The sequence below is a fragment of the Gossypium hirsutum genome, chromosome D12 (assembly GCF_007990345.1).
Source record: "Gossypium hirsutum isolate 1008001.06 chromosome D12, Gossypium_hirsutum_v2.1, whole genome shotgun sequence".
NCBI lineage: Eukaryota > Viridiplantae > Streptophyta > Magnoliopsida > Malvales > Malvaceae > Gossypium > Gossypium hirsutum.
Genome location: NC_053448.1, coordinates 40,440,676 through 40,583,100, shown reverse-complemented (window position 1 = coordinate 40,583,100; position 142,425 = coordinate 40,440,676). Strand labels below are relative to the sequence as shown.

The 142,425-nt window shown below is 33.1% G+C and overlaps 14 protein-coding genes, 1 long non-coding RNA gene, 1 other non-coding gene and 3 pseudogenes across 27 annotated transcripts in view; 6 read left to right on the top strand and 13 right to left on the bottom strand.

The window, feature by feature from the left end:
- The window catches only part of LOC107942956 (phosphatidylinositol 4-phosphate 5-kinase 10), an 8,243-nt gene extending 2,153 nt beyond the window's left edge, over nt 1-6,090 (bottom strand). Inside the window, exons 1-8 of the mRNA XM_016876693.2 lie at nt 5,949-6,090; nt 5,646-5,802; nt 5,382-5,547; nt 4,562-4,672; nt 3,897-4,084; nt 3,350-3,441; nt 3,120-3,227; nt 1-4 (exon numbers count right to left, since the gene is read on the bottom strand). The exon at nt 1-4 is cut by the window's left edge and continues 111 nt beyond it. Coding sequence (XP_016732182.1) covers nt 1-4; nt 3,120-3,227; nt 3,350-3,441; nt 3,897-4,084; nt 4,562-4,672; nt 5,382-5,547; nt 5,646-5,776 — 800 coding nt within the window. The 5' untranslated portion in view covers nt 5,777-5,802; nt 5,949-6,090. The remainder of the gene's footprint in view (nt 5-3,119; nt 3,228-3,349; nt 3,442-3,896; nt 4,085-4,561; nt 4,673-5,381; nt 5,548-5,645; nt 5,803-5,948) is intronic.
- LOC121224467 (S-adenosylmethionine decarboxylase proenzyme 4-like) lies at nt 1,060-2,739 on the bottom strand (annotated as a pseudogene).
- Nucleotides 6,091-8,265: 2,175 nt separating the features above from the next.
- Nucleotides 8,266-9,069, bottom strand: LOC107942958 (uncharacterized). Its single transcript, XM_016876694.2, has one exon. It carries the CDS (start codon nt 9,067-9,069, stop codon nt 8,266-8,268), a length of 804 nt encoding a protein of 267 aa, XP_016732183.1.
- Nucleotides 9,070-10,721: 1,652 nt separating this feature from the next.
- Nucleotides 10,722-13,856, top strand: LOC107942953 (protein ABIL1). Of its 2 annotated transcripts, XM_016876691.2 has the most exons (9): nt 10,722-11,085; nt 11,316-11,398; nt 12,255-12,405; nt 12,580-12,679; nt 12,774-12,863; nt 12,943-13,027; nt 13,113-13,165; nt 13,233-13,321; nt 13,494-13,856. In XM_016876691.2, exons 1-9 carry the CDS (start codon nt 10,993-10,995, stop codon nt 13,638-13,640), a joined length of 891 nt encoding a protein of 296 aa, XP_016732180.1. In that variant the 5' UTR covers nt 10,722-10,992; the 3' UTR covers nt 13,641-13,856. The 2 variants fall into 2 exon arrangements, with proteins under 2 accessions (XP_016732180.1, XP_016732179.1); XM_016876690.2 differs by having other exon boundaries at nt 10,722-11,398.
- A 639-nt stretch (nt 13,857-14,495) lies between these two features.
- On the bottom strand, nt 14,496-17,265 carry LOC107942959 (delta(8)-fatty-acid desaturase 2). Its single transcript, XM_016876695.2, has 2 exons — nt 16,670-17,265; nt 14,496-15,665 (listed from the first exon to the last, which is right to left on the bottom strand). Exons 1-2 carry the CDS (start codon nt 17,220-17,222, stop codon nt 14,881-14,883), a joined length of 1,338 nt encoding a protein of 445 aa, XP_016732184.1. The 5' UTR covers nt 17,223-17,265; the 3' UTR covers nt 14,496-14,880.
- Nucleotides 17,266-26,622: 9,357 nt separating this feature from the next.
- TRNAL-CAA (transfer RNA leucine (anticodon CAA)) lies at nt 26,623-26,706 on the bottom strand. The gene has a single exon. It is a non-coding gene; the product is annotated as a tRNA-Leu (tRNA).
- Nucleotides 26,707-28,141: 1,435 nt separating this feature from the next.
- On the bottom strand, nt 28,142-28,450 carry LOC107942957 (putative ripening-related protein 2). Its single transcript, XM_041107995.1, has one exon. The coding sequence runs from the start codon at nt 28,448-28,450 to the stop codon at nt 28,142-28,144; it is 309 nt and encodes a 102-aa protein (XP_040963929.1).
- A 1,815-nt stretch (nt 28,451-30,265) lies between these two features.
- On the top strand, nt 30,266-32,206 carry LOC107942960 (heat shock cognate 70 kDa protein-like; annotated as a pseudogene).
- Nucleotides 32,207-35,214: 3,008 nt separating this feature from the next.
- LOC121203223 (putative ripening-related protein 1) lies at nt 35,215-35,940 on the bottom strand. The gene has a single exon (XM_041106705.1). The coding sequence runs from the start codon at nt 35,918-35,920 to the stop codon at nt 35,357-35,359; it is 564 nt and encodes a 187-aa protein (XP_040962639.1). The 5' UTR covers nt 35,921-35,940; the 3' UTR covers nt 35,215-35,356.
- Nucleotides 35,941-51,978: 16,038 nt separating this feature from the next.
- LOC121224119 (AT-hook motif nuclear-localized protein 9) lies at nt 51,979-55,006 on the bottom strand. Of its 2 annotated transcripts, none has more exons than XM_041106703.1 (6): nt 54,544-55,006; nt 53,652-54,082; nt 53,282-53,349; nt 52,893-53,024; nt 52,569-52,730; nt 51,979-52,456 (listed from the first exon to the last, which is right to left on the bottom strand). In XM_041106703.1, exons 2-6 carry the CDS (start codon nt 54,046-54,048, stop codon nt 52,226-52,228), a joined length of 990 nt encoding a protein of 329 aa, XP_040962637.1. In that variant the 5' UTR covers nt 54,049-54,082; nt 54,544-55,006; the 3' UTR covers nt 51,979-52,225. The 2 variants fall into 2 exon arrangements, with proteins under 2 accessions (XP_040962637.1, XP_040962638.1); XM_041106704.1 differs by having other exon boundaries at nt 53,652-54,052; nt 54,544-54,962.
- Nucleotides 55,007-61,319: 6,313 nt separating this feature from the next.
- LOC107923506 (serine/threonine-protein kinase BSK3) lies at nt 61,320-65,312 on the top strand. Its single transcript, XM_016853706.2, has 11 exons — nt 61,320-61,812; nt 62,027-62,116; nt 62,220-62,440; nt 62,537-62,672; nt 62,963-63,096; nt 63,183-63,288; nt 63,506-63,591; nt 63,746-63,934; nt 64,091-64,243; nt 64,429-64,542; nt 64,690-65,312. Exons 2-11 carry the CDS (start codon nt 62,035-62,037, stop codon nt 64,942-64,944), a joined length of 1,476 nt encoding a protein of 491 aa, XP_016709195.2. The 5' UTR covers nt 61,320-61,812; nt 62,027-62,034; the 3' UTR covers nt 64,945-65,312.
- A 1,065-nt stretch (nt 65,313-66,377) lies between these two features.
- Nucleotides 66,378-67,675, bottom strand: LOC107943231 (uncharacterized). The gene is made up of 3 exons (XR_001695985.2): nt 67,097-67,675; nt 66,785-67,016; nt 66,378-66,689 (listed from the first exon to the last, which is right to left on the bottom strand). It is a non-coding gene; the product is annotated as an uncharacterized lncRNA (long non-coding RNA).
- Nucleotides 67,676-67,765: 90 nt separating this feature from the next.
- LOC121224118 (uncharacterized) lies at nt 67,766-74,380 on the bottom strand. Its single transcript, XM_041106702.1, has 3 exons — nt 73,893-74,380; nt 68,633-68,981; nt 67,766-68,525 (listed from the first exon to the last, which is right to left on the bottom strand). The coding sequence occupies exon 3, from the start codon at nt 68,487-68,489 to the stop codon at nt 67,848-67,850; it is 642 nt and encodes a 213-aa protein (XP_040962636.1). The 5' UTR covers nt 68,490-68,525; nt 68,633-68,981; nt 73,893-74,380; the 3' UTR covers nt 67,766-67,847.
- On the top strand, nt 70,755-72,900 carry LOC107943225 (transcription factor HBI1-like; annotated as a pseudogene).
- A 1,191-nt stretch (nt 74,381-75,571) lies between the features above and the next one.
- LOC107943227 (integrin-linked protein kinase 1) lies at nt 75,572-79,519 on the bottom strand. 4 transcript variants are annotated; one of them, XM_016876969.2, is made up of 13 exons: nt 79,339-79,519; nt 79,065-79,126; nt 78,732-78,968; nt 77,767-77,841; nt 77,446-77,526; nt 77,223-77,317; nt 76,966-77,086; nt 76,801-76,880; nt 76,609-76,671; nt 76,395-76,507; nt 76,224-76,309; nt 76,027-76,145; nt 75,572-75,937 (listed from the first exon to the last, which is right to left on the bottom strand). In XM_016876969.2, exons 2-13 carry the CDS (start codon nt 79,098-79,100, stop codon nt 75,799-75,801), a joined length of 1,245 nt encoding a protein of 414 aa, XP_016732458.1. In that variant the 5' UTR covers nt 79,101-79,126; nt 79,339-79,519; the 3' UTR covers nt 75,572-75,798. The 4 variants fall into 4 exon arrangements, with proteins under 4 accessions (XP_016732458.1, XP_040962634.1, XP_040962635.1 ...); XM_041106700.1 differs by having other exon boundaries at nt 78,732-78,965; nt 79,339-79,504; XM_041106701.1 differs by lacking the exon at nt 79,339-79,519 and having other exon boundaries at nt 78,732-78,965; nt 79,065-79,288.
- A 7,501-nt stretch (nt 79,520-87,020) lies between these two features.
- LOC107943224 (F-box/kelch-repeat protein SKIP4) lies at nt 87,021-89,288 on the bottom strand. Its single transcript, XM_016876967.2, has 3 exons — nt 89,178-89,288; nt 88,114-88,622; nt 87,021-87,754 (listed from the first exon to the last, which is right to left on the bottom strand). The coding sequence occupies exons 2-3, from the start codon at nt 88,614-88,616 to the stop codon at nt 87,157-87,159; spliced, it is 1,101 nt and encodes a 366-aa protein (XP_016732456.1). The 5' UTR covers nt 88,617-88,622; nt 89,178-89,288; the 3' UTR covers nt 87,021-87,156.
- A 3,677-nt stretch (nt 89,289-92,965) lies between these two features.
- On the top strand, nt 92,966-98,876 carry LOC107943229 (pentatricopeptide repeat-containing protein At2g20540). Of its 2 annotated transcripts, XM_016876974.2 has the most exons (6): nt 92,966-94,995; nt 96,045-96,122; nt 96,203-96,268; nt 96,355-96,493; nt 97,169-97,304; nt 98,482-98,876. In XM_016876974.2, the coding sequence occupies exon 1, from the start codon at nt 93,097-93,099 to the stop codon at nt 94,984-94,986; it is 1,890 nt and encodes a 629-aa protein (XP_016732463.1). In that variant the 5' UTR covers nt 92,966-93,096; the 3' UTR covers nt 94,987-94,995; nt 96,045-96,122; nt 96,203-96,268; nt 96,355-96,493; nt 97,169-97,304; nt 98,482-98,876. The 2 variants fall into 2 exon arrangements, with proteins under 2 accessions (XP_016732463.1, XP_040962630.1); XM_041106696.1 differs by having other exon boundaries at nt 97,169-98,876.
- A 2,212-nt stretch (nt 98,877-101,088) lies between these two features.
- On the top strand, nt 101,089-104,770 carry LOC107943230 (rop guanine nucleotide exchange factor 3). 5 transcript variants are annotated; one of them, XM_016876977.2, is made up of 8 exons: nt 101,092-101,459; nt 101,759-102,134; nt 102,247-102,363; nt 102,747-102,901; nt 103,017-103,091; nt 103,538-103,828; nt 104,031-104,375; nt 104,461-104,770. In XM_016876977.2, exons 2-8 carry the CDS (start codon nt 101,798-101,800, stop codon nt 104,578-104,580), a joined length of 1,440 nt encoding a protein of 479 aa, XP_016732466.1. In that variant the 5' UTR covers nt 101,092-101,459; nt 101,759-101,797; the 3' UTR covers nt 104,581-104,770. The 5 variants fall into 5 exon arrangements, with proteins under 5 accessions (XP_040962631.1, XP_040962632.1, XP_016732466.1 ...); XM_041106697.1 differs by lacking the exon at nt 103,017-103,091 and having other exon boundaries at nt 101,089-101,459; XM_016876978.2 differs by lacking the exon at nt 102,247-102,363.
- A 1,254-nt stretch (nt 104,771-106,024) lies between these two features.
- On the bottom strand, nt 106,025-117,189 carry LOC107943228 (mediator of RNA polymerase II transcription subunit 12). 2 transcript variants are annotated; one of them, XM_016876971.2, is made up of 13 exons: nt 117,022-117,189; nt 116,189-116,382; nt 115,606-115,665; nt 115,328-115,433; nt 114,772-114,840; nt 114,574-114,627; nt 114,316-114,423; nt 114,044-114,193; nt 113,596-113,940; nt 111,075-113,470; nt 107,990-110,584; nt 107,250-107,541; nt 106,025-106,837 (listed from the first exon to the last, which is right to left on the bottom strand). In XM_016876971.2, exons 2-13 carry the CDS (start codon nt 116,314-116,316, stop codon nt 106,385-106,387), a joined length of 6,756 nt encoding a protein of 2,251 aa, XP_016732460.1. In that variant the 5' UTR covers nt 116,317-116,382; nt 117,022-117,189; the 3' UTR covers nt 106,025-106,384. The 2 variants fall into 2 exon arrangements, with proteins under 2 accessions (XP_016732460.1, XP_016732462.1); XM_016876973.2 differs by lacking the exon at nt 117,022-117,189 and adding an exon at nt 116,710-116,837.
- Between the last annotated feature and the right edge of the window lie 25,236 nt (nt 117,190-142,425).

The window sequence follows — 142,425 nt, the reverse complement described above, 5'->3', positions numbered from 1 at the left end:
GAATCTACAATGCAAAGAAGTAGAATATGTTTCATGAAATGAGTGATGACATTATTAGAACAATTAAGCACTTAATTTCTTACAAACCCTTATACTAGAAGTCAAATTGCATTTTATCCTCTCTACTAAAAAAATGGGTAAATTAGTCCTTAGACGTTAGATCAAAGAGAAAATTGGTCCTTTTTTGTTAAAACTTTCATCCATATGTACTGTTAAAAATTGGCATGATTGACCAAATAATTAGAAAATGGCACATGGCATGCCACGTGTCCTCACTGCTGACGTATAAAGACTAATTTTTAACAACAAAAAAGAATAAAAAAGGGGACCAACTTACTCTTTGATCTAATGTACAAGGACTTATTTGCCCATTTTTTAAATAGAGGGGGCAAAAGGCAATCCAACTCCTAGTATAGAAGCTTCCATGGTACTTTTACCTTTTTTCCTATTTACTTTGCCTTTTAAGCTACAATTATACCTATCAATTCTTACATTGAAATAGAAAATTCAAACAGGTTGAAATAAATCCAAATCGAATCCAATCTGATTTGATCATAAAAACTAACAATTCAAACCTAAAGAAGTAGCTAAAAATAATATTAACCCATAATGATTCAAATCTAAAACTAACCCAAAATTGAACTTATCCAAACTTAAAATGATTTAAAAGTTTTAAAACTCAAATTAACCTTAAAATCAAATACTAGACCTAATCCAAGCAAGGTTGATGCCACTGACTACTTAAATCTTTGGAATTCATAGCTAAGGTAAGTGCTAAATATAGGTATGCATCAGCCATGCTAATACTAAATTTGATTTTTTTTGCATAATTGCATAAAATACCCTAAACGTGTATAGATTTTTGGGTTTGAGCCCTTAATATAAAAATATTGACACCCTTAATATTACGGTTTTTCAAAAATTAACTCAATTTTAACGGTAAACGTGAATTGACCACCATTCAAAGAAATAGCCTATGTGGCATGCCACATAAGCACGATGTCATAGATGACATCATCAAAATAAAAAAAAATCATTTTTTCCATCTTCTTTCTTCTTCTATCTTTCTCTCCCCCCTCTAACTACTGTTAGAATAAAATCACAAATGAAAGCCCTAGGGTTTATATCATCAATCCCCATCAACACCGTCATCTCTTTCCCAGCTGAATCTCCTATTTTACAATCCCAGGCTTTTTTGTAAATCTTACGTGCCAGATGACGGTCAAGCTCCGCTATACAAATTTCAAACGTAACATCGGAATTCAATTTCTTACAGTGGTTTTGATCACCGTGGGCGAAAACATGCCACGAATAACAAGGATTCTTCGACGGCATAATGACGACTTTTCTATAAACAAGATTTTTTGGGAGATTTTATTCGATGTAAATCACTTCTTCTTTGAAATTTGTATGAGGGAAAGACTAAGATTTGGGGAAAATGAAACTTCCCCTAGTGTATCGACACCCACATAATTTAATATTAAGCTTGTTGGCAAAGTGAGTCAATGGACGAATCGATTTGAGTAACTGAGTCATCTCATAGGTTTTGATTATAATCTTAGCCAAAATATGAACAAACTCGATTCTGACAAGACGTAAGCATAAAAAATTGGTTACTAACGGTAGAAACGATGGTGCATTGGATGACATGAAGGGCTTGTTCGATTGATTCGAAATCAAATAAGCGAAGACCCATATTGTTGTTTATATTACTCAATGGATCATCACCGAAGAAATGAAATTCTAACTGCTTCTTAAAACCTTTAAACCCTAAAATCTTCAAACCCTAAAATCGCCATTGTTAAACAATAACAAAAAACCAGAGACAGGAACTTGAAAATAGAGACCAAAAAATGAGAAAATGTAGAAAGAAAAAGATGTTGGGTTTTGGTGGTGTTGAAGAAGATTACAACAGGTGAGAGAGAGAAGTGGGGAGGGAAATGGGGTTTTATAGGTAGGATATTGAGAGATAAAAAGTGGGGGAGGTGGGGGGAAGGGAAGTGGATATTAAAAGGGGCATGCAGGTGTGAGGCAACCAATAATCATTATTACAGGCAAAATAAAGGTGAATAAGATGATGATATGTTCTGGTTTTTGTTTTTTGTTTTTTGTTGTTTTCTTTGTTGGGAGTTTTGATTTTGATTCAATGCAAACAAAATTCAATCCATTGATTCAATACAAAATGGTGGTAGGTGTTTTATTTTTTTATTGTAACAACAATTAGAGGGGAAAAGAAAAGAAGAAAAAAATATGGAAAAAAAAGAATTTTGTTTTGATGATGTCATCTATAACATTGTGATTATGTGACATGCCACATAGGCTATTTCATTGACTTGTCATTTTACTGATGGTCAACTCATGTTTACCATTAAGATTGGACTGATTTTTGAAAAAATCATAACGTTGAGGGTGTCAATAAAAAAAATTAATGGCTCAAACTCAAAAACCCATAAACATTGAGGGTAGTTGATGCAATTATGTCATTTTTTTCACATATTTGAAGATCATATACTTTATATTAATATCGCGAATGAAGAATCCAAATAACATAGCTTATCACATAGCAAGTATTTTTCCCTACTTGAACTTAATAGTTTTATTTAACCAATCACTTTTGGGGACTTGAATTTGACAATTTGTTTTCACATTGGGACTTAAACCTTTTTTGGCATTGAACTTAGAAATTGATACTTTCTTTTGGCCTAAGTTAGGCCTTGAACTTGACAATTGTTCCAACATTGGGGTTTGAATTTTTTTGTTTAAGTTAGCCATTGAAAACCCTAAAGTTTAAGTCCCAATGTGGGAATCTTCGCCAAGTTTAGGCTTCAATGTAATAACAATTGTCAAGTTTAGGGACTGACTTGGAAAAAAAGTTTAAACCCTAATGTGAGAATAATTGCTTAGTCCATGCCCAATGTGGGAACAATTTCCAAGTTCAGGACCTAACTTGGACAAAAAAAAATTCAGGCCCCAATGCAAGAAAAATTGCTAAGTTCAGACACCAAACAGTGATTTAACCTTTTTATTTTATATATGTATTAATATCAACAAGAAGTGAAGGTCAAAGGAGAGACTATAAGTAAAGCTTGATACATTGTTTGTATTTTTCTGTACATCACCTTTATATGAAGAGTCAGACGATCTTTGTGAGGCTACATCACTTTGATGCAATGCAACATTGAAAATTCTCATGCCATTGTTAGAACATTTGCTGTTAACACAATCCACTAAAAGACAACAAAGGAATAAATGTTACAATTTGTTTTATTTTTAAGATTTGTCTTGTTTCAAATAATGTCACCATTGTTGCATTTTCATAACACATATAGCTAAAGTAGTGAAAATTCACCTTGACGTGATCCTTTTACATGCAAGCCAAGCATGAGGCTGTAATTCATGATGCCTGCAGTCTCTAGGAAAGCACAATCATATTTGATTTGTCTATCAAAAACAAAATTATGATTGTTAATCAAGAAAAGAAAACAAAAGAGAAAAAATGTATAGATTTATAACAACTGCCTTAATAAAAGTACTATAGAGGCTCTTGTAATAGAAGTCAGATTGTATTTTAGCCTTTTTACTTAAAATGGGTAAATTAGTCATTGTACATTAGATCAAAAAGAAAACTAGTCCTTTTGTTAAAAATTTCATCCATTTTTACTATTAAAAGCAAGTCCAGGTACGTCAGCATGTGGCACGTCACATGTCATATTTTCTGATTATTTTGTCAGCTACGCTACTTTTTAACAATATAAAGGGATGAAAGTTTTAACAAAAATGACCAATTTGCTTTTTAATCTAATGTACAATGACATTTTCTCATTTTTTTAGTAGATGAGGCAAAATGCAATCTGACTCCTAGAAAAAGGGACTCCATGATACTTTTATTGACTTACTTCAAAAGTCTTTGTCGGACCAAAGGTTCAAGGTAAAATAGGAAATCAAGATCAGACTCCTTATGTAGAGTTTTCTCTCGGTATCGCATTTTTTCGACTTTTCGACCTTGTAATGAACCTTTGAGGTCATAACATCGATGCATCAACAAATCTGACTTGAATATGTTTGCCACAACCACAAAATAAACCTATTTAGAGAATTCAGACAATGTAACAAAAGAAGAAGTTGAGTAACAAAACTTCCATATCAAATCAGATGGTTTAAAATATGCCTATAGTCCTTGTATTTTTTTTTTAAATTAGGAATTCATTCCCTATACTTATATTGCTAGGAATTTAGTCTCTTTATTTTTTAGGCTTTAGAATTCAAGTCAAACTGCTATTTTTTTTTCTTTGTTAAATTCAGATTGATTACAAATTTTTTTTAATTACATGGCTACCAAGTAAGTATTTTTTTTATTTCAAAATGTTACAACAATAAATTTAACCAAAAAAAATTAACAGTGTTAATATTTGGACCTGAATTTGAAGTCTGAAAAATAGAAGGACTAAGTTCTTGAAAATATAAATATAGAGACTAAATTCTTAATTTTTGAAAATTACTAGGACTATAGGCACATTTTAACCAATAAAATATGTTATAAAGGTTTATATGAGATAAATACCTTAGTACCTCCGGCTGGTTTCACCACATGAGCTCCATACAGCTTGTTCAATATTGTGCTTCGAAACCTTTTGATATGGCTATAGTAGCCTGGAAGCATTTCCAAGAGAACCTGCATTGGGATAATACTCACTAAGAATTCCTAAATATATACTTCATTAATAAACTTATTTTCGAGTAATCTCCAACCAATAAAATTATATTAGAATCCAACTAAATCTTAATCATTGGAATCCAACTAAATATCTACTTCACAGTTTGGGATGATTTGCAAAATATAAGATAATTTATGTATCAGTTTGTCGAGGGATTTTTGATTCATTCGAGAGGAAATTGTGAAGTGTTATCTGTTCAAAGCCAACAGATCTCTAAACAAGTTTGGTATTATCTCAATGGGCTTTTGTCTTAACACTTCATAGATTTCTCCTAACAGAGTTGAAAAATCGTTAACAAGCGTTTGGGAGAAGTCTACGAAGTGTCATCCAGTTGGAACTATTGAATTCTTCAACAAATCCAGTATTGTCCTTGGTGGGGGGTTTTGTCTCTCGACTCTATTGAAAGCCCACACACTTGAAAAGGTGACCTGAAGAGACGATATGTTCACCAAGTGGGAGTGTTACGTCGGATGCCTAAGAAGCTAAACCATGCATGGTTAGCCTCAAACCCACACCCTATAGCATATAAGGCACACATATGGATGAGATTGCTACCACTTGGGCTACATGTTATAAGGCCAATCTCGAAGTTGTTGAGGAATTCGATGACTCTAGACAAATGACATTTCCTTAATGTTATATGAAAGAAAGACTTGTTTTCATTACCTTGAGTTCGGATTTCCTTAGTGTTTTAATGGCAAATCGAGAGTCGTTAGAGAAAAGGAACATGTTTCCAGGTCTCACTGTCGACGTCACTTGCTTAATAGTTTCATCACTACAAACTACCATCATGTAGTCATCGTTATCGATGTTTTCAAGCTCTTGAATAAGTCTAAAAAAACAATGAAATAACAATAACTCACGTCTCGGTATATTGGCACAATCTATTAAAAACAATAAAAATAAAAACAAATAAAAAAATTGCAAAACCTGAAAGATTTAGGACAATAATCTTTCCATTCAAAGCCAGTAACTATTCCGGGAGGGAGATTATTGCAATGATGTCTTGAACATTGAATCATATAATCTGTCGTCATAAGCTCCTTGTCGGAAAATGCCATGTAAATCTCAATTTCACTCTGCAATTCTTTTCATTATAAAAAGAAAAAAAAACAAATAACTTTTCAAATTGGTACACTTTTTGTAATCTTTCTATATGAAAAATAAAAAACATGAAATGACATTCAACAAAATAAAAATCAATTTTTTTTAAGAACATGAATTTGATTATACCTTTGTAAGAGAGAATCTCAATTTCTTGTAAGATGATGAAATCTAAGATGCAATGTTAGAATTTTTATTTATTTATTCAAAACTATAATCTGTTGAGTAAAAACCAAATTATAGTTTTTTTTTAAATAAAAAAAATCAAACACCTTTCGATTGAATAAATCCAAAGATTTTTTTTAATTTCTATTTTATTTGCTTTTAATGATTTTGGTTGTAAAAAAAGATTGGGCGGTGGAGAGGAAAAGAGGCTGCAACAACTAACAATTTAACTTTCGGTCCCTAACAATTAGTTTTTAATTCATATATTACATAAATAAATAAAATTATTTGGTACATTAATAATTGGGTAAAACACAGTTTATATTTTGGCCGCTCAACTTCAAAAAGTTATAAAATGATTACTTAATTATTCAAAAGTTTTCATTTAAGTCATTGAACTATTCGATATTTTTTTTATTTAAGCCGTTGATTTGTTAAGTTTTTTTTTCTTAAAGCCCGAAGAACGAGCTCTAAGCAACGATTCAACAATCGGTATGGTAGATCAGTACTTATTGACGAGTAGAAAACATATCTTAAATCTAAATCGATTTTGATGGTCAACGTAGAAGATTGGTGAAGAAATTTGTTTAGATTTTGGTTTGCAGATTTCTGATATTCAAAGTTGTTTCATGAAAAAATATTTTTCGTATAAATTATTTTTTTCTCAAGAAATTTGTTATGTTACTAGGTATTAAAAAATAAAATGTTAATATTTTAAAAATCAAATCCTGCCTAAATATAAATAAGCAAATTTGATAATAATGTAATTTTAATAAAAATATTTTTTTAAATAGTAATTAAATATACAATCAACTCTTTTTATAATAGTCTCATTTGTTAATCAAAATTTTGAATCTCGTAAAGAGGTGGTTGTTAATAATATTTGAGCTTTAGATTAATGTATTAATAATATTAATTAATGAGATTTAGATTGTATTTTTAATAAAATTTAAAAATATTATTTTATTTATTAAAATATCATTAATATATTCCTTATATAAAATTTAAATTTTATAATATGTTAACTAAAATTTATGTTTTTTATTTTTCCTACTAAGAGTACTAATATTACTAAAATTTGAGACAATATGTTGTTACAGAGAACTAGTTTAATGAAGAGTGCACTTCATAATTGACAATTATTGTTATAGATGAGAAATTATTAAAGAAGATAGAAATAAAATGTAAAAATTGATAGTTGTTGAATTCATTAAGTCAAGTCATGTTATTTTCAAAATTTTATGTGACAATTATATTATCACATATGAAATGTCATTTCAGCTTGTTATATTTCCTCATATTTCTCACAAAAAAGTCGATTAATGAATTTAACAGTTGCTGCTTGTTAAGACTAAAATTTTGGAATTTGAAAAATATATAGGAACTAAAAATGATTCAATTGAAGAACATGAATTATACAGTGCAAGATTAATAACAAAATTTAACCAGACTGATTAATAGCTACTAAAGCATACGAACTAAAATTGATCAATTCAAAAATTATAAAAAAACTAAATTCACAACTTATGCAGAGTACACTTATTTAACAACTACTAAAGTATACAAACTAATATTGATCAATTTGAAAAATACAAGAATGCGATATTCACAAATTACACTGAATACACTAAAATTGATCAGTTCAAAAATTACAAAATACTAAATTCACAACTTATGTAGAGTAGACTAATTTAACATCTAAATTCATAATTTACACAGTACATTGATTTAATAATTACTAAAGTATACAAACTAAAATTAATTAATTCAAAAATTACAGAAATACTAAATTCACAACTTACCCAGAGTACATTGATCCCTTTGGATGGGCATTTACTTCCAATGTGGTGCGTTTAAATTTTTTTTCTCACGCTATATTATCTAATCTCATTACTATTAACTGTAGGTAAACGCACCGTCTATCTAAAAGTGTCCTAAAATATACAAACTAAAATTGATCCATAGCTTATAAAAGATCCAAAAATTACAAAAAATAAAAATATACAATTTATGTAAAAGTAAATTTGAAAATAATTGAAATATTAAATTCAAAAATACTAAATTCACAATTAAGCAAAGTAGACCAAGTAATAGAAGAAATTATCAAAAAGAAGAAAAAACATTTTGTTTTTGCTAAATCAAAAGGATTCATCATCTGATAAGGAAAATCTTTAGAAACCGAAGGGTTTTACAAATGAAATTTCAAATTCTATTTAATATACAAAACAATGATCGATCATCTCATTAAAACTATAGTGAAATGAATCTTGATTGCCCCCATTCATGGTGGATTTTTCCCTTCATTAAAACTTGCAGCACCAACAATGAAGGGGCTAAGGCAACCAACCTTCATAGACGATAACCCCAATCCACAAAGCAAGCTTCCATCTTCCGATGATGAAGACCTTATATGATTCTTTCTTTTCTCTATTTCCCTAATTATCCCATTCCATTCCCTTAGAGCCGTAGACGCCGGCGAAGATGACGATGTCGTCGAGGAATGACAATCGTCTGATTGATCATCGGACAAATTCTCACCGGGTAAAGGTAGTGTAGTAGATTTCGATTTCTTCAATCCCCTGTTTTTCTTCGAATTAATGCTTTCTCCGATCAGGTCACGGAAACCGACGGCGGATAAACCAGACATGGAGGGTACATCGGCCATGTCAAGAACCGTAACCCCAATGTTAATAACGCCGTGAAACCTACCGGAAGGTCGACGAACTTGAACCGCGGTGAAAGAAGGAGGGTGGATCGTAAAACCAGTCCGGATCGAGTTACCGACGAGTAAACGAACGGTTCCTAGTAGGGAATCACGAAGGACGCCGACGGAATAGATCTCAACGGAAACACCGGAAGTTTCTTTAGAAAGAAAATCAGAAGAGACTTTGAAAAGGAACCTGTCGTTCCAAGTAGGGTTTCCACCGCCGGAACGATCAATACAAGTACGGAGTTTAAGAGAAGGATCGATCCATGCAAGGGCGTAAGTTTGCATACGGCGGAGTTGACCAGATGGTTCTTTAAGTCCTTGTGCGGAGCTTAAGGTTATTTCCAGCACATAATGATGATGATGATCTTTCTCCATTACCCGGTCCTTGTTGTGCCAATCTTTCTTCTTCTTTTCGATTTTTCTCGAGAATTTTAGGGTTTCATCAAGAAAAGGAAAAAAAGAGTATGGGATTTTCCCGAGAAAGTGACACCGAAGGAAAGGGTAATGCCGGCTGGAAAAAAAAAAAGAAAACCCACCACAACAAATGGAAAGAAATAGGGACAGAGAGAGCTCAGGTGATGGGAAGAAAAGAAAGGTTGAAGGAGGGAAAGTTGGTTATTTTCAAAAGAGAAAATTTTAGGGCTGGGCCGGCAATGAGTATATGATCTATAAACTCTTTGGACCTATTTGTAATATAGGTCATAGGTGTTTATGCCCTGGATGCACTCAGTTTGTTTTGGTTGGGTTTAATTTTTCTATTTCGAGCCGGTCAAGTTTAAATAAAATACTTTGATTAGTTATCGATTGATTTTTAGTTTGATTAACCTCGGTATTATCGTCAGTGCAGGAGGTCGTGGGTTTGAGTGCGTTTCAGCATGCATTATTCTCTTATTTAAGGGTTGAAGAAGGGTTATGGGTAGTTCTATGCATTATATCAAAAAGAACTTATAATGAGATTAATGTTAAAAATAATAATTTTATTAGTTAGGTAATTTACATCTACAATCACTAAATTATTAATAAGTTTATGTTTTGACTATTCGACTTTAAAAAATTTCAAAATATTTATTGAACTATTTGAAAGTTTTCCTTTAAGTCATTGTGTTGTTAAAACTAGAGGCGAAGCTAGAAAATTGCATTAAGGGGGCTAGAGATGAATCATAAATTATTGGAGGCCAAAGGACAATTTTACCATTATACTAACATGTAATTTCATAAAAATTTAAGGGGATCAAGGCCACTGCCTGCCCTCTTGTCTTTGTCCCTTGTTAAAATTATTGTTGTATGACCTTTTCTATTTGCACAACCTATATTAATCGAAAGCTCTCTTTCATCTCATCTTTTACGGTTCAATTTGTTTTCATGAAATTGCTTTAAACGTCACGAATCTGTAACCCAAAATTCAAATAGCTTTCTTCTCCGATCTTCGACACTGACTGTTAGATCAACTTGGATCTAAGGTGTGTTCTTCTTCACGTTGATGAATATTGATCCACCGTACCAGTTATTGAATTGTTGCTTAGAGCTCGTTAGCTGAACTTCAAAAAAAAAACTTAATAACCCTATGACTTAAATAAAAAAAACTTTCAAATTGTTCAGTTACTTAAATAGAAACTTTTAACTAGCTTAGTGATTATTTTATAACTTTTTAAAGTTGAGTGACTAAAATATAAACTTACAATAGTTTAGTGACATTGGATGTAATTTACTCAATTGATAAACTACATCTGAGCTTTGTTCAACTAAGGTTTGATTCAATGTTTTTAAAGTTAAATCGGAAATCGAACCGATCAAATCATCGATTTCTGATTCGGTTGATTTAATTAAAATTTAAAAAAAAAAGTAAACTTTTTAACTGCAAATTTAATCCCTCCATGCCAATTTTCAATAGTTTGAATCCATCGAATTGCAGTAATTAACTATTTATGATTAAATTAAACCGGATAAGATTGGGATTAATAATCAAATTCCCCGGTGACATCATCGTGAAGGGATTTTATCATCATTCAAAATCGCCATAGATGGTGCATTACATTGAATGAGCAGAGCAAAGGCGTCAGTTAGTATATAAATGTTAACTTTACAACTATCATCAGTTGTTGAGACACTGACCCATGAACAACCAATTCAATGCTTGTCAACTCAAAGTGTGCGTTCACCTACCATCACCCCCCCTTGAGCTTCACAATTTTCCAGTTCGCTAACCTTCCAAAATCTCTCCATTAATCCAATTTCTTGTTCTTGAGATTTTGGGGTTTCGCATTTTGATTCTAAAAATCTATTAAAGTGATCACACAAATGGATGTAGAGTTACCCATATCTAATAATCTAGCCACCACGTTCGACGAGGTCTCTTTGGAGCGTAGCAAAAGCTTCGTCATAGCCTTGCAGGTTTCTATCTTTTGGGGGTCCAATTTTTGCACAGCAAATTTCGTGTTTTCTCTTTTTCTTTTTGTTTCACTTATCTCGTGCATTGAAGAACAATGATTTTGCTTCGTTTACATGATGTTAAAAGGAAATTTGGAGAAGTGCATGCATCTTGTTTGAAAGGTTGTCTTAAAGAAAATTTTGAGCTTTATGCATGTTCAAAGCTTTTCTATCTGGCCCCTGACATTTTGCAGGAGCTGAAGAATTTGAGGCCTCAGCTTTATTCAGCTGCAGAGTACTGTGAAAAGTCATACATACATAGTGAACAGAAGCAGATGTGAGGATCCATATTTTTACTTTTACTTTCAATAATTGTTGCTTCGTTCATTATTTCCTCGTGTGTTTAGGTGAGGTTGACTCTTTCAAAAGAAGTCTTTCGAAATAAGGGTGGGTTTGGATGGGCGATTGGGTGCAGTGCGTTGCGTTTAGCTTACTTTTTGTCTCACGCTACAGTATCTAATCTTACCGCCACCGCTGTTTTTACACTAACCGCAGATAAACGCACCGCCCATCCAAACTCACCCTAAGTCTTTGAAATGTAGTCTATCTGAAGTCGATAGACTTTTCAACACGTCCAATATTGTCCTTGGTGGGTTTTGTGCTCTGCCTTCGATGAGAGCCTGAGGTTGTCTAAAGAGGTGATGGGTTCAACAAAGTAAGATCGTTTTATCGAGCGTGAACCATGTGCCGTGCGCGGTCATTTACCAAGAAAGTATGAACTTTTGCGCTTGGTAAGATTTGAGCGCGTGCCCTACAGCTAGGGTATTTATGGGCAATTATGCTACGACTTGAGTTAGTCAGTTGTAGCATAGTTAGCCACAAGTGTCAGGGGTTCAAATTCTATTAAGTGCAAACACTCACATTCCCGATGAGGCGCACTCACTTTGTTGAATCTACCGTCTCTTCATGCAGCCTTCGGTACTCAGGCACTTCACAGAGTCATGAGACAAAATTCTGATCGGAATAATACCCCTCTATTGAGGGGTTCATTGGCTTGGCGCGGACGATTCTTCGAAGACTTTTTCCAAAGAAGTCAGAAATCTCTCAACACTTAATAACTCTATAGCATGACAATGGCTTGCCTCCGTGTTTGTGCTTGAAATATTCTTGCTTTCTTGGATAAAATTTGCTAGGGTACTCGACAACCTGAAAGACTATGCTGTACAGGCTCTTGTTAATGCTGTTGATCACCTTGGTACTGTGGCTTACAAGTTAACTGATCTTCTCGAGCAGCAAATATTGGAAGTGTCAGCCATGGAGCTACAAGCATCTTGTTTGCATCAGGTAAACAGTATGTTAGGAACTTGAGAGCAGAAATGTAATCAAATACGACATCTAGATGGTTAACCAGTCCCGTCTAACTTAATCATCAAGTAACCTCCAACCAAATGAATTTGAGTTAATTTCTAACACAATAATGAAGGGATGACCTGAGCTCATTTAGTTTGTTCATGTTAGCAACTTCATACGTGCCAAGTATACACCGGTAAAGAAGGTCTCCGGCAGCACCAGGTGTTTGCATTTATCCCCAAACACCACAAGCACTACATTTTACCAAGTAAGACTACTTGATTGAAGCCTGTTTCTCATTTCCTTTCCCTTTTTATCTCCTTTTTTGTTGGTTCTTATTCTATTGTGTTTCTATCAACCAGATTCCGTAAACAAGAAGGTTCATTTTAGTCCTCTCGTGCGTACAGATTCTAGACAAAAATATTTCGAGGCTTCTTGTCTTCAACCTTTTGGTACGATGGCTGGAACTCTTCTAAAATTTGAGTTGATTGCTGTATTGTTTTCATTGTACTTATTAAATGTGGTATATAGATAGTCCTGCACCAAAGCCTCTTTCATGTTACTTAGCCTTGGAAACGAGGCCTACTTCGAAAGGGAATTCAGACACTTTGGCAAGGTTAGTCCTGGCCGAACTGTTCCAATGTAGTTCTTCTAGTGTTGTAATGAGAGCAAAGAAGTTATTGACATTGTTTACACTGCAGCAACGAAATCTCGAAACATTCGGGCAATGGTTCTAAAGTTTTCCGGCTATTGGGTATGCATTTTACATTGATAGCTTTTCTTACTTTACAAGATTTGCATTTTGACCTTAATTCTTGCAGATAATGGAGATAACACAAGGATAAAGTCTTCGGCAGCACCTTTTCTTGCTTCGAATCCACTTGTTCCAACACTGAGTATCACACATGGGGTAATGTTCGAATAGGCAATAATGCATACATGCTTGAAACCCTTTAAACCGATGCTTGTTTGTTGAAACCCGAGTTGATGGATTTAGCTTTAGATTGGTTGCTCTCTTATATGATATAAAATCTATCATTGTTGCATTTCATGGTTGTGGAAAAACCCTGTCTTCGTTTCAGGAATCGGAGGGACCGTCGATGGCATTCAGGTCATTTGATAACCGAAAGCATCAGATCGTTCGTGCACCTGTTAGAAGCCAAAGCTTGCTCTCAGCTTTCTTTGTCAAACAGAAAGCAATGAAGCTAAAAGCTGGATATGTTGCATGAATCTCCATTTGAACAATCCCAATGCCACCATGTAAATCACTCATTGTGGATAATGAAGATGAGTTACATTATCCACTCTTAAGAATGGTTTGTATATTTGAATGTTCATTGTTAATTTTCCCTAGAAATTTCATAAATTTTCCATGAAAATGAATTGTCAAATTACAAATTTTCACATCCAATTGAAAAAAAAGGTTAGTGGTTGAAAATTTTAAATTTATCTAAATATAGTCTAATTGTTGATAAATGCATGAAGTTGAACTGTCGATTTTTGTTAATTTACTCTCTTTTTTTTCTAATTTATTACAGAAATTGTTAAACTGTGATTTATGCTAATTCTTTACTTCTAAATTGTTGAATGTCTGATTTCAAGTGAGCAATTTAGTGAGAACGTTTAACAATTAAAAGTTTTACTTAGTTTTCATTATATTCATTATCTTATTCTAACGATTTAAAATAGGAAATTCATAATTAAATCAATTGTAAGCTCATTAATTTTAAACTCTTGAAATTAATCAACTCTTCAAATTAATCCGAGAGTATTGTTGAGGGAGATCAACTTCTTTTGTGTACCGGTAAATCTTTCAATAGGCTAGTGTTATCCCCGATGGTAGTTTTATCTCTCGATTCTACCTAGAGCTCGAGCACAGATCAAAGAAATTTTAACATTTGCACTTAGTGAGATTTGAACCCATACCGACTCTTTAAAGAATTCATTAGCTCTTGACAGACAATACTTTGAAAACTTTTCTGAAGTGAGAATCAGCCTTCCTTTAACAAAAATGTCTTTTTTTTGTTTTAGAGATTTTCAACTTCTTTAGGAGCAGTCTTCAAAGTGTCATCGGTCTGGAGTTGGCAGACCCCTTAACATGTCCGGTATTATCCTTGATAGAGGTTTTATCTCTCAACTCTACTAAAAGCTGTACATGGTTCATGGAATGAAAATGTCCCGTTTGATGCTTGATATGGCAAATCATACGTGTGTCGAGGTAGAGAGACAAAATTCTCACCGGAGATAATACTGAACATGCCTACTTTAGACAGATGACTCTTCAAAAACGTTTTTCAAATTAGAAATTTTTCATATATAAGTAAACAGTCTTGAAAAAGAAATGATAATAATAAAGAAATCAGAAAACATTATTATGATCATAAAAGAGTAAACAACACATCATTTGAACAAGAAACAGAAAAAAGGAAAAAAAGATTCAGTTTCAATCTTCAAACACCCCCATTTTTATCAGCCATGGATGGTAACAGCTTCCCACAAGAAGTTCTTTGAAACACCACTATTGTTCACGTCCCTAGCTTCCATAGCAGCCATCTTCAATGTCCTAATCGTCAGTTCATTAGCTTCCCAAAAAGATAAACTCTTGTAAGGCAAATTATGTTTATTACAAAGATCCTTCACTAATGGTGCAACTTGTCTCAAATGACAACGAGGCAACCTAGGGAACAAATGATGTTCTAATTGAAATTGTAACCCACCAAAGAACCAATCCATCCATGGCGAACACGAAATATCCAACGTCCCGTTCGTCTGTTTCTCAAACCAATCGTTTCCGTTCGGCGGACTGACATAAACAGTCGCCGAGAAATGATTCAAACAGAATTGAACATGTTGAATTGATGTTACAACAAAACTTGTGAGAACAAACATAACCCTATGTGACCAATTCGGTAACCATGAAACTAAGCATGTCCAAAACACGATAATCCCCATTATGTTCAATGTTCTATCTTGTACCTTTCTTTTAGAAAACAATAGTAATAATGTTTGTATATATAAATTTACCCTTGCTACACACATGATAGGATAAAATGTCCAATGTTGGTAACTAATGAGAATTCGTGCCATATAATCAAACTCGAGTTTTCTACCGTAAAAAGAAGATGTTACCGAATTGAATAACCAAGATGAGACGGCAAAAACTGGGATATGTTGAAGATCGGGATCGCAATCTAAGCTATTACAAGCAATGTGATGAGCATTATGAGTCCATTTCCACCATGCAATGCTAATACCTGTTAAACAATTACCTGTTATAACTTGAACCAACTTGTTTCAACTATTAGAGATTAGTGATCCCGAAAAAGTAGCATGGAGATTCCATATTAAGAGTTAAATTGTATTTTGTCTATTTTCCTCAAAAGGTAAAATAGTCCTTATATATTAAATCAAAAAACAAATTGGTCATTTCTGTTAAAATTTTCATTCATTTTTATTGTTTAAAACTACCATGGTTGACAGAATTGTCAAACAGTTACACATGGAGTGTCATATGTACCTCATATTGATGTGTAAGGACTAATTTTTAACCGTAAAAATGGATAAAATTTTTAACAAAAATAATCGATTTGCTCTTTGATCTAACGAATAGGGATTAATTTGCTCATGTTTTAGTAAATACTAAGAGTCAGAATACATTTTTCCAGTGTTACTCAATAAATGAGCAAAACAGTCCCTACTCCCTATACATTAGATGAAATAGTAAATTGGTCCTTTCTAGTAAAAAAATCATTCATTTCTAGGTTAAAAATTGGCGTTGCTGATAAAATAACCAGACAGTTACACATGACGTGCCATGTGTACCTCATCTTGATATATAAAGACTAATTTTTAAAGGTAGAAATGAATAAAAATTTTAACAAAATGATCTAATGTGTAAAGATTATTGGTTTATTTTTAGCAGAGGGACAAAATGTAATCCAACTCTTAATATAAGAGTCTCCTCCACTAGATTAATTTTGTACGTTAGATCAAAGGGTAAATTAATTATTTTTAATAAAAATATTTCTACTGTTAAACGCTGACGTTGTTAACAGAATAACCAAATGTTATACATGATGTGATATTTGTGACTCATTATTAGGTATAAAAACTAATTTTTAAGAGTAAAAATTGATAAAAATTTTAACGCAAAAATTAATTTACTTCTCAAGAAATAATTTAAAGCTATAAGAAATAATTTAGTGCAAAATGAAATCCCGCCTCCATGCCCACTTTTACCCCCAAGCAATGCTAATGCCTGTTAAACAATTCCCTGTTATAAGTTGAACCAACTTGTTCCAACCATGACCAGACATTACAATGTAATGACCAGAATCATGGCCAATATAAGCACTTTGTATCCAAGCCATGCCTAACACCATAGCCGAACAGAGATGAACCCACAAGCTATTGCAACACAAAACGCCGTAAAACACGAAACCAAACATGGCGGCTACCGATGTTAATGTAAAAACAGCTGTGTGACCTTTGTTTTCAAACATGCCGGCTTTAGTGAATTCATGGATTAGGTTTCTATAATCTTTGGATACCTCAGAGACTTTGTAATCTTTTAGACGATAACCGGTGAAGAACTTGTTAAGGTATTGCCAAGCTGTGGCGGGATGATAAGCTGTGAATGCGTCAGTAACGTCTTTTCCGGCGAGATTTAAGAGTGGGGTTTCGCCGCCGGGATGGTATTTGGACCAATCGGAAACGTTGCAAACTTTGCCGTTGATGGAGACCCATAAATCTCCTGGCTTGTTGTGTTGTTCTAGCTGTTGAATGGTGATGTATTTTTTGTCACACTCCATTAATGAAAAAAAAACAGAGCTTTTTGTGTGTGTGTGTGTGTGTGTGTGTGTGTGGAGATTTTTTTGAAGGTTGTTTAATATTTATACATTTAACGGAGACAGTGTCATTTTTTGTACCGATAGAGGGTCAAAATTTCTTGCCAGTCCTTATACTTTCATAAAATTTGATATTTAATTTTTATGCTTAAAAATTAAAAATTAAATTCGGTTAATTTTTTAATTTAAAAATCTTAATTTAATCATGAGTTCACTACTCAAGGTTACTAATCTGTTAGTAACTTTACGTTTTGGTCACTCAACTTTAAAAAGTCATAAAATGATTACTGAACTATTCGAAAGTTTTTATTTAAGTAACCGTGCTATTTAGTTTTTTTTTAAAGATCGATTAACGAGCTTCAGGTGACTATTCAAAAATCGTACGGTAAATTAATACCCATCGACGAGTAGAACATAATTTAAATCCAAGTTAATCTGACGATCAGTATTGGAGAATCGAGATTGAAGAAAAAAGTTATTTCGCTTTTGGTTCACAAATTTGTGACGTTCAAAGTTGTTTCATGAAAAAAAAAACTAAACTATAAAAGAGAAGAGAAAGAAGAGCTTTCGATGAATGTAGGCGTAAAAACGAAGATTTAAATTAATTTTTATGATCATATTTAGTTTTTGATGTTTTTATATTAATTTTGAGTTTTGAATTTTAGCTTGAGATTTATTTTATGTCATTTAGATCTTATTAATTAAAATTTTAAAAGTTTTTTTCATAAATATTTTTTAAAAGAATTACTTTTTTAAATAGAAAAATATACAATAAGCCTTACGTAGCACTCTTTAAAAAAATTTCTATTGTATTTTTAAATTATTTTCAAAATTTTAAATATAAAATATTTATTTTTTACATCTTTAAAATGAAAATCATTATAAATTAAATAAGAAATAAAATTCGATTTTTTATTTTGTGAATAAAAATCATAAAAAAGCATGATATGGATCGGTTTTTAAATTTTTCTTTTTTTTTTCGACATGACGTCAATGAGATTTTGACTTGATGATAATGTCGAGATTCTAAGAACTTTGTGTTAAAATAATAAAAAATAAAAATTGAAACGAAAAAACTAAATTTGAAACTACTAAAATATAACAGCTTTGAGGCGTGTAGAACAATTTTTTCAAGGCTTTAAAATGTCTTCAAAATATAATAAAGCCCTCAACACTCCCAATAGAATAGTCAAAATGACTAACATAAAAGCCTTTTATATAAACGTATAATAAGTGTATCTTTTCATTAGACACCTGATATATCCTTTAATAAGATATCTTTTTATAGGGTTGTGTTGTTTTGAAAGTAACTTTATATGATAACTTTACGTACAAAAGTTACGTCTTTACAACACATTTATTCATTAGTAATTATAATTAGTTAAACATTTCTAGATAATAAAATATTATTACGGACCAACATTATAAACTACTAATACTTTGAGATCTTAGATTCAAGTGCTATCTTATTTTAATATTATGTGTATTGTTAGTCTATATTTTTCTACTTCGACATCTATATTTTTATTTTTACATTGTTTGATCTAAAGTTGTCCATGGGTTGGGTCGGCCCGAAAAATGTGCCTAAATTTTTATCCAATCCTGACCCAGATAAAAATGTTAAAACTTGGGTTCGACTCCACCCGCCTGTATTAATTTTTTTATATAAAAAATTAAAATATAATACATCAAAAAACACTAAAAAATTTAAAATAAATGTTTCCTAACAAATTTAAAAAAATCTTTATACTTAAAATAATACCAAGATAGGTGCAATTTAACAAGCAAATGCCTCTAAAATAGTAACAAAATTAACAATAAAACAAGAGTTATACAATATCAAAAAAATAAACAACAAAATAATCACAATATAATAGTGAAATGACAACAAAACAGTAGGAAAATAACAGCAAAACAATAGAAAAACAACAACAAAATAACAGTTTTTTTTTTTGCAAATTCAGGCCGAGCCAAAAAAACCTTATCTAAAACTCTTCCATTTTTTAAACAGAGACCTTGTTTTTTTTTTTTACCCAAATCAAATTTTCAAATAGACCTTTAAACTGAGCTGAGTGAGTTGACCCATGGACAAGTATAATCTAATCTATTGTAACTATATAAATATATTAATTTTAATGAATTCATTTCAAAAATAAAAATAAAATCACTTCATCATATTGAAAACCTTTGTATACCATTGATATTATCTCCCACATATTCTCAATACCCATAATTGGAAAATTAGAAGATGATGGTCCATGCTTTCAAAGGACACATTTTGGCCATTCCTTTCTTCTTTTTTTCCTTTTTGAAATTTATGATTTAAGGTTAAGTTTCATTATTGAAAAAATTACAACCGAATCAAATTAAGCTTTTTATCTCTATAATCACGTGAGATCCATGATAGAACAGTACAACAAAAGGCATAGCATTTGATTTTGATAGCAAAGGCCACGTTAAGAAAGATCTTTGACACGTTTTACCATCATCAGAGTCATAATGCAAAGTGGTCCATTTGTCATTGAATGGCTGTGATGAAGTAGGGACCATGGAGTCAGTAAACACCGCATCGCAAGACATTTATTAGTAATTGGTAATAATAGGCTTAATTTCATTCCTGCCCTCTGACTACTATTTAGATTTTCAATACTATGCAATTAACTTCCTTCCCAACCCTAACTAAACTCAAATTTAACATGGATTAAATTGTAAATAAATGTATTCCAGTTATATTAATAACTTAAATTTGACGGGTTTATAATTGTTTTTAACATGTTTGATCCAAACTGTCATGTAATAGCTACACACATATTTTAATTCGATCTACATAATTTAAAATTTTTTGACATAATTAACCCTGATAATACTCATTTAGAGGCAAAGCTAGAGTTTTTTTTAGCGGAGCTGAGAGAGCAAAATTCAATCTCGTATGTAAAATTTATAATTTTTTAACTGATTAAACTATAACCCAGGATCATAATTGAATTTTACTTTTTCATTGGAATAAAAACCAATAAAAATATGCATATGGTAAGATTTAAACCCGCGGCAATTGAATTAATAAAACATTAAATTTGTCACTCAACCAAAACTTCATTTTAATTTAACTTTTACATTTTTTTATTATGCACATTTTATTTTAATATCGTATATATTTCATGTGTTATTATTAATTAATTTCAAACCATACATTTCATTATTTATTGCATATTATTTTTACACACGCATATTTGTTTTAAGCACGTGGTTTTCACCTATATACGTGTGTGTGGCCAAATTTGCTCCACTTGATTTCAATTTTGATATAATGGAATAGTATCTTTTCTTCCTTTTTATCTTTGATATAGATGGTGGAATACTATTACGTAACAGTCGAGTGATAAGAAATTTAATATTTATTAAATAAAGTCTCGGTTTAAATTTTATGAATAAAAAAAAGGGTGTTGAAAGAAATTATGCTATATTTAAGGGTTCAAACGAATTAATTTAATTTATTTAAAATTAAAAACCGAAAATCTCAAACAATAAATTTATTATTCTTTTTTTTCTCTAAAAAATTACAAATATTTTAAAGAAAACGCTTAGGGGTTTAAACGAATCGAATCAACTCAATTTCGGATTTAGTTAAAATTCAATGTGACTACCAAAAACTGAAGGATGTCGGACAATAAAACCATTTGAATAGAAAAACCAAAATTGCTATAAATAATATAAACACCCATGAGATAAACATTTTTTAAAAATATAAACAGAAATAAGATATTTTTGCGCTTCGTTTAAAGGTGCGAATTTAGTTAAAATTAAATTCAGATAATAAAATTATTCGAATAAAAAAAAGCCGAAATTACTATAAATAATAAAAAATCATATGAAAAAGAATATTTTTAAAAAATCATAAACAAAAAGTGGACAATTTTTTAAACTATTTTTCTTATTTAATTTGTAGAAGTTATATATATTTTTCCTGATATCTTCTAAGCAAAGTTGGAATATATTAAAGATAAATGCCGTAACCATGATTATTTGGTGATTGTAGAATATCTGCGAGATAAGTCCTTTAAACTTTGTCAGATTTATAATTTCATCCTTATTTTATTTTAATTTATCTTTCAAAATTAATTTAACAAAAGCCAAATTATTTTTATTTCGAAATTAAGTTTTAAATTTTTTTATGTAGTTTAACTTATCTTATTTAATAATTTTTAAATATTTCATCTCAACCTACAAATCAAATCTGTGTTTTGAAATTATTTAAAATTAAAAATATTAGATATATATTATTTCATGATATTATAAATTTATTATATTATAATTCAAAAAATACAATCTAAAAGTGTTTTATAAAAAGAATAACCATCACTTAAAAGAAAGATTGGATAACGTGATATGAGATTGGAGATTTGAGTGCTTCACGTGTTTGTACTCCATTTATTCAAATTTCTTTTGATTAAAGATTAAATTCTTTTTTCATTTCTATCATTGTCAAACATCATATTAATTTTTGGGTAAATTGCATTGATAGTCACGCAACTATTAGTAATTTTTTTTACCATTCAATTATTAAAAGTTATAAAACAATCACCCAATTATTTTACTTTTTTCGTTTTTCATCACCAACTATTAAATTCATAATAGAAAGATAACTTGGCTAGGGGAGAGCAATTAGTTTAATCGATCGGTTTTTTTTTTAACCAACTTTACCAACTTTAACATGAGTAAACTGGATCAATCGACTTTCATTGAGAAAACCAACTAAATGATTTGTCGTAATTTGATAAATCGAATTAGGCTCTCTAGAACACTTTATGAGCTTGTTCTTAAGCAATTTACGAATCTTTTCTATGCTTTTTGTTGATTTTTAGTCTTTAGTACTAATGATAGTTTTTCTTTGATTTTAATCCTTTTTGGAGACCCAAATTGACAAATGGTGTCATTAGGAGCCTAATGATGTACTTGAGTTTGTGTAGGGGACAACGACGACCAATCCTTGAGGAAAACTACATCCGACGTGGGTGTTGCGACACTAAGCCTTCATCATCTTGAGGGAGCAAGACTTCGACAAGAAACCAACCTGGAGCAATCTACCAAGGATGTTGTGACGCCGAGGGTATTGTGTCGCGACACCAAGCCGAAGTCACGAATCCCAGCCATCAAAGTTGCGATACCATTGTCAATGGTTGAAGTGAATGAGCCAAGGCTAATGTTGATGATGTTGCGACATCGAAAACCCCCAAAGACAATATCGTGCCACTATCGAGGATGTCACGACACCAAAGCTTGGGTGTCACGACATGGAAGCTTGACGAGGTGAAAAATACTACAACGGTAGTTTTATGTCTAACATAAACACAAGTTAACCCATACACTCCAAGGGCATTTTTGTCAAGTTTTATGGTTAAATTGTGGTTCTATTAAAGACAATTTTGGTTGTCAAACTAAAATAGCCAACTTTATCATCCTTTTAGCTTAGTTTGTATTCTCTTCTCCATTTTTAGGTTTTAATTCTTTACCTTTCTCAGCTTAGTAGTTGTAGCTGGTAGTTTTCTTAGTTTTTATTGTAGCTTTTTACTTCTTTGCGTTTAGATAGAAAAACCCTACTTCATATTTTGATTTCCCTTTAAATCCTTTAATGGATTTAAGCTTTGTTAACTTTAAAAAGTGTAAAAATCTCAATTTAGTTGTGTTTTCTTCTTCATTGTTGTTGTTGTCATCTTCTACAAAAACTCCATCAAAATACCTTAAGTTTTTCTTAACCTTGCTTTTTATGCTTTCTTTAATGAATCATTTGAGCATATATTTGACTAATGATTGTGTGTTGATGATGGGTAGTAAGTAAATCTCATGGTGGTTGGTTGATGGAAAAGTTGCATGATTAGTTTTGGGGTTAATTACTAAATCGTAAAAAAAACTAGACTAAATCGAATAGAATTTAAAACCTAGAATTGACGTCTCTAGATGAACAATTAGATAGGTGAGATAGAAAGGAGATCCTATTGAGAACCAATTCGATCATCCTGATTTAGTTTAGTGAGATCGAGAGATAAACTAGACTAAATCGTCTAATTGAATAAATTGGTGACAAAAAGGTAAAATTGAACCAATTAGGAGGTTGAACCCTTTAGTTCCCTAATCCAAGAATTGATTAGTAGCATGGAAGTCAACTGACCACTTTATTTTTTTGAATTGATATTTGTACACTTTTGACTGTGTTGCTATTTAGTCCTTCTAAGTGTTAGATATTGTAATTAATCTTTGATGATGAGTTGTCGTACTATATCACTTAGCAAGTAGCTAGTTAGATTTCATATTTGCATGCATTCTCATTGTTAGTCATTTTATCACCCAATCTCTATTGGGTTCGATCCTAGGAATATTTTATATTCCATTGTAACACAAATATTACAATTGACCTGTCACACTTACATATAAGTTGTTTTAAACTTGATAATTTTGTGTTGATTCTTTGCCTTGGTGCACGCATGTCGAGGCATAGTCACCAAACCCAACCAACTTTGATTCAATTGACTTTTTGGGTTAACTGACATTGGGTTATTGGGTAAGGTTATATGGTTATACAGATTATATATTATAAAAAATAAATATATTTTAAATAATTTAAAAATAATATAAAATAAGTCAATTTTTCAACTAGTTCAGTTTTGAGATTCTAAAACCGATAATCGATATAATTAACCAATTAAATTGAGATAAAAACCAACCAACTTGCCCCACCCAACTAAACTGAAACAAAAAAAACCAAATTGGTCAGTTTTTCGGGTAAAATCGAAAATTGCTCTCCCCTAAACATGGTAACTTTTAAAATTGGCATAATAACAATTTTAACCCTAAACATTTACACATTATGTAATTTGATATTTTTTGTAGTTTTGTTTTTCTTTGTGACATTGAAGGTGAATTTAAAAAGAATGAGAAAAAAATTAAAATTATTTCATTGGATTTTTGGGTTTTTATGTTGTTGTTTTTTTGTATATTGTTTTATCAAATTTAGTTGATAATTTTTTTTAGCTTTTTAGGTGAAAGAGTTACAACAAAAAGTAAAAAAGTAAAAAGAAAAAAGAAGAGGGCCAAATTACACAATGTGTAAATGTTAAGGGTTAATTTTTCTAGAATCAAGACTACATTGACGCAATTTATAAACATTGAGGGTTAGAGTTACTATCATGCCAAATTTAAAAATTGTCACATCTTTTTTCCTTTAGCCGTTGGTAAAAAGAAAAAAAAGACAAAATCTAACAGTTGGGTGACTATTTTGTAACTTTTTATAATTATGTAACAAAAAAAAATATCAATAATTAGGTGGCTACCAATGTAGTTTACGCTTAACTTTTCTGGAGAACAGAGAACTTGCACTATTTTCTTAAATAAATTTTAGCTTACCTTACCTGAATTCGTAGTTAATTGTTTTTTTAAAGTTTGATAGTGTCACATACATAATGAACCTGTTATCTGATGTGATGAGATAATTGTGTGAAAAAAATACACCTACTTTGTTGAATAATCTAAGAGTTATCCTATTTTACTAAATAATGAGCTCATTTGTTAGATTTATCTATAAAAAGTTATTTTAATGTAATAGTTATATCTAAAAATATATTGAGCAATTTTTTATTAAATTTATTTATCTTTTATAGACATATAATACAATACAAATATAATTTAAAAATAATAAACTTTAAATACAATTCGGACTGTTATGACATAATTATAGCATTAAAGATAGCAATTAGAAAGAAAATAAAATAATTTATTATATTTAAATTTATTTTATTTGAATTAAAAAATAATTTTTATATTATTTTTATCCAATAAAAAATTTTAATTTATGAGGCAAAAATTTCAAAGAGTAATTTATTGTTAGCATTGATTTATATATATACTTGATTTGGTGGCATTAGAGGTGTGCTGGGTGGGTCGGGTCCAACCAAAAATTTAGGCCCGTTTATTAGGTCTAGTCCGAAAAATGTGCTTAAAATTTTGCACAAGCTTAACTCAGATAAAACTGCTAAAAGTATTAAAATAAATATTTCCCGACAAATTGAAAATAAATTTTAAAAAATATGTATACTTAAATAACGCTAAGATAGATGTAACTGAACAAGCAAATGCCTCTAAAATAATAACAAAATTAAGAATAAAACAAGTGTTATACAATATCCAAACAATAATAATAAAATAGTAGTAACATAATAGTGAAATGGTAGCAAAATGGAGAGAAAACAAGAAAATAGCATTAAAACAACAAAAAATAACATATTTTTTTGTCATTTTGTGAATTCAAGTCGGGTTGGGCCCGGGTAAAAAATGTCTTACTCGAGGCTCGACCTATTTTTTAAACGGGCCTTATTTTTTGCCTAAACCCATTTTCAAACTTATATTTTTATCCAAATTCTCCCACTTTTTAAATGGGTCCGACCTATGAACAGTTCTAGGTGGCATATTAAAAATTAACTTTTATTTTACTAAAGTTTAATTTTTTTAGTGTAATCATGGTCAAAGCTACTATTAAATAGCAATTAAAGAGTGGGGGAAATTAAAACATGCATTAATAGTGACACAGCCTCAGAGAAAGTACTAAACAACACACCGCAAAAAGGCTTCATTTCTATGTTTGTACAAATATGAAAATATATTATGATTAAAATGAAATGTTTATACTAACATGAATTATGTATATGATTTATTAAAAGAATCAAATCATACAATATATTTGTGAGTAAACTATTAAAATAGTCATTTTTGTTTGTCTCAAGTTATATTTTAGTAATTTATGTTTGAAATGTTACGTTTTAGTTATTTACGTTATCATGTTGTACCATTTTAGTCCCTAAGCCATTAATTGTTGTTAACAATGTAACAGTAAACTGACATGACACGTTAAATCATCATTTCAAACGAAAATTTTAGGTTAAATTATACAATTGCTCCCTATATTTTTTCGTTTTAAGTAAATTTAATTTTTTTTCTTTTATGTTTTTTTAACTTTCTTTTTTATTTATTTATTTTCCATTCTCTTCTGCTTCTCCCTCTATTTTCCTCCTTTCTCTATTTCTTTTAACGCAGAAAAACTAATTAAAAGGAAGATTAAATAGAATGTACAGGAAATATCCAATATCAAAATAAAAGTATAGGGACTAGTTTTAACAAATGGAAGACAAAAAAAAACTATATTAAAAAAATGAAGAAGTGAGGAAAATAGAGGGTAAATTATTTAAAATAAAAAAATATAGGGATCAATTGTATAATTTAACTTAAAATTTTCATTTATTCAATTTCTTAACACCCGATGGTAAGGCCCGTCATTAGAAGGAAAGAAAAGGAACCAGGAAAAATTAGAAAACAAAAATGTCAGAAGTGGGATTTGAACCCACGCCCTCTCACGAGGACCAGAACTTGAGTCTGGCGCCTTAGACCACTCGGCCATCCTGACTACTTGTGTAAAATCTTTCATATTAAAATATTTATTCCTTATCTTTTAGCTAACAGCTATGTATGTTAATTTGAATGTGGAAGCTAACAATTCCTCGCGAAGAAACTAAGTTTGTATCTGGATAGTCTTGATAATGGTATCATTGCGGAGGAGAGGATGGTGGAGAGAGTGCTAGTTTTGGGTTGATATATTTAACAAATTTAGTCCTAATATTTTTGTAAATATGTAAATGTTGAGGTTAAAATTGTTGATGTTTTTTTATAATGAAGTCCAAATTAACAAAATATGTAAACATTGAAAAGGACCAATCCGACTAAACATATATTTGCCTAAATTAAATACTCGAAAACAACACTAATAAAACATTCCCATATGAGCTTTGATTTGTAGCATATTCATCTCCAAGGCATCTACATGTCAATTTATGCTTGACAGGATTTTTATTGTCTTTAAATAATTGTTGAAATTTTATATTGATTTCAAAATTTAAAATATTTAAATTGAATCATCAAAATATCAATATTGTATTGATTAGATTTTTCTATCAACCTCGCCATTAGTTTGAGTGTTGAATGTTATCTCAGATCTAATGTGAAACATATTTAAAATATGTTAATTAAATCGCAAACATGTGTGTACTTAATGTGAGAGCTGCTTGAATTAAAAAGAAAAAAGAAAAAAGAAATACTCTCTTAAATGTTAATAGCATTGTATATTTTTTTAACACGTCAGAATTGAGTTGTCTATAAGCTTTAATCTTAATCGTTGATGTACTTTAGTCTGTACCGTTGAATTTGAGGAGACTCAACTATAAATAGAGGTCTTTCCCCCTCATTGTAAATCACTTCATTGAGTTATAGAATTCTTGAGAGCATTCACTCAAAACTTTCTCTCTTGTGCTTTTAGTTTTTCTGTGGCTTTATTTTTATATTTCAAAGTTTGTTCATCTTTGAGTTCTTCCGCTTTGCGTTGGTGCCTTGGAGGAATTTTAGTTGAACCCTCAATTGTTGGGAGTTAGGCTAACTTAGGCGTTTTTGGAGAGAAGAATTTGTTTAAGGCCGCACAGATTGCGAGACTAAAGTTCTAGCCTCGTGAGAGAAGGACATGGTTAAGACAATACAAGCGTTTTGAGGACTCAGTTAACAAAATTTAAAATTTAATGACCAATTTAGGATCTAGAATATAATTTGGAAATGTTTGGTTTAATTAAACTTAAGATTTAAGACATAATTTTAATGCTTTAACAATATACAAAACATACAATGTAAGACTCTTAAATTAATATTAATTTAACATTAACTTAAAACACCAAAAATTAGAAATATTTATCCTAATATAGATAAACATTAAAAACATAGTTAAAGAGATCAACTGGGGTGTTTGGCTAATAGATATCCATTTCACTCGAATCACTTTCAGAAACTTCGAGAACCTTTCAAACTATTTTCAAGGCATAAACAATATTGTTAGGGTAAGAATGGTCAAAATCACATCTTATCGTAGAATCACATTTGTCCACAACCTTAGCACTTACACTTTTTCCATTTCCACAAATATTGATATCTTTTAAACACCTCTTTCCGTGGTTATACCACCCGATCGAAAGTGCCTCTACAGGATCAATATCTGAGTGGTGTTGATTGTCACATTCTGATGGTCCACCGCCATCTCCACCAGCCTCGAAGTTGTTAATTGTCAATGTTGCTTTTGTACTACTTGAGACAAGTGGTAAAAACTTATACATCGTATATTACTTTCCATCCTTACAACAGTTTGCGCCATTTTCAAGATTACATTGCCTCGATAGAGGATTTTTCCCTCTAATCTTTCTACTAGGCCTGCATGTTTGAACTCCAACACTTGCAAAAATATAAAGAATGTAAAGGAGAATTATTTTCCCTCTTATCAAATTACATAATGGATTAGTGTTTATGTATAGTTTTGATATTTATCCTAAAAAGGTTTAGGTACTAATTTGAACCTTGAAGCCAAATTTAGGTACAAAATTGTATATTTACCCAAATGGCTAATATAGAAGGAAACTTGGACCTTTTGGACATGGCTCCTTGGGCCTGAAAGTCTTCTTACAACAAACAAGTGAAACCGAGAAAAAGGTTAAAATCTATAGTTAGTCCTTATATTTTAACATAATTTAAAATTTAGTCATTGTACTTAGAAAGTTAAAATATAATTCCTCCTATTTTTTTATTTAAAAATCTCAGTCCAGTCATTAAAATTGAAATTTTTTTCTATCAAATTTGTCAACTTAAAATTTTGATTAAACTATTCTTATATGATGTGACATATGATTGATAGAATATAAATATGTTGACAAGTTTTGACAAAAACTACAGACGACAATAATGATTAAATTAGGATTTTTAAATTGAAAATATAGGAAGATTTAATTATTATGTTTTAAAGTATAGGAACCAAATCTCAAATTCTATATAAGTATAGATACTAACAACACATTTTAAATAAAAAAGGGTTAAATCACTTTTTAGGGTTTGAACTTGGCAACTTTTCTCATATTGGAATCTGAATTTTTTTTATTCAAGTTAGACCCTGAACTTGGCAATTGTTCTTACATTGGGGCTTGAACTTTTTTTTGTTCAAGTTAGTTCTTGAAAATTAGACATGTCCCAAGGTCGGGTATCCCACTCGGCCCAATAGACCCAACCCAACTAAGGTCGAGCTTGGATAAGGATTTTTGCACATTGAGTCGGCCTGGCCCGGCCCAAATTCAATTTAAATAATAAAAAATATTTTAAAGTTTAAATTTATTTATAAAAATATATAAAATATCAAATAAAATATTTTTTTATTTTTTTTTATTTTTTAATAGTAAAATGGGATTTTGAGTGAGACAGGTCAACCTAAAAAGGAGCATGAGCTTAAAAATGTTTTTAGAAGTGAAAACATCTTTATTAAAAACCTTAAAAGTTCAAATACAATGTGAGAATAATTATCATATGAAAATGGAATATTTGTAAAGCCTAAACAAAAAATATTTAAACTCCAATGCGAGGATACCAAATTCAGATTGTGTAAGAATAATGATTATGTTGAGTTGCAAACTTTGATTTAACCTATTAAATCACTATAAACATTTACGTTTGAACTAACACAGTCTTAGGGTGAGTTTGGATGAGCGCTGCGTTTACCTGCGGTTAGTATAAAAATAGCGGTGGCGGTGAGATTAGATACTATAGCGATACTGTAGCGTGAGACAAAAAGTAAGCTAAACGTATTGCACCGCATCCAATCGCCCATCCAAACCCAATGTTAGTGGGTTCTAGTAATTCCAGATTTCTCCGGCTTTATCACCCTGACCTGGGCTGTCTTCTTTTGTTTCTTCTTCAAATCTCCATTACTTTCTACATTTCTCTGCTAATTTCTTGCTTATTCCCATTGTTTCATGTATAAAATACCACCCCTCTTCCCCATTAGCTCTTCAACCAGAAATATTCAGCAGACCCAAGTTGACTAAACAAAAAGAATCTCTCAAAACCATTCAGTTTAGTTTCTTCTTGTACCTACTGTTTGTTGATAAACAATGGCGGCCAAAGCCGAAGGAAAAGCAATCGGGATTGATCTCGGAACCACGTACAGTTGTGTTGGGGTGTGGCAAAATGATCGAGTGGAGATAATAGCCAACGATCAAGGCAACTGCACCACTCCTTACGTTGCCTTCACTGACACCGAGCGGCTTATTGGTGATGCAGCCAAGAACCAAGTCGCTATGAACCCTTCAAACACTGTGTTCGATGCTAAACGTCTCATTGGTCGTCGGTTCACTGACCCATCAGTGCAAAGCGATATGAAGCATTGGCCATTCAAGGTGGTTGCTGGTCCTGGTGATAAGCCAATGATTGTGGTTACTTATAAAAGTGAAGAGAAACAGTTTGCTGCAAAAGAGAGATCTTCAATGGTGTTAACTAAAATGAAGGAGGTTGCTGAGGCTTATTTGGGTCAAACTGTGAAAAATGCTGTTATTGCAGTCCCTGCTTATTTTAATGATTCACAAAGACAAGCTACAAAGAAGCTGGTGCCATTGCTGGACTTAAATGTTTTAAGGATCATCAATGAACCAACTGCTGCTGCTATTGCTTATGGTTTGGATAAGAAAGGTTCGAAATCTAGTGAAAACAATGTTTTGATCTTTGATCTCGGTGGGGGTACTTTTGATGTTTCATTGTTGACGATTGAAGAAGGGATCTTTGAAGTTAAAGCCACCGCCGGTGATACTCATCTCAGCGGCGAGGATTTTGATAATAGGTTGGTGAATCATTTTGTACAAGAGTTTAAAAGGAAGCAAAAAGAAGGATATTAGTAGTAATGCAAGGGCGTTGAGACGGCTAAGGACTGCTTGTGAAAGGGCGAAGAGGACATTGTCATCTACTGCTCAAACCACCATTGAAATTGATTCGTTATATGAAGGTATTGATTTTTATTCCACTATTACAAGAGCTAGGTTTGAAGAACTGAACATGGATTTGTTTAGGAAATGTATGGAACCTGTTGAGAAATGTCTTAAAGATTCTAAACTTGATAAGAGTCAAGTTAACGAGGTTGTTCTTGTCGGTGGGTCGACAAGGATTCCTAAAGTTCAACAACTTTTACAAGATTTCTTCAATGGTAAGGAACTTTGTAAGAGTATGAATCCTGATGAAGCAGCTGCTTATGGTGCTGCTGTACAAGCTGCTATTTTAAGTGGCGAAGGGGATGATAAAGTACAAGATTTGCTTCTTCTTGATGTTACACACTTACACCTCTTAATCTTGGTATTGAAACTGCCGGCGGTGTGATGACGGTGTTGATTCCGAGGAATACAATGATTCCGACTAAAAAGAACAGATTTTTTCTACTTATGCTGATAATCAACCGGGGGTTTTGATTAAAGTGTATGAAGGTGAAAGGGCAAGAACTAAAGACAATAACTTGCTCGGTAAATTTGAGCTGACCGGTATCCCACCGGCACCGAGAGGTGTGCCGCAAATCAATGTCTGTTTCGACATTGATGCAAATGGGATTTTGAACGTGTCTGCAGAAGACAAGACAGCAGGAGTGAAGAACAAGATCACAATAACTAATGATAAAGGAAGATTAAGTAAAGAAGAGATAGAAAGAATGGTACAAGAACCAGAGAGGTATAAAGCTGAGGATGAACAAGTGAAGAAGAAGGTTGAAGCTAAGAATGCACTTGAGAATTATGCTTATAATATGAGGAACACCATTAAAGATGACAAGATTGCTGGGAAGCTTGATCCATCAGATAAAGGGAAGATGGAGAAAGCCATTGATGAAACCATTGAATGGCTTGAACCAATTGGCTGAGGTTGATGAATTGGAAGACAAATTGAAGGAACTTGAAGGATTATGCAATCCCATTATTGCTAAGATGTACCAAGGTGGTGGTGGTGATGTGCCCATGGGTGGTGCTCAGGCTGGCTCTGGAGGCTCTGGTGCAGGACCCAAGATTGAAGAAGTGGATTAATTCTAGTTTACACCTTGTCATGCACATGAAATTTGATGGTGTTTTACCTCTGTTTTCCTTTGGTTGTACGCATGTATGTATCTATCTTTGGAGGTGACTTTGAGAGGGAAATAAAACGAATCATTGTAGATGTAAAAGCTTTTGCAACCAGTGTAAAAGTAAAATAATAAAATAGCCCCTAAATTATATTCTAATTATCAGATTGACCTTAATGTTTTTTTAGAATAATTTCAAATTTAGCCCTTCACGTTTTTATTTTTTTGTCAATCTTATTTGGAGTTACGGCTCTTGTTCACTTGTATGGAGCTTTGAAAGCTTCCTATTGATTAAAAAAAAATCACAAACGAAAAGAGGTTAAATTTTAATGATAGTCTTTGTATTTATCAATTTTGTGGATTTAATCCTTCTGTTTTTATACTATTTTGTTAGCTCCATCTCAAAATTAAGTATAACCACAAATTAAACCCTCAACTTTTACAATATTCTTTTTCCAATTTGGCCCCAACTCTTTTTCTATTTGGTCCTTACCTTCTATTTTTTGTCAAATTAAACAAATTCTACTAAAATTTAATAAAATTGGTAGAAATTACACAAGATATTGATGCGGTTAACTGTGTGACGGTTCACGTATATTTCATAGTTGTCATGTCATGTCATTATTTTATTTTATAAAATTATAAATGCTTCCAAAATTACAAAAAGTAAAATCTATTCAAAATTTTTAAAAATTTAAAAAAAAACTTTTAAAGTATATAAAAGTATCTCATCTACTATTCGAATTAGTCATTTTTAATCTTTTGGGTAGCTTTTCTTTAGCACTATTTCACATGTCACTATTTGGTTGTTTTGTTTTGTTATATATCGATACACATTAGTATATGCATATGGCATGTCATTTGATTAAAAAAAAAGTAAACCAAAAGAATGCTTTGAGTTGTTGGCAAGGGTTTAAGGTTTAGTTTGATAAGTATATTCTAATGTGTACCGCCACATAATAGTCAAATAATGACATATGAAAATGTAAAAGTCGTGCCATCATTTTTTAAACGGGGTTAATAAAAAGCGATTCTAATAATAAAATAAAGTGATTAAATTTATGTAATTTTTACATTTTTTTTCTTTTTAATCTTCTTTAATTTGGAAGAGTTTTCATTTAGTTTATAATTTTTGAAAAATTTTATATTATGATAAAATTCATTGCATTTATAGCATTGAACAACCTTTTTCTTTGGCCGTAAATTTCCCTCCTTTTATGTGAGTCTTCATTATTCCACTAAAATTTAATTGTACTCTCTTCTTAGAGAATCTGGTTATGGTATATATGAGCAAAGAGAATTGCTCATTCTGTTGTTTGTTTTACTATTGAAACAACCTTTTGAACATTGAAAGCAATGTTCTTTTCGGGTCTCATTTTGTTACGTTTTGCTTCCTTTAAATTCAACTCAAAAGGTTTTAAATGAACCAATTAACACATCCAACTCAAAGAGTGGTGATATCCTTTGCTTCCTCAATTGTTGTAACCTTCATTGCAGAGTGTTCCGACAAGGACCTTAGAACTTTTCTCACTAATAAGACAGAAAGCCTCATTAGAGATATCACATAACTTAGCATAAAATTCAGAAATAGACTCATATTCAAGCATTCTTAGATTCTCAAAACTGCTGGTTAAAAATTAAAGTTTTGACATGCGCACTGTATTATTTCCTTTATGTTGGTTTTGCAAGATTGTCCATTCCTCCTTAGCAAATTCACACACAAAAATTACTTTAAGTTGATCCAAGTCAACTACACTAAATATGACATTTAGAGCTTGTGAATTTCCATGAGCAGCCTTTTTTATATTTAGCAACGAATTTTCTTCTTTCTTTGGGATATATGATGCCATCAGCAACAGTCACAATAAGTCGAGTCCACCTTTCTTCAAAAGCTTCCTAGGCAACTTCATTAATAAAAATGATGAAAATCCTCATGCAAGCCTTCCAATATGCATAATTTTCTTAACCAAGTAGCAACAAGGTCTAGTAATTGAACTACGTTCCTTTATGGATTTTATGGTTGTAAATCAAACTGAGGATCACGTTTAAACAACTGTTGATGCCCGCTTTGATACCAATTGAAAAAGCACAAGTTAGTTTGCTCCTTGTCCTAAAAAGATGTCCTAATTGATATTCAAACAAAAGTTAGAACTTTCCTAACTCAATATCCCAACTGATGTTCAGAGAAAAGTTGGAAGAAGATAATTTAAAGTAAGCAATAAAAGAATGTGGAATAGGTGGATCAACAATCGTACGTTTGTAGAGCCTTACTCAATGAATGATTTCATTCAACAATCATTCAGATCACTTATTGTCTGGATTAATAATTACCACAATTGTTACAATCCACTCACCCAAAACCTCACTTACAAATTTCAATAACTCTCTAATAAAATGCCTAATACAAGAGTGCAAAAGTACAAATCAAAATATTAATAAAACACTGTACAAAAGCACCCAAAATGCACTCGATAGCCACTCAAGATGTAGTTTACCAACAACCTATATATAGGCTAATACAAAAACTCTTCAAGCATCTTTTTGATAAGCTTAAAATAATAAGTTAATAGTTGAATTTATCTCTTGAATTATATTGAATATTTATCTCATAACTTTCTTCATATCCAAGTAAAATAGCGAGTTTGATCTCCAAATAAAATGATAAGGTATGAGATGATCAAATTGATCCTTCCTCCTCTTCCTTTCCAAATTCGATCAGCATCATTAGGGATAGAACAAAGCATGGCCTAGGGATCGTTTGCTGATAGTGTAACACATCATGAAGATTAAAGTCAAAAATGTCAATTTTATATTGCACATAGGCTATCTTAAAGGCACGTCCAGACTATTGTCTAAGGGTTTGTCCAGACAGTTGCTCAAATAAGGGATAGAACATGGTAACAAAACAAGCAGATCAAAGAGTTGTTTGAATATAAGGAGAAACTTAAGAGATGGTATAGCTGAGGTCCCAACGCAAAGTATTATTGTTTCATCATTTTATAAAACATAAAATGTATGACTTTTTACATTATTATTAATTTTAACGTTATAAATCATAAAACATAAGAAGTTTTTATTCAACTGCAAACATAAATTAAAAATATGGTCAAAGAGATCAATTGGTGTCCGACCAGTAGATATCCATTAAGCCCCAATCATTTTCAGGAACTCCAAGAGCTTTCCAAACTGCTTTCGAGGCATCAACAATGTTGTTAGGACAAGGAGGCTGGTAACCATGTTCCGAATCACATCCCCTTGTAGAATCACATTCATCCACGACTTTAGCCTTCACGCTTTTTCCATTTCCATGGATTTTGATATACTTCAAACACCTCTTTTTGTTTTTAAACCACCCGGTCGAAAGTGCCACTACAGGCTCATCATCCGAGTGGTAATGGTTGTCACATTCCGATGGTCCGCCTCCATCCCCACCAGCTACGAAGCTGTTAATTGTCAACTTTGCTTTTGTATGGCTCGACACAGGTGGTGAACATTTATACGTTGTGTAAAACTTTCCGTCTTCACAACAATTATCATCGCATTGCCCCGGCGGAGGCTTTTTCCCTCTAAGCTTGCCACTGGGTTTGCAAGTATCTGCTTCAACCATCAAACAATCTATGATAATTAAAACAAAGCAAATGATAAGAAAAACAGTGGGAAATCCCTTGATAATATTCATCTTGAATTTCTTTTGTTAAATCTTTGTTGATTGTTGTCAAAGAACATGAAGATGTGGGGGTTTTATATAGAAAACAATCCTCACAATTTTAAAGTGATTTTATCAAAAGTATCGCAAGTAGGTGAACAATGTGTCACTGAGGGTTAAATTTTGCCTCATTTACGTGGTTAGAATCATAATAAAGTTAAAACATCAATAAATCTTGTTTTTAATATAACAATGTTCAACAATATGCCTCCACGTATATAAGTAACAAGGCTCATATCTTGTTTCTATGTTAAAGTTTGGAATTTTTTAAAATTTTAAGCAAGTGAATTAGGAGAAATTATTTTATGATCATGATCTATTTATGGGTCGGGGTCATTCGGTTCAATTCGAAGGTCCGCCTAAAAAGTGAGAGGATTTGGTAAAGATATATACCTTAAAAATAGACTTGAGCACAAAAGATAATGCCCGTTTAGAAAACGAGTCAAGCCCCGAGTAAAGCTTTTCTGACCTGAGCCCAGCCCGAATTTGCTATTATTTTTTTGTTGTTTTCTCACTATTTTGCTACCATTTCACTATTATGTTGCTACTATTTTGATGTTATTGTATAACTCTTGTTTTATTGTTAATTTTGTTACTATTTTAGGGGCATTTACTTGTTAAGTTCCACTTATTTTAGTGTTATTTAAGTATACATGTTTTTTTAATTTGTTGGGAAACATTTATTGTAATATTTTTAGTATTTTTGATGTATTATACATTTTTAAAAAATATATAAAAAAATTTAATACGGCCAGGCTAGGCTTGGGTTTTAGCATTTTTATTTGGTCCGAGCTTGGGAAAAATTTTAGGCCCATTTTTTAGGACCGGTCGAGCCCAAGTCTAGCAAACGGGCCTAAAAATTTTGCTGGGCCCGGCCCATGGACACCTCTATCACCAACTCGAACCTCATTTGGTTTAATTTTGAATTTCATTCTTCTATTTTATAAAAATTAAGAAGTTAATCCCTTCAATTTGTCAAAACTTGGTCTTCGCACATTATAAAAACTGATAAATTAGTCAAGTTGTTGGTAAACACGTGAACTTGAACCACTTATTTTTGTTAATTTATTGCATATAAATTATTAAACTATTGATTTTTGTTAATTTCTTGCATATAAATTGTTGAACCGTTGGTTTTCAAGTTAGATATTTAATAAGAATGTTTAGCATGGTTACCCAATTGGACTAACTCCTCATTTTTCGTAAAGTAGGATATTAAATTTTGAAAAACTAAAGTTGAGGGACTAATTTGTCAATTTTTGTAACCTAAAGTGGATGAAAATCTGAATTTAAACCATTCAGTTAATAAGATAGATTAGAATCTAACTGTATATTAGCCAAAATTGCTAGTTAGATTCTTTTATTCCTTTTTGGATTTTAATATGAAATAACCGAGGCATCTACCTGTCCTTACATGCTTTTGCCTAATTCAATTAAGGTTAAAATTTTGTCTATAGTCCCTATACTTTTCAAAAATTAATAATTTTGTCCCTATATTTGTATTTCTAGAATCTAGCCTTTCTATTTTTCAGATTTCAAAATTTAAGTCCAACTGTTAACAATATTTTTTTTTGTTAAATTTGTTGTTGTGACATTTTGAAATATAAAAAACTACTCACTTGGTAGTCATGTAATTAAAAAAGATGTTTTAATTAACCTAAATTCAAAAAAATTAAAAGTATTAATAATTGAACCTGAATTTTGAAATCTAAAAAGTATAGGGGCTAAATTCTTAGAAATACAAGTATAGAGATAAAATTCATGATTTTTGAAAAGTACAAGGACTATAGACATATTTTAGCCTTCAATTAAATTGGTTTGGGCTGGCTTTTGGTTACCCTTATTCCCCATGCAACAAAGGAACATAATAGGAGCTAGGTTTGGAAATTTTACCTTAGGATCCCAAACTTTTTGAAAATTTTCCTTTTATATATATAAAGGCCTCCTAAAAAATTTGGGGAATTTGCATTTATGGCTCCAAAAAATTGAAAATTCTCTTAAGTGTATAGAAGGGAACTTGGCTCCTTCAGCCTGAAATTCATCTTCCAGCAAACAACCAAGTGAAACTGACAAAAAGATGTAATAACTATTGTACAGGTCCATTTTGACCTAACCCTTTTCAACCCACCTAAACACTAGCCCAATACCCCAAAATCAGCAACCCAAAGCCCAATAACCTAACCCTAGCCCAAAAAGAGAAAAACAAATCAGAAAATAAAACCCTAGCCCCTAACCAAGTGGCGCCGCACCCTATTCCTAGCCACTGCCACCGCCGCATGTCACCGTTCACCTACCACTGTCCCATCACCCACTTGCCGCCAATAATTACCTGCAACAAAGAAGCACACACACAAGCAGCAACAATAGAGCAAAAAGATAGAAACGAAATATGTGTAAAAGGCTATATAAAAAGCCATTTCTTGAACGAAAAGGGGGCTCTCGGTTTATCGGTATTTTCTACGAGATTTTTGGGGTTCTCTTCTTCCGTTTTTGTAACAAAAAAACAGATATCAATAAAAAATTTTAAGTTTCAAGGTGATTTTCGTTTTGCATTTCTTTTCTTTTTTAAATCTTTTTGTTATTATTTATTTTCTAGGAAAACAGTTTACATTTAAATATATATATATAAAGAGGAAAGTATAAAAAAAATTTAACCTTTTTTCTGAATTTTTCGGCCACCGTGTACGGTGGCCGGCGTGACGGCGTCGACGGCGACTCTTCTCGCCGGATTCTGGGCTATGGACTGGAGGGGGGAGAGGATTTTTTTTAAGAGAATTTTTTTTCTTTGAAAGAGCTGAAAATGAAGTTAAATAAAAAAAACTATGATTTATAAAGGCATATAAAACGGCGCCGTTTTAGGCCCTAGCTCCAGGCGCCAAAACGACGCCGTTTAGGAGCCGACCCGATCCGCCCGACCCTCTCCAGGCTAGGATCCGCGTGTTTTTGAGCGGAAGGGCTAATTTCGCTTTCAGCCCTTCCGCTTTTAAATGATCTTGCAATCAAGTTCTTTTGTTTTTTTAAATTTTTCCCTGTAATCTATTTTGCTTTACAATCTGGTCCACCCTGAGGCTGTGCGTTTTGGAGGGACAGGATTATTTCCCATTTGGTCCCTCCTTGTTATTCGCACGTTCATTGTCGTCCTCCCCCTTTATTTTATTTACGATTTGACCCCAAATGTTATTTTTTTAATTCAATCTAGCCCTCTGTTTGTATTTAGGTTATTTTGTTATTATTATTTTATTATTATTATTATATTTACACTTATATTTATTTTTATGAATCTTAGATATATGTGATATATTATTTTCATGTAATTGCTTACATATGTATATATATACTTATATATATTTTTTATCTATGCATACATAAATACTCATTTTATATATATTTATATATGTATATTTATATTTTTTCTCACGAATATGTATATACTTACTTCCATATATATATATATATTTATATAATATTTTTAAAACAAGTGCATATGTTTTATTTTATAATTTCAAAGTATATATATATGTATATTCACGTGAATACATTTACATAATATATTTATACGTACATATTTTTTAGTTTTTATAAATATATATATACACATACTTACATATTTTATATATGTACTTACATATATCTTTTTTACATTTTTATAATTCTATTCATTTTCTTTATTTATTTATTCATTTACACTCTTATTATTATTTTGAATGAATGATTTAATTTTATTCGTTTTTATATTTTACTTGTGTGGATGTTATAGGTTTGATTTTATTTTATATTGTTGCTATAATACTTTTGCGTGCATTATGATTTTACCATGCATAACAATAATGTAATTTGCTTTCGCATTTTTTGTTACGATTTTCGTGTTTTATTATACTCGATTTAACAAAATTTGTTTTGAATAAATAATACTTCGTGTTTAGATTCGAGAGGATCGTACCCTAACTTACTGGGTTTCGATTTTCACGATAAATCTAAATGCACGAATCTTTTAAACTCAAATTTTAAATGATCTAGGGATTAAAAAATCACGTCCTAACTTACTGGTCGTGATCTCATTTTTAAATCCGAGATGGCTAAAATATCTTTTAAAGAAGCATTTTTCATTCACGTATCGGGAATTTGAGACATTGTAGTCTAACTTACTGGATATGATTATCTTTCTCGATTAACGTGAAATATACTTCTTATCCCAAAAATTTTCATTTTAATACAAGGATCGTGTTTTTAATTTTTTCAAGTTCTCAATTTTCGACATCAAGACATTAGATAATCAACTAGGTACCAATTTTGAGCGTATCGAGGGTGCTAATCCTTCCTCGTGCGTAACCGACTCCCGAACCCGTTTTTCTGAATTTCGTGGACCAAACTTGTTGTTTTAATAAAATCAAATCATTTATTAAAAACAACCACTTTTCGAGGTGATCCGATCACACCTCATCAAAAAGGATTGGTGGCGACTCTCATTTTCGTTTTCATTTTCCAAAACCCAAGTCGACCCCGTTTTTCATCCAAAAAAATGGTGTCAACAGCTTGGCGACTCCACTGGGGAACCAAAATAAGAGAGTCAAGCCACGAGTTGATTATTTTTTGTCTTTTTGTCAAAAGTTGAAAATTTGATTTAAATATACGATCCTCTCATTGCATTTCATTTGTTTTGAGTTATAGTTTTCATCATGTTTTATATTTTAAATTTTTTTATGCCTTTCTGCATTGCATTGCATGACCGTTGGTCACACCTTCTTAAGTGGGAGTGAGAAGCTAGTCCTTCGTGAGCTTTTCACCTCCGTGCAGGATAGTGGATCACTTTCGGGATACATTCATACCTATGTCTTCGTGAGATTTTCATCTCCGTGCAGCCATAGAGAAATGTATTCCCCTGAACCGAACTCGGTCCGTATGAGCCTATAATGGGTGAGGATCGAGGAATCTGCTGGTTCGGGTACCCTTACTTTAGAACCAAACCTCATGTAGTGAACCTTAGAAGCCCACCCTAGATAGAACCACTTCGAACCCCTATTATTCACCCGAATAGGTATTCTATTTATTCCTGCTTGCTTCTGTTTTATACTAACCTGTTGTCTTTTTTGTTATGATTGCATTGCATTTTCATCATAAAAAGAGAAGTTGGTTCACGTTCGGTTGTTAAATAGAGAGCTTGTCATAAGGAAATGAGTTTCTTGATAAAGTGGGTAATAATACGGTTGTCCGAATATGTTCCGAGAAAACACAACAAAAGAAGGATAATAGTTAAATGGAGGACTACACGACTATTGCTCCGTTGCCTGAGGATTCAAGATGACAAAGATTATTCGAGAGCCGCTGAACTTTCTTAAAGAGAAGCCATGAGCATCACAAGGATAAGCGAGCAACGAGTCGAGGCTCGGATCAAGCAAAAGGGAGATAGAAGAGACATTCCTTTTGAAGAGTTCGTGAGATTTATCTTAACGCTCGAATGAAGAAAAGGATCGTTGACTTGGAATATAAGGGCAAAACCGTATATATATATCTGCTTTATGAAAAGAGATTTGTTTTCTAGTAAAGTTCTTCTAATAGAATTGAATAAAAAATCAACGTCTCTTTTTTGCATTCATTTCATGCATTTGCATTACATTGCATCATATGCATTAGATTTTCACGAAGTGACCCTAATTAAATAAAATTATTTCAGTTAATCTGGACAACCAACACCCCTACGAAACTCGAGCGAAATTGAAGAGCATGGATCAAAGATTAGAAAAACTTGAACAGCTCCAAAGAGATATGCAAGATCAGATGCAAGAGCGTCAGGAAAAGATTCAGCGAGATATGGCAGAAAAGATACGGAAATCTCAGAATGACATGATGGCAACGTTAACACAGTTGTTGAAAGGAGGAAATGACAAGGGAAAAGACCCTGTAGTTAATGATGAAGAGGGAAATAATGATGAACTCCTTTACCCTCTAGGCTTTACTCCTCTGCACGCGCATACTCAAGTTGAGCAGTACCCACAAAAATCCTCTGTTACGATCAGACCCCAGTAGTTTCAGACGGGTCCTTCAATGCCAATGAACTTTCAAATTGGAATAGGTAATAATCCCGGAGAGAATCCTACCAATCTCATGGTTCCTGATCTCAATGATGTGGCAGAGGTGGAGAAAGCGAAAATGGATCTGTCGAAGCAATTAGAGGACCGGTGTAAATCGCTAAAAAAGAAGTTTAAAGCCATGGAAAGTGCTGATTACCATCGAGGAATGGATGCTAAAGATTTGAGCTTGGTACCCGATTTGGTTCTCCTCCCAAATTTAAGATGCCGAAGTTTGAGAAATATGACGGTACAAGTTGTCCCGAAGCTCATATTACTATGTTTTGCCGAAGGATGACCGGGAACATCAACAATGATCAACTGTTGATTCACTGCTTTCAGGACAGTTTGATCGGGTCAGCGGCTAGATGGTACAATCAATTGAGTCGAACTGAAATCCACTCCTGGAAAGATTTGGCGCAGGCCTTTATAAAGCAGTACAGACATGTGATGGATATAGCACCCGATCGAATTGTATTACAAAACATGGAAAAGAGGACTAATGAGAGCTTTCGACAGTATGCTCGGAGATGGAGGGAGGTGGCAGCGCAAGTTCAACCACCACTTTTAGAGAAGAAGATAGGCATGCTTTTTATCAATACCTTGAGAGCTCCATTTCTCAATCACATGTTGGGCAGTGCCACTAAAAGCTTTTCAGACATAGTGATGTCTGGAGAAATGATAGAGAACGCTATAAGGTGCGGCAAGATAGAAGCGGGAGAAAGCGCCCAGAGGTCAGCTCCAAGGAAGAAAGAGCACGAGATAAACAATGCAACCGTGTTTAACAAGGGCTATTCTAAACCAACCATGGTGGGACAAGCAAGAGCAGTGACTACTAACCGTCAAGGTTCTTTAAGGCAAGAATCCAATCCAAGGTCAAATGAAGAAAAACTCTAATTTACACCAATCCCAATGACATATAGAGAGCTGTACCAGAACTTATATGATGCACATATGGTATCTCCCTCTTATCTAAAACCCATGCAACCTCCATATCCTAAGTGGTACGACACGAATGCCTAATGCGAGTATCATGCGGGAATTACGGGGCACTCGATTGAAAATTGTACTACGTTCAAGAAGTTAGTTGAGAGATTTATTAAGATGGGGATCATAAAATTTGGCGACCCGTCAGGAACAAATGTAGCAGGGGATCCGCTACCCAATCATGATTGATAATGGAGTGACTACAATGCATGAACAAGTTGGGGAATGTTCACATCTGTTATTTGAAGAAGGGACCTTGATAGATATCTACTGGGAGTTTTCTAAGCAATAGGACTGTGGAAGAAATCCCTGTAGTATTTAGAGCCTACTTAGAGTAATATTTAAAACACACATGTTGCTTTCAGCCTAGAGGCAACAAGAACTTTTTTGTGAAATAGGCTCATGTCTGAACATCATTATTTTAATGAAATGCATCTTTTCGATCTTTTTTTAGCCAATATTCTTTTATTCTTTATGAATAAGTATCTTTGATTCTTTCATTCTTTTCAATTTTCTTCCAAATTTTATTCTTTTAGATTTTCTTCCAAATCAATCTTGCATTCATAATCATATTGTACATAACTTCATATATTATTTGTGTATTCTTTTGTACCTACAATAGGTCACTGGATATCAACGACATGAATGACACTGCTACAGACTTAGAATCTCCTTTTGAGCGAGACATGTGTTTAGAGGGATCTCACGACTTTGAAAATGACATAGATCGTAGCTTATCTCCAAACTTGTTGAGGATGGTAGAATAAGAGGATAAACAGATCCTACCTCTCAAGGAATCATTAGAAATTGTGAGCTTGATGAAGACTAGAATTGACCTGACCACAGAGACGAAGCAAGACCTTGTTGAGTTACCTCTAGAGTTCAAAGATGTCTTTGTATGATCATACCAGGGTATGCCTCGATTCTTATAATAAAACCTGCACAACAGTACGAAGTCAGAAATTTACAGTGCGAACGATACAATTCTTTGTCGGGACAATGCCTCTCTCATTGAGTCAGCATAGCTTTGCCCATTTTTAGTCGAGTTTCCATCCTTTCAAGATGTTGGATTAAAGAGGAAGATCTAAATTTTTTTTGTCGTAGTTGCGTACCAAAAGGGCTCTATGAAAGAAATCTGGTACCAAAAAAGATTTTTCACATACAAGATGAAAGTGGAAGATCTTATGTGAAAGACTTTAGAATAACATTAATTCTGGTCGAAAAGCATGACTAGGACTTGCCTGATTGCATGAGTTCAGACTAAAAAAAACAAAAACAAAAACAAAATCAAAATAAAAAAAAATCAAAAATAAAAAAAAAATCAATCATAGAAAAAAAAAGAAGAAAAAGAAAAATGAGAGGTTAAGGTGAAAACCCGCAAAGGGCGCTTTGACCAAAGGTGGATCTGAGTTGAAAACCCGAAAAAGGGCGACTCAAATTTTGAGCAAAATGGGGCATGGACATCACCATTATCGAAAACTTCTAATGGGCATTGCTTCATTTTTTTGAGAGGCTACTTCATGGATCAAGATCATCCTATACCGATATAGAATTTCAGAGAGGATGGAATTGGAAAATTCATTGAACTTAAATGATAGCACGATAACTGAGGTCTGAAATCAATTCAGAAGCAGACATCACGTTTTGTCACCGAATTACCTAGAGGTGAACAAAGACTGACATGAGAAATTACCATTTGCCCTCATTGTTTGTCGAACATCTGTATTGGGGCAACACCTCTCTTTTTGGTTTACAGGATTGAGGTAGTTTTACCTATTAAAATCCCCTCATTGCTTGTTGGAGGGATCCAATCGCGATATGATCAGTTGGCCCTAGGAAAAGGGTTAAAAGCTATTCATCAGGATCGGATGTACCATAAATAAATAATATGAGCCCATAATAAACAGGCTCGTCTCAGAGAATTCCACGAGAGGGTTGAATGTTGAAAAAGATTCTTTCTTAACGAAAGGATTCTAAAGGGAAATGAATGCCAAACCGGGGATGTCCCTATGTTGTAAAGAAAACCTTTTTTAGAGGAGCACTGATCCTGAGTGAGATTACCAATCCTATAAACTCGGATCCAGTTAAGAAACACTTCGGAAGGACCAAGGTAAAAACCTGCAAAGGGCACTTCGAGTCAAAAAAAAAGAGATGAAAAAAATGAAAAAATGAAAAATGAAAAATGAAAAAAATGAAAAAGTAAAAATGGAGAGGCTAAGGGGAAAACCCGCAAAGGGCACCTTAGGCCAAAGGGGATTTGAGTTGAAAACCCGAAGGGCGGCTCAAATATTGATCAGAATGGGGCATGAAGTGATCAGATTGGGGCATGTGGTGATCTTACTATACCTGAAAGGGTAAGGCGACATCTTGAGGCATCGACAGAGTCCTGTAGATCTCCTAAACACATGTCAAACTCAGGAAAGTCTTCAGAAAGTTTGTACAGAGAAGTTCAAGCTGCGATATATGAGGCACCTAACCTTCATACTATTTATATATTGAATTTGTTATTGTTCTTGGAATACTTCATTCTTTTTCAAGATACGTGTTCCAATCAATTCCTTTTTTATTCTTGCTACCCTTGATAATTCATTCATTTCAAGCTTGCTCTCAAACCAATTCTATTTCATCCATCGTTATATTCTTTTTTGCAAGTATGTTGCATTGGAATGATGATACTTTCACAATGAAAGTTTTGCATATTACTCTAGAAATTTCTAAATAATATAAAAACTTGAAACAAGACTATTGTTTAGAAAACACCAAGTTTAAAATGTGAAATATCTAAGAAGGAAGAGTCTAAGTTAAAGACTATCCTTTCAGATTTTGTTGTCCAAACATTGATTGAACAAAATGACAAGATGTCGTGTTGGTGAAAAAGCTTCAATAAACAAACAAGCAAGGATCACTGAGTGGTAAGAAAAGGTTTTCTCGGAGAAGAAAATTTTGCAATTGTGCATAAGCATTTGGTATGAAACCTTGGGAATGGGGTAAAGGACCAAAGAGCTTCACTTCTGTATCCTTGAATTGCGAAAGAAGAAGATTGAGAAAAGCCATACCTTTCTACCCTTGGGTTACAGTGGGAGATTGATGGTACAAATTTTATGTCCTAGTGGATTGAACTTTGACGTGTTTCTTTGGATATGTCAGCTGAGCAAGAAGGCGTTGTAGCATGCCAGTGATAAAACCTTAATAAGCTTTTGCGTGATGATAACCTAAGCATTAAGGAATCACTTTCATGACATTTTGCATTAATACACATTTAGTTAGGAGCATTTGATTCGTTCTGATCATGTCATCCTAATCACTAGGCACAATTAGGTTCATAAAATAGAACATACAGGTCATGTTCCCCAGAGAACAGATCAATGAAGATAGCAGATCTTATCTTCCTGTATTTGGCAGCGAAAGAGATCGAAGATAGCAGATCTTGTCTTTCTGTATTTGGCAGCGGAGGAGATCAAAGATAGCAGATCTTGTCTTCCTATATTTGGCAGCGGAGGAGATCGAAGATTACAGATCTTATCTTCCTGTATTTGGCAGCGGAGGAGATCGAAGATAGTAGATCTTATCTTCCTGTAATTGACAGCGGAGGAGATCGAAGATAGCAGATCTTGTCTTCCTGTAATTGGCAGTGGAGGGGATCGAAGATAGCAGATCTTGTCTTCTTGTATTTGGCAGCGGAAGAGATCGAGGATAGCAGATCTTGTCTTCCTGTATTTGGCAGCGAATGAGATCGAGGATAGAAGATCTTGTCTTCCTATATTTGACAGCGGATAGCAGATCTTGTCTTCCTATATTTGGCAGCGGAGGAGATCAAAGATAACAGATCTTGTCTTCCTGTATTTGGCAGCGGAGGAGATTGAAGATAGCAGATCTTGTCTTTCTGTATTTGGCAGCGGAGGAGATCGAAGATGGTGAATCTTATCTTCCCAATACAGTAGAGAAGCAGATTTAAGCCATTAGTCCTATCACCCTAAGCAGTAGTGGAGTAGGTTAAAGATTGCAGATTCTGTCACCCTAAGCAATAGTGGAGCAAATCGAAGATGGTGAATCTTATCTTCCCAATATAGTGGAGAAACAGATTTAAGTCATTAGTCCTATCACCCTAAGCAGTAGTGGAGTAGGTTGAAGATTGCAGGTTCTGTCACCCTAAGCAGTAGTGGAGCAGATCGAAGATGGTGAATCTTATCTTCCCAATACAGTGGAGAAGCAGATTTAAGCCATTAGTCCTATCACCCTAAGCAGTAGTGGAGTAGGTCAAAGACTGTAGATTCTGTCCCCCTAAGCATTAGTGGAGCAGATCAACAATAACGAATCTTTCTGAAGTGCGAATCTCATCCCCTTGAAGTTGCAACAGAGTGGATTGAAGTTACAAGTCGTATCTTTCTGAAGTGCAGTGGAGTGAATCGACGCAACAAGACACAGTGGATTGAAATAAAGCTACTTGAAGAGAAGCGTCAAGAGAAGTCAAGAATCGGCGAGGCCGGGCAAAATGGGCCTTTCTTAGTCTTTGCTATGTTATCGTTACACGACAACGAGCAAAGAGGGGCAGCTGTACAGGCCCATTTTGACCTAACCCATTTCGACCCACCTAAACACTAACCCAATACCCCAAAATCAGCAACCCAAAGCCCAATGACCTAACTCTAGCCCAAAAAGAGAAAAACAAATCAGAAAATAAAACCCTAGCCCCTAACCAAGTGGCGCCGCACCCTATTCCTAGCCACTGCCACCGCCGCATGTCACCGTTCACCTGCCACTGTCCCATCACCCACTTGCCGCCAACAATTACCTGCAACAAAGAAGCACACACGCAAGCAGCAACAATAGAGCAAAAAGATAGAAACGAAATATGTGTAAAAGGCTATATAAAAAGCCATTTCTTGAACGAAAAGGGGGCTCTCGGTTTATCGGTATTTTCTACGAGATTTTGGGGGTTCTCTTCTTCCGTTTTTGTAACAAAAAAACAGATATCAATAAAAAATTTTAAGTTTCAAGGTGATTTTCGTTTTGCATTTCTTTTCTTTTTTAAATCTTTTTGTTATTATTTATTTTCTAGGAAAACAGTTTACATTTAAATATATATATAAAGAGGAAAGTATAAAAAAAATTTAACCTTTTTTCTGAATTTTTTGGCCACCGTGTACGGTGGCCGGCGTGACGGCTTCGACGGCGACTCTCCTCGCCGGATTCTGGGCTATGGACTGGAGGGGGGAGAGGATTTTTTTTAAGAGAATTTTTTTTCTTTGAAAGAGCTGAAAATGAAGTTAAATAAAAAACTATGATTTATAAAGGCATATAAAACGGCGCCGTTTTAGGCCCTAGCTCCAGGCGCCAAAACGACGCCGTTTAGGAGCCGACCCGATCCGCCCGACCCGCTCCAGGCTAGGATCCGCGTGTTTTTGAGCGGAAGGGCTAATTTCGCTTTCAGCCCTTCTGCTTTTAAATGATCTTGCAATCAAGTTCTTTTGTTTTTTTAAATTTTTCCCTGTAATCTATTTTGCTTTACAATCTGGTCCACCCTGAGGCTGTGCGTTTTGGAGGGACGAGATTATTTCCCATTTGGTCCCTCTTTGTTATTCGCACGTTCATTGTCGTCCTCCCCCTTTATTTTATTTACGATTTGACCCCAAATGTTATTTTTTAATTCAATCTAGCCCTCTGTTTGTATTTAGGTTATTTTGTTATTATTATTATTATTATATTTACACTTATATTTATTTTTATGAATCTTAGATATATGTGATATATTATTTTCATGTAATTGCTTACATATGTATATATATACTTATATATATTTTTTATCTATGCATACATAAATACTCATTTTATATATATTTATATATGTATATTTATATTTTTTCTCACGAATATGTATATACTTACTTCCATATATATATATTTATATAATATTTTTAAAACAAGTGCATATGTTTTATTTTATAATTTCAAAGTATATATATATGTATATTCACGTGAATACATTTACATAATATATTTATACGTACATATTTTTTAGTTTTTATAAATATATATACACATACTTACATATTTTTATATATGTACATACATATATCTTTTTTACATTTTTATAATTCTATTCATTTTCTTTATTTATTTATTCATTTACACTCTTATTATTATTTTGAATGAATGATTTAATTTTATTCGTTTTTATATTTTACTTGTGTGGATGTTATAGGTTTGATTTTATTTTATATTGTTGCTATAATACTTTTGTGTGCATTATGATTTTACCATGCATAACAATAATGTAATTTGCTTTCGCATTTTTTGTTACGATTTTCGTGTTTTATTATACTCGATTTAACAAAATTTGTTTTGAATAAATAATACTTCGTGTTTAGATTCGAGAGGATCGTACCCTAACTTACTGGGTTTCGATTTTCACGATAAATCTAAATGCACGAATCTTTTAAACTCAAATTTTAAATGATCTTGGGATTAAAAAATCGCGTCCTAACTTACTGGTCGTGATCTCATTTTTAAATCCGAGATGGCTAAAATATCTTTTAAAGAAACATTTTTCATTCACGTATCGGGAATTTGAGACATTGTAGTCTAACTTACTGGATATGAGTATCTTTCTCGATTAACATGAAATATACTTCTTTTCCCAAAAATTTTCATTTTAATACAAGGATCGTATTTTTAATTTTTTCAAGTTCTCAATTTTCGACATCAAAACATTAGATAATCAACTAGGTACCAATTTTGGGCGTATCAAGGGTGTTAATCCTTCCTCGTGCGTAACCGACTCCCGAACCCGTTTTTCTGAATTTCGTGGACCAAACTTGTTGTTTTAATAAAATCAAATCATTTATTAAAAACAACCACTTTTCGAGGTGATCCGATCACACCTCATCAAAAAGGATCGGTGGCGACTCCCATTTTCGTTTTCATTTTCCAAAACCCAAGTCGACCCCGTTTTTCATCCAAAAAAATGGTGTCAACAACTATCATTGTTAAAGAAACAGTAGTTCAAAATTTTTCTTTTCATCTATTAAAAGATTTTCCTGCATCTATTAAGTCTATATTATTAAACATAATAAATAAAGATGACTTTTACTATTATTTTCACATTGAAATAAGCAAGCTTATTGGTATTGCTGAAAAAGAAAAATTTTATCAGCCAAATTAAAGTGGACCATTTTGTTATTAATGTTTGTATTATAGGTAAATTGTAAATTTAGTTATTGTATTCTAATTTGGTCAATCGTAGTTCTTATAATTTTTCGAATTTTAAAATTTCAACCCTAATTTAAACAGTAGCAATTATATTTGTTAGGCCAAATCTTGGTATTAGTCTCGTACTATACTAACATTTTGGATTTAGTCCATGTTCTCTAATTTTATCATTTTTAGTTTGTATATTTTTTGAATTTCGAGTTTCAATCTAGCAACCAAGAGTCGGGTTTAGGGGGGCTGGCAGGGATCCCGATTCCCCCTAAAATAGAAATTTTACCATTTTGACCCTTTAAATTTTTAAAAATTTTAAATTAGTAAAGGTAAAATTGCACTTTGGCCCCCTAAAAATGATAAAAATTTAATTTAATCCTTTAAAAATTTAAAGATATAGACAATTTAATTTCAGTCCCTCTAAATTTTTTTCCTTGCTTTGCCCCTGCAATAATCGTTAAATGATTAGGTAAAATGGCATCACTTTTATTTTTATGTGGAAATTGTAAGTTGATATGGTATTCAAAGGCAAAGCCAAAAAATCATTTTAGGGGGTAAATTTTGAATTCTAAATTTTGTGGGACAAAGTGCAATTCTACCATTGTAGTGAGTTATACTTTTTAGAAGGATTTCAATACAATTTTATCATTTTAAGGGAGCTAAGGCCATTGTCTGACCCCTCATATTAGCCTCCAATACATATGTGATAAAATGTTTGTCACATAAGATTTTAAAAAATAACAAAATTTAACTTTACAATAGTCATCATTTGAATTAAAATTGAAATTTTAAAATTCAAAAAGTACAATGATTAAAATTAATCGAATAAGAGTACAATAATTGTGTCTGCAACCTAAGTAGCAAAAGTTGACCTAAAGTTGACCTATAGTTTAACTAAAATATCATTTACAATAGGCTAAAGAGTCTTTAAAACCCGTGAATTTTCCTAAAAAAAAAATCAATTAAGCCTCTACACTTTTTTGCACTCATTTGAGTTCTTAAATGTTAAAATTTCAATCAGTTAAGCCCTTTAACCATTAAATAGTTGGGAGTTATTTTCACCATGTGACACGTCATGATTGTATCACATGACAAAATATGTCATTTTATATTTAAAATCATAAAAACTATAGAAAATCATAAAAAAATCAACAAGCAAAAAATAAATATATTATAAATGACAAAAAATTGCAAAAATTATTAAAATTAAAAATTAAAAATCATATAAATTACAAAAAATAAAAATATGAAAATTATTTTAAAATATATATAATTATTAAAAATATTATAAAAAAAGAAAGAAAAGTGCAAAAATTTATAAACATTATAGAAAATTACAAAAAATATATCACAAATTATTAAAAATTATCCGAGAAATGATAAAAAATTCTATAATTTTATATACAATTTCAAGAAAAGATGGTATGAAACTATTATTTCACGTCATTCCTATCCTTTTCCGGTAAGAGAACGACAAATCAGATTTTTTTAACTTGTCATTCTCCTATTGAAAAGTAATAGGGATAAGTGAAATCCCTTATCGATGCATCTCAAAATACTCCATTGTCGTCGACGATGTTTAAAGGGCGCAAGCTTCAGGATGGAGAGCAAACAGATAGCTTCAAGGATTAAAAATTCCAACCACATAATTAAAGAACAAAATGAGCAACCACCAAGCCATGCATAGCATAATTTCTAACAATTCCATTTAATTGTACCAAATTTATCAAAAAGAAAGATTGAGGGCTAATTAAACCAAGGATAAAAATAAAAAACAAATTAACAAAAACGGAAAATTAGATTTAGAGCAAATAAAAGTAGAAACATTAAATCTGCATAAAACGATAAGTCCGTCGACTATCTTTTCACCGAGCCACAAATATCAGAACAAATCCCATTGTCATTGGTAAATGAAGTGGGAATCATCAAGTCGAAAATCAGGCCGGCTTTGACGGGACTTGCCGGATTACAATCAGGCACCGTTGAATGACAAACTATATACATTTCTCATGAAATTATTAAAGAGTTACCCGCGCATTAGATCAATGTCGACATGTGAATTACGCATATCCATCGATCGTGAACCAGGCCATATACCTGCCGGTGAAGTCGGAGTCAGATTTTGACTTGGTGAAACAGCCGGTGGGGGTACTACATTGTCAACATTCTGATTATCAGAGCCCTTTAGACCGTCTTGGTCTCCGCCTTTCTTGATCTTCATCTTTGAACCACCCCACAGAAAACTTCCTATGATCACCTGGTTCGTTCATAGTTCGATTAAGATACGTAAAACGATGGTCCGATCAAGGTTAAAGTCATGCTCATGATGGTCCATAATCATATTTAAGCAGACTAAAACAACGAGTTACCTGAACCGGGCTAGCGGCAATAAGCATCCCCCCAACACCTCCACCAATGACACGACCATCAGGACTAGCAAGGGAAACACTAAGACCACCAGTTCGATTGTGTGAGCCATTATTGCTGGTTAGAAGGTACGAGCCTGACAGACATAGTATCTCGAACCGCCCCTAAGGAAATTGAAATGGACACGAAATATACGCATCAAAATAAGATCTTCGAAATGAAACTGTGGACAATTACATACATGTGATTATATGTAATCCAAGTGTGTTGTTTGAATTCACAGTGGCTTAAATTCGAAACTAAATCAGGTTATTGAGTGCTCAAACCTCATATGTAACGGTTCCACCCGAGGATGAAGGCTGACGAAGTGTTACGGTCGAGACCGCCCCATTGGCTGATAAAATGCATACGGCTCTTGGCCCTTGCTGTGAAAATGACATTAATTTGGTCGCAATATCCTACAAGAAAAGTTCAAAAGTAATTTCAAGACACAAAGCACTCTATTCTAGTTATAAGATAACTAGCCAAAAGATATCTTACCAGTAACCAAATTTAAACAATTTATACTCGAAAACAAAATAGCTACTTTCGAGGGAGAGAAACAGGGTAAAATCTAAATAAAAAACTATACATACAGGATCAAGTAGCTTTTCTTTTGCCTGTTACAATGCAGGGTAGTAACCCAGGTACTAATTAAGAAAAGAAAATTGCATACTTCTCCTATGGCAACGGTGATGACGTGCGGAGTGAAACCCATCCCGGCTGAACCGGACAGCCATACACCTAGCAAAACAATTCGATATTAGCAACATCATTTACATGGCAAAAACATCAATAAAAAGAGCAAAATAGCTCAAGATAGCCTTTGAGGAGGCTAAACACTGAGGAGAATGACATTCCGGTTCGAGTATTTATGTTTGATTATATGTTCCTAACTATATATATATATAGCTGAGCATACAATTAGATAAACATGATGTTGTTCATCACATTTCAACACTCTCCAATTCAGCTCTTCTTTTCCTTTCGGCATTCATGCTACAGCTTATACAATTCTAGCATTAAAATAGGCAAAAGTATCTTACCAAGGGAAGCAAGTTGTTGCTTCTTTCCAGTACCCGGTGGTCGCCCTCTACCTCGTTTTTGACTCGGTGGTGTTAATGTCCCTGGATTAGTAACCGATGGAGGAGTCAATGCCAATGAAACGGTTCCGTCGGGACCGTACTTTCGAGGCCTTCCTCTTTTCCGTTTCGTGGTCTCACTAGATGGAACAGCTGAAGGTGTGCCTACATTGACACTATGAGGGGTAATACTCTCCACAGGTCCCATAGTAGTAGCACTCATACTTGATTGGTATTGTACATTTGGACTAGATAACATATGAATGTCTTGTGATCCATGTATCCCTGACCCAGTTATGCCTCTTTGTTGAATATAATAAGATGCAGACCCTGTTAATGCCATTGTATCCCTTCTATCCATGCATCTACTTCAAAAAACGAATACTTGAATGTACCTTCAAATCAACTTACAAGCTTAAGTAACTAAGCAAAAATGGTTAAAAGAGCCCATAAAGCTCCAAATTGTGACCACTAAACAGTTGAAGAACATGTTGCCTGGTTCATATTACAGATGCATGGCTGAATTAAGCCATAACACAAATGAAAATGATGCTAAAGCTGGGTAAAGGTAGAAGAGAACTAGCAAAAACACCAAAGATTACAAAGACCATAAGCTCAAAACTTGAGAAAAAAAGGACCAAAAAGAAAGCAAGCTATTTTACAGCTTATGATGAAGATATAAAGAAGCAAATTTGAAACTGAAAACAAAGGTCCACAGTCCATACTCTAACCAACACATAAAATACCTTGTAACACATAACATCTTTTTAGCTTAACACAAAGGAAAAGGGTAAAATTTGTTGCTTGTTTTCTGTGAAACCAAAAAAAAAGAGCCAGAAAGAGAAAGTGAACTTACATTAGTTGAACTGTGGTTAAAGGTGCAGCCTTCTGAAAGTAAGAAGCTTTGAAGAAAAAGGGGGTCTTTTGAAAAGAGAGAAAAGATAAGGGGAAATCAATGGGAAACTAGAAATGGTGAAAAGAAGCCATTTTTGTGTGAAGGTTGAGAGGAGGCAAGCTTTTTTTTTTTTTGGGGGGGGGGGAATTATTACTTACTACTACAAAAAAGGTACTTGGCATACAATATAGCAGTCCTTATCAAGATGCATATTTGTAGGGCAAACCTTTGTCTTTCTCCTTTTCTTTTTTCCTCTCCTTCTTCACTTCACTATGATGATAAAAGCTGGTTTTATTTTTTTTATTTTTATTGTTATCTTTATTTTCTCTCTTGCTAGTTGCTACTTGAAAAAAAGAAAAAAGGGTTTTGTCTTTATATTTATCTTGAGAATTCTCTCTTTCTCCACCATCTTCTTCTTCTTTAAGTGTGTGACCACTGAGTGAGTGAGTGAGTGAGAGGTATAATTATGATTTTAATCCTTTTATTATGTTAAAATGAGAGACGTAATTCACTAAAAAAATGAGAGATTTACTTTTTTTAATGGTTAAAATATATTATAAATTCACAAATTTAAAATTTAAAATTTAATTTTTGTACTTTAATCTTTAGATATTTAGGGTGAGTTTGGATGGGTAATGAGGAGCGGTATATTTATTTTTTGTTTCACGTTACAGTATTTAATTTTATCGTCACCGCTATTTTTACACTAAATGTAGGTAAACACACCGCTCATCTAAACTCACCCTTAGGGTGGGTTTGGATGGACGATTGGGTGCGGTGCGGTGCGTTTAGCTTACTTTTTGTCTCACGCTACTGTATCTAATCTCACCGCCACCGCTGTTTTTACACTAACCACAGGTAAACACATTACACATTCAAACTCACCCTTAGTCTATTTACTTCTTTAATTTCAGAATTTAGGTTCAACTATCAATACTTTTAAAATTATTTTATTAAATTCAAGTTCATTGCAACACTATTTTTTTTACATACATGACTACTAAATGAGTATTTTTTTTTAAATGTCACACTAATAAATTTAACTAAAAAACAATGTTAGCAGTTAAACTTGAATTTTGAAATTTAAAAAGTAAAAGAACCAAATTTCTGAAAAGAAAAATATAAAAATTAATTTCTAAATTTATAAAGAGTACAAGGACTTATATTTTAACCTTCTTTTATTTTCTTTAATTTAATATAATTGATATTTCTATTTTTAATTAAGATATTTTTTATATTAGTTGATTATATCAAGTTTTAACTAAAGTCATAACTAAATTGAATCAAAGCTTTTCCCATTTGTTCGGAATTTAATAGGGTTTAGATGAAAATATTAAATTCAAAAAATAAATTTATAAAAAATAAGTTAATTTAGAATATAGGTTAGGTCGAGTTTTAATATTTGAAGCTCGATTTGACTTGGTCTATTTTTTAATTTATAATATTTTTTAATTTATTTTATATATTATATAATTTATATCGTATAAAATTAAATATATTATAATATATAAATATTAAAAAATACATATCAAGTCGTTTGTATTTAATAGTAGTAAAAGTCATATATATATAATTAGTAAATAAAAATAATTATATTTTAAAATATAAAAAGAATTGACAGGTCTAAACAGTTTGAGTTATTCATTTATAAATATGAACAAATTTGATAAAATTTGGGATTCATATTTTTTACTAGATCAAACTTAAAAAACTATATGTAATACTGTTACTGTACATAAATTCGATCCACTAAAAAATCAATGATGTTTGAATAAGGCTGGGCCGACCAATTAGATTGGTTGGACCGAAAATCAATAGAAGTACCGGTTCAGAGGATGATATCGAACAAATTGAACTACATACTGATATAGATTGGTTGAAACTTAAATTTTAGAAAATCAATTAGTATTTAATGCTATAAATTCAAACTTAAATTTTGGGAAAAAGAAATTAAACTTAAATGAAAATTAATAATCAATTTAAGTTTCATATAAATAATTATGTTGGAATTTTCCTTTGAAAAGTATATTTAATTTAATTCTCCTCCTATATTTGTAATTTATAATTTTGTGTTTGGTAGTAAAAATGGAAGAAAATTTTTTAAAAAAATTATCCTTTTTAGGGTAAAAAAAGGGTTAATATAATATTTAGTACCTGATTTTAGTATGTTTTTAATTTGGTATCTAAACTTATTTTGGCCCAATTTGGTACTTGAACTTGACATTTTTTTCCTAATTTGATATCTAAGCTTTATTTAGGTTCAATTTGATACCTAAATTTATTAAATATTATACAAATTAACATTAACGGTGTTAAACTTTTTTTTTTGCTATGCTATAAAAATATTGTCAGTATTAGAGGAAATTCATGTTAAAAAATAGGTATTGAGCTATACTTAACGAATTAATATTAAATAAGAAAAAAAGAGTTTTAAAAACCCAAATTAAAATAAATTTATTATTTTCATTTAATAAATAAATTAATTAAAAAAATAAAATTAATTGAACATATAAAATACAAAAAGAATATCATATCATCTGTCACGTGTCGGCCATACATTGATTATTTTTGCTACCTCATAAAAAATAACATTGTTAGTATATTGGAGTAAATTGTAAAATACTTGACAAATTTAAGTACCAAATCGAATAAAAAAAGATTAGGTACCAAATTAAGAAAAAGTTATGATTGTAACAATTGAATTATGATTCTAATTATAAGATAATAACAATAATAATAGCAATAAAGGCATGCTCTTGTTAATGGGTCAATTCATGGTTGACTTTCAATGTGGCCACACAGTCACTATTTAATGTCGAGCGAAAGAGTAGATATCATAAAATAATATCTAATTTATTAACATAAGTAAAACTTTGGATCAATAAACCACCAAAAAGATATGGTAAAAAATGCAAAATAAATACATAAAGGTATAATATTAAATTTAGCCCTTAATTTTTTGTCAATTTATCTTTTTGAGTTTAATTTGGCTCTAAAACATTGAAAAAGAGTTGAATTTGTTGTTTTTTAACGAAAATGTTGACTAAAATATTAAATTTTAAACATAGAATCCATGTGTACTTTATTTTTTAATTTTTTTTGTTTTTTTAAAGCTTTTTATATTTATATTTTTTAATTATTTATCCATGTGACATATAAATATTATAAAGTTAAATACATTTGACTTTTTTATAAAAAAATAATTTCAAATAAATTAAATATTTTAAATTTATATGTAATTTTGTTATATAACTTGAGATTAATTGATTATAATTATTTAAATTATTATTTATAATTGTAATTAAAAGAAAACTTATATATTGAAAAACAAATTAGGTTTAATATATGATTATATTAAAATATAATACAATTTATAAATTAATTATAAAAGTAATATTTTTTATTTTTAATTTAATATAAAAATGTATAATAACAAAATAATAATTAATAAAAAAAGTAAATTGTCATTTTATTTAAAAAACTTCAACAAATGAAATAAAAATAGCATGGGAATTAGTCACAAGTGCCAATGTCCTGATGCCACATGAAAGTTAGTAACACTTTCTTTATGTTTGTCATTCTATGGCCAAACTTTGGAGTCTTATGTAGTAATTAGTAAAATTTCACCTAACTTTTAGAAAATTGTCAAAAAGGGGGATTACAAATTTGAAAAGATTAAAATGGTTTATGTATTGCTCTATATAAAAGAAATGGTAACCTCATCGGGTTAATCCAGTTAGGTTCGAAAGTTCGTTTAAAAAGTGAATATTTGAACAAAAATATAGACCTAAAAAATAGGTTTAAACAAAAAAACAAGACTTGTTTTTTAAATGACTCTAGCCTTGGTAGGATTTTTTTTGCTTGGACCTGACACGAATCAACCTAAACTTTCTTTTTCGATATTGTTTTATTGTCATTTTGTTATTATATTGCTATTATTTTATTATTTTTATTTGAATATTGTATAACTCTTATTTTATTGTTAATTTTACTATTATTTTAAAGGCATTTGCTTACTAAGTTGTAACTATTTTATTGTTATTTAAGTAAAAAAAATTATTTAATGTATTTTCGATTTGTTGAAAAATATTTATTTTAATGTTTTTAGTGCATTTGATGTATTATATTTTTTAAATTTGTTTTTATATAAAAAATAATCTAAAAAAAATTAACATAGGTGGGTTGAGTCGGATTCGAGTATAGCATTTTTAATCTAGATCGAGCTTAGCCAGAATTTTAAGCTTATTTTTCAAGCTGGACTCGAGCCTAAAGTTTTGCATTGACTCAATCCGAGCCCGACTTGACTCATAATCAGATCTATGCTAGAGTGCACTTGAAAGCTTGGTAAATTGTTATGTTCAAGGTATTAAAAGCTTGGTAAAGCCTGGTTTGATCATAAAAAATTAAAATTAAAATCAGCCCAACCCAAACTCGATATTGAAATGATTCAATTTAAATTTAAAATAATTCAAGCTTGAAATTAAGGGACTTCAAAAAAATTAAATTTTGAATTATTGAATTGATTTTTCATAAAATTTAAAATCATGATTATTTAAATCGAATTGGTTGAACCGAATATCATTTAAAGTATCGATTTAGAGAAAAGTATTAAATCTATTAATTCGAGAATCATTATACATAGATTGAATCAAAATTTATTATTTTTATTAATTTTATTAATTTAATTAAACTAATTAATTAATAGTCTAATCTGTTTAAAAGGCTGGCGTAGGCACTGGCAGCATTGATAACTTTTGACTGCTGCTCCTCATTATTGCCCTTCAACACCCCTCTCTTCAAAGCTGACTTGCTGCCGTACAGTGTTAGTTCATGGGTGTCGGCTTTAGATTGAATTTGAGTATAGTTTTTATTAATTTTTTATATTTTTATAATTAATTTTAAATACCTTTTATTTTTTAAATAGAGAATTAAGCCATTCTTTCTTCCCAAATTCTCTCTCTTAAATATTAATTATCTGAATCCGTCTTATTTTTATTTTTACAGATAACAGATTCGGATTCTAACATTTAGGGTAAGTTTAGATGGGCTGTGCATTTATTTGCGGTTAGTGTAAAAATAACAGTGGCAGTAAGATTAGATACTGTAGCGATATTGTAGCGTGAGATAAAAAGTAAGCTAAACACACCGCATCGCACCCAATCGCCCATCTAAATTCACCCTTAAATTAATAATTATCTAAATTTATATTCGAATCATCACACATTTCAGTCGTCTAATTTTTTTTAACATTGCTGAAATACGATACCTAGACTAATCAAATTTTTAGACGTGACACATTTGTCACATCATCAAGTAAATGTAATTTTCACGACAGTAAATGCATTAAAATCCATATTTTTATATACTTTTGATTTTATAAAATTCTAAATAATTTTAATTTTATATATAATTTTGAATTATGTTAGAAATTTACTAAAATTAAAAAAATAAAATATTGTATTTACTAACATGGCAAGTACATCCAATTATTGATGTCTCATGTGATTCACATTTAATAATTTGATCGGTCCACATTATACCATTTCAACAATGTACAAAAAATGAATTTATATGTATGATGGAAGTTAAATTTAGGTATCAATTACCACCAAAAAAGGTCAGGTATTAATATGAATAATGAAACCTATTCCGGGTATCAAAAAATTTATTTATCCAAAATAATTTTATATTTATTAAATGCAAAAATAGAATAATTTCATTAATTTGAATCTCAATAATAAATCATTGAAATATAATTTTAGAATTAATTTGAAAATTCAAAATTTCTTTTTCTGATCAATGAGCCCAGGAGAATAAGTAAGTCCTTTTAGGTCGATTTCAACGTGTTGTGATTATGAACCTTGGGCCATTTTATTCTTAGTTATTGGTCCAATTTAATGTTCTTATTAATTATATTTATGTGTTGACCTTTTCATTTTGTAATTTTTTCTTAGTATGTTATATCCATAATTATTTCATGTTGCTTTACAATGATTTTTCAATTTAATATTGTAAAAATATATAATAAACTGCGCCTAAAGTTATTAAATTGTTAATAATTTTATATTTTAGTCACTTAATTATTTAATTTTTTTATTTATGTCATACCCATTGACAAGTACCTTAAATCTAAGTTAATCTGACAGTTAATGTCGGAAATCAAAGAAGAAAATTGTTTGGATTTTGATTGCAGACTCGTGATGTTCAAAACTATTTTATGAAAGACAGAAAAGGAAGAAGAGGTTTCGACTGGTGCAGATGATGCAAACAGAGATTATTATACAACAACGATTTTAACAGCCCAATAACTTAAATGAAAGCTTTTGAACAATTTAATGACTATTTTGTAACTTTTTAAAGTTGAGTAACCAAAACGTAAACTTACTAATAGTGTTGTGGCATTGGGTGTAATTTATCTTATTTTTCAATCCAATGTAATATCCATATAGGATTAAAATAACCAAATGGTTCATTATACTCTCAAGAGGAGAACGAGGTACAGACAACTTATTAGAAGGGACAGACACAAATCCGAACATAAAAAAATAAAAATGGATGAAATTTTTATAATTTTATAATTTTTTATGGAAGAAAATAAACTTAAAAAGAAGAAGCTGTAATTTAATTTAATTTAAAAGAAAAAATATAATAATTATTTTATTTTGTTTACCAAATCAATAATTATTCCAACACACCTGCTGTATTTAAAAAAAAAATTCACTTTAAAATAATAATAAACAAGAAGATTGTAGCTTTTTTTCTGGGTACTTTGAATAAAAATTCATAACATGTCGGTAAATTATTATTTATTATTATTAAATTAAAACCCCCCCAAAAAGTAATTTCATCAATTTCCCCTGTTCATGAATCTGATCGCCCATCTCAAATCTCCATATTTTTTTATCAATCAACATTCTCAGATTTTCGTATATTCTTCATGTCGACTTGATTCTTTAGGTTTTTTTTTCCTCTCAATAATTCACGGTTTTATTGGATCGAGGAAAAAAAGTGAATCTGAAATACGTTTGGATTTGATTGCGATTTGAAAGAGTGGGGACGAGAAAGAAAAAAAGGATATGTGGTGGATCATTTTGTAAAAGAAGTGTGAGTACTGAGTTCGATTTGATCCAGACAAGGATTTTGCTTGATTTTTGGATAAAAATCTGAAGGAAATCGTCGCTGAAACTGAGTTGACTCGCGAAAGCAAGGAAGAGGAACCGCGGTTTTTTGGTGCGTTTAATTTAATTTGTGGCTTCTTGTTATCATTTATTATCTCCTCCTAGTTTTGGAAAGTTATTATTTCTCGTATTTAATAGAAATTTTAATTCTGATTTTAATTGCTCCTTTTTTTTTTTGGTAAATTTGAAATAGAGAGTAGTACAGTTATTAAAGGCTTGAATTTTAACGACTTAATATATATATATATTGATTTGGGTTTTTGAAGTCACTGAAATGGGGTGTCAAGGCTCTAAGTTAATGCCATGTTGCTGGGATTCACAGTTCAAAGCAGCAGTGTTAGAAGCCCCTGATATTGGTGGGTATTATTATCAGTATGAAAATTTCTTTGGCATTTTTATTTTTTGTTTTGATTGTTGAGAATACGGATGATTGGTTAAAATGATTTGAACTTCTTGTAGAGAATGAGGAGAATAATGAGGTTGATAATGTGCCTGCGTTTCGAGAATTCACATTGGAGCAACTCAAGAATGCAACATCTGGATTTGCAGTTGAGAATATTGTTTCTGAGCATGGAGAGAAAGCTCCCAATGTTGTTTATAGAGGGAAGTTAGAGAATCACAGGAGGATCGCCGTTAAACGTTTCAATCGAATGGCTTGGCCTGATTCACGACAATTTTTGGTAAATAATCTTAATCAAGTTTGCGCTTTAGATAAGCTTTGCTTTCCATTTCTTTCTTTGATTGTAACTTGGGGATGTTTTCTTCTGTATCTATAGGAGGAAGCAAGATCAGTTGGTCAGCTACGCAACAATAGATTGGCAAATTTACTTGGATGTTGTTGTGAAGGTGATGAAAGGTTGCTTGTGGCAGAGTACATGCCCAACGAGACACTCGCAAAACATCTTTTTCATTGTAAGGCTTATAATCCTCGTGTGTTTGTAATTTTATATCTTATTATCGGATATTAGCATAAAGCTGAGTCCTTTACTTTAGCCAGCCATAACTGTTTTACGGTATCATTGGGAAAATGCTTCCATGTAAACAAATATATTATTTTTTAAGTTAATGTCGAACCAGTAATTAGTTATTTGCATATTTAGGGTAATCTGGCTTTTTGCTGTATCAACCAATTGGTTTGAAAATATGTTTCCTGGATGCTGTCCCAAAATGGACAGAGTAATCCTTTTACTTTCTTGAATCAGGGGAAACACAACCAATGAAATGGGCCATGCGATTAAGGGTTGTACTCTATCTCGCACAAGCTTTAGAATACTGCACAAACAAAGGGCGTGCATTATACCACGATCTCAATGCTTACAGGGTTTTATTTGATGAGGTAATGATTTGTTATCTAGCTATCTGATACTTTTTGATTGTTCAGTTTTATATGATTCCTCGATTTATATGTTAGAATTCTTGCAGGATGGAAATCCGAGACTTTCAACCTTTGGCTTGATGAAAAACAGTAGAGATGGAAAAAGTTACAGTACAAATTTGGCATTTACTCCTCCTGAATATTTGAGAACTGGTATTTATAATATGGATATTTTTTATAGTATGCATTCCATTGTGTTGTTTTTGAATAATGGCTCAATAATGTTCTAGCTCTGTCTCCATATACCCACTATGACAGCATTCTGAGTGTTATTTAAGATGCCAATTTTGCTTGCACATATATCTGGCACTAACTTTTGTACTTAATACATTCTAATCGAGAACTTAAATGTCTTACCTTTGTTATATAGGAAGAGTAACACCGGAAAGTGTAATATACAGCTTTGGCACTCTTCTGCTTGATCTTCTCAGTGGAAAACATATCCCCCCTAGCCATGTAAGTTACTTGCTTTTGTGAAGATTATCGTTGGGTTTGTTTCCTTCCTCATTTGAACACGCTAGAATGTCTATTCTTGATGTGGTTGTCATGAAATTGACATTTTAAGACTTGTTGCATCTTTGATTGCTAACACCTAAGCAATTTTCGCCAGGCACTTGACTTAATACGAGACAGAAACCTTCAGATGTTGACTGATTCCTGCTTGGAAGGGCAGTTTTCTGATAATGATGGAACTGAGCTAGTTCGCTTGGCTTCTAGATGTTTGCAATATGAACCTCGAGAGCGACCAAATCCTAAATCTTTAGTTGCTGCTTTGACACCCCTTCAGAAGGAAACTGAGGTAAGTTGTTTTCTCTTTTTCCTGTCAAGCGGTAATTTATTACATTTTGTGAAGGTCAATAAGGAAATCTTCTTTTCATGAAGGTCCATGAATTACTAAGAAAAAAGAGGAAAACAGACTGCAGTTCGCTGAGTAACAGTTTCCTTTCCTGTGTAGGTTCCTTCACATGTATTAATGGGTATCCCACACAGTGCTTCCTTCACTCCTCTATCCCCAGTTGGGCAAGCTTGCTCAAGAGGGGACTTGACTGCTATACATGAGATATTAGAGAATCTTGGCTACAAAGATGACGAAGGAGTGGTAAATGAGGTTTGTGTTCCACTTAGTTCGATCTTTACTTTTTTTTTCTTCTCTCTCACTTTTAATTGTAATAGTAGTTCCTTGATTGCTGCAATCTAGATTTTCAAAAATTGCAAATACTTGGTAATCTATGCACTTGTTTGGTTTCTGCCTAACGTGCAAAGTACATATTTGCCATTGCCGTTTCCCTGCAGCTCTCCTTCCAAATGTGGACTGACCAAATGCAGGAAACTTTGAATTCAAAGAAAAAGGGTGATGCTGCTTTCAGGCAGAAAGATTTTAAAGAAGCAATCGAGTGTTACACGCAGGTTAAGTTCTTACCATGATGTTTTCAAATAACATTAGTTGTAACTTCGTATAACTCAGAATACACCTTCTATACTGCTCGTGAAAATTTTAGTTTCGGGTTAGTGTCATATGTCGAAGCAGCTAACAGTTTCTTCATAAATTCACAGTTCATCGATGTTGGCACGATGGTTTCTCCAACTATTTTTGCACGGCGTAGCTTGTGTTATCTCATTAACGACATGCCTCAAGAAGCACTGAACGATGCAATGCAAGCCCAAGTGATTTCCCCAGTATGGCACATTGCTTCCTATCTTCAAGCAACCGCGCTCGCTGCCCTTGGGATGGAGAACGAGTCTCAAACGGCACTTAAGGAAGGCGCGACTCTTGAATCCAAGAGAAGCTCAGTGACGGGAAAAAAGTAAACAGCTATGCTACAAACCACGCAACCAAGTGTTCATTCATTCTGTAATTCAACCATAGAAAATGCAGTCGTTTTCCATGGAGAATGGCCATAGATGGTCGTAAGGTAATAGTCACTGATATCTTCGCTTTTTTTATTTAATTTATTTAATGTATTTTTTTTACCCTTATGAGTGTATGTGAGATTTGTTTCATTCTTTGTTGGGTTTGATCAAATTTGTGAAATTTGATGTTAACAAATTATTCCCAGTCACATTGATTGGAAGTGGGGAAACTTTTTTCTCTGTTCACAAGCTTTTGTAATTTCTGTATCAAAAACTTCATGTGACATTTGAGAATTCATTCTAAAAAATTTGTGTTAAATTTGTAATTCATGCTAATTTTTTTTAGGTAGGGGTGATCAATCGGTTGGTTCATCAATCTAACCGAATCGACCAATTTATATTTTGTATGAGTCAATCTAACCGAATTGACCGATTTATATTTTGTACGAGTCAATCTAACAAAATTAACTTAACATTACTCGGTTTGATTAATTCAATTAATTGATTTATCTAAAATATATTATAAAATATATATTTAAAAATAAATATATATAACTGATTTAATCCAATTATATAATATAAAATATAAATAAATTTAAAATATTAAGTTGGTTTTAACGTCTAACTTTATCAAATAAATTGTTGTTACAATTAATTTAATCGTCTAATTAAATTGCTCAGTTAAATGGATTAATTCGGTAAAATTGACTTAGGCTTAGGGCTAGTTTGGATGGGCGGTGTGTTTACCTCCGGTGAGGTTAAAAACAGCGGTGGCGGTGAGATTAGTTACTGTAGCGGTGAGATTAGAAACAATGGTGGAGTGTGTGTTTGGATTCAAACGCAGCTGTAGCGGTGAGGTGAAAATAAAAAATGACTATTAAGGACATCAGATTAGAATTAATATATAATATAAGTTTTTAAAATTATTTTACTTTTTTAAAATTATTAAAATATGTGAATTTATAAATTCATTTAATAAAATATTAAAATGTATCTTCCAATATTTTAATGAATTATATAATTAATTTAAATTATTTATTAGATAAAATTATAATTATTTTTAATTTTTTATAGTTAAATATTTTTTTATAACAATGATAAATATTATTTTCACAAATAGTAACATTATACTTGGATAAAATTTTGAAGTATCTAAACGGATGATTTTTAATAAAAAAAATATAATAACATAAGACATAACAAGTTTCATTATTACTAGAAATTAGGTTATAATACAAAATGTTTTTACAAATATGGATTCATTAAACTAATTGCAATGGTTTCCCTTAACATCGTAATTTCAAGGTCACTTTCTCTATTAGAAGAACTCGATTCACCTCTGTCAAATTGGCTTGAAGAGACTGGCATGTCGGGTATATTCTCAAATTCTCGAAAATCCTCATAATTTGACCAAGCATGTCTTCGAATGTAATTATGCAAAACCATTGTTGCAATAACTATTAAAACTTGCTTGTTGAATGAATAACTTGGAATATCTCTTAATATTGGCCATTTTTTTCCACACTCCAAATGTTCGTTCAATCACAGAGCGTAACGAAGAATGGGAATGATTAAAGATTTCTTTTTTTCCAGATACTTGATGATTACCTCGACGAAAATCAGGTAAATGATATCGTTCCCCCTATATGGACCTTGAAAACCTGCTATTTGTGGATATCATGAATCCACAAGATAATATTTTCCTACAAAAAAGTAAAACATAATATCAAGTTTAAAAATAATTTAATATTTTTAATATTTTTTTATGTAAAAAGTAATTAAAAAATTAAAGTTCAACCTGGTGGAGGGTGTAGAAACTTCAACTCTTGTTTTCTAAGTGCTTGCAAAAAAATTCTACTATCATGTGCTGTTCCTTCCCAACCAGGAAATGCAATAATAAAACATATGTTGAAGTCACAAACTGTCATAATATTTTGAGTTGGTTAACCTTTCCGTCCGATATAAGGTATTTGACAAGAAGGCGAAATGTATGCTTTTATGTGTGTTCCATCTATGGCCCCAATACAATCCTTTAAAATAAATACAAGTAATAAGATAAAAGTTAGAAATAATTTATATTTTAATAATATAAAGATTGTGTAAATATTACCTTAAAGTGAGGCTAATATCTTGTATCATGTCGAATATGGTTAGGTACTTCCTCGAATTGACCTTCAGTGGGTTTAATCGTGTCTATTCCCATTCGAGCAAATATATGCAACATATCAGTAAAAATTCGACTAACAGTTTCCCCAGATCGTTGAAATCGCTCTGTTGCATTTGAATTTGATTCTCTATTTCCAAGAATGTACAATGATAATGCTAACTTCTCCATCGCCGATACTTTCCCATTCTTTAAGCCATAATTTGTTTGCAAATCATGCAACAAGCTGTGAAATATATCTTTTGGCATCCTAAAACTATTCATGCAACGATCATCGTGCCCATTTAATACTTCGTCCACCCACATTTGACCTGTATAATTTGAATCCATACGCGGTTGCATAGTGAAATGAGTTTCATGGTGTACCAATACACTGCTTAACACATATTCTTCCTCTTCATGATAATTGTTGTTCTCAACTTGGGTAACAATTGTGGCTATTCTTCGTTGAGCTTATTCACTTAATTCAGGGGTATCATAATTCATATCAAAACTATTATACATATTGTTAAATTCATCCATAACCTGAAAAAGTAATCAAATGAAAATAAATCCTTTAAAATCTTGTGACATTCTATACAACACAAAAACTTGATTAAAAGCATAGCATAAAAATACCAAACATAAAAAGTATCATACATTAGTTTTACATATAAAAAAGTAGTATAGTTATATTACAATAATAATTTTAAGGAGCTTATGGTGGAGGTGGTTGATGGTATGGTTGGAAGGGAAATGAGGATGTTACTACCAAGGATGAAACTGATGCAATTGGATTTTGTTTAACATACTCACGTCGAAGCCACCAAACCCTATCATCTGGATCTAAGTTCAAAAACACTTCTCGTTTCACCGGTATTTGGAACATTTTGGTGGCAAAATAGTACAGTTCATCTTTTTTTGGAATTTCATCTTCCAAAGCATGCAAAGCATCCATTGCATTTAAAATAGTATATAGAGAGTGAGGAAAAATAATTTCATTCACTGACTTCCTTAGACTAGTCATACTCTCACACAATTTCTCAATCTGAGTAGTTAATGTATTTCTTGGTGATTTTCTACTTGAACTTGATTTTTTTCCTTTACCGTGTACAGCCCTAAGTGTTTGCTTTCTTCGATTAGGAATTTCATGAGAAGGGTTTGATGGTACCTCATCAGGAGGAATACATTCATTCTCGTTACCATGTTCATCTGAATCACCAAATCCCTCATTAGGTGCATCATCTCGCATAGGAACCCCACTTGGAAGAACATCAGACGAAGGTTCCCATGCGTTCTCTCCGGTGGCTACAATGCCACCAAACATTTGCCACATTAACTCATTCAATCGTGGTTCCATTCCTTTCTTCTTAAATCCTTTAAAATCAGGATTTTCCTACATAACATGTTAAATGTTAAATGTTATACTAAGATTTTTATAATTGTAAATTATTAATTTCAATAATCTTTATGCATTAAAATAATGATAAAGTGAACACTAACCTGTATTTTTGCAGCCCACCATTCTTCGGTAGCATCGACCGTCTTTTTAGATGGACACCATCCAATACCTGTAGATTCCTTAAGCAACTCCCTCCATAACCTCCATTCATTTTTTTAATGTATCCCACTTATTTTTCAATTGAGGTTTTCCATAATTTTTTTGTGTTTTTGCTTGAAAAAGAGCAATGATATTTTCCCATCCTTTTGAGTTTAGATGAGTTGTCGGTCTATTACCAGCATTGACTTCATTCACGCAAAGTTCACAAAATATCAACGTCAGCTCATCATCCAAAACAGCTTTTGTTGCTAAGCTACTATCTCCCTCCACAAAATTTCGTGTGTTTACCATCTATTGTCATTGATATAATTCAGTCAATGTGCTAGCATTCACCAAGAAGCATAGAGCAAATATATAGTCTATAAGTTATATTAGACGTCTCCCAATGCTAATCTTTATCTAGCCACACCCAAAAAAAACTGGCAGCTTAATTGGAAGCTTCAACTTAATGGAAAAAGGGGAAATGAATGCAACAAAAATATAATATTCAAGTCTCATATTTACTCCATTTCTGATTCTCTTAGACACAAGACATATTTATATGGATATCAGACTTAAGTCTCTAGGGCAAACTGATAAAATTAAAAAAAAAATCTGCAAGAAGCATTGGTTCACTTTTATTGCTTAAAAATCTATCTACAATACAATTTCTTCATGTTTCTGTCAAACCTTTGGCTACAAGCACGGAAATGTTTATTTAATATGAGTCGTCAATGTTACTTTCACTATATTTTAGAAATCCCAGAATAATCTTTTCAAAACCACCAAATCTAAGTTCAGAGAAAAGAAGAGGAAAAAATCTTTCCTTTTTGTTTTTGTTTACATACTTCAATTTTCTATCTGTCCAAACAGAATTTAAAACAAAAGAAAAAAAATGTTTCTTGTAGATTGGTTTTATGGGATTTTAGCGTCTCTTGGTTTGTATCAAAAGGAAGCAAAGATCTTGTTCTTGGGACTTGATAATGCCGGTAAAACAACTCTGCTTCATATGCTCAAAAATGAGGTATTTTTTTATTTGTTTTTCAATTAATTTTTAAAGTAATAATCTGATACGAATACCATTTTTTAGCTTTAAGCTATTGCTTGAGCAGAGTTTCTTATTATATGTGAAATCTCAAGGCTTCTTCTGAGTCTGCTTGGTTGCTGAGAAACTAAATGAAAATATCAAAGTAAAAGTATTGAGGAGTATTGGAATTTGAAAATTGCAGAGACTAGTTCAGCATCAGCCAACACAGTACCCAACATCGAAAGAACTAAGCATAGGAATGATCAAATTCAAGGCCTTTGATTTGGGTGGTCATTAGATTGCTCGTAGGGTCTGGAAGGACTATTACGCCAAGGTATTTGCATTTATGTATGTGTGTATATATATTTTTTCAATAAGAAACCAACTAAAAAATTCAAGTATTAATCAATTGTTATCACCAGTTTAATAAGAAACACGTTAATGGATGGTTGGATGGTGAAAAGACTCAAAAGACAGCAAAATTTTGCCCATATACATATTTGCTTGGTTGTATGCCCATATTTTTACTGTAATTTTGTGATGAGAGAATTTTGTTATCTTTTAAAGAGCATAGGTCATCTTTTAACAGGTATAGATGAATTTGGTAACCTACCTATGTGATTGAAATCGTTTTGGGATAGTTTTAGCATTTTTTTATATTTTGATATATTTTAGAAATTATTAATAATCATTAATAATTTTATTTTTAATAACTTTTATAGCTTTTTTTGATTAAATTTTATTTTTTAATGATAATATTCAAAAATGAATTTGTACATATAGTTGTTTAGTCATTTGTTCAAGTTAATTATGAATGTGCAAATTTTATTTTTTTTAATGATAATATCTTCTTACACCTACTAGGTTGGATTGATGCTAAGAGGAATGGGATCCGGTAACAATTTCTTCATGTTTTTGGCATCTGGGAAAATATACAATGCTGAGAAAACAATGGCTTCATTAGTGGCTACATGTTTCTCAACTTGCAGACAAAACATATGCTGGCATCCGAGGAAGAACTTGCTCCATATAAGGTCTTAAGCATTAGCATATAAGATTTGACCACTCATTTTCCTTTAAGTAATGCCTTTGAGATTGGATAATTATCATCTCTTTGATGGGATTACTGCTTTCAGAACTTTTCTTCCAGGATGGCTGCCATAGATTATACTATTTGCCTTTATAGTGAGGTATTTGTGACAACTCAAGGTGGAAATTTTCCTCATTTTTTGATGGGCCATAGAAGATATTTGTTTGGAGGACACTCTAAGACAATTCGACCCGACAATCAAATATTTCATTCATTTAATTAGCACATTTCGTTCAAATCGAAGCATAGAGCAAATATTACCCTTTGCATGTGTCCAATGCATGTGAGAGGCAGGACACGTTGTAACCTGTACTGCCACCTTGCCCTACGTGTCTACCTCACAACTCAAATAGAATAAAATTCAGCCTATACAACTGCATGGAGCACTTATGACTAAAAAGAAATGCATGACCCGACCTATAGCTTGACTTTAGGCTAAGCCTTTCTCTAGAATCCTGGGAACCTTAGAACTTTGGTAGAGATTCCCTACTGCATTAGGAAATCAAACAGCTATCCTTGCGTGAGAAACATAATAAGGTAAGGAAATCAAACCTTTTATTAGGTGATGCAGGCCATGACTGTTTGATTTCTTTCTTCCCCAAAGTACCAAAAATTCCCTTGGATAAAAGAAGGAATTATAAGATCATATATGCTTGTGATATATGGTATATGGTATATGGTACTAGCCCCCTCACGATGAACTCGTGTTAGGCATGAAGTCATATAGCAAACCTGCCTAAACTTGTTCATATTACTACAAGCTTTTTTTGTTTCGTTTGTTTAGTTGTGCTTTGTTTTATTTTTGATAGTTTTAGTTTTTAGGGGTTTGAGACATGAAAACAGCATTGCCGGAGATGTTACAATGTTCGGACTTGACGGTGCTCGAGAGGCAAAGGGCTCGCTTGAAATGGCAAGAGGAACAGTTTCAGCAAGAACAACAACAGCAAAGCTATTTCAGTGAGTTAAGTTGTGGGGTGTTTTCGAGCCAAACCAACCATGTACAAGGCTTTTAGGGTGGTTTCATGGGCGGTGCCAGTGGTGACTCGGTGTTACCGGACATGGTTATGGCTCGGCAAGTGAAGCCTGACCCTGGTTTGGAGAGTCCCTAGCCTGAGTTGGGGAAGGTTGACATGGATGCCATGGGGTTTGGCCCATGTGGATACGGTAATGGCCCTAGTTTTAACATGAACCATGCCATTTCCAGGACTTCTAGCTACCCGCCAGCTGTGGCGGCGACCAAAGCGGTGGAGGTCAAGGGTAACTATGAGAAGATGGCTTCAGCTGTTGGTAAAGAAAGCTTCAAGAAAAGGAAAGCTGAAAAGTTGCAAAACTCAAAGGTATGTGTCTTGCCTATTGCTTCATTTATTATATTATCATTATTACCATCAATACACCATGCCAAGGTATATAGACTTATGGGTATTTCACATTTTCTTTCACTTTTTGATTATATATACAGGTTGTTACAGAAGAGTCCAAGAGGATCAAAGCCTGTGAAGATGAAGGAGAAGAGTCGAAAATTACAGGGCCAAACACCAACAAAAGTAGTAACAACAAGAAGGAAGCTTCTGGTGATGCTTCTAAGGAGAATTCAAAGGTTTCTGAGGTTCAAAAGCCTGATTTTATCCACGTTCGGGCACGTCGTGGTCAAGCCACTGATAGCCACTGATAGCCACTGATAGCCACAGTTTAGCTAAGAGAGTGAGTATGAATTTGCATGTTTTTTTTTTGTTGTTGTTGGCGTGTTACTCGGTAATATGGATGGTATTATTACCGATTTGTTTTCTTATTTTATCAGGTCTCTTTCATTAGATAATGATGTTTTAATTATGTTGATTTATATAGGTTAGAAGGGAGAAAATCAGTGAAAGAATGAAGTATCTGCAAGATTTAGTACCAGGATGTAACAAAATCACAGGCAAAGCTGGTATGCTTGATGAAATCATCAATTATGTTCAATCTCTTCAACGGAAAGTAGAGGTAAAAAAATAATAGAGAAAGAACATATGGATTTGTGTATGAACACAAATTTTTTTTTCATTTCTACTAATTACTTAACTGCTTTAAGATTTTGTCGTCCATGTGAGGACATATTTATTTGTTGTTTTTGAGAATTTTTGTATATTCTAAAATAATTCTTATAATCTTTTCGAGGATGAAATGTTTGTGGTTTTGGAGAGTTTAGGTTCAGCCTTTGCGAAAATAGGGGCTTTTTCTTTTTCTTTCCTTCCTATTATGGATTTGTCATAGTTTAGTCTTAAGTTTGGAAAATGAGTTCAAAGATGGTTGGAGTTGATTGACAGTTTCCGAGGTTTATAAATTATAAATTCCAATATATGCAGGCTGATCAATTAGACACTCGTTTGAGAGCTGTGAGATTGGTTGGATCCCTTTTTGCTCTGCCTAGTGCTAATATATGTGAAGCATTTCAGCCAATATTTTCAGAATTTTTGAAGAGGTTGACTGATAGAGTTGTCGATGTTAGAATATTTGTCCTCGAACATGTTAAGATCCCTCTAGACCTGAGGCTCCTCAAATAATCTGTGAGTTTCTTTTGATTTTTCTTTTCTCAAAATATATAGTTATTTAAGTTAGTTCGCTAATTTTGACATTGTTCTACATTTTCTAGCTGCCCTATGTGATCGGCTTTTAGACTATGATGAAAATGTTCGAAAGCAAGTTGTGGATGTAATTTGTGATGTTGCTTGTCATTCTCTTGTTTCCATTTCCGTTCGGGCTGTAAAACTAGTTGTAGATCATTAATTCATGATTGATTTTTACTTTCCTTCATATTTTCTGTTGGACCTTGTGCAATTTGTAGGAGTCACTCAATTAGTGCTCTATGCAAAGCAGGAAAGATAGATGAAGCTAAAAATATTTCTACCATTATCTAATAAAATCCTAATATTTCTACCTTCAGGATGTTAGTATATGTGGTCACAAGGAAGCTTTTTATAGTTTAATATTTCTACCTCACGCACAAACAAATAAACCCAAGTAGTTACTATTTTCTTAGCTAAGAACAAGATGAGAAGGAAAAACAGAAACTACTTTGATACAATTCAAAACACATATATAGAGTAGAAAAAGAAGGGTTTTGACTTACCAGATCAAAGTTGAGAACAAGATTGATAGGATGAGTCGAAAAATAGAGCTTCTTTGAGTCTGTTGTGCTGTTGGTGGGGTTTTATAAGAGTGTCAATTGAAGAGCAGGGTTGAAGAGCAGGGTTTTCTGCAGATTGGGAAAGAAATTAATTTAATTTTCAAGGATAAAATGGTAAAATAATAAATAAAAATAAGGGTATTTTTGTCTGTTACAGTGCCAACAGCTCAGTTTAACCCTCCACTGCTGCTGATTTCTCCAGCTGAAAATCAGCTGACCAGCGTGGTGGAAAAGAAACCTCACTGCACTGACAGTCTAAGCCAAACAACATAGCAGTGAGTTTGGCACCATATTTTCCATGTAAACGCACCTCACTGCTTGTAAACCTCAAACCAAAGGAAGCCTTAGTTTGGATGAACGGTGTGTTTACCTCCGGTGAGGTTAAAAACAGTAGTGGCGGTGAGATTAACTACTGTAGCAGTGAGATTAGAAACAGCGGTGGAGTGTGTGTTTGGATTCAAATGCAGCTATAGCGGTGATGTGAAAATAGAAAATGACTACTAAGGACATTAGATTAAAAATGATATATAATAGAAGTTTTTAAAATTATTTAACAATTACAAAATTAATAAATGATTAAAAATTATAACAATTATATTTATTTTTAATAATAAATAATTAAAAATGAATTAAAACTTGAGAAAATTTCAAAAATTTATTTTATTTAATATTTTAAAATTAATCATATATTTAATTATAGGGGCTCAATTCATTATTGGAAGATTGTTGAAATTATTGAACCTTTAGAAAAATAAAACATTATTGAAAGATAAAATAATAAAGCAACTCTAAAATAAGAAAGAAAAGAAATAATATATGGGTAAAAGAGGAAAAGAAAACGTAACTGAAGTTGCTAAATTTTTACTGGACCAAAAGGCTTCAGTCTGGAATTAAGCCTCCAGTGAAGTGAAATGCATTTTCAACGTACTGAAGAATGTTTTCCAAGCAGTCTTGCGTTTACGAACATTTCAGTTGCAATTTTTTGTAGCCTTAAAAAGTTAACGCAGTGAGACCCGATTTCATCCAAAGGAAGCCTTAGTTCTCTTTTAATTTGAAGAGGGATGAATTTTTGAATTTCTTATCAATCGAGTCTATAAGTATACATAATATTTTTTTAATTGTCAAAATTAAATTGATTTTAATTTCTTATCAATAAAAGGGCTAAGAAAATATTTGTATTAGGATTTGTATTAGGAGTCAGATTGTATTTGGTCTTCTTTATTAAAAATGAGCATTTTAATCTTTGTACATTAATTTAAAGAGTAAACTAATCATTTCATTTAAAATTTTCATTCAATTCTACCATTGGAAATTGAGTGACTGACAAAATAATCAGACAATTACACATGAAATGTCACGTATACTTTATGTTGACGTACAAGAATCAATTTTTAATAATAGAAATTGATAAATATTGTATAGAAAGATTGGTTTGTTCATTAATTTAACGTACAATAGGTTAATTTTTTATTTTTTTAATAAAGTGAAGAAAATACAATCCGATTTCTAGTATAAGGACCTCTATTGTGTGTAATAAAGTCAACTAAATATATACCAGTTAAATTGTGAAACTTTCAAATCAAAATAAATAGTATCTTTGAGATATGAACCACAACTCTTCGTTCGATCTAAGAGATTTCCCCATTAAGGTTCTTTTATACACAAACATCAAAGGGATGATGATACAACATTCTTTGTCTATATTGTTTTTTTGCTGTGTAGAAAATCAATACAGGTTCTACATGACAGAACACAGTTTAAAAAAACAAGGTAGTAACAGACATACATTGATTATAGTAAAAAAAAGAAAAAACTCTCATATGGCTGCTAATGATGAAATTATATAATTTCATTGGACAACACAGCAACAACTGGCTTTCATTGCCTTCTCATTTTGAAAATCCTGTTCGATTACCTCGAGTTGTGATATTATCTCTCCGAATGTCGGTCGACAATCCGGGTTCTTATGCCAACATTCTTTAAGAAGCCTGAATTCAGACGACAACGGCAACAACAATAACATAAACCATTAGACTGAAATGATTTCAATTTGGTTTATGAACCAAGAAAAACTCACATTTTGATTGGTTCGGGGTATAAAAATGAAGAGAGCGGTGGCCTCGAATCTTCATATGCCCTTTTGTCTGCGATTTGTTCGGCTGTTTCTGCCCTATTCGACGGTCCACCTTGGAACATCTGTATGAAAATATAAAGCAACGGCCAGATGGAATACCAACAAAGTTATAAACAATCCTTGCTTGCAACACAAGTTACCTCGTGCAGTATTAAAGCAAAGGAGAAGACATCAACGCTCTTCCCGTAGGATTCTCGACGGTAAACTTCGGGTGCCATATAACGATCTGGCAAATCTCGAAAGAGCATCAAAGTCAAAAAAAATTATAATTTATAAATGTTTTAATTATTCAAAAGGAAGTAATTTTTTACATGAACCAGTTCCACCAGTCATTTTGTAACCATAGGAATCCTTTTCTTGTGCAATTTTGCTTAAACCGAAATCAGTGACCTTAAGGCGACCGGCTTCGTCTTGTAACACGTTTCTGTAGGACCAACATAAAGGTATCAGAATTTGACCATAGATGACCAACCGAGTGACGAAGATTTGACTCGGGCATCTGCTGGAAGATCTAGTTTCCAATACCTTGGTGTTAAATCCCGGTGTATAATAGCATGTGGCTTATGCTGGTGAAGATAGTTCATGCCTCTGCAAGGTTAAAACGATATTAGCTCATTGCCGGGCTCAGTAACTGCTCCAACACTAGTAAACATCCGATAAAATTGGAACGATACGGACTATCATGTGCATGAACGGAAAAGTGGCAGTCATATGTACCTTGCAATATCTAGAGCATAAGAGATGGCTGTTTTCGTGTCGAGTCTTCCCTTCTTTTTCAATATATCATACAAACTTCCCTAACTCCAACACACAATTTAAATGAAAATAAGCACAAGACAATCATATGAAAGTTAAGTCCTAATATAATGAGGCGAGACTCACATTCCGAAGATACTCGGTGAGGAAGATCAAACGATCGGAATGCTTTAGAACACCGAGGAACTGCACTATATTAGGGTGGCGCAACTGTTGCCATAAAGCCAATTCCTTGAGAAAGGTATTTCTGTTAAAACATTCAGCAGCAAAGAGGAAAAACCTCACTAAGATTCTCAAGCTAGAATTAGCCTAATTCAAGCTTTATCGATCTTGTAACCTATGTCAATGAAGCTTGATATAAATGATAGAAATATGAAATTTACTTTGCTTTAGGATTCGATGCGATCGTGGAACGAATCGTCTTGGCTGCAACTTCGGTGCCACGCCAGTTTACCAAAAAAACTTCACCATATGCACCCTGGTATACTAAACAACTTAAGCATTGGGTGAAATACCATAAAAAGAAATTGAGGCCCATATGGCCTAAAGCAAGGTGAGGAGATCATATCAAACGTCATCTGGGAACTTAAAAACAGAAGAACTTACCTCTCCGATACGGGTTGCTTCCTCCATGTCAACCTCACTGTGATCGATTTCGAAGCACGGAGCTTGAGAGTCCATTCCTACCTATTGCAAGGAAATGATACATTAAGGTTTCAAATGAGACACAACATTGTATGATATTTGCAGACTAGATGTCTCAAAATTTAAGTACAGATGCTGTCATGCCAAGATTTGAATATGTATTTGTTTCTCATGGACAATTTGTCAAGAACAAGGCAGACAATTCAGAAAATTTGGCATTCTTGGAACTAAAAACATAAACTTTATAAGCTTAACAATAACAACAACAGATTAACAAAATACCGGATCGATTCCCCCTCGAGCTTCAAGTATCTTGCAAACCTCGTGGTGTCGAAAACTATGTGCGTCGGACAATGGCTACAAAAAGAATTACTCACATCAGATTCATTTTCCCATTGTTATACCTACATCTTGCGAGTTCACTCCGTGCCCTACCAATAGCACGGGATAATACCCTAGACTAAGAATCACTTTGTGAGCTAAGGACACCTGTGAGGCCAAGGTTCATGCAAGTTCTTAACCTTGAGCCCATGATCTCACTAGCACATGACATAGAGACCACACTCTTGATATGGAAAAAATACCTGTCACTTGTACATTACATTTATCCATTACCATACCCACGGGGACAAAACATCAATAGATCAGTTGGGTTCTAGGGAGTATGAAACAAATACAGAGATGAGAGGTGATGTTTGGGGGTGAATGAACAAAGACACCTCTTTTAAGACCCACAAGGACCAAGGAACAAAGACACATTCCCTCTATCTCTACATTCACACTCTCAGCTATTTTTCTTTCTCCTTTCAAACTCAAACCCTCCAAAGAACCCAAATTCCGACCACACTGAACACGGACATAATACTTGCCACCTGTACATCACATTTATCTATTACAATACTTCCGAGAACAGGAGATCAATAGATTAGCTAGGTTGCAGGGAGTACGTAACTAATACAGAGATGACGTGGCATTCGGGGTGAATGAACAAAGACACCCTTTTAAGACCTACAAGGACCAAATTCCATTCGAACTCCAACTATTTTTCTTTTTCCTCTCCAACTCCAACCCTCAAAAAACTCAAATTCCAATCACCCATAACCATTACAATTCTCTACCTGTCGGTCGAACCGTCGTAAACCGCCTTTCACCCCAACCTTGTATCAACAGTTCAACACCCATAAATTAATCATAACCCCCCAAAAAATGTTCATACTAGATAAAATAACATGAAATTTGTAACTTACAGTTCGGCCCCAACGATCTAAAGAATTCACATCAGCACCTTTCTCAAGAAGCAAATCAACAACTTCAATCCAACCTTCACAAGCAGCTAAATGAAGAGCAGTTCTCCTATCATAATCAGCTCCATTAGGCTCCACACCTTTATCTAATTCTTGTATTACGCCAGCTTTATCCCCCTTACTTGCACATTGAAGCAGTCTATAAAGACCCCCTGAATCAACTTTCTGTCCCACCAGCTTCTGTTCCAAAAACACAATACCCATCAATTCACTTCATAAATAAACAAAATTTTCACTTTGAGTCATTACATAATCTCGAAAATGAATCGAATTTACCGTTGAAGAAGAATGAGACGGCCTGAAATCTTCCATTTTGATCGCAAAACCGATTTTGAAAACTTAAAAATACAAAAACAAAAGCTTGAATTAAAAAGGCTTAAAATCGACACACTGACAGTTAATATAGTAGCTGTAATAGGAGACAATACAAATGGTTTCATCATCGTCGATTGTTTCGGAGTTGACGAAGTTATTACCCAATTTAAAAAAATAAAAATAAAAAATTGTCTCTTTTGTATCGGATTTTTGACTATGAGAATTGAGAAATTACCGCCTCGGATTGTTCGCCCTGCACATTGAACTTGACATAGAAGAACCGTTTCAAGTTTCAATGCAGGGATCGGCAGAAGAATTTTTGTGAAATTTTACTGCTTGGCTACTGAGAAAATTAAAATAAGTTTGATTTTGGTCTTTGGGCAATTTTCAATCTTATTATGGCTAAGCAAAACAGCAAATAGAACGTTGTCTAAACTGTGTTTTTTTTTTTTTTAATTCTGGCGGGGGATTCGAAAATAGGTTATCTTAGTAAATTGGTCTCTAAACTTTACCCCAATTTACAGTTTGGTCCTTAGAAGATTTTTTCTAGAAACATTATCTAAACCATCAATTGTATCTTAAATTACCTAGAAAACAGTAGGAGCCAATAAGGTACATGACATCTAGCAGATTTCTATTGGATGTTCTATAATGTTTTTGGGTAAAATTCAATACTATTGAGAGGTTAGGAAATATTAACTTGTTATTTATTAATCATCCGATTATTGGACTAAGTGTAACCACATCCTTTTTCACTTAGCTTAATTAAAATTTTCAAGTTTCGAACAGGTGAAAACCCATATAAGTTCTCGTTGACAATCCACAAATCAAATTAGAGATCAAACTCAAAAAGGGCTTGATAATCTGGAATCAGATGTTAAGAAAATGATAGAGAAGATTCTACAGAACAAATTATAGGTGTTTATGAACAGTTCGAGCCGAACTTCAATTTTTTAGAAAAAATTAAGTTTGGGCCAAGGCCCAACTTTATCTACTAAAAAACCTCATTTTATAATTTAAGAATAATATGATGTATAGTTATAATTAAATTTAAATAAAAATTTTAAAATCGAACTAAATCAATTAAAAAGAATCTTTCTCCAAACTCAGGCCAAGCAGATCAGGCCACCCGGCTCAGACAAGTATAGGACAGATCCACTGGTCCAAATCAGCTTAAGACTACTCTTTCTCAATGATAGGGTAAGGCCGTAGGCTTTAGGATTTATACATGGTCAAATTCTGATTTTAGTCCCTCTATTATGATTTATTACTTCTATAATATCGTTAGCTAATTTAAATAAATAATTTTGTAATGCTAATTATTTCGGTTAAAATGCTAACATATTTAGTTAATCAGTTAACGGGTTTCTAAATTGAGTGTAATTAAAGCACTCTTTGCTCATTGCTCAGATTCTTACAAAAAGTTGAAATTTGAGAGGATTACACGAGATAATAACCACAATTACTTCTAATATATATTTTTATTTATTTAGTTGTTTAACTGTAATTTATACTACAAAACATAAGAATCAGCTAGCCAAACCAAATGTAGTGGCCCATTTTTGCTCGGGGCCCATATGACCCAAACCCAACCAACCCAAAAATAAATAAAAGACCATAGTCCATTCAAACAAGCCCACAATGGCCCAAAAATTAACCCTAAACCCAATGGCCCACAATGGCTAACGCTTTGGCTACATTGGCTTCCATGGTCAAAGTAAATAAATAAGAGGATGTGAAGCCTATCCAAATGAGCATTTATGAGGCTCTAGCCCACTGTTGTAACATTGACGAAGAAGAAGAAAAAGACGACCACCCTTGGTATCAAGACATATTGCGATACGTGAAAAATTGTGAATACCTAGACCAAGCAACTGAGAATGACAAGAGAACGTTGAGGAGGCTGGCTAGTGACTACGTCTTAAATGGAAGAATCCTATACAAAAGAGGAAAGGATCAGGTGCTGCTAAGATACGTGGATGCTATTGAGGCTAAGCAAATCTTAGAAGAGATCCACGATGGTGTCTGCGGAACACACGCTAATGGTTTCACAATTGTCAGGCAGATCATGAGATTTGGATATTATTGGTCTACCATGGAAGGAGACTGCATCAAGTATGCTGAGAAATTCCATAAGTGCCAGATTTACGGAGACAAGATCCATGTGCCTTCACCTCTCCATGTCATGACTTCTCCATGGCCATTCTCAATGTGGGGCATGGATGCAACTAGGCCAATCTCGCCAAAGGCTTCGAATGGGCATCGGTTCATCTTCGTAGTCATCGACTACTTCACCAAGTGAGTAGAGGATGCTTCTTATGCCAACGTCACAAAGTCAGCAGTTAGTAAATTCTTAAAAAAGGAGATCATATGTCGGTATGGGATGCCATAAAGAATTATATTTGACAACGCTTTGAATTTAAATAATAGAACGACAACGGAGGTCTGCAATCAATTCAAGATCAAGCACCACAACTCATCGCCATATCGCCCAAAAATGAATGGCGCAGTGGAAGCAGCTAATAAGAACATCAAGAAGATTGTGGGGAAAATGACAGAGACTTATAAAGATTGGCATGAGAAGTTACCATTTGCCCTTTATGCTTATCGAGCGTCTGTCAGAACCTCTACCGGGGCAACTCCTTTCTCATTGGTCTATGGAATAGAGGTGGTTTTGCCCATCGAAGTTGAGATTCCTTCCCTCCGAGTTTTATCAGAATTGAAACTAGATGAAGCAGAATGGATTCAATCCCGATATGATCAGCTAAACTTGATTGAAGAAAAGAGGTTAAGAGCTATCCGTCATGGTCAAATGTACCAGAAACGAATGATACGAACTTACAATAAGAAAGTTCGTCCTAGGGAATTCCATGAAGGGGATTTGGTGCTAAAGAAGATCCTTCCTATACAAAAAGACTTCAGAGGAAAGTGGATGCTAAACTGGGAGGGACCTTATATAGTAAAGAAGGCATTTTCTGGAAGAGCGTTGATTTTGACTGAGATAGATGGAAAATGCCTGCCTAATCCTGTGAATTCGGATTCAGTGAAGAAGTACTTCGCCTAAAAAAAAGGAGAGGCCAAGGTAAAAACCCGCAAATGGTGCCTTGATACCAAAAGGGTTTTGAATTGAAAACCCAAGAATGAGCAATTCAAATTTTTTTATCAAAGTTGGGGCATGCGGTAGTCTTGTCCTCTTTGAATTAATAAGAAGGAGAGATGCTACATCTTGAGGCATCAACAAAGTCTTCTAGGACTTCTAAACACATAATAAGTTCAAAAGGGTCCTCAAGAAATTTAGGGCAGAGAAGCACTTGCTACGATATATAGGGAACCTATTTCCATTTTATTCATTTTTTGTATTTTTTGACAAAATACGCCATCTTGATTAATTTATTTTCATTTTGTATTCTAGCAAAATTTGCTATCTTGATTTGATTCATTCATTTCGAGCTTTGCTCTCGACAAAATTTCATCTTGTCTATTTTGATAATCTTTTTCGAACATTTTTCATTGAAATAACGATTAATGGACTGATAATATTCAAGCAGATGGAGTTCTGCATATTACTCTGGAAGCTTCTAAATAGTACGAGGACCTGAAACAGGGCTATTGTTTAGAACTAACCAACTTAAGGGTTAGAAGCATTAGAGAAAGAATAGTCTAAATTGCGACTATTTTTTTGGTTTTTTTGTCAAAGATACCGGCTGAACGAGAAGGCATTAGTGATAGAACCTTGATAAACAGCGAGTAATGACAACCTAAGCATTAAAAGAGGATCATTCTCGAAAAATGACATTATACATTCATGCAAATATCATTCAATGTAAATATCATTCATACACATCTGGTTAGGAAATTTTGATTCATTTTAATCATGATATCCTAAACACTAAGCATAAATAGGTCCACAAAATATATTCTACAGGTCATGTTCCCTAGAGAACAGATCAGAAACCACAAATCCTACCTCCCTGAAGTTGTAGTGGAGCGAATTAAAACCACAGATCTTGTCTTCTTGAGTTTGCAGCGAAGCAGATCGAATACACCAGCCTCGCCTCCCTGAGTTTACAGCGGAGCAAACTGAAGATAGCAGATCTTGTCTTCCTGTATTAGCAGTGAAACAGATCGAAGACACCAGCCTCGCCTCCTTGAGCTTGCAGCGGAGCAGACTGAAGATAGCAGACATTGCCTTCCTGTACTGACAGCGAAGCAGATCAAAGACACCAGCCTTGCCTTCTTGTACTGACAGCGGAGCAGACTGAAGAGAGCAGATCTTGCCTTCCTGTACTGACAGCGAAGCAGATTGAAGACACCATAGTTTGCAGCAAAGCAGATTAAAGATAGCAAATCTTATTTCCCTAAAGTTGCAGTAAAACAGATTAAAGCTATAAATAATAGATCTCATCTCTCTGAAGTTGCAGTAGAGCAGATCATATAAAATTTTCTCTCTGAAGTTGCAGTAGAGCAGGTTGAAGTAGCAAACCTTACCCCCATGACGTTGCAGTGGGGCAAGTTGAAGATACAAAACCTAACTCCCTGAAGTTGCAGTGGAGCAAATTAAAACTATAAATCCTATACCTCTGAAGTTGCAGTAGGTCGGATTAAACCTACCACAACAAGTCTTATCTCTCTAACGTTGTAGTGGAGGAGACTAAGACCATAAATCTCATCCCCCTGAAGTTGCTGCAAAGAAGATTGAAGCTACAAGTCGTATCTTTCTGAAGTGCAGTGGAGTGGATTGAAGCAACAAGACGCAATGGACTAGAAGGAGGCTACTTGAAGAAGAGAAGCACCCAAGAAAGTCAAGACTCGGCGACACCGGGCAAAATTGGTCCCTTTTGATGTCTTTGCTCTATTCTCGTTACATGACAACGAGTAAAGAGGGGCAGCTGTAGTGGCCCATTTTTTCCCAGGACCCATATGACCTAAACCCAACCAACCCAAAAATAAATAAAAGACCACAGTCTATTCAAACAAGCCCACAATGGCCCAAAAATTAACCCTAAACCCAATCACAAACAGGCCCAAAAATTAAAAACCTAGCCCAAACAGCATTAACATTTTTAGCAGAAATGAGCAAAAAAAAAACCCTAAGGCGCCGCATGCCAAGACCACCAGTGCCACACGCCACCGCCGCCGCTCACCTATCGCTAGCCCTCCATGCGCGTCTGACACCACCTGCAACACGCAAAAGAATAAGACAACAAACACAATCCAAATTGCAAACGATAAAAAAATAGAAGTTTAGGGGTTATAAAAATCGGCTATATAAGCCGAACACAAACATTGTAGTTTTTTCTAGCCTTTTTTACGAATATTAAGAAATAAAAAGAAAAAACTTAAGGTGAAATTTTGTTTTCTCTGTTAAAGTATTAAATTTAAATCTGTTTTTTTTTTCTCTTTTGCATTCTTTTTATTTCTTTTCATATATTTAAAAATAAAAATAAAAAGCAAAAAAAAAGAACTTACATGGGCGTAGCGGTCTCATTGCCGGAGTCCCTTTCTCCGTCACCGGAGCTGAGTTTTAAAAAGGGGACGAGGAAGGCCTTTCTTTTCCTTTCCTGTTTTGGTGGGCACGGGCTAAAAAACCCCTTTTTCGCATGACTCCAGCCACCGTCCTTGATGGCGCCGCGGTGAAATTGCAGTGGTCTGACGGTGGGGTTCTAAGGCTAGGCTTGGGACCCTAGCAGAGAAAATGGGGAAGCCTTTTAGTTTTTTTAAAAGAAACAGCAGAATGAGAAAAAAAAACATTTGGCTCCTTTAAGAGACGCAAAACGGCGTCGTTTGGGGCCTGCTTCAGTGGCTTCAAAACAGCGCCGTATAGGACCATCCGTGTGCACGACCTGACCCGCCAGGGAGGATCCGGGCGTTTTCCTTTAAGGGGATATTTGCGCAATAGATCCTTCCCCCTTTGCGGTTTACCTCAATGCGATCTTTTGGTTTTGCTAATTTCAGCCACAATGTTGTGTTTCTGTTTCGATTTGGTCTTTGGACCATGCGCAGGCACCAGTATTACGAACGACGTCGTTTTGAGCCAAATAAAAAGGGGGTTATTTTTGCAATCAGCCCCTTCGATTTTGATTCAAATCTTAATGGCGTCCTTCTTTTTTTTAATTTGCCCATGTAATTTTGTTGCCATTTCATTTTAACCCTTGCGAAATGGCACACTTCAAGGTCTGGGGATAATTTCCCATTTAGGCCTTGTATCTTTGCGCGCGTTTCGTTTTGGCCCAGGTTTTTTTTTCTTCTTAAATTTTCCCTTTTGATTTTATTTTGTTTCTAATTCGGTCCCGGGTCTTTTTATTATTATTATTTATTTTAAAAAAACTGCTTACTTTTATTTATTCTATTTAATCCTTAAAAAAAACACAATCAAATGCCTTGTTAACTTGGTTTATTTATTTAACACTTACACTATTTTGTTTTCATATTTTTGTTTATTATTCATTATTTTTTATTTTCGTTTGTTGCCTTTTTTTTATCAATTTCATTACATATCTATATTTTAATAATCCTCATTATTATGATTGTTTATATTGTCATTATTATTATTGTTCCTTATATTATTATTTGTATTATTATTGTCTTTGTTCATGTATGTTAATATTGTGATTCGTTACTATTAATGCCATGTTCTTTTATATTTTGCAATATCATATTCTTATTATTTGGATATACTATCGTTACGAGTCATTTATAACCTTTTCGTACATATTAAACAATTTCTTTTAAAGCATAATCAAATAAATTACGCGCATATTAATAGATATTTCATCGACTTTCAACCATTGTTCAAAAAAGGAAAAAGTTTCAAAATAAGGTAATATTTCGCGTTTTTGGGATTCGAGAAATTGTACCCTAACTTACTGGGTCTCAATTTTCTCGTTAAACCTAAATAACAAAATATCCTTTTAAATTTCCAAACACATAAAATTTTAATAAAAATCAAAGGCAAACTCATTCTTGAGGGTCCAATGTCGCGTCCTAACTTACGGGATGTGACATATTGTTATTGCCGGACAAGTGGACCTTTGCTGCTTAACTCAAGCGTTTTTTTTAATTAACATTAATTAAGAAGAGATCGTGTCCTAACTTACTAGGCATGATCCCTTTTTTAAATCCAAGATAGCTAAATATCTTTTAAATAAGTAAATTTTTTGCATTCATTCGCGCATCGGGAATTTAAGACATTGTGTCCTAACTTACTGGATCTAATTCTTTTTCTCGATTAACGCGAAATATGCCTTCTTTCCCGAAAATTTTCAACATTTCAATAAAGGATCGTATTTTAAATCTCTTTAAATTTTTCAATCTTCGACACTAAGACATTAATTAATCAACTAGGTACCAATTTTAGACGCTATGAGGGTGCTAATCATTCCTCGTACGTAACCGATTCCCGAACCCGTTTTTCTAAATTTCGTGGACCAAAATTGTTATTTTAATAAAATTAAATCGTTTATTAAATACAACCACTTTTTAAGGTGGTCCGATCGCACCTTATCAAAAAAAATTGGTGACAACTCCCGTTTTCGTTTTCATTTTCAAAATCCAAGTCGACCCCGTTTTTCAAAAAAAATGGTGTCAACACCAAATATGTCCAAACAAAACATGTCTAAAGAATTAAAATTTCACTTTGGAGCCTCAAAAAATTTTCAAGTGTCTAAAAAGTCCTAATATTGACTATATAGAACGATAAAAACTTTAAAAATATTAACTCTGCCATACAATAAATGATCATTTTTTAACCAGTAAATATTGAATCTATTTCAATTTGGCGTTATTTAATTCTTTTTAATAGTACAGGGACTATTGATCTACTTAACAGTAGAGGGACTAATTTGATCAAGTCCCTATAATAGAGGGACCTCTCAGGTACTTTCACCAGTATTTCAGCTATGATTGTTTCCACTGTACTAGAAGAAATCTAAAATGTATTGTATAGAATTAAGACATGTAACTTACAGAAGTGATGTTCTTTCATTTCTGAGATCAGAGATTTGTTTAATATTTGCAGAAACATAAGCTTTCGCAGAATCGAAGCCCGTAAAACTCAGATGGACAAACATTTACAATTAATTATCTCGTCATTTGAAGTCAGTTTAGGTATGGAAGAACTCACCATCATTCCTCCACCATTTCCTGCATTGCTAACATCGACGACTACTGTGCTACGCCCCTTCCCTATCACATAGATGCTTTTCCCAACGGCAACAAGTTTACAGGGCGGTCTTGTAAGTAAGGGTGAAAGCCTCCCTATAGCCACCCACTCCCGAAGATCTTTTTCCCACATCATTAACCTTGTTCCAGAACTCTCATCCAACACGTAAAGTGTATCATCTACTACAACTGCAGGCCCTTGCCAGCCTGATACCATGTCAGCATCTGCATGTTGCCAAGTTCCACTTGATGGTTCATAAACTACTGCATAAACTTGAGAAGTTACAGCGGATCGGCCACAGCGGATATAGATTTTCTCACCCAATACGAAAGAATCTTCGATTTCGGGAACAATGTTTCCGTCTGAGTGAGAAGTCCAATTGTTTGTGCAAGGATCATACGTGTCCCAAGAATGTGGAACACTTGAGTTTAAACCCAATCCACCAATTGCATATATTTTCTGGCCGAGAACTTCACACGCAAAGTAGCATCTGAGCACATAAAAACACATAAAGTATCCTCTTTAACAAGCAAGCAAAAACGGAGAAAGCAAACACTACCATTATATCAGTAACAATGCCATACATATATACACACATAAGTATTTGCAATTCATCTTTGCTTAAACTACCGTGAAACCTTAACATCTTCTGTTATAACACATAACAATGCCATATATATAGACACATAAGTATTTGCAATTCATCTTTGCTTAACCTATCGTGCAACCTCCGTTATAACGCGTAACAATGCCATATACATGTACACTCATAAGTATTTGTACTTCATTTTTGCTTAAACTACCATGCAATCTTAGCATCGTCAAGAAGAACAGAAGAAAGTATATTACCTTGCAGTTGATAAGGGATTAGCTTCAGTCCAAGAGTTTTTCGAAGCATCGTAACAGTAGGTCTCATCAGTAGCATCTTCAGACCATCGGCAGCCACCCATCAAGTAAAGTCTCTTCCCCAACACTTCAAAACCTACACCTTTTCTTAGCAAGCTGCGAGACGGAAGCTCCCGCATTTGCTTCCAAGATCTTCTCGAAGAATTGGGATCCAATACATAACAGCAAACCTGCTCAAACTTGTCTCGACATAAAGCATAAATCCAAGTTTCATCTAAATTATGCTTTTTACGATGAGCATGCAACCCTTCACCGTGCACCAAATCCCTCCATCTCCTAGAAACAAACTTCAGGACAGTATAATATTCTCGAGGGACTCTAGCCAAGCATAAAAGCGCGATATCATCGGGAAGTCCATGTATCAGTGGTTCTTGCGGTTGTCTCATTCGACTGATACCTTCTGATCCACCTTCTGGATTCTCTATTTCAATAGAAACCTCTTGCATCACAATCTGTAATTAATAAAAAAGAGTTTAATGACAATTTTACAGCATAAATTTCCTAAATTGCAATTAGATAATCATATAGATAAATACAATTGACTCCTGTAAATTCAAAAGTAAATCACAAACTGTCATCCAAGTCAAAATCTCATTTTAAACCCCAATCAAAAAATTGTTTCTAGATTTCGATTTATGAAAAAGTATTCAAAAATTAGAGCTAGAATTCATATTGTAAGGGACCTTAAAAAATCAAGGAGCCAAATATTAACAGAAAAATAAAAGAAAATAATAATTTCTTCTCCAAACTTTAACGGAAAATATACATGCCAACATCAAAAATCGAGATCAATCATTCATTAAATATAAATCTACCAAATTTTCTAAGCTAATTATATGAAAAAAAACTGGCTTAAGAAAATTGAACATAAATCTCCAAAAATGGAGATAGAAAATCGCTGCAAATAAACATTTGAATGAAAAAAAAATTGAGGTAATGATAAAATAGATGAATATATAAGAAAAATATATAAAAATTAAGGGGGGAAATAGAGAGAAAATGCTGACCTGGGATTATCGGATCAGGTTAATAGCTTGAATAACTGGAAGTGAGGGAAATCGACGAAAAAGGGATTTAGGAATTGTCTGAAACCAGTAATTTTATTTCCGATTTCTATTAAATGGAAAATTTTGTTTTCCGAATTAAAAGATTACTTTTGGAGTGGGTTTAGATAGGTCTAATTATGAATTGCATCCCTCTACTTTGTTAAAACTAATAAGTTAGTCCCTTTTTAAAAAAAGGGTAAACTACTTTATAGGTCACCCACTATGGTTTTTTTTTGTCACCAAACTATGAGAAGTTACAAAATAGTCAACCAACTATGAAAAGTTACAAAATGATTACCCAACTATTTAATTTTGTCTTTTTTGGTCACTGGCTGACTAACGTAACAAAGTGGAAACACAACAAAATACAAGATAGTTGGGTGACCGAAAAAGACAAAATTGAATAGTAATTGGGTGGTCATTTTATACTTCTAATAGTTGGATGATAAAAAAAACCATAATTAAGTGACTATTAATACAATTTACCCAAAAAATAAGTTAGTCCCTTTATTTTGTATATCCTCGTAGTTTATCAAAATACTGTCAAATATTATAATTAAATTCTCGACCTAGAAATAAACAATTTCATAATTTACATGCAATGAATTACAAAAAAAAAAGTGATTTATCAATTTATATGCAATGAATTAACAAAAATCAGCAATTTAATTTTATTTTGTTAGGCTCGAAAATATCTAGAAGGGATGAATTGATATTTTAAAATTCTTAAATATTATTTCAAAATTAAAAAGAAAAAAAAAGGAGAGAATAACTTGAATATTTCGATCTATAATGGTTCGACCACAGTTGCTTATCTCCACTACTTTGATAAACCTCAACCCATGAATTACCAATTCATTATACTTGAATTCTTACCTTTCATCTCTAAATTATCTTTACGAAATGATAAAATATGGTAAAACCTATACCAAAAGTTGGTTCACGTAGGAATAGGCGCAGTAGTGCATGAAAAAGTGCACATAGAATACCAAAAAGAGTTATTCATGTTCAAGCAAGTTTCGACAACACCATTGTTATTGTTACAGATGTACGGGATTGGTAATCTCTTGGTCCTCCGTCGGCACTTGTGGATTCAATGGTACAAAAAAGAGGACCCCTTTTGCTACAAAATGTATAACTTTTACAAGTCTTATCTTTTACACAAAGCTAAGGTAGAACATTCCCCCTACTTTTTGTGACTAAACTAGAACCATCTAGCTTTTACAAAATACAACTGCAACCCTTAATAAATTACTTAAGGTTTTATACCTCAACAACCTTAAGTATCTTTTAGCAAGTACAAAGAAAAAATGTAAACAATGGAGACCTCGTAAAGGTGTGTGTTTACAAGTGTTAAATTCTCTCAAAGAATTGAAATTAGAATGATAAATAGATTTCATAATAAACACTTAAAGAGATATATAAAAGAGAAAATGAAGAAAAAAAGAATTCGAGGCTTTTCTCTTGATTTCAATATTTGGATGTTCTTTGCTTATGGTTTCAAGTGCTCTTGACTTGAATATATACCATCTAACAAATTTTTGGACATTTGGAGCCGTCAAAAGAATTTTATTTCGTGCATTTAATGTAACCTGAAACAATATGTCTCGAGATAATACATATAAACCTTGTCTCGATATAGGAACAACAAATATGATCGTTGGATCCTGAGATCTCGAGACACAATAGGCATGTCTTGAGACAATTGACCATATGTCTCGAGACAAGACTCACCTAAAGCATATTTTAGCTTCGTTCGATGTTGGTCTGTCTCGAGAAAAACATGCTTGTATCTCAAGACAAGATTAGGAACCTTAAAAAATGTGGCTTAAAAACATTTTAAAGGACTTGGGGGTTTTCAAAAACTGTTGTAGAAAGTTTAATTCATTTAGAAACTTTTTTTAAAAATTGTAATACTTGAAAATATATTTGGATAAGATTGAAATAGTTTATACAAATTTGATTAAGAGATTTTATAACTAGATTTGTTATATCAAAACAATTGAAAATTAAAGTTAACATATTTGTTTAACAACAACTAGGCTAATATCTTAGTTTTTGTAAAAGTATAAAGACTAGATTCTGAGAAATTAAAGTATAAGGACTAATATATCAATTTTCATAAAATAGAGAGATGAAATGAAATTAGACCATTTAGATAACGTGATTATAGAGAAAAGGACCTCATACGGGCGGTTAGGAATAGGCCTAAGCAAGGCAACCCAAGTTTCAATTGGGCCTATACGTCAGCCCAAATTGAGGTCAATATTCAAGAGAGAACAATAACTCGGTTGGGTTAAAAATTTAAGGCTCATTGACAAAATTTGCCATTAACTTTACATTTTTGTCAATTTGACCTTTATTCTTTTATTTTAGCTAAATTTGGCTCAAAATTTTTAAAAAAGTTTAATTTAACCATCAACTTTTCAAAAACAGTTGAATTGATGTCTTTTTAACAAAAATACTAATTATAACATTGCATTTTTAAACATGGCAGATTGCATAACAATTTGCATGGAGTTTATGTTTTTTTTTCTAAGTTTGTTTTGAGTTTTTTATTTTTCAATTTTTTATAATTTTAAATTATTTATTGATACAACATACAAGACAAATTGTATTATGTCAGCATGAAGTATACATAGACTGCCACACGGCTAAAATTGTTAAAAATTAATATTTTAATAAGCATGTATATTAAAGAAAAGTGATCTTTAACTAAAAAAGAAGAATAATAGTCAAATTAACAACAAATATAAACATTGAAGACTAAATTTATTATTATACCGAAAATTAAAAAATCATTTAATTAAACAATTTCATAATTTAATTATTATAATAATAATTATCTAATTTTTATCAATACAAATTAATTCCATTTTAATTAATTTTTATTTATAATTAATTTAATTAGTCAAAAATAACAATAGAAGTTGGTTAATTAACCCAACTAAACTGACCAATGATAAATGAAATTGGTTTGGTGGATTAAGACGTATATCAATCGGTCTATAAATTATTTTATAAATTATTCTTATCACATCATTCATGATCCTACTAATTAAAAATAAATATAGTATCTTTTTTTCCACATCATTTGTACAGTTGGTAAGGAGTAATCATGGATGATGTGGAAAAAAATATGATGTTTTTATTTTTAATTGGTAGGGACCATAGATAATATGCTAAGATGGGTTAATAAAATAAATTCTCCAATCAAATAGTCAAATAAATTTATAATTGATCGAAAAATTGATTGCTTTCCCCTATTCAAAGGTTACACTTTCTAGTAGCCGATTAAATATTAACTCGATTGACATCGGCATTGTTTCTAGTGTAGAAGGACGTGGGTTCGAGTGTGCTGAAGTGCATTATCCTCCTATTTAAGGATTGGAGAGGGGCTATGAGTAGTTCTAGGTATTGAATTAAAAAGAATAGATATGATAAGAATTTATAATGATATTAATATTAAAAAAAAATTGCACTTTCTAGTAAATTTGAGAGGTATTTATGGGCCGGGATTAAATCAAACTTAAATTTATATTTTTCAATTTCAATCTGGCTCGACTCAATTAATTTTACTGTTTAAATAAAAATAAAAATGATCAATTTTTAAATAGTAAACTCAACTATTTAAATAGGCCTGACCAAAACGAACTTAAGATGAAGCCTATAAACTTTTTGAAATCGGATCTCGACCCAGTCCTGCCACGAACACCTGTATTCGTAACTCAAGAGGAGCAAAGCAAAAGAATAAGGAAGTCAATGACAGGCCATAGGTCTCGTGGGCTTCCTAATTTTAGTACAAGTTCTTCTCTTGTTTGGGCCATAAAGCGAAAGCACATTGTTAGCAGATTCTCTGAGCTTTAACACATTTGTATGTATGTTTTCTCAATCTCGCAATGCACGGAAGCTGTTTGCAGAAATTACCCAAAGAATTAAAAGCTCGCCGACGAGAATCTCTGCTACTTTATTCCATAGGAATTCAAGCCACGATGACACTGTTGAGCCCAATGCTGAAAATGATCATGTATTGGTATCATGGACATCCAAGTTATCCAAATTGGTAAAACAAGGGCAGCCAGAGGAAGCCATTTGCTTGTTCAAGAGAATGCTATTGTTGAAGAGTAATCAAAGGCCTAACTATGTTACAATTTTAAGCTTAATAAAAGCCTTAGATGCTCTAAATTGGGATGTTTTGGTAATGATGGTTCATGGGTTGGTGGTCAAAATGGGGTTTATATCAGAGCCCTCCGTTTTAACTGCTCTTATTGGGTCTTATTCCGTTTATGGTATGGGAACTTGTTGGAGTTTGTTTCATCAAATACGTGATAAAGATGTTGTTTTATGGAGTGCTGTGGTTTCTGCTTGTGTTAAGAATAAGGATTATCTGGAGGCTCTTGAGTTGTTTAGAAGAATGCAATTTATTGGGTTGAAAGTTAATCGTGTTAGTATTGTCAGCATTTTGCCTGCTTGTGCTAATCTTGGCGCTCTACGGTTAGGTAGAGAAATACACGGTTTTATTATAAAAAGAATGTTTTCTCATGTTATTAGTGTTCAGAATTCATTGGTTGATATGTATGCAAAATGTAGGAATCTCGAGTCAGGGATTCGTGTTTTTGATGGAATGTTGGAGAAGGACTTGGTTTCTTGGAGGACTGTGATTCGCGGTTACATCGAGAATGAATTTGGGATAGAAGCAATTAATATCTTCTCAAAGATGCAGCTGTTGTCTTTTTTTGCTCCCGATGAATTTGTTGTCCGGGATATGATTATGGCTGTGTTACAATCTGGAGAGAATAAACTTGGATCCGCATTTCATTGCTATATAATGAAAAACGGGTTCTTGGCTTTTGTTTCCGTTGCAACTGCTCTTTTGCAGATGTATGCTAAGTTTGGAATGGTTTGTTCAGCTAGGAGTGTATTTGATCACATTGGCAATAAAGATGTCATTGCATGGAATGCAATGATCTCAGCTTACACCCAAAGCAAGTTACCTTTTAATGCCGTGGATGCATTTACACAGATGTTACATATGAACGCGAAACCTAATGAGTTCAGTTTAATTAGTCTACTGCAAATGTGTTCTTTGATGGCATCTCAAGAAGTATCTCATGAACTTGGAGATAGCATCCATGCTTTCATAGAAAAAGTTGGTTACTCGAGGAATGTTTATTTATCATCAGCCTTGATAGATTTCTACTGCAGATCAGGAAGGGTCAAGCAAGGAAAGGCTCTTTTTGATGAAGTTCCTGTCAAAGATCTCATTTGTTGGAGTTCATTGATTAATGGATATGGATTAAATGGTTATGGAATTGAGGCTCTTGAGACATTCTCAAATATGTTAGATTGTGGGATAAAGCCAAATGAAATTATTTTTCTTTCTGTTTTATCTACTTGTAGTCATTGCGGGCTAGAATACGAGGGTTGGAACTGGTTTTATTCTATGAAAGAGAAGTATAATGTTACCCCAAAGCTTGCACACTATGCATGCATGGTGGATTTGCTCAGTCGCCAGGGTAATATTGAACAAGCGGTAGACTTTGTGAAGAAAATGCCAATGGAGCCAGATAAAAGAATCTGGGGAGCTATTCTTGCTGGTTGTCGGTTAACGCCTGGGCCAATTGAGATTGTAAAGTTCGTTGTTGAACAGCTTGCTACCTTGGATCCACAAAATAGCACTAACTATTACACAATTTTATCAGACCTATATGCAAGTGAAGGTAGAGAGGAAGATGTAGAGAGGACGAGAAGATTGGTGGAGAATGCCTAGAAAGAAAAGGTTTGATACCTCAGTAGCTTGTCTTCTGTACATTCTATCAATTGAGCAGTAGCCAGTAGGCAAACCAATTGGTATCCTTTCCCTGTATGCAATTCATTTTGTGGTATGCTGAAAATGAATTTTATGATTCGTAACGTCGTAAAACATGAGGGTTTTGTCTTTTTAATGGAATCTGGGGTCTTTCTGGTATGCTACTAAAATTACCTCCTCATTTCGTTTTATGCTTTGACATCATAATTGGGACTGAAACAAAGTTCCATGTTCCTGAATTTTGAGCTAAGTTTGGGACTTTAAGTAAGAGCAAGTATTATTTTTTGTTGAGGGGGCCAGACTCCTTCGAAGGAAGTCTTCGAAGTGTCGTCCGCCAGGCAACCGGCCGAGCCCCCAATGATATGAGGTATTGTCCCCAGCTCATGCCGGGGTTTTGTCTCCCACCTCCATTGAGAGACATGTACGGTTCATGGAGAGAAGCGCCTCAAGGCAACAGACCATACATGGTCGCATGGCCACCCACCAAGGGATTGAACCCCTGACCTATGGCATATAGGCCACCAATTAGGGGATATGGTAATACTTGAGCTAGCTAATCTGCTTTAGTTTAAGTGTTTTATTTTTCCTTTAAAAAAACTATCATCTAAATGAAAACTAATCTAAGCTCCTTACTCTTTAAAGTAAGCCTGGATCTAGCTTGATAGTTGAGACCAAGCAAGACCTACTTGGATATAAAAGTAGTATTGATGATCTTGCTATCAAACTATTCCATTTTTCAGTATACAAAACATTTTCCAATGCTAGAATTAAATGAATATTGGGTTCTTCTTGGGAGTTTGAAGTGTAGAATTTATGGCTAGAAGTTACTCCAATTGGTACTTTGAAGTTGGAGTAAATGTTGTATTAAATGAACTTTATAGAACTGAGACTGCATTAACTTTCCCAACTTGATCACATCATAAATCCTGTATATTGATCACTCTCTTGCAGTCTTGTTCCCTTTCTTAATTACAGAAACACCAACACAGAAACCAAGCTTGCTCTTGTTTTATCTGCAGATTGATCTCACTCATGAAAGAAGGAATCCTCGAAGTTCTTATTGTAAATGCTGAAGACATTAGACACTAATCTTATCGGTATCTCTATCTCTTGTCCCTGGCTATGCATCATAGATATGTCCTGTTTTATTAATTTGGTTTTGATCATTTGGTTATAGGAAGACCTGCATACTATGTTATATTACAATGTGGAACTAAAGAATACAGAACCAAAATATCACCAGGTTTCATGTCTATTGGTGACTTGTAAATTACTAATTCTATTCTTCTGGGGTCTCTTGAAACATAACAATTGTGTTTTATGATGCAGGAAAACATAAGAAAGTATTGTGGAATGAGAAATTCAAGTTTGATTTTCCGCTATCCGAATGGAAAAACTTAACTCATATAAAATTCAGGATCATGGACAAGGAATTCTTCAAAAACAACGGATTTGTTGGTGAAACCAGGTAATCTATTTTACTTCCTTTCTTTCTTCTTAATATGCCTTTTACCTCCATTCTCAATGCCCCTGATACCTAAATTTGCATTTATTCTCTAGAATTTTCATATGCCATGAAATATATAGATAATACTGGTGGGAAAGTAATATAAGGACAAAAAATATCATCTGATAATGCTTAGCAGATGGTGAAACTGTTGCTGTAATTCAATCATCTTTTTTGAGGTAAAAGTACCATGAAGTCCCTGTGCTAGGAGTTGGATTGCATTTTGTTCCCTCTACTAAAAAATTAGACAAATTAGTTCATATATGTTAGATTAAAAAACAAACCGGTTCTTCTGTTAAAAATTCTATCCATTTTATCTGTTAAAAATTGGTCCATTTACATCAACATGAGGTATACGTGACATACCATGTGTCATTATCTGGTTATTCCGTCAACCACGACAGTTTTTAACAATACAAATGGATTAAAATTTTAATATAAATGACCGACTTGCTCTTTAATTTAACATATAGAGACTAATTTGTCTATTTTTTTAGTAGAAAGTTAAATACAATCAAACTTTTAATACAAAAACCGCCATAAAACTTTTTTCTTTTTTCGAGACATTAAAAGCTATTTAACAATTACCACAAATAACCAAACCAGATGAGTTCATTTATTTACTTTTTTTCTCAGAATTCACCTTGGTGGAATAATTATTGAAGGAACAGACAAAGGATTTATAGTAGTGAGACCAGCTCCTTACAATGTAGTGCTTGAAGATGATACCTACAAAGGACAGATAAAGATTGGATTTAAATTCATTGCTAATGTGAGTTTGCTCAGACCCCAAGTTCCCATTTCTATTTATAGTTAAGCATCATATTTAGCTTGCCAAAAAGCTTAAATTTATGGGGTAATATAATTTTTGGACCGGCAACCAAGTTAAACTTGAAAAATATAAAAATTTTGTGATATATTGTGTCATATTATCACTTGAAAGTTTAAAAATAATATAATTTTTAGGTGATGATATGGTACAATCTCAAAGTGTTATATTCAATGTTTTAATAACTTAACCCGTAGTTGAACATGTCAAATCACAATTTCTATTTTAACCAGTTCGATTGGTACGATCGTCGATTGTCAGACCAACAATAGTTAAATAATTAATAAAAATCATAAAAATCTAAAAGAAATTAAAAAATAAATGTTAAAAGTTCAACCCGTTCAACTATTGATTTTTGTCTCAGTTTTTAATTTTTATCAATTCCAAGCAATTTCGGAATAAATCAATCCAATCCTTTTGTTTGAATTGTTATGTTGATCAATTCTCAATTTGTCCCATTTGATCATGTTTCAGTAATATTGGTCACTTCATTAAATCTTGATAGAATATAAGCTTAAGGACCAAAATAAATTTAGTTGCTAAGTTCAAGACCAAAGTGGACCAAAATAAAAGTTACAGTTACCAAAGTGGATTTCAGTACCAAGTTCAAGAGCCAAAAATTATATTTTTCTAAAGTTTATACTAAGTGATGGAGGTAGATATGCAATTGTATAGCACATTGCATTTTAAAAAGAGAACTCAAGTTTAAATCTTGGAAACAATGTTGTTTGAAGGGACAATTATGAACCTCAAAAGCACAAGGGACCATAATAATGGTCTAGGGGGCTTACCTCTTTCTCAAATTTCTGAAATATTTCATTTACCCATTGGAATTTAAAAAAAAATTTTAATTAGGTGCTCTAATTTCTTTTTTAAATTCTCATTATATTCTTTTTTTTGAAATTTTGTATTAAGCTCTCTCAAATTTTGTGAAAATTCTCTTTAATCTCACAAAAAATTAAAAGCTCTAAAAAATTTTAAAAATAATTCTCATTAAATTCATACAGTTTTTTAAAAGTTTACTAGGACTCCTTAAAATTTAGTTTTAAGATCTGTGATTGACCCAAAGGATTAGTTTTCATGGATAGTAAAAACAGTCATGAAACATTTTTTTTTCCAGAAGTGCAAAATGAGATTCGAGAATTTGCTGTGATGCCTAATGAACCAAGATCAATTTGTAGCTGCATCAAGAATCTATGGAAATTCCCATGGTGGATATGTTTATACCCCTTTAAACAGGAAAATTCAAAAAAGGAGCACAAGCATGAGTGAGTGGAACAACATGATGTCAGCTGCATGTGATTTAATGTAAGATTGTGAACTTTGGTCTGAAAATCTACATGATATGAGATGTTTTTTTTCAATAATTTAGAGAAATAATAAGGCTTTACACCATTTTGCAAAAGTTTTCAATTTGACCCCCCAAATTAGGCCTGAAAGGCCATTGGATTCAAAAGAAATGGGAGGCACGTCCATCTCATGATATTAATGAATTATTGCTTTGTTTTCCCCCTCTATTTTTTTCTATTATGTTTGACTTATCGAAATTTTAAAAAAAAAAAACCATGCTATTGATTTCCAAGCTAACCTCCGACCAAGGGGGCCTATAAATAAATTCTCCAAAACATGCAAGCAAAATAGAAGATTTTAAATTTGGCAAAGAAATTGTTGTAAAGATCAGATAAAATGTATGCTAGGTCAAGTGACAAGAAGTTTAATATCTCTAAAGTAAGGTTTTGAGTTTGAATATAATTAATGAAGGGACAATTGTATGGAACTTTACTTCATGTTTAAGGGTTTGATCTAGTTTAACTTTAAATTCAATCGAGACCCAGTATGAATATCGGATATAGGAAGGTCTTATTAAAAGAAGAACATTTCAGTTAAATTTTCTATCCAAGAAAAGAATTAAACTAAAATGATAAAGTAAAACCAGGAACTAATTTTGTTATTATGTGGAAAAAGAAAAAACTTGTTTGAAAAATGGATTTTGGTGTTTTCTACCTTTCCAATCAACTTGAATAAATCACGAGGTAATTTGGTAAATTTTGTTCAATTTGATCATTAAATTTGGATTCTTAAAGATATAATGACATGGCATTCGAAAATTGCATCGCGCCATCACTTGAATTTTTTTAAAAACTTTAATTTTTTTGTAATTTCTAGATTTCATTTCATTTTTTAAAAAGAAGTTAGGTGATGATGCGGCATAATTTCAAAATGACATGTCAGCATACTCTAAAAGAATCCAAGTTTAGTAATCAAATTAGAAAAAGTTTGAGACTATTGCAGACCCAAAACAGTTTAATAATCAAATTGAAAAAAAATCAACAAATTCAGGGACTAAATATTAATAGCACATAAGTTTTTAAAGGCAAAGTGGTTGGAGTCTAATTTTACCTACTCATAAAACCTTGACTATGACACCATCTTTTCCAACTTGTTATTCCTTCACATGTTTTGGATTTACATCATTCTAATAAAGTTTCTAAATTTGCTTTGAAACCCATCATTTTCTTTATAGTCCAAAGCATTGAATTATGAATAAGACACTTTATTATTTAATATAAGTTTTATATATATATAAAGCTTTTTGCCTTTTACATCACTTAATCATAACGTGATAAATCAGCTTATTTTAGGCAATCTCTTATACATACCCATCTGCATAATGTGATCTCACATGGTAACATATCCGTTATTAAAATATGAAATTCTTTTATATAAATTTAGGAATAAATTATAAAAATAGTCACTTTTATTTGCCTCAGATTACATTTTAGTCACTTATGTTTGAAATGTTACGTTTTATTCACTTACGTTATCGTTTTGTTACATAGTGATCACTTTACCGTTAAACTCCATTACCTCTCTAATGGAAGTCCTACATGACATTCCAAATGAATTTTAAATGCCAACTTAGATGTCCTACGTGACCGTCCAAATTAAATTTATTTAATTAAAAACACATTTTCATCCCAGCAATTGGACATCCAAGTTGGAATTTAAAACCTATTTGGACTGCCACATAGGACTGCCTTTAGGGAGGTAACGAAGTTTAATGGTAAAGTGACCACTTCGTAACAAAATAATAACGTAAGTGATTAAAACGTAACATTTCAAACATAAATAACTAAAATGTAATCTAAGGCAAACAAAAATAATTATTTTTAATAGTTTACCTTAAATTTAATCTTAACATTTACTTTTTTTATCGTTTTAATCAAATTTTTTATATTTTAACTCACTTTTTAAAATTTAGTCAAATTAATTTTTTTATGAGAAATCCAACTTATTTAATCATTAAAATTTTAACAATACTAAAGTGGCGGTCCATGTTCCCTTCTTAAAAATTCAAAAAATGAGTAAAATTAATAAATACACATAAATCTTCACACATGTATTACATGAATGTTGTTAAAATTTTAACATTTCAATTAATTTTTCTTAAAAAAATAATTAGATTAAATATTTAAAAGTTAATTGTGAAAGTGATAAATCTGTTATCATGTTTTTTTTCTCTAATTTTATATATCAATTTCAGGGTTAAAAGATACAATTTCTGACACTAACTCAGAAAGAGAGAAAATTTTCATTTAATTAAAAAATAAAAAATAATTGAGATTCTTTTTTCACCGAAAACTATAAAATATTCATCACGTACTTGCAATTTGCAAAATCATATAATAATACAAGCCACCCGAGTCTTCATAAATATTCAATTCAATTTACAACTAAGAAACACAGTCTGTATGTTCCATCAGAAACCAAAAAAAATATATACTCTTTCAACAAGAATCCAATCGAACCCATTTTTGTTTTCCAGATTCTGAAACTGGGTTTTTCTTCTTTGATCACAAAAAGCAAAAAGAACCCATCAATCAGACGGTCTAGAAGTCAAGATCCCTTGTCTTTTTATGTTCATATGATGATGATGATGATGATGGTAGCATGGTGGAATTGCAAAAAGAAAGCTTTTCTTTTGGATTATATCAACAAAAAGGAACTGTTCTAAACGTTCCTCTTCAGATTATTACTAGCTATATTATCATCATCTTCTTCAACGGTTTTGAATTCAAAAATCTATACTTTAAAAAGGTAAGTGGAAAAAAAGAACGTTGCTTTATCATCAACGGTTGCTTATATATAAACTTTATTGTTCATATTGTCAGTGAATTACAATGACCTGTGACTGTTAGCACACCAAGAATTTGCTTTTTTGTTTCTGTAACAAAGTTGGGTCTTTTTCTTTTTCTTTCTTTACAATGTAGAATTATTCAGTTTAAGCCTTTTTTTGGTCGGGTCCATGTTTTTGGACCATGGTTTGATTATGGTCTTTCAAAAAAGTTCTTAAATCTTGAGCCCCCACTGACCAAAATTTTAATGATTATTTGTAGAGCAAAGAGTAAAGAGAAGTGTTATAAAGAGGTGTTCAAATGGAGAATTCATCAAACAGTGATGAAAACTATGATGTGGGTTATCAACCATCACCTTGTTCAACTGATCCAAATGATCAGTCAACCATGAGTGGTGATTCATTTGTGTATTGCCGAACATATTCATCGACTTCAGTATTTTCTGAACCTGTTGATGATCACCATAGTTGTTGTAGTGAAGCTTCACCTTCTTGTTCTTCTCATTGGTCAACTAAGAGAACTGGTGGGGTTGTTCCTCAAAAGCAAGCTCTTCTTACAAGGCTTGTAACAAAACAGTGCAAAAATAGCAATGCAGGTGATCATCAAAAGCTTGATGATTTGGAATCATTGGATTTAGGTATGTAAAATTGCTTGAGTTTGTCTTTCATATGCTTAAACTATATATATATGTATATATTCTCCTTTTTTTAATTTTTATGCTAATGGAGGTTCAAAATTATGTTGGAAAGAACTTGAAATGATGAAGGAAAGATTTGCAAAACTTTTACTGGGAGAAGATATGTCTGGAAGTGGAAAAGGAGTATGCACAGCTATTACAATCTCAAATTCCATAACCAATCTTTACGGTAGATACGCACATATACATTCATATCTACTCAAAAAATAGTAAATTAGTTCATGTACGTCAGATCAAAGATCAAATTAATTTTCTATTAAAAATTCTATTCATTTCTACTATTTAAAATCGATCTTTGTAAATTAACATGCCGTCACTATCTGGTTATTCCGTCAAGCATACCAGTTTTTAATAGTACAAATAAGTAAAATTTTTAACAGAAATAACTAATTTGCTCTTTAATCTAATGTACAATGACTAATTTATCTATTTTTTCTAGCTTAAGAGACCAAATACAATTTGACTCCTAGAACAGTGGACTTTGTGGCACTTTTACCATATATTTGAAATCTATGGAATTGCTTACTCCATGTTGAATGGTAATTACTGCAGCAACTGTATTTGGGCAAAATTTGAGGTTGGAGCCATTGAACCCTGAAGAGAAAGCTCTTTGGAAAAGAGAAATGGATTGTCTTTTATCTGTCTGTGATTATATTGTGGAATTTACTCCCAAGTCACACAATTTACGTAATGGAGCAGCTGTTGAGGTAAGATTTCATAGTCCATATCCAAAAAGATTACTTTTTTATGGAGATTTATCATCTTTGCTTGCTTTAACATGATATATATATCTATGTATGTATGTATATGTTACATGTTTAGATAATGGAAAGCAGGCAAAGATCAGATATTTACATCAATCTTCCAGCACTGAGAAAATTGGATGCAATGCTCATTGTAAGATACAAGCTCTATGTGAGACAAAAATCGGTTAAAGTACCATAGAGGCACCTGCAGTAGGAGTCAGATTGTATTTTGCCTCTTCTACTAAAAAATGGGCAAAATAGTCTCTGTAAGTTAGATCAAAGGACAAATTGATTTTTTATTATTAAAAATTTCATCCTTTGTACTATTAAGGCAGTGATGCTTGGCGTGCAATATCTACTTTATGCTAACTTACAGAGACCAGTTTTTAACAGTAAAAATTGATGAAATTTTTAACAGAAGGACCAATTTGTTCTTTGATTTAATGTGCAGAAACTAATTTGCCCTTTTTTTTAATAGAAAGGGCAAAATGTAATTTAACTCATAGTACAGGTGGCTATGTAGTACTCTTACCGAAAAAAACCAGTCTTTTGTTTATATATATATATATATATCTTAGAGCTTACACTGTAAAACAGGAAATACTGGATAGCTTCCAGGATAGAGAATTCTGGTACGCAGAGCAAGGGAGTATGTCGGCGAATTCGACCCGTATGGGTTCATTTCGAAGAGTTGTTCAAAGAAATGACGAGAAATGGTGGGTACCGGTGCCGTGTGTTCCTTCGAGTGGACTTACCGAGAAAGCGAGGAAGCACTTGCGACATAAACGAGAATGTGCTAATCAAATTCACAAGGCTGCTATGTCTATAAACAACAGTGTTCTTTCCGAGATGGAAATCCCAGATTCATACATGGCATCACTTCCAAAGGTTAGCCCCTTATGCTGATAAAAAATGTATATACACACAAATGTTCCACTCATAATAGCTTAGTTAGTTCGTGCGGTCAGTTGTAAAAGTATATCGATATTTCGTAAGTCCAAGATTCGAGTTCTAGCATCTGCAACCCCTTTCCCTGTCCCTAATGCTTGCTTGGTAGACAAGGTACTAACTCTCTTTTTCTTATCTACAGAGCGGAAGAGCCAGCATCGGAGACCCTATATACCGCTACATGTACACCACAGAAAAATTCTCCCCTGAGTATCTACTCGATTGTCTCAACATAGCATCCGAACACGAAGCACTTGAACTTGCAGATCCTGTTGAAGCTTCAATGTACACATGGAGACGTAAAGCATGCATGATCCATTTGAAATCATCATGGAGTATGGTGAAAGACTTAATGTCCGACGTCGATCGAAGTGACAAAAACCATATATTAGCTGAAAGAGCAGAGAGCTTGTTATTTTCATTGAAGCAAAGATACCCTGAACTCTCACAAACGTCCCTAGACACGTGCAAAATTCAGTACAATAGGGTAAGTGCTAAAAAACTGGTATTTTCTTGCTTTCCACCATAACATGCAAGCTTTGAATGCCAAAATTGTGGGGGGTTTTTTGCAGGATGTGGGGCAAGCAATCCTTGAGAGTTATTCGAGGGTATTAGAAGGACTAGCTTTCAACATTGTTGCTTGGATTGAAGATGTGTTTTTTGTAGACAGTACAACAAGAAACCAAGACTGAAAAAGGGCTAACTCAACCCCAACATTATTTCAGCTGGTTAAACCCAGCTTCTTCTTCTTTATTTTCTAAATTCCTTGCATATGTTGATTCCTTTTATATTTGAACCATTTCTTCTTTTACATTAGAATCGTTTAAATAAACCATGTAATTTCTAACACCTTAACCTTACTTTTTAAATGGGTTCCGTTCATGATCATATGTTACTGCAAACAATACATGTTATTCGCTATAACCTTTGAAACAGCAATCTGAAATAAAAGTAGGATGGATACCCACTAATCCATTTTAAACATCAGTCAATGAACCACAGGGACTTGGAAGCCTGCATCAAATATATATAAATATATGTCTGTGTGTTGAGGAAGTGAAGGAGGCAGTGGAAAGGATGGTTCACACGGTGTAGGAAGGTTAAGTTTCTATGCCGAGAGACTATGAGTTACGGTGTGCAAACTAGTAGAAAAGTGGGCAGGAGAGAGGGGTTCTCGGCTTATGGGACAGTCCATGGATGGATACCTGTATTTGGTTCAAACACATGTCCATAAGCATAGGTGCAAGGTTGGTCGGCGGTACGGCTTGATATGATTGAAGTGGAACACGTGACTAATGTGTGATAATTATCCTATCGGGATTGGCATAGAGAAAAGCAGAATTTATAGTATCTGCTTCTACATGAATGCTGAGGAAAAAGAAGCTATAAAGTTTGAGAATAGAATCAAACCAGAAATAGATATCAGCTACGAATTTCTCAAGGCCAAAAACTCCAAGGGTAAGGGGATCTTGGGTGCTCCTTCCAACGGATGATGCTTAATGTTTTACATTGTATCAGACTCACTGAGATTCATAGTTTTTTAATTTATTTTTGGACCACTGAGATGCAGTCTATTAAGTTCATTATCTTCAAACAGCTGCAATATAATCAATTTTCTCATACAAGAGTCAAGACCCACAAATATTATTACTACTAGCATTTCATAAACATTGGCCCATATAGGAAGTCATCTTACCTTAATTAAAGCTAAAACTAACACTAAAATAAGTACCCTTGGTTATGTATATAAAACTACAATAATTTCTAGATATCCCAAATTTGTATACCTAAAACTACTTATAGTGCATAATTACCAAAAAAAAAGAAAAAAAAGTTGGGTTCTATGATCAATGATCCATTAGTTCTGGCGGATGCCTATCCAACAAAAATGTTATCTTGACATCAGAAATGTTCGAAAAAATCAATTTAAGTACACAGAAACTGATGTTTAATAATTAAAGTAGTGTATGCATGACTGCAACATAAGCAATAAATGTATCAGTACATGGCATGTGGATGTCCATACCTTAGCATGTGCATGTGCCTTGGAGAGAGAGAGAGAGAATTGGAGGCAAAAAGTAGATTAGTAAATGGAACAACATGTCATTCTTGGGATATTTTGCTCAAATCAATTGGTAAACAGAAACAATCATCTCTATATATACAACAAGGCCTCTGAATGGCACTTGTGATACAGTCTAGGTGGGGGCATAAAATGATATCAAGTTGTATTGCATGCCGAATAAATCGCCTACAATGAGCACATTTTGAGATTATTGTACAAAGACTTTCAGCATGCCACCCCACCATCCGACTGAAAAAAAAATCCCCTTCTAACAGTGTCCCCTCCACTATTAGACATGGAACAGGTAAGAGATGTGAAATCGATGCCAACATGCATGCAACAGAATTCGTGTTAAATTTTACCTGTTGCTCTTGGGGGTTTGGGGGGATCGCTAACCTTATACCAAATAAAAAATGAAGTTAAATCTAAAATCAACTGCCATCATCCACTGCACCGGTATATGTCAGGTCCGCTCGCCTCACTCTTACAGCCCCCTTAAGCCAACTGGAGGCTCGAAGATTAGCACGGTCGCTGCCACCAATGACAATAGTGCCACTTGAAGATAGACTTGAACCTGCTCCATCTTCCAAAAGTGTCCATGGGTCGATTTCCATATCGTACTCCTGTAGTGAAGGCATTGACTTGGCTTTTCCCGGTATGTTATTTGCAGTTCGTGCCGATGCAACCTGTCTCTGAGGTGCATTTAAGGTACCATTGCAAGATTCAGGGATGTAGATGCTGGATTGAAGTGCACTAAGAGCACCGACTGGGACCGAAGGTGTGTGGCAGGAGATCACATTGCGGAAAGAAGGAAATAATATTGGCATCGCTGCCTGAATACGCCATCTAATGATCTCAGGTAGTTGCATGGAATCTAATTCATTCTGCACCAACAGAAAAAAGTTACTGAGTTGAGTAAAGAATCATCTATCATTTTACTCCAATGCTAACTTCAGTTTGAATAAATAACCTTTTACACACACAGCAAGACTTATTGAGAACTTTATGTTCATAAGAAGATAGTTTGTTTCAAAAGAGGAATTAAAATGAATCAATATTCTACGTTGACAGGAAGGGTATCTCAAGAGCTCATAACTTACATAAAACCAAAAGTCAAATTAGAAGTGCAACCATATAAGTCTTTAGCAAGCAGCACGCCTGCTTTATTTATATTCCTTATACCAATTACATTACAGGTGCAGCAAAAACACGTTGTGACCACATTTCTAAAAAATTTAGGTTTATTTACCAAAACAAGCAGCAGTAAATTTAACAAGGGAAGGATAAAGACCAAACCTGGAAACTCTCCAATGCCTCATGATCAAATCCAGAAAAATCATTGGCAGTCTTTGACCTTAGCCAACTTGGCTGGCAACTGCTTAACAACCCATGTAGAACTAACAATAAGCGATCAAAAAGACTATCTCTATAAATCTCTGAGGATGCAATAGAAGACACCAGCTCCGCGTCCCTCTTCAACTGTTTGAAATTAAAAGATAGGTCCACATCCTCATGCACAACCCTACTTCCAAGCAATCGAAGTATTACAGAGGCAAGCATGTGCCTCATGTTTCTTGATGATGGTTCCCTAAATAAGCCAACAAATGAACCTTGGTGAACTAGTTCATTAAATACCAGACATAGTAACACAGATTCTTAATAATATTCCATCAAGATGTTGAACAAAAAAAAACAATATACCATCACGACTATCTGATTGAGTGGTTATTAATTTGGATGAAAGAATCCGAAGAGGGGGGAATAGTTTCTGGTAGAAGACCAAAAGTCAATGTATTTTTCAGTTTTTTTAAATTCTCTCCCATAAAGGGAAGAAAATACTCCTGGCACCCAATTTTCAGGCATCAGCAACACAGAAAAGAGTTAAAAAGTTCCTCACATAAGATAAAGGAAAAGATGATCAAATCAGATATAAAACATATCAAAACAGTTCATTTTTTCAATTTACGAAATACGAAAGAGACGAATTACTTCAGGGAAGAAAGAGTGACAAATCATCAAAATAGAAAAAATCTTACCCATCTGCACATATGATCGGCAGTAATCTCACAATAAACTGCAACCTTAATGACATAGAAGCTCGCAAAGCTGCAGGAGAAGGAGGTACAGACTCTGCAGGAGCCATTGTTCGTCTAGCCAATCCAGGACTAGCACCTCTTATACTTTTCCGACTGTTGCTTTTATTAGTAGAAACTTCAATTGAAGAGGCAGTTCCAGTCTGCTTGCTTATGCCACGAGTAACCAACTTTACTTGCTGCTCAATAGTGCTAAACTGCTTTATCAAATCATTTGCAAAGGTATTGCGCGAGTCGGCAGAGCTTTGGTCTATGCAAGGAAGAATCAATTTAATAAATGCCTTCTCTGTTACATGCTGCTGGCTGATATTGGAACCTTCAACATCGATTTGAGAACCTTTCGCACACTTTTTTGACTCCACTGCCTCCTCAATGACTTCACCTTCCTCAAGAAAGGTGGCTTCGTTCTTCTTCTCTCCCCTATTTGTCACAGGATCACCACCAGAATAAGACCATCCCCAAGGCTTCCAAAACTGGGTCTTAGTAGAAAGGTTCTTAGTTTCAGCAATATTAATGAGCCGTTGCCTAACAGTTTTCCGTCCCAAAAGAACATCCATGCCTCCTAAGAACCATTTAGCCTGCATCAGCAATGAATCTTCTAATGACCTTCCAAAAAGATGAACCACCTCTGAGAAAAGAGGAGCAGCATCAGGTCTGACCAACAATCTGGTGAGGATGATCTCAATGAAAACTTTCTCATTCTCAGAAGGAGAAGCTCTTTCAGAACTGGGTGAGGAAGAGCGAAGTGCATCCACCAAGGACATGTCATGATTCTCCATCTTATCAATGAGTGCTTGTTCATTTAAAAGAAGCCTTAATTCAACCCACTGCCAATGAAACTTAGCTGGTTGCAAAGCATCCAATGCACGAATAAGCTTACCTTGCTTTGAATCATTCTCTCCACGCAGAGCTTTAGACTCGCCATGTCCAGAAACCCAATTCCCCTCATCATGTGTAAAAGCAGAATAAGGCATCTTACAATCAATTATAGCATTTAGAAAAAGCCTTGCACGAAGAGGGATAAAGGCCATGGATTTCAAGTGCGTGTCCAAACCATTCAACTCTAGCAAGGCTGCGAACTCAGAATCAGTGGTATCTGCAGCTATAATATCATAAAAACCACGGGTATCCCTCATACAAACATCACGAAAAGGTATGTGTTTCACAGCATCACCGATGGCCATTGTTAAAGACTGATACAATTGATGAATATCTTCACGACTTGCAATGTTACTACTCAAAATGAATGGTTTCCATATAACAAACGCAAATATTGCATAAGCTGGCGGAAAGACCAAATTAATTGGAAGCAGTCTCTGCATCCTAGAAAGAGCTACAATAGGTTGTTCACCCAAGAGTTCCAAAACTAGCCCATCACAAACAGTTCTGCAGTTCCCAACAAACAGCCGAAACCAGTGCACATAAATTTCAAATGAGTTGTCCAACTTAAAAGCACCAACAGATCGGGCATTACCATTAGAACTGGTTTTTGTGCTCCTTACAAACTGAACAACATCCAAACCTTCCTTTAATCTTAAGACTGTTACCATTCTCTCCAAGCTAATGACCCCATGAACAACAGCCCCCAAAAGAAGAGCAGAAATAGCAGCTGACATTTTGGTTGTTCTCCCTAGAGTCGATTTGGCAGAACTGTTCAAATTGTCACCAGATATGTTCGCACTAGACTCAGGAGCATCAGGAGACAACTTAAACTGACCACGAGAGGACTTTGCAGGAGCAAATGCTACTGCTAAAGCAGAAGAGGCCTCTGTTCCAAGAGCTACCTCAAATGCCCGGCTTTGGCGTTCTCCAAGGGCTTCCTTTAGCAGGCATAGGCATATTAAATGAATGCGCAAGATACGCTTTGCAAAACTCAAGGAACTTATAGAGGGTTGATAATTTGAATAATTGCTGCCACCAGTAAAATCAGGTATCTTTGCTAGTGTTGATCCTACATTGCCAACAATGGCAGAAACAGCAGAAGACACCAAACCTGGGTCCCCTTCTTGAGCAGCACCGCCAGTCTGTCTAATGCAGTCCATTAGTCCCATTATGATTTGTTGAGCAACTTGATAACCATCACCCCCTTTTTCAACGGCAGGAGTTTTTGGTGCACCGGCTGCAACAAGTTTTCTCTCTTTACCTAAGATAGAGTGCAAGACATCATCAACATGACGCTGAACCATATCTCTCATGCTTAAACCCACTCTCAAAAAACGTCCACCAGTTATCTTTTTACGGAAATAATCATCAGGATCTTCAATACCTCCTGGAACTCCAAATGGAAACCCAAAATCTCCCTCTTGTTGTCCAGATTCAAGTTCAGAGAAAAGTCTCTTGTCACAAGCACCTTTGTATTTCTTCTCCCATTCAATTACACTGGCAACTTTGCCATACTTCTTCAACAAATACCAAGCAAACACTAGGGTTCCCGAACCTGTAACTCTTCCATTAGTGGCCATAATTGCAGCAGCACGAAGCATTATAGCTGACAAAGCTTCAGGAACAAGATCTGCAGCAATAAGTATATTCTCATACCTGAAGAAAAGACATCATTAAGCAAGTAAGATATATATGGAGGTCAAGCCAGCTGAGAGAAAAGAACCACAAAAAGGCATGACAAATCCAGTAGCTCAAGAATCCACTCCTGCGCAATAACTTCCAGAGAAAAATATTGAAGTTCTCCAGTCTCCAGGATGGTTTCTAGACGTCAGTCTACTCCAACCATACACCAAGAAAAAAATGTATTTTTGAAATGCTTTCATGCAGACAATAATAATATAGATAGATCCACGAAAATCCTGAACAGTTTTGCTTTAGCCAGAAATTGGGGGCAGAAAAGAGAGGAAAAGAGCTAAAATTACTGGTAAAGTAAGATCAAGACACAGCAAGTGTATTAAAACATACCAGCAATACAATGGACACTAATAAAGAGCCAGCCTAGAAAAGCACAAATTTTTTATAGCCAGAACTGATATGCACGAACAATTTAGTTAAAAAAAAAAAAAGGTAGATAATGATATTTCACCTTCGAAGAGATGATAAAAGATATGCCTCCCCCACTGCACATGCACAATTATCTACATTCCTGGGCACCCTTAGACTGTTTCTCCCACTATGAACAGTAGGACCAGGATTACTGCTAACTATTGGCAACAGCCAAAGGAGAAATTTGATCGCTGAAACTGAATCACAGGAAACATCCATTAGATGCAGTATAACTGATAGTTCATCCTCACCAAGCTTCCATCTCAAAGGACTCTTCTCATCAGCTGCAATGAAGGGCCTGCCGTACTGGCCAGCCTTGGCCACAGATTTCTCCGACTCTTCAACAAGCTGCTTGACTACAGATATCAACCAAACCATGACAATCCTCTTCTCCACAAAGCGAAGCTGCTTTAAACCCTTTTCAATCGAAACAATATCTCCAAAATGGGTTGTTCTGATTCCATCCACTGGCTTTAAAGTTTCTACCTCAGTTCTATGATGTGAGCAGTTTATCTTATTATCACAAATGTGACTTGTAGATGCTCCCTGGCTACCCTCAATTCTAGCAGCTGCTAATTGAGCAAGACTCTGAGTTTTACGCACAGTCTTTTGTCTACCACGAGAAACTTGCTTTGTTGATTTATGCGGAGGATCAGATTTGAAAGATTCTATGTTTTTCTGCCCCTTCCTCATCCACCAAGTATCTTCATCATCTGATGGAATTGGTGAAGGTGCTTGAAGATATAAACTCTTATCTTCACTTAATTTCTGTCTTTTTACCCTTTTACGGTCTTCATACCCAGGGGCACCTTCAAACATGTCCGGCTTGTTGCATGTTGACCCAACAGACCTTTTGGAACTCCCTTGAGACTCTTCAACTCCACTATCTGCAGATGTAGAAGATAAGCTAGGAAATTGCAACAATACTGAAATGGAAGCCTTCAGTCCTTCAAGGTCCACATCTCTCCTGAAAGTCTTTGAAGACTGAAGAGTTTTCCACTGATCACCAGAAACTTGGAAAGCACCATCCCTTCCTGAGGTAGAATGAGACTTTTTGTCATTAGTTGATACATGAGAAGTGTTTGCACAATTATGTTGATCAAAAAGAAGATTGTGAAGGGCAAGACGACGTTCATTTGAGTAAACATTTACAGCCTCAAGCAATTCTGAGCCCTTAGCAATTCTTGCTTCTTCCAAAATATCTAGCATATACTGCCCAGGTAGCTGCTTCAAGATTCGATGGTGTCTCTTCCTTCTGTCCAGGTCAGCCATAGGTCGGGATATATCGATAATCCCACTAACTATAAGCTGTCTCACATATGCCTGAGGATAAAAGATTCCAGATCGTATGAGTTCCAGTATCAAAAGCTGAAGACGCTTGCCACCTTCTCCTTTAAGCCCTTCATGCTGATCGATCCAGCACACGATAATATCATGCAGGGGACCAGGGCTGTCAAATATATCTGAAGAACTACTACTTCTTCCATTAACATATTTTCCATTGCTTTTAGCTTCATATATATTTCCCAACAAATTCCTCCTGGAATAGTTATTCTGATAACTGGTATTCTTTGCAGTGCTGTAAAGTCCAGAAGCTCTTCCCCTCTTGTATTCTGGGTTCTGCCACTCTTCCCTCTTCAGCTTTAGAAGATGAATTGCAAGATATATTTGTGAAAAATCTTTCCTACCAGTGAACTTCAAGTTATGGGGAGGAGCAGTCCGGAAGTCTCGGAAATCACATGTTGCCCACTCACAGAGGAAAAAAACTGAGCAAATCAATGACAAATTCACAGTTTGAAGCCATTTTAGTGATGATCTTAAGCATGGGCTGACCTCAGCAACCCAACCTTCGCCAACTGCTCCATCACAAAGATCATCAAAGATATGTTTATAAGCCTCTATTAGATCTCCATGCAAAAGAGCTTTGTCCAGAGTCTGCACAGCTTTTGCCATACTTTGGCTAGGATATCCAGCACTTGCACCTTTAGCAAGATTATCAGCACACTTGTGGATGGTGGAAACAACATGATCGAATGACAAGGACTGGTATTGGGAATCAAACCCTTTAACTTTGACAACATAAGCATCTGCTGAATTGCTTTTTATTTTCCCTGCATCATCTGATGACTTCGACAAAAAACCACCATCACTAAATGCATGTGAAACTACACAAGTTGGTAAAGGAAAGCAATCTAAAGCAACAAATGTATCTGGCACAGCCTGTATCAAATAGCGAAGCATCTCAACCAGTGCAGATACTGTATACGCTCTCCGGGAATTATCAACCAAATCAGCTCCACCAGGTGAAGGCTCACGGATAAAGCGAATAGCTATAGCCACAAGATTACGTACATATGTCTGACATAAAATAACTGTTTCTAAAACTCCATAAACAATTGGCAATAGCAACTGCAGAATCTCAAGCAATTCCTTTTCCTGGAAAAGAACAAATATGACAATTAAAACTACAAGAACGTTCATAAGCTCACAATTACTCCCTATACGAGCATTCCTCAAAGAAAGGTGGAAAAAGCATTTATAGGTCACACCAAATTCAATACCTGCAGTTGATTCAGAACCCAATCAATGATAAGAGAGGGAAGAACCAGCCCTTCTGCATGATGCCATTGCAAGAGTCGCACCACATACAACCATTTGAATTGAAGAGACGGCTCCTCACCATCAAGGGTTGCTGATGCTGGGGCACTCCTATGCTGCAAAGACGCTGCATTATGCATTTGTGGCAATCGATCTCTACCATGTTGAGTAAAATGAGAATTATTTCTAGAAAAAATTTCATCTAAAAGGTGCTGCAAGTAATCAATAACATCTTTTGTCCAGAGCTCTGTACGAGATAATTGAGCTTTGTCGAGTGATCCAGTAGAAATCGCAGAACCTGGGCGAACCTACAAAAGACAACCATAATTTGCTAACAACTGATATGATGAATAGACTAGAACAATTGCGAAGAGTGTGATCAGATTGCTTCAATAATTAAAGCAATTGTACCTGATTAAGATAAGTTACTTTGATAAACCAAGTTGCTCTCAGCAATGGAACATTATTCCGGATAAGAACTTCAATTAATGTTCTATTCTTATACCCAAGAGGAACCTGATCGGCCAAAGAACACAAACTTTTGTTTTGCTGTGATAAGCCCTGGGAAAAATATAAGGAAACAAATAATTGAGTTAATGAATAAAGTTTGTTTTTGTCTTTCACCAAGTTTCAAGAACTCAAAATTGATAAGAAACAACAGAACTTAGGGAGCATAAACACACCTCAATCCATTTCTTTCTGAAATCTTCACTGCATGGCCTTTGTTCGGGGAAAACCCCTGGTTTACTTAACAGTGAACCAGAAAGAGGGATACCATATACCTGACCAGCCTGACAAGAACAAAATACAGCCTCAAATACTATACTGAGATTCAGACTTTAAAGAGGAAGCAAAACAAAATTTGATAATACAAGTACTGATACAAGAAACAACTAAAGAAGCAGATAAGTAAATAAATATGAATAGAACAAATGCATTACCTTCCGCTTTTGAGCACGAGTTTCATTGATAGCCCTTAGACACTTTCTTATTGCCTGCAAGGAAAACAAAAACTTATTAAAAAGTTAAAAACACTTTTCAAAAACTGAACGTTATATTTCACAAGAAATTAAATGTAATAAGCACAAAAATAAAACAGTCTACTCAACTACCATAGCACCAGAAATAAAGTGACTTACATCTCTGCATTTGAGAACAACTGGCTTTGTAAAAGCCTGAATCTGAGTCAATGAAATCTCTTTCGAATCCTGAACAGAGAGCGGGACCATGTTAGGCAACAAATCTGATAGTAATAAATGAAGCTAGTGGAAAGACAGTTAATCTCCTAAAATTAGCATAAAAATTTTCCAGATATAAATTTCCTACAGCTTTAAGAAATTGCTATCTCCGCATCAAACTCAAAACAGCCTCAAACCAATACTATTGATCAAGGAACAATTTTTCAGATTTAATCCTAGGGCTTTAAGATATCACTAAGTCGCTATCTCAGCATCAACTCCAAGCAGCCTCACACCGATATGGATCAACTCCAAGCAGCCTCACACCGATATAGCTAAGTAAATTTCTCAGCATCAACTCAAAGCAGGGCAAAGAAAGTAAAGCATCATTACCTCAGCATTAAGTTCAAGTAATTTAAATTCATATAGATTGGAAAAGCGACCATAGTTACCAACCACACACATGGATGTTGCAGGGGAAAAAGAGTAAAGATAGCAGTCAATAATAAGAATATACCTCCAGTCCATTAATGGTATCCTTATATCCCTGTTGCACATTTTCTCTAGTGAGAGTCTCCTCGGGACAAGTTTGGGACTGAGGATGAAAATCAGGGGGGCCAAGTCTGAAAAGGAACAATAATAAAATACTAGCATGCAAGATAAACTACATGTCTACATTCAATAATTTGAGAAGATAAATTTAAGAATCAAGCAGTAGGCCCATCAACTCAAATAGCTTCATAATCCATTATCATAAAGCAGTCAAAAGGGTCATATAACTGTATTATGAGGTACCTGCAATTAAGTGGTTCCTTGTCACACTTCAACTTGTAGGATGCTAACTGAGATTGCCGCCTATAAAATGGGTATAATTAAGGATACCAGGCAGAGAAAGTGTATTCTCACACTAAGACAACTTTATAGATCTAGTAAAAACCGCTAAGCATAAATATATTTTCTGAAATTTAATATATTAAGTTATTAACAGTCCATAGCAAACTAGATCTATTTTTCAGGGGAAAAAAAGGAAAGTGCGAGATGATTTGAAAAATAATAAAGGTGTGGGAGATATACAAGCATTAGATACCACTTCTAACCACAAACACCCCATGCACAGTCATACAATCAGATAAGTGGACCAAAGTGCTCACAGCAAAACTTAGAAGCTAATTCAAGATTAGCAGTGTTCTTAAGAGTCGAAACTGGAGCAAAAGATTCTCAACATATGGTCACTAATTGAAAATTCATCAAAGGATAATATCCCAAAAATATAGTCTAATGCTGTTTAGAATCAACAAAAGTAAAATCATTTCAAAATCCAAGGACACAGGAATCTGTAACCAGAGCAAAAACGAGTATGGTATTTTGGAACAGTCACCTAGAATTGAATTGGAAGTTAGGTGGTAATGAAGATGAGTCAGCCCGGGAAGTATCCCTAGCTGAAGCTCCTCCTATCGCGCTGTTATTAACTGCACTAGTGCAGCCGGCACCATGATACCTTTGCATATCTACCAACTATCAGCGGCATACTGCTTCAAGCATCAAATACTAAGAGGAGATGCCAAAGCCAATCTGCATTCATGCAAAACATATATATATCAGAACCACCGTGGAATTTTATTAAAAACATATATATTTATATAGAAAATCTAATTGAGAAAGCATAGATGCACTGAGTGTGCCACCTCAAACATGGAATCTACAAATTAGCTTATCAATCTCACTCCACCTTGTCAGCAAAGTGAAAGTAAAACCTCATATCTATGGGGATATTTAATTAAGAAACAAATAAAAGCAACAACCACTGAAGACAAAAATCACAATTTAATCTCTAACATAATTGTTTGAAACACAGTATGAGCAAATGTCTCCATCCCCAAGTGACTCAATCCAGCATACCATAAAAAATACACCGTTTTCGATTCAGCAATGAACAAATCTACTAAACCGAGCAAACCCCAAAATAGAACTAAAAACAAGCTATGTTCTTTTACATGCTAAAATGCTAAAAATAGAATAAAACAAGAGATGAGGTAACAAGTTAAAAAGATTGACCCTTTTTTTACCCCTTTGTGGAGATAGTGTCAAGCTAGGGTTTTGATGGCAAATAAGTAAAATAATGTAGGAAGTCGAGGATAAAATTGGAATAACGAAAGCTTATGAAAGAAGATCGAGATTGCAAAAGAAAAAAAAATAGATAGTGAAGCTCACCTCTGATAAAAATTAAAACTTTTTCACACACACACAAACAGAGAATCGATGGAGCTTAGGATCCTTTCTTTTTAGGCTTTGATTACTGAAAATGATGATGGCCTCGGCTTTTCAGTTTCTTCTTCCTCTATGCTCTCAGACAATTAAAAAAGGAGCGAATTTGGTGACGATCTACTCATTAAATTATTACCCACTTCCTTTTAGTGCTAATCTTTATTTTTCCTATTTTACCCTTTATTTTTTTTCTTATTTCTAATCAATCCTTGAGTGGATGAGGAAAAAGGAGGGGGTAAAATGGGGTGTTAATTGAATAAAGTATTAAATTAGTTTCCTATAGAAGAAAGTTATGTTATAACAAGACAAAAGATCCTCCTTATACTAGCTTTAATTATGTTTTCAGTGCTAATGATGTGTTGGTAAGAATAAGCTTTGAAATATTCTTTTTGGTAATTTATACTTTTACTAAATTATGAGAAAGTTTATATTTTAATTATTCAACTTCAAAAAATTATAAAATAATCATTAAATTATTTGAAAGTTTCCATTCAAGTTACTGAATTATTCGGGAGTTTTTTTTAGTCATTGGGCTAGTATTTTTTTTTTAAGTCTAGCTAGTGAGCTCCAAATGATGATTTAACGATCAATATAGTAGATTAGTACCAGTCGAGGGGTAGAAGAACATACCTTAGATCCAAGTTGATCTAACATTTAGTGTTGAAGATCGAAGAAGAAAATTAGTTACAAAATGATCACTGAACTACTTGAAAGTTTTCATTTAAGTTACTTAACTTTTTAGAGAGTTTTTTTTAAGTTATTGGGTTGTAAATATTATTTTTAAGTCTAGCTAGTGAATTCTAAGCGATGATCTAACAATCAGTTTAGTGGATTGGTGCCCATCGGCCAATAGAAAAACATGTATTAGATCCAAGTCAATCTGACGGTTAGTGTCAGAGATCGGAGAAAAAAACTATTTGAATTTTGATTCGTAAATTCATAACATTTAAAGTTGTTTCATGAATAAAAAAAAACTGTAGAAAAGAAGGGGAAGGAAAGCTTTCGGTGCAAATAGTGCGAACAAAAGAGGCCTTTCAACAGTACTTTTAATAGCTTAGTGACTTAAATGAAAATTTTGGAATATTTCAATGACCACTTTATAGTTTTTTGAAGTTTAGTGACCAAAATGCAAACTTACTAATAGTTTAATGACGTAGGGTGTAGTTTACCATATTTTAGTTGAAGTTGGAGTTTTATATATACTTCTATCTAAACCCCAACTAAGATATTTTTTTGTAATTAAATTAAATTATATTATTTGAGAATATTTTAGTTTTTTTATATTAACAAAAACCAATAAAAATTAAAATATGCCTATGTTGAAATTTGAACTTACGCCAATTAGATTGATAAAATCTCAGATTTACCAGATAACAAAAGTTTCATTTTGATGTATTTTATATATTTTTATTATATGTTATTTTTAATCACATATCTGTGTTCTCAGCCTGTGATTTCCACATACAGACGCGTGTTATAGTATTTCTAGTCGTATATAATAAATTTTATGTTTGGATTTTCACTCAAATTATTTAATGTTTAAATTTTATTATGTACGGGCTTGTTGAAATTTATTCTAGTCTAAATTTGGATATATTCTGATTTTCTAGAAGGTTAATTTAAATATTTTTTTATTTTTATACTATTATTAGTAGATTTAAATTTATAAGTGTTATTCAAAATTACACTGGACTATATTTATATATAAAGTCAACATTCTTTATATAAATCTCATTTATTTGCCAAATTTTTGGATATTATAGGGAGGTGGCTAATATCCGTCTATAACAACATCTAAGACACATATAATAATTTTTGAAGTTTTATAATATTTTAAAAACATTAATTAATGATATTTAGATCGTATCTTTAATAAAATTTACAAATGTAATTATATTTATCAATGACTATTTCCATCTAATAAAGTCATTTTAATATGTTTTTTATATAAAATTTAAACATTCTATTGCAATAATATTTTAACTATAATTTATTATGTTTATTTCACTTGTAGAATTTATTTTACTAAAATTGAGATAATAGATTGTTATAGAGAATTAATTTAGTAAAAAGTGTAATTTCATACTTATGATTGTTTATATTATAGATGAAAACTTATTATAAATAGTAAAAATAAAAATAAAAAATCAATTCTACAATAAACTCAGATGTTATAATGAAATGTTGCTATAGAATTTAATTGCTTTAGAGATGGTTGATTGTGTTGTTAATCGTTTTCTGTGATTTTTTTTAAACAATCAATTTCATTGATACTTAAATTTATTATTGGTCCAATATGGTTGACTACTTTTTTGTATGACAATGAATAAATCATATCATTTCTTTAACAACATCATTAATTTAACAATGAAAATTATCAATTTAATTTACTAAAGGTGCTATAAAAATAAAACTTTGAAATGTGTTAAATTAAAATAGAGAATTTAAATTAATCAACTAGATAACTGGAAATTGATCGACCATGTAACTTGAATACACTCAACCCTCTATATGACAACTATTATTTGTAACAACAATTTATTATTACAACTAAGTTTGTTATTTTTTTATGTTTACCCTTGATAACATATTTATAAATTTTAATATGGATGCAAATTTTGTAGGGTTTTTTTTTTGTGAATTACAAGAGGAGGGCAAAGCCCTAACAATAACGCGACTCGAACACAGGCCACATCTTGGGCAATGAACACCCTAACCATTAGACCAACACATAGGATTCACAAATTTTATAGTTAAGGCACAAACTTTTCATAGCTCAAATATTGCTATTATCATTTCGATAAAACTATATTATAAAATAGAAAGGAATGCACATTTATTTGACACAAGTTTAAATACACCTTTTGATATATATATATAAATAAGAATAGTGAAATTCCAATTTTGGTCATTCTACTATTCTCAAATTTGAAATTTAATATTTATATTGTAACTTTTGATATTATTTTATGCCTAATCTTTTATAATATCATCAATTAGTCTAAGTACTTTATTTTGGTTAAAGACTTTGATCTAAATGCATAATTTGTTGTTTTAGGTTCAGAGGTATTTCTATTGCCACGATAACAAAGATTTGCATAAAGACATACCACATAAAAGTCGTTTTGATGGTTGAAAGTGTCGAGATTATGTTTTAGGATCTTTCTTTACTCTCATTCTAGATTAAATTTCGTCATTAGTCCTAGTGCTTTTGCAAAAGTCGTAGATTTAATCCCTATAGTTTTATTTGGTAATTTTTAGTTCATGTACTTTCCAATTTTTAAAATTTTAGTCATCATCAAACAATAACTATTAAATTCATTAAGTAAAGTTATGTTATTTCTAAAATTTGATGCACCAAACATATATGTGTAATGCCATGTCAACTTATTATTTTCAGAAATTACTCACTAAAAGTTCTGTTGATGGATTAACAACTGTCATTTGCTTCAATACTGAAATCTCAAAATTCGAAAAGTATAGGGACTTAGAATGATCCAATTGGAGAAAATTAACTAAACCTATAATTGTATGTGTAATGCAATACTAGTAATTGAACTTAACCAAACAAATTTAACTATTACTATTTGGGTCAGGATTAAAATTTAAAAAATACAATGACTAAAAGTGACAAATTCAAAAAGTATAAGATTAAAATTGATCAAATAAAAGTATAAAAATTAATTTTATAAATTTTACAAAATACAAACACTAATAGTAGAATTTAACACTCATTTCATACATGGGGAGGTAGGAAAACCTGATTTAAGCAATGGAGGTGGATGCCTTTCATTGCTAACTAATATTTATTTATATTTGGTTAAAATGAATAGTCTAGTGGGCAAGAAAGGCAATCATTTTGGTGACAAAATGTGGGGCAAAAACTTGTAAACATGGGTGTATTTTTATGACTTTTTCCCCCTTTCAGCATTTTAAACTGATGTTATCTGAATTTTGGTAAAATTTAAAATTTGGTGGGTATCAATTTGAAAAAAGATTTTAGATTGGTTGAGTTGGGAATAGCATGAACATGTTTATGTGAGCTAAATTATTTATTTTTAATGATTTATTTAATTGAACTATTTGAACCGATTGATTCATTGAATTGATGACCTGAATAATTCAACCACCAATCTAGTTTTGAAAAGCTTGTTTTAATTGAAAAAAACAAAACAAATTGACAAGTAAACATTGTATTATGAAGTCTGTAATAGGCTAATTTAGCCCGGGCTCACAAAAAAATAATAAAACAAAGTCCAAGTCCAGTACAAAATTATATCATTTGGCCCGATCGGAATGACCCACTACTTGAAAAGGTTGAAGGTCCATCTACAAGCTTATCGAAACATAATCTTAGATATGATACGCAATCTTAGATATGATATATGCAATCTTAGATATGATATGCAATCTTAAAAGATATGATTTTGTAATATTAGAGATTTAATTTGTAAATACCCTTTAATCTTAGCCGTTAATGTAATTGATCTGTACCGTTGGATTTGGGGAGGCTCAACTATAAAGAGAGACATCTCATTTCATTGTAAAACACTTGAGTTAGGAGTAATAATAATTCTTAAGAGTAATCACTCGAATTTCTCTCTCTCTTGCGTTCTTATTTTCTGTGACTTGTTCTTATTTTGTTGATTTGTGTATAATTTATTTATTGATTTGTATATTGTTGATTTCAAATCTTTTTTTCCCTTATTATTCATTTTCAAATTCATTATTTTCAAATTTGTTTACATTTTATTTTGCCTTATTTTTTTTATACTCTTTGTTTTAAATTCATTGGTCTTTGATTATTGATGTTATTTAATCATCTATTTGTTATTTTATTTTATTTTATTAAATTAATTATTTTAATATTACTAATACTATTACGTGGCATCATTAATCTTGTACCATTATTATTTACTTTTTTATGCCTTTAAATTTCAAATTTTGTTATATATATGCATGTATACATACATACATTTTATAATATATACATATACATACACATTTTTAATTTTTTATAAATATATATATACATACTTTTATATATTTTCTATGTTTCATAATTTTATATACATACTTATATATATATTTTTTACATATTAAAATATGTATATTTATATTTTTTTATTTTTTATAATTCACATGCATATATATTTTTCTTATATGTACATATATAATTTTTATATTTTATAATTTTTATCTATTTTCTTTGTTATTATTATTGCTTTACTTGATGTTTATTTAATTATTTATTCACATGACCATTATTGTCATTATTATATTCTTTAAATGCTTCGGTTTTATTTGTTTATTTACTTGATATTGTGTATACATGATTGATTTGTTTTTTATTTATCTTTTCATTATTATTATTATTATTATTATTATTATTATTATTATTTGTTCTTGATCATGCTATTTATATTTACATTATCACAATTGTTACTCCATTATATAATTTTTACCCAAATTCGTATAATGAGAAATTTTTGAAAAATAAAGGCAATACTCGGTATTTTGAATCTTCGAGAGGATTGAGCCCTAACGTATTGGGTTCCAACTCTTTTGTTGAATCTGAATAATCGAGAATGCTCTTTAATCAAAACATAAATAAAAAGCTCATTATCGGGAATTCAATACGTTGTGTCCTAACGCATTGGATGTGACACGTTGATTTCTCGAGATGAAGATTTTTCTAAAAAATAATAAAGACAATATTCAATGTTTAGAATATTGAGAAATTGTGCCCTAATGTATTGGACTGCGATTTCTTCATCTGACTTAAACAATTAAATATCCTTTTAAATTTTATTACACGAGTCTTTTGGACAAGTTCATTTTTGAGGAGGTGAAATATCATGCCCTAACTCATTGGGTGTGACATTTTCTCTCTCCGAAATAAGAGAGTCTTAATGGGTAACTTGTTTTATATAAGTTTTCACAAAGGATCGTATTTTAAATCTCTTCAAAATTTTCAATTCTCGACATTAAGACACAAATTAATCAACTAGGTACCAATTTTTGGGCTTTACGAGGGTGCTAATCCTTCATCGTACGTAACTGACTCCCGAACCTGTTTTTTCTGAATTTCACAGACCAAAAGCATTGTTTTAATAAATCTAAATCGTTTATTAAAAATAACCGTTTTATGAGGTGACCCGATCACACCTCATCAAAAAAAGATTGGTGGCGACTCCCACATTCGTTTTCATTTTTCAAAACTCAAGTCAACCCCGTTTTATCAAAAAATGGTTTCGACAGCTTGGCGGCTCCACTGGGGACAAACACGAGAGTCAAGCCACAAGTTGATTACTTTTTCTTTTTGTCAAAACTCAAAAACTTGGTTTAAATATATGATAATTTCGTTGCATTTTCATTCGTCTTTATTACGATTTTTATCATTGTGATTTATAATCGTTGTGTTAGTTTAAGTTTGGATATATTTCTGCGCATTGCACTGCATGACCACTCGGTCATACCCTTTTAAGTGGGAGTGAGAAACTACGCCTTTGTGAGGTTTTCACCTCCGCATGGGATAGTGGATCACTTTCAGGATACATCCGTACCTATGTCTTTGTGAGATTTTCATCTTCACATGGCCATAGGGAAATGTATTCCCCTGAATTGAACTCAGTCCGTATGAGCCTATAATGGGTGAGGATCGAGGAATCTATTAGTTCAGGTACCCTTACTTTAGAACTGAACCGCATATAATGAGCCTTAGGAGTCTACCCTAGGTAGAACTACACTGAACCCTAGTAGATACCCGAATAGGTGTTTTATTATTTATTGATTGTATTGGATTCTATGTTTATTCCTAATACTAACTTGTTGTGTTTTGTTTTAGCTGCATGGCATTTTGACTGCATGACATTTCATCATAGAAAAGAGGTGTTGATTCACGTTTGGTTGCTAAATAGAGAGCTTGTCATGGGAAACGAATTTCTTGATAAAGTGGAAGTTAATACGGTTGTCCGAATATAGTCCAAGAAAACATGATGTGAGGAGTGTAACAAGAGGAGTATACGACCTTGCTAAGTTGCCTGAAGATTCAAGTTAGCAAAGATTATTCAAGAGTCGTCAAACATCCTAACCTTTTTAAAGAAGCTTATGAGCATGAGTGAGCAAGGAGTTGCGACTTGGAAGAGCTAGTAAATGTCTATTGGAAAATTCGAATGATACATCTTAATATTCGGATGATCGAGAGCGAAGTCGTATATGTATCCACTTTATGTAAAGAGATCTGTTTTCTAATAAAGTTGTTCTAGTAAAGAATTGAACCAGAATCAACGTCTCTTTTTTGCATTCATTTCATGCATTTGCACTACATTATATCATATGTATTAAAGACTATTAAACTATCCTAATTGTTGACACCATTTTTTGATGAAAACGGGGTCGACTTGGGTTTTGAAAAATGAAAGAAAAAACAGGAGTTGCCACCAATCCTTTTTAATAAGGTGTGATTGGATCACCTTAAAAGTGGTTGTTTTTAATAAACAATTTGATTTTATTAAAACAACAATTTTGGCCCGCGAAATTCAGAAGAAAAAAAACGGGTTCGGGAGTCAGTTACGCACGAGGAAGGATTAACACCCTCGTAACGCCCAAAATTGGTACCTAGTTGATTAGTTAATGTCTTAATGTCGAAAATTGTAAACTTTGAAGAATTTTAAAAAAAATACGATCCTTGTATTGAAATATTGAAATTTTTCGAAAAAGGGGGGCATATTTCACATTAATCGAGAAAGAGAATCATATACAGTAAGTTAGGACACAATGTCTCGAATTCCCGATACGTAAAAAAATGCTTATTTAAAAGATATTTCATCTATCTCAGATTTAAAAAAAGAAGATCACGACCAGTAAGTTAGGACGCGATTTTTTAATTTCCGAGATCATTTAAAACTTGAGTTTGAAAAGATTTGTGCATTTAGATTTATCGTGAAAATCGAAACCCAATAAGTGAGGGTACGATCTTCTCGAATCTAAACACGAAACGCCATTTTTTAAAACAAATTTTGTTATATCGAGTAAAATAAAACACGAAGTCATAATAAAGAATGTGAAAACTAACTACATTGTCGATATGCATGGCAATACCATAATGAATATGAAAGTATAAAAATAATACAGGCAATAATAACCAAAATAAAATAAACAACAAGAACAGATTGATAACATGCGAAATAATAAACCGTAACATATAAATAAGATGCATAAATACGTATAAATATTATAAAAATATATAAAAATATATATGTAGATATATATAGATATATATAAGTTATAAAATATAAAAATATGCATAAGTATGTGTATATATATACAAGTAAATTATGAAAATATGAACGTATATATATTATAAAAATATGTATATATATAAATTATAAAGTTTTAAAATATATATATATATAAGTAGGCATATAACAAAATCTAAAAGGGGTATAAATAGGTAAATAAAAATAATAATAAGGTAAGCAATAATAATAATAATACTATATTAATGATATAATATAATAGTAGTAATAAGACTGAAATAGCTAATCTAATAATAAAATAGCTAAAAAACAAAGCAGGATCAAATTGGAAATAAACTAAATCTTTAGGGAGAAATCAAAACTGAAAAATAAAGAAATGGACCAAATTGTGATGCGCGCGAAAAGTAGAAGGGCCAATCAAGAAATATTCCCACATCATTGAAACAGTGTCGTTCTAGGGGAATACAAGCGCATGGTCAAAGGACCAAATCGAAACAAAAACAAAATTACGTAGCCAAAATCAAAAATAAGAAGGAGATCTTATCGAACACGCCACAAAGGAGGGGGACATATGGCGCAAATATCCCCCTAAGGCAAAACGCGCGGACCCTCCGGGTCGGGTCGGGTCAACGCGCGGATCCCCTCACCAAAACGACGCCGTTTCACTTTTAGTATAAATACTAAAAAAACTCAAAAAAAATCAGATTCACCATTTTTTTAAAAAAAACTGAGAGAGAACTCTCTCTCTCGCGTTCCCTCAGGCCCTGGCGCCGGTCATCGGCCGATCTAGGCCTCCGACGTGCCTCCGCCTTAGAACCACCGCATGCGGTGGCCGGCGACTCCAAAATCGGATCTTTTTTATCCTTTTTTGAAGCCAGGCGTGTCTTAGGCACAAATCTAGGGCCAAACCTCAAAAAAAAAGTCTGAAGCCTGAAGAACGAGGGGAGACCGCTCGTCTTCTCCCTTCCGGCGCGGCGCAGGTAAGCTTTCTTTGCCTCCTTTTTATTTCTTATTTCTTATGTAAAATATAAAATAAAAAAATAAAATAAAACAAGCAGAAACGCAAGTCTAAAAAAAGAAGAAGAAAAAGTCACCTTCAAAATATGTTTTGGTTTTTTTATTTATCTTAATGTTCATAGCAAACCGAAAGAACGAAAAAATCTTCTTTTTTTTTACAGCAAACTCGGCTTTTGCCGAAAAGAAAAATAAAAGAAAGAAAAATCTCCCCTGCCTTTTCATTACATTTCATTCGGCTATTATAGCCGATTTCAATACTATTTTCTACTGTCTTGCTTCTGTGTCTGTCTCCTTTTTGTCCTGTTTGCAGGTTTTGGCAAAGTCAACGAGCATTGGAGTGATAACTTTGGCCATTTTGGTACAAGGCTGACAAGCGGTGGCAGAGGAGGCGTACAGCAGCACATGGGAGCGGCGCATGAGCATTAGGGTTAAGTTAGGGTTTCAATTTTACTGAAACCGAGTTTAAGTTGTAGGCCACTTGGGCACTAGGTTTTTTTTCTTATTTTTGGGCTTGTAATTCATTTTTAGACTGTTTAATTATTTTGGAGATTGGGTTGCTTTTGGTTTGGGCCGGGCAAAATATGGGCTTTACACTAATCAATTAAAATTATTTGCTCAGTTAACCTGGAAACCAACCAACTAACCAAACACCGTTACGACACTCGAGCAAAACTAAGGACATGGATCAAAGATTAGAAAGGCTAGAACAATTTCAAAAAGAAATGCAGGATCAGCTTCAGCAGCAAATGAAAGAGCAGCTCCATAAAATTCAGCAGAATATGATGGACAAAATGATGGAATTTCAAGGGAATATGATGACTCAGTTAACTCAGTTGTTGACCGGGGGAAGCGATAAAGGAAAAGGTTCTGCGTTCAATGTTGAAGAAGGAGACAGTGAGTGACCTCTTTATCCCCCATGCTTTACCCCTCTGCATGTACAAACCCAAGTTGAGGTATATCCGCGCAAATCCTCTGTCACCATTAAGCTTCATTAGTTTCAAGCTGATGCTTCAAAGTCAATGAATTACCAAGCTGGATCAAGCTCTAGCCCTGAGATTAATCCTGTCAATCCTGTTATCCCCGACTTCGATGAGGCGATTGAAAAAGAATAATTGAAAGAATAATTGCCAAAGTAATTAGTGGAAAGGTGGAGGTGGATTGAAGAAAAATTTAAGGTTATGGAAAGCACCGGGAGCTATCGCGGGGTTGATGCCAAGGATCTGAGTTTGGTCCCAGATTTGGTGCTCTCTCATAAGTTTAAAATGCCGGAATTCGAGAAGTATAATGGAACCACTTGCCCTGAGGCCCACATTATCATGTTTTGTAGGCGAATGACTGGGTATGTCAATAATGACCAGTTATTGATACACTACTTTCAAGATAGCCTCACGGGGGCAGCGTCTAAATGGTAAAATCAATTGAGCCATACTAGGATTAGTTCCTGGAGAGATTTGACACAGGCTTTTATGAAGCAGTACAGTCATGTAGCAGAATGGTTCCTGATAGAATCACCTTGTAGAACATGGAAAAGAAGTCGAATGAAAGTTTTAGGTAGTACGCACAGAGGTGGAGGGAGGTCGCCGTCCAAGTTCAGCCACCGCTCTTGGAAAGGGAAATGACAATGCTCTTTATAAATACATTAAAAGCCCCGTTCATCATACATATATTAAGAAGTGCCACAAAAAGCTTTTCTGACATAGTCATGAATGGCAAAATGATTGAAAGCGCTATAAGGAGCAGAAAGATTGATGCCGGAGGAAATAACAGAAGGCAAGCCTCAAAAGAAAAAGAAAATAAGGTGAACAGCGTGAATACGTACAGCAAATCTATTACGGTGAATCACTCAAGAAAGGTGGTTGCTAATCAGCAGGGTTCATCAAGACAAGAATCAGATGTGAAGAAGTTCCAATTTACACCAATCTCAATACCATATAGGGAACTGTATCAAAATTTGTTTGATGCACATGTTGTTTCCCCTTTTGATGTGAATCCCAAATGGTATGATGCGAACACACAATCTGACTACCATGCAGAAATTACGGGGTATTCAATAGAGAATTGCACTACATTCAAAAAGCTAGTTGAAAGACTCATCAACATGGGTGTTGTCAAGTTTGATGACTCATCTAATGCAAAAAATCCACTACCCAATCATGATTGATAATGGAGTGAATGCAATATATGAAGAAGTGGGAAACGTTCACATCAATGCTATATATGAAGACACACTTGAAAAGGGACCTTGTTAGATATCCACCCTTATAAACTTAAGAGTGTTCTAAATAATCAGATTGTAGAAGAAATCTCTGTAGCATCTAGAGCTTACTTAGAGTAATGTTCAGAACACACTTGTTGCTTTTAGTTTAACGGCAATAAGAATTCCTTTATGAAATAGGCTCATGTCTGAACGTCGTTATTCTAATAAAATACATCTTTGCATTCATTTTTGAGCCAATGTTATTTCATTCTTTTCGAATAATTATTCTTTCATTCTTTTAGATTTTCTTCCACACTATTCCTTTATTCATCCATAATCACATTGTACAAATAATTATTCATAAATTCATACATTCTTTTATTTCTTTGGTACTTACTATAGGTCCGAATATATCAATGTCATGAGTGACGCTGTTACAGACTCAGAATTTTCTTTTGAGCAAGGCATGTGTTTAGAGGGATTTCATGACCTTGAAAATGACATAGATTATAGCCTATCTCCGGACTTGTTGAAGATGGTAGAGCAGGAAGGAAATTTTACCTCCTAAGGAGACAATCGATATTGTGACCTTAAAGGAACATGCATAACCGAAGAAGCAAAGCAAGACCTTGTTAAGTTGCATCAAGAATTCAAAGATATTTTCGCACAATCATATCAGGAGATGGCTAGCTTACTATGAACTATGGATGCTGTTAAGGCTAAAAGGTCCATAAGTGTATAAGAAGGACACATCTTAATGGTTATACGATAGCCGAGTTAATCACGAGATTTCAGTACTGCTGGTCCACCATGGAAGGAGATTACATCAGTTATACCATAAATACCAATTTGAGGAAGATAAAATCTATGTGCCTCTTCCATTTCTTCAAAAATTTTCCATATGTGGGGCATGGATGTGATGGGGCTAATCTCGTCAAAAGTTTTTAGTCAAGATCGATTCATCTTTGTGGTCTTCGATTATTTTACTAAGAGGGTAAAAATACCTTCATATGCCAATGTTACAAGGTCGAAGTCATTAAATTTTTTTTTTAAAAAAAAGAGAGATCAGACGCCGATGAAGAATATAAAAAAGGACAATGTCAAAAGTTTGTAGTCTATTCAAAGATCAGACGTCATTGGCAGCCAAAAAAGAAAAATAAAACAATGATCATGACCGAGACTTGTAAAGATTGGCATAAAGAAGTTACCATCTGCGCTCATCAAAGTCGGCTAGAACCTTTACCGGGGCAACACCTGGCTCATTATAGAGAAAGCTTGTTCTGGAGGAGCATTGATATTGATTGAGATGGATGCCAAAGACTTGCCCAATTCGGCGGATTCAGATTCAGTCAAGAAGTATTTTACCTGAAGGGGATACACCAAGGTGAAAACCCACAAAAGGGCGTCTTAAAAAATCAAAAAATTAAAAAAATCAAAAAAAAGAAAGAATAGAAAATGAAGAGGCCAAGGTGAAAACCCGTAAAGGGCGCCTTCAGACCAAAGGGGATTTGAGTTGAAAACCCGAAAAGGATGGCTCAAATTTTGATCAGAATAGGGCATGAGGTTATCAGAGTTACTCAAATATTGATCAAAATGGGGCATGCGGTAATCTTGCGATGCCCGAGTCAGCAGGAAATGGTATGCGACATTTTGGGGCATCGACAGAGTAATGAAGGTCTCCTAAACACATGTCAAACTCAGAATGGTCTTCAGGAAGTTTGTACAGAGAAGTTCAAGCTACGATATCTGGGGCACTTAGTCATTATACTATTTATATTTACTTATTCTTGGAATACTTCATTCTTTTTCAAGATACAAGTCAATTCCTCTTTTACTCTCAATATTCTTGATAATTTATTCATTGCAAGCTTTGTTCTCAAATCAATTCTATTTTATCCATAATTTTTTTCTTTTTGCAAGCATGTTGTATTAGAATAATGATTAATGGACTAATAAAACTTTCACAATAGAAGTTTTGCATATTACTCTAGAAGTTTCTAAATAATACAGGAACCTAAAATAGGGCTATTATTTAGAACGCACCAACTTTAAAGGTTGGAAATCTGAGAAGGAAGAGTCTAAATGAATATTATCTCTTTGGATTTTAATGTCAAAAACATTGATCAAACAAAATGACAAGATGTCATGTGGGTGACAAAGCTTAAATCACCAAGCAATAAGAAATGGGTTTCTTTGGAGAATAGAATCCTTCATTTGTGCATAAGCATTTGGTATGACACCCTGGGAATGGTGTAAAGGACCAAAGAGTTTCACATTCTATATCCTTGAATTACGATAGAAGAAAATTAAAGAAAGGCGAGATTTTTCTATCCTTGGGTTACAGCGAGAGAAAGATGGTACAAATTTTGTGTCCTAGTGGATTAAACTTTGAAGGTTACAGTGGGGCAATCTGACTAAGTGTTTCTTTGGAAATGCTAACCGAGCAAGAGGGCGTTGTAGCACGTCAATAATAAAACTTGAATAAACTTTGAGTAATGATAACCTAAGCGATAAAGAAAGATCATTCTAAAAAAAATGACATTATGCATTCATTCAAATGTCATTCATACACATCTAGTCAGTAGCATTTGATTCATTCTGGTCATGTCATCCTAATCACTAGGCATAATTAGGTTCATAAAATAGATTATACAGGTCATGTTCCCCAGAGAACAGATCAGTGAAAACAACAGATCTTGTCTCCTTGTATTGGCAGCAAAATAGATCAAAAACAGCAGATCTTATCTTCCTGTATTGGCAGCGAAGCAGATCGAAAACAACAGATCTTGTCTTCCTGTATTGACAGCGAAGTAGATCGAAAATAATAGATCTTATCTTCCTATATTGGTAGTGAAGTAGATCGAAGATAACATATCTTGTCTTCCTGTGTTGGCAGCAAAGTAGATCAAATATAGCAGATCTTGTTTTCCTATATTGGTAGCGAAGTAGATCGAAGATAACATATCTTGTCTTCCTGTATTGGCAGCGAAGTAGATCAAAGATAGCAGATCTTGTCTTCCTATATTGGTAGCCAAGTAGATCGAAGATAACAGATCTTGTCTTCCTGTACTAGCAGCGAAGTAGATCAAAGATAGCAGATCTTGTCTTCCTATATTGGTAGCCAAGTAGATCGAAGATAACAGATTTTGTCTTCCTGTATCGGTAGCGAAGTAGATCAAAGATAGCAGATCTTGTCTTCCTATATTGGCAGCGAAGTAGATCAAATATAGCAGATCTGGGCTTCCTATATTGGCAGCGAAGTAGATCGAAAACTGAAGTAACCAATCTTATCTCCCTGAAGTTACAGTGGAGCAGGTTAAAACTACAGATCTTATCTCTCTGAAGTTGCGGTAGAGCAGATCGCATCCAGTCTCATCTTCCCGAGGTTGCAGTAGAGCAGATTGAATAAGCCAATCTTATCTCTCTGAGGTTGCAGTGGAACAGATTGAAGAAACCAATCTTATCTCCCTGAAGTTACAGTGGAGTGGATCAGAATGATGGATCTTATATATTTGAAGTTGTAGTAGAGCAAATCGCATCAGACTTATTTTTAAAGTTGCAGTGGAACAAGTTGAAGCTACAAGTCTTATCTTCCTGAAATTGCAGTGGAGTAGACTAAAGATAGTAAATTTTGTTCTTTTGAGAAGCTACAAGGTACAAATCCTATCTCCCTGACGTTGCAGTGGAGTGGATCGAAGCATCAATTCCTATACCTCTGAAGAGGCAGTGGACTGGAATAAGCTATTTGAAGAAGACGAGCACTCAAAGAAGTCAGAACCCAGCAAGACCAAGCAAAATTGGCCCTTTTATAGTCTTTGCTCCATTCTCGGTACACGACAATAAGCAAAGAGGGGAAGCTGTAATAGACCAATTTAGCTCGGACTCACAAAAAAATAATAAACCCAAAATAATAAAACAAAGTCCAAGTCCAGTACAAAATTATATCATTTGGCTCAATCGGAATGGCCCACTACTTGAAAAGGTTGAAGGTCCATCTACAAGCTTATGGAAACATAATCTTCAAGTTAATGCAATCTTAGATATGATATGCAATCTTAGATATGATATGTAATCTTAGAAGATATGATTTTGTAATCTTAGAGATTTAATTTGTAGATACCCTTTAATCTTAGTCGTTCATGTAATTAATCTGTACCGTTGGATATGGGGAGGCTCAACTATAAAAAGAGGCCTCTCCCTTCATTGTAAAACACTTGAGTTGGGAGTAATAATAATTCTTAAGAGTAATCACTCGAATTTCTCTCTCTCTTGCGTTTTTATTTTCTGTGGTTTGTTCTTATTTTGTTGATCTGTGTATAATTTATTTATTGATTTGTATATTGTTGATTTCAAATCTCTTTTTCTCTTTTGGTGGCGACTCCCACATTCGTTTTCATTTTTCAAAACATAAGTCAACCCCGTTTTATCAAAAAATGGTTTCGACAAAGTTGATTGAGTCTTAGCTCAATTGATATGGGCATTGTTGTCAATGCAGGAGGACGTGGGTTTGAGTGTACTGAAGCGTATTATCCTTCTATTTATGGGTTGGGGAGGGGGTATGGGTAGTTCTAGGCATTATGTCAAAAAGAACATATATAATCAGAACCTATAATGAGAATATTAAAAAAAACATTGTACTACGAAAATGTACTAAATTTGAAACCAAAATAATCGATGTTTTGGACAGGAAAAAATAATTAATTTAAATAGTAATGTAATGAATAAATTTAATATGAATATGATATGAATATATCAACTTATTAAACTTTTTTCTGTAAGATTCAATTTTTTTAAAGATATTGTTGGTACTAAACCATGGGTGAAGTCATAATTTCTTTAGGGGTAAAGGTTAAGTTACATATTTTATAACATATATTAACTTAAATTTTATAATCTTTAGAAAATTGAAGTAACAATTTTCCATTTTAGAGAGGGTCAAGGTGTGCCTGCCCCCTCCCTTTGCCCCTGTAATAATTGACAAGGAAGTTGAAACCATTTAAAATAAACACCAAACATTTAGTGGCCATTGTTGAATGTCACGATTTAATATTAAAGGCATTCGTTACAACAAATAGCACAAAAATGCCTCTTCATATGGCTTTCTTTAATACTTCAATTTTTCCCTTAATGTTTTATTATTATTATTTTTCTTGTATTTTTCCAACTACCAAAAGGAAAAACTAATGTGAATGGGTAAAGCCAAATATTTTTATTGGAGGTAAGATAAAATTAAAAATTTTTTATGTTAATCTAATTTAGTAATTTTTATGAGGAGTAAAATGCAATACTTTTCTTTTAACAAATGAACTAAAATAAATAAATTAAATTATTAAAATTTTACAAAAAGCTAAAAGTGAAATTTAAATCATTTAACAAAAACACTTAATATTTTCTTTGCTCTTTGCTTCACTCGTGTTTCTATGCTTGTAAAAAGGTCATTCCAAATATCAGTTAATGTTTACTATTATCTATTTGGTATGAGCTTGTAAATAATTACCACAAAGTTAAATCACTTGACCCATTGACGATTAAAGAATCACGTCACTTGACATGAGCAGTTTGTTAAAACTCAACAACCTTGCAAGAAGGATCTAGAGCAATTGAGTTGGGCCAACAAACAGTTTATTAAGTTGACCAAACATTCAAACACACTAATGATACGTTTGGTTCACTAGGATTGTAATTGAATAGAGCTGTAATAACATTCTTATGTTTGGTTGAATGGAATAGATGTTGTAATAACATAAGGAAAAAAACTTAAATGACCAAAATACCTTTAGTAGAATTTTTTTAGGTGAATAATTATTGCTATTAAATTTCAATAAGATTATTATTAAATATATTTTAATAAAAATAATAAGAAATAATTTAATCATATTTTAACATAATTATTATTACATACAATTTAATAAAATAATATATAATTTAATAACATTCTTAATATAATTATTATTAAAATATGAATTAAAAAATCATAATTTATAATATTATAAAAATAATATATGACTTACTTTATTATTTTTAAATAATACATATTTAATGTGCTAAAATATCATTAATAATACAAATAGTTTAATTATCTTCTAAGATAAAAAGCAAAATATTAGAAATAATAAATAGTTTGAGAATTATATTTTACATCCAAATATAATGTTCATATATTAACAAAAAGTTACATGATGTCATTAACTTAAATGCCATAATCTATATGTTAAATTTTACAACATAAAAAAGTTACAACATTGTAATGATATTCTATCATGTTATTACACCAACCAATAATCCATATGTTTTCCGCCAATAACGTGGTAGCATCAGTAAATGAAGTAGAAGAAATATGTTCACTTGCATCAGAAATCTTTTTTTTTCTTCTTTGAAAATGTGAAATCATCTTGGTTTCTAGATGGTTGCGTTGTGTAGCTGAGAGATCCATCTCATCCAAGAAAACATCAAATTCGCATCCATGGGTTGTAGCAATTAATTGTACATGGGTAACCCAGTCAAAGAATCACAATTCGCTAAATTGGAACCTAAACCAAAAGAAAGAATGCTGAAAAGTAAACCAGAAAGTTTATCTTACAATGCAACTGAACATTAGCATTTTGAATTCAAGCAACACTTCAACATTTTCCGTTTCATTTATGAATTTAAACAATGTTGAGAAACATTTAACTTTTCTGATAATTAATGGATAGAATGATGATTCAGAGGCCTAGCAAGCTACCTTCCAATAGAGGGATGGCTTGACATAAACAAACACAGAACTAGTAGGCCAATTTGCACAAATTTATGTTTAGGCAGTACTGTAAAATATCACACTTGGCAAGTGAACGATGACGGGGCAAAAGCAATGTTTCCTATTTCTTCTTCAAATTCCATTTGAGATTATATAGGGTAGAGGGTTTATGGCTTAGGTGCATCATATCAACTCTTCTCTTCATCTTCCCAACCATAGTGATACGAGTCACAAAAGCCCAAATTCTTGAAGGCGAGGCCCAATAAGCAAATTCCCAGCCCAATCAAGAAATCCATCCATACTTAGTTGAAAATCAGGCCAAATTGTCAAAGTGGCCCAAGTTGTAAAGTTTTATTTTTATTTTTATTTATTTATTTATTTATTTACTTAGTTTAAATTTTTATGTCAATATTCAGTCCAAGAGTCCTAGATAAAATGACCTTTGACCAAATTTCCATATTAAAATAATTAGGAGTTTTTTTTTATTTTAGTTTTCTAATTAGATTAGGACTAGTTATAAGGCCTATTTAAAGGCATGGCTGTCCACCTTGTTAAACACTTATCATTATTATTAAAATTTCAGATTTGTTGAGAGCAGAATTTTCTTTGAGTTTTCTCCAAGATTTCTCTCTTGAGTTTTCTTTAGAAGTTGTTTTAACAATCTTTTTGATTGTGGGAGCCATCTTCAACCTTCTTCTTGCCATTGATATTCTTTGGAGGGGAGATTAGAGCCGTTTGAAGGGAGTTGTGAGATCTTTCGAGATTTCAAGGTTTCTTAGGACTTATCTTTTAATTTCTTACTGTCAATTCTTTCTTTATTTCTACTTGTGCTGAATCATTATCTAATCTATTTTCTGTTCTTATTGTGTTTTCAGCCTTTTTCTATCTTAAGGAATCAGCCCAAAAATCCCCAATTTCTAGGGTTTTTCCATACTCTTTTTGGGTGAAATTAGATTGTCGAAATTTGGGGAAAACTATCTTGGTGTTCAATTGGGCAGAATCACAATCTCCTTGAGGGTTTCAAGAACCCTAACACTTATTTCTATTCTCAATTTGATTCTTTGCTGATTTGGGAATTTTATTTCAGATCTGAAAATTCAAAAATCTAATCTTTTAATTTTCTGTTTCGTTTCAGATCTAATTGTTTAGGGTTTTCGTAGGAGTTTCTCGTGACTTGGCAACTCGATCTTGGTCCGCGCGCAACCCCGTATCATTTGGTATCAGATTTTGGGCGTTTTGGGTGTTCTTGGTTGATTTCTAAACTGATCTCAATATTTTAAAGCAAAAACAGCAGTTTTACCCAGAAAAATCTTTCAAAAAAATTTTATTTGAGTGGGTAAACGTTGTCAAATTGATCTAAAATTTTACATACATATTTGTGGCACTGTGATTGAATATAAAAAATTTATTCCTGCAAAAAAATCAGTCAAAAAAGTCAAAAATCGAAAAAAAGACGAAATCCAATAAAAATTTTAAAAAAATTCAGCGGGTTGAGTTTGGTGCCCAAACTATCCAGATCAAAAATTAAATATTTAAGGACATTCGAGATTTAATTTTGTGATTTTTTGAGATCGGGAACACCTCGAACGAAGTTGTCAAGTTACTTCACAGTTTTTCGGGTTTTCTGTTTTCAGCAATTTTTATTGATTCTTAGCTGTAGGTTTTCATTTGTTTGCTTTTTATTATCCTTTTAAAATATCTAACACCTTCTTGTTTCTTGTGTTAGTAGGATTTAAACGTGTGCACAATCCTTCCTCGGTGCAACACGAATCACTTGGTGTCTCGTCAGTTTTTGTCATCCTAGTGCAAATTAGGATTCTTTGGTAGTTTGGTTCACACTCTCTAATTGGTTGATATAAACTTTGATAAAGAACTCACAAGATTGAATTCGACCTCATTGAGAATTTGATTTTTCTTTTTGAGTGATTAATGGTGAGGTTTGCTAACTTTTATTTTTGAGTGTTGAGTGTTTATTTTTTACAGGTTTTGAAGATGTCTAAAGGTGATAATAATGATGCACTTATGAAAGTCCAACAACAGTTAGACAGACATACTGCTGCAATCACACAAATAAATGCTACACTTCAAGCATTGAATACTACTTTGAATGAGGTACGAGTGAATCAAAAACATCAATATCGAGATCCAATTAAGGAAGATAGGGATAACCAGCCCCATAGGTGCAACCCTCAACGTGTCCCTAGAATGGATGATGATTGTCATGATCATGGACAATCATCTTTGGCAAAACCAAAGAGCGAGCAGCAACGAGAACATCTCTTTCATACTCGCTGCCACGTACAAGGTAAGCTTTGTAGAGTTATTATTGATGGTGAAAGTTGCTCGAACATAGCCAGCACGACGATGGTGGAAAAGCTTTGCTTAACCACTACCAAGCATCCACAACCTTATCAACTACAAGGGTTTAGCAACGAAGGCCAATTTAGGGTCACTCAACAAGTGCGCATCGCCTTTTCTATCGGTAAGTATCAAGACGAAGTTGTGTGCGACGTAATGCCTATTCAAGCCTGCCATTTGTTGCTAGGAGAACCGTGGCAACTGGATCGAAAAGTCACTCACGATGGTCGTACCAATAGGTATTCTTTCAAGAATCAAGGAAAGAAACTCACCTTAGTGCCGCTCACTCTGGAACAAGTCCATGAGGACCAAATCAAACTGAAAAATTCTGTTAAAACAAGTGAGGAAAAAGAAAAAGAGAATGAAAAAGAGCAAAAAGAGATTGAGAGTGAAAAAGAAATTGAAGAAAGAAGAGAAAATGAATTAGAAAAAGAAACAAAAGAAAAAGACGTGGAAAGGGTAGTGAGGAATGTTTCCACTAACCAATATATGAATTTTTCTTGTGTTGCTACTTTTCAGGTTCCCGAAAGATCGAAAGATAACTTTCAACTTCAATACCTCTCAAATGAAAGACGCTTTCATACGATCAACTTAAGTAAAGATGAAATCACACTACATGATCCCGAAGGTAAGCGAGGTAAGGAAATTTTAGAAACCGAGTCCAGTGTAGATTTGAAAATTATTCATAAAACTTTTGGTGACTTAGTTCTTAAAAGATCCCCTCATTTTGATCCGATTAATTGTTACTCTTCGATTGTGGTTGATAAAGTCATTACGAAAAGAAGCGTGATTTGTTATTCTCTTGATTTACCTTGTGTAAAATCCTTGAATTTGTCCAAATCTGTTTTGGAGAATAAGGTAACGAAATTTTCCAAATTTGTTTTCAATTTATATTCGTGCCTTAAACAGTTTATGTGGTTGTACATGAAGTTTGAGTTCCATTTGACAAACGTTAACTCAACAACGAAGATTCGACTACACTATGCCCCCGATGAGCGAAGGTTTGTTTTAAATGAAAAAGGTAAAATCGACCCTTATTCTTCTGCTTATCGAGGTAAGATGCTTGAAACCTTTGAAACACTTTTGTACTCCTCGGATAGTGATAAAGATCGTGTTGATGAACACTTAGATCGAAACGTGCTTGACTGTCCTATTTTATTTATTGATGATCTATCTGTTTTGATGGTTGATAAAAAGATTCTTGTTTTTGATAATGCATGTGTGAGTGAATCTATAGACCGTCGATTAATGCATGGTATGATTATGCAACTCTGTGAACCATGTGAATCTTTTCAAATACCTACTTGTGACGATTATGTTTACCATTTGATTTATTACTCGCAATTTATTCATGGTTTGTGGGAACAATGTGAGACGACTGAATGCCTTAAAACATGTCCATCTTTGTTTCAAATATTTGACGAGGCAGTGGTGAGTAAATTAGATTGTTTGCATGGTAATCTGAATCTGTCCATTCACATGCGTTATACCTGTTCTATTATGCTTATGATTGGACTACAAGCTTATTTCCGTTGCTATTTACTATCTCATGGCTATTCTTCTCAGTGGACTCAATTGCCATTAGTCCCGTTCGATAGAGGAAAGTCGAGTTCATTTGATTTTTCAGATTCGAGGACGAATCTTTTTGAGGAAGGGGGGAATGATACGAGTCACAAAAGCCCAAATTCTTGAAGGCGAGGCCCAATAAGCAAATTCCCAGCCCAATCAAGAAATCCATCCATACTTAGTTGAAAATCAGGCCAAATTGTCAAAGTGGCCCAAGTTGTAAAGTTTTATTTTTATTTTTATTTATTTATTTATTTATTTACTTAGTTTAAATTTTTATGTCAATATTCAGTCCAAGAGTCCTAGATAAAATGACCTTTGACCAAATTTCCATATTAAAATAATTAGGAGTTTTTTTTATTTTAGTTTTCTAATTAGATTAGGACTAGTTATAAGGTCTATTTAAAGGCATGGCTGTCCACCTTGTTAAACACTTATCATTATTATTAAAATTTCAGATTTGTTTGAGAGCAGAATTTTCTTTGAGTTTTCTCCAAGATTTCTCTCTTGAGTTTTCTTTAGAAGTTGTTTTAACAATCTTTTGATTGTGGGAGCCATCTTCAACCTTCTTCTTGCCATTGATATTCTTTGGAGGGGAGATTAGAGCCGTTTGAAGGGAGTTGTGAGATCTTTCGAGATTTCAAGGCTTCTTAGGACTTATCTTTTAATTTCTTACTGTCAATTCTTTCTTTATTTCTACTTGTGCTGAATCATTATCTAATCTATTTTCTGTTCTTATTGTGTTTTCAGCCTTTTTCTATCTTAAGGAATCAGCCCAAAAATCCCCAATTTCTAGGGTTTTTCCATACTCTTTTTGGGTGAAATTAGATTGTCGAAATTTGGGGAAAACTATCTTGGTGTTCAATTGGGCAGAATCACAATCTCCTTGAGGGTTTCAAGAACCCTAACACTTATTTCTATTCTCAATTTGATTCTTTGCTGATTTGGGAATTTTATTTCAGATCTGAAAATTCAAAAATCTAATCTTTTAATTTTCTGTTTCGTTTCAGATCTAATTGTTTAGGGTTTTCGTAGAAGTTTCTCGTGACTTGGCAACTCGATCTTGGTCCGCGCGCAACCCCGTATCACATAGTTTTTCAAAAAAAAAAAAGACAATAGCAAGAGTTGTGATACACAGGTTTGACAGGTCTTTTACCAACTTAATCATAACAGAAACATTGGTTGTTGAAGCCAAACTACCATCAAAATTAACTGCTGCACTAGCTATCAGGGAAATGCATAAGTGTCATTTATTTATTTTCAACAAGGACCAAATAAAAAGAGCAATTTAGTTTTGGCAAGCCCTTATTAACATCGGAAACACAATTCCGACCTTCCACAGCATCATTAACTTAAAAAAGCAATCATGAAATTTGCAAGATGCAGTATGCAACCTAAAGTATGTTTCAAAACATCATTTGCAATTATTTAAGGTAATCAGCAAGTATGCAACATAAGAAATCTTTTATAGAGGGAGTCAAGAACAGAAAATTTGGTGACATCTCATTATTCATCAACAATCTTGATTTTAAAATTCTAATTTTTCAGGTCTTGTCAATCAGCTTCAACAATATGAAACAAGTTTATAAAACCACTCTTTTTTTATCCCCCATTTCCATCTTTTGTTATTAAATGATTTCTAGAATAGCAAGACTAAAACAAAACGAAATTTAGTCATATTTGCCAAGACAATCCAAACAAGAACCAAATTCCCAAACTTAGAAAGAACTTAAATCCACATTTTAGTGACAGCCAAAGGCATAAAAGGATCAATATTTAACTATATTAGGATGATAAACCAAGTCCTAAACAAGAAAGTTTGTGTCTATCCAGTCAAAATTATTTCAATGAAATGGAACCAAAGGACAAAGTAAGGATCTACCTCTTGTAAAACTCTGTTACAAATCGTGAGCTATTGTACAAGATGAACCACATCAACACAATAACCAGTGTGTCTTCCATGGTTTAGGAACTAACAATTGGGAAATTATAGTGATACTTGGACTTAAAAAGTAAAAACTAGTGTGGTGACAAAGAAGCCAATAGGAGGATCCTTGACTATTTGAAATCACAAATACGAAAGTTGATTAAAATTCCAAAATCAAATATTATAAAATAAGACAACCAACCAAATACTAAAATCAATGACAGAGTCAATCAGATAATACCAGAAAATAGAAAACAACTCATTATATAACAAAATTAGCATAAATAGAGAAATAACTGAATAAACAATCAAGCAACAACCTTTTTCCTGTATTTGCAAAAAATAAAAAATACTTGGAGAGGGAGAGGAAACACTGGGAGAAGGAAGAGAAGAAAACTCATTAGTCCTGAGTGAGAAAGAAAGGTTTTTGGGGATGGGTTTGGAAGAAAGAGAGGGAATGAGGCGTTTAGAGGGGTTGGAGAAGTGTTTAGGAGAAAGGGTTTGAGGAAGCAGAGGAGAAGGGAGGAATTGTTTGGAGGTCATGAAAATGGTAGTTTTGGAGGCAAAAGATGAGAGATTGCGAAGGAGGAGATGGAAGCGTTGATTGTGGGAAGGAAGACGCAACATCACTCAAACATTCATATGCTTGCTTATCTACCTGCCTGTTTTTCCCTCTACCGGAGTTGAAGGAAAGAAGGGAGTGGTTGTCGGTCTGGCTGAGTCTGAGCATCTTTTATGTGCGAAATTGAATGGGTAAAATTGATTTTCTTAAACAACGAATGAGCATTCGGCGGAGAGGAGAGGGAATAGAAATGCTCATTATTCCTTGCATGGCGCTGTAATGGAATACACTTGTAATAAGGTATTCCACTCAATCAAATAGTTATTTGTGTTGGACCCATTGAATAGACATTATCAGATAGACAATAAATAATTATATATCGGTTAGTAAGAACATTAATGTAAATATCTAAGTATGAAGACATTTTTCACTCTTTTCATTTTTATCATCTTTTTCAAAATTTAAATATGTTCTTTGTAGATTTAAACATCTAACACCTATTTGATTCAATATAATGGTATAGCCACTACAATTCAATTCCATGGGCCCACCATTTAAATGTATTGAAGTACAAAATTTGACATTAAAATTTTATACATAAATTTCAACCCTCTCTAAATTTTTTTTTTAGATTCGCCATAGTGCTTATGAACTTACAATGACACTTATTTTAGACCTAGTTGAACAATCAACCACCTCCGAACTCAATTTATAACTAAACCAAAT

Excerpts from the sequence above, each read along its gene's own strand:
- LOC107942958 (XM_016876694.2), bottom strand. The coding sequence starts at position 9,069 with ATGGAGAAAGATCATCATCATCATTATGTGCTGGAAATAACCTTAAGC.
- LOC107942953 (XM_016876690.2), top strand. The coding sequence starts at position 11,178 with ATGATTTTGCTTCGTTTACATGATGTTAAAAGGAAATTTGGAGAAGTG. Across the intron at positions 11,399-12,254 it reads CATAGTGAACAGAAGCAGAT|GGTACTCGACAACCTGAAAG; the intron begins GTGAGGATCCAT and ends AAAATTTGCTAG. Across the intron at positions 13,028-13,112 it reads AATTCAGACACTTTGGCAAG|CAACGAAATCTCGAAACATT; the intron begins GTTAGTCCTGGC and ends TTTACACTGCAG.
- LOC107942959 (XM_016876695.2), bottom strand. The coding sequence starts at position 17,222 with ATGGAGTGTGACAAAAAATACATCACCATTCAACAGCTAGAACAACAC. Across the intron at positions 15,666-16,669 it reads AACAGGGAATTGTTTAACAG|GTATTAGCATTGCATGGTGG; the intron begins GCATTAGCATTG and ends ATTGTTTAACAG.
- LOC107942957 (XM_041107995.1), bottom strand. The coding sequence starts at position 28,450 with ATGTATAAGTTTTTACCACTTGTCTCAAGTAGTACAAAAGCAACATTG.
- LOC121203223 (XM_041106705.1), bottom strand. The coding sequence starts at position 35,920 with ATGAATATTATCAAGGGATTTCCCACTGTTTTTCTTATCATTTGCTTT.
- LOC121224119 (XM_041106703.1), bottom strand. The coding sequence starts at position 54,048 with ATGGATAGAAGGGATACAATGGCATTAACAGGGTCTGCATCTTATTAT. Across the intron at positions 53,350-53,651 it reads GCAACAACTTGCTTCCCTTG|GTGTATGGCTGTCCGGTTCA; the intron begins GTAAGATACTTT and ends TTGTTTTGCTAG. Across the intron at positions 53,025-53,281 it reads TCACCGTTGCCATAGGAGAA|GATATTGCGACCAAATTAAT; the intron begins GTATGCAATTTT and ends CTTTTCTTGTAG.
- LOC107923506 (XM_016853706.2), top strand. The coding sequence starts at position 62,035 with ATGGGGTGTCAAGGCTCTAAGTTAATGCCATGTTGCTGGGATTCACAG. Across the intron at positions 63,289-63,505 it reads TCCTGAATATTTGAGAACTG|GAAGAGTAACACCGGAAAGT; the intron begins GTATTTATAATA and ends TTTGTTATATAG. Across the intron at positions 63,935-64,090 it reads CCCTTCAGAAGGAAACTGAG|GTTCCTTCACATGTATTAAT; the intron begins GTAAGTTGTTTT and ends TTTCCTGTGTAG.
- LOC121224118 (XM_041106702.1), bottom strand. The coding sequence starts at position 68,489 with ATGGAACCACGATTGAATGAGTTAATGTGGCAAATGTTTGGTGGCATT.
- LOC107943227 (XM_016876969.2), bottom strand. The coding sequence starts at position 79,100 with ATGGAAGATTTCAGGCCGTCTCATTCTTCTTCAACG. Across the intron at positions 77,842-78,731 it reads TAGATCGTTGGGGCCGAACT|CCATTGTCCGACGCACATAG; the intron begins GTAAGTTACAAA and ends TTCTTTTTGTAG. Across the intron at positions 76,672-76,800 it reads TATGCTCTAGATATTGCAAG|AGGCATGAACTATCTTCACC; the intron begins GTACATATGACT and ends TTAACCTTGCAG.
- LOC107943224 (XM_016876967.2), bottom strand. The coding sequence starts at position 88,616 with ATGCAAGAGGTTTCTATTGAAATAGAGAATCCAGAAGGTGGATCAGAA. Across the intron at positions 87,755-88,113 it reads AATCCCTTATCAACTGCAAG|ATGCTACTTTGCGTGTGAAG; the intron begins GTAATATACTTT and ends TTATGTGCTCAG.
- LOC107943229 (XM_016876974.2), top strand. The coding sequence starts at position 93,097 with ATGTTTTCTCAATCTCGCAATGCACGGAAGCTGTTTGCAGAAATTACC.
- LOC107943230 (XM_016876977.2), top strand. The coding sequence starts at position 101,798 with ATGGAGAATTCATCAAACAGTGATGAAAACTATGATGTGGGTTATCAA. Across the intron at positions 102,364-102,746 it reads TTCCATAACCAATCTTTACG|CAACTGTATTTGGGCAAAAT; the intron begins GTAGATACGCAC and ends TAATTACTGCAG. Across the intron at positions 104,376-104,460 it reads GCAAAATTCAGTACAATAGG|GATGTGGGGCAAGCAATCCT; the intron begins GTAAGTGCTAAA and ends GGTTTTTTGCAG.
- LOC107943228 (XM_016876971.2), bottom strand. The coding sequence starts at position 116,316 with ATGCAAAGGTATCATGGTGCCGGCTGCACTAGTGCAGTTAATAACAGC. Across the intron at positions 110,585-111,074 it reads CTTTTATCATCTCTTCGAAG|GTATGAGAATATACTTATTG; the intron begins GTGAAATATCAT and ends TCTTTTCTTCAG. Across the intron at positions 106,838-107,249 it reads AGGCATTGGAGAGTTTCCAG|AATGAATTAGATTCCATGCA; the intron begins GTTTGGTCTTTA and ends CTGTTGGTGCAG.